General features: G+C 44.9%; 2 protein-coding genes, 1 long non-coding RNA gene, 46 other non-coding genes and 1 pseudogene across 49 annotated transcripts; 28 read left to right on the forward strand and 22 right to left on the reverse strand.

The window, feature by feature from the left end:
• Positions 1 to 8,837: 8,837 nt before the first annotated feature.
• Positions 8,838 to 11,707, reverse strand: LOC137302018 (zona pellucida sperm-binding protein 3-like). The gene is made up of 9 exons (XM_067971726.1): positions 11,309 to 11,707; positions 10,296 to 10,411; positions 10,105 to 10,208; positions 9,836 to 10,013; positions 9,624 to 9,750; positions 9,464 to 9,543; positions 9,262 to 9,383; positions 9,056 to 9,190; positions 8,838 to 8,977 (listed from the first exon to the last, which is right to left on the reverse strand). The coding sequence occupies exons 1-9, from the start codon at positions 11,492 to 11,494 to the stop codon at positions 8,859 to 8,861; spliced, it is 1,167 nt and encodes a 388-aa protein (XP_067827827.1). The 5' UTR covers positions 11,495 to 11,707; the 3' UTR covers positions 8,838 to 8,858.
• Positions 11,708 to 19,721: 8,014 nt separating this feature from the next.
• On the forward strand, positions 19,722 to 19,793 carry trnah-gug (transfer RNA histidin (anticodon GUG)). The gene has a single exon. It is a non-coding gene; the product is annotated as a tRNA-His (tRNA).
• A 2,449-nt stretch (positions 19,794 to 22,242) lies between these two features.
• Positions 22,243 to 22,315, forward strand: trnaf-gaa (transfer RNA phenylalanine (anticodon GAA)). Its single transcript has one exon. It is a non-coding gene; the product is annotated as a tRNA-Phe (tRNA).
• A 9,317-nt stretch (positions 22,316 to 31,632) lies between these two features.
• Positions 31,633 to 31,705, forward strand: trnaf-gaa (transfer RNA phenylalanine (anticodon GAA)). Its single transcript has one exon. It is a non-coding gene; the product is annotated as a tRNA-Phe (tRNA).
• Positions 31,706 to 40,289: 8,584 nt separating this feature from the next.
• Positions 40,290 to 40,361, forward strand: trnad-guc (transfer RNA aspartic acid (anticodon GUC)). Its single transcript has one exon. It is a non-coding gene; the product is annotated as a tRNA-Asp (tRNA).
• Positions 40,362 to 41,350: 989 nt separating this feature from the next.
• On the reverse strand, positions 41,351 to 41,422 carry trnad-guc (transfer RNA aspartic acid (anticodon GUC)). The gene has a single exon. It is a non-coding gene; the product is annotated as a tRNA-Asp (tRNA).
• Positions 41,423 to 42,395: 973 nt separating this feature from the next.
• On the forward strand, positions 42,396 to 42,467 carry trnad-guc (transfer RNA aspartic acid (anticodon GUC)). The gene has a single exon. It is a non-coding gene; the product is annotated as a tRNA-Asp (tRNA).
• A 989-nt stretch (positions 42,468 to 43,456) lies between these two features.
• Positions 43,457 to 43,528, reverse strand: trnad-guc (transfer RNA aspartic acid (anticodon GUC)). Its single transcript has one exon. It is a non-coding gene; the product is annotated as a tRNA-Asp (tRNA).
• A 972-nt stretch (positions 43,529 to 44,500) lies between these two features.
• On the forward strand, positions 44,501 to 44,572 carry trnad-guc (transfer RNA aspartic acid (anticodon GUC)). Its single transcript has one exon. It is a non-coding gene; the product is annotated as a tRNA-Asp (tRNA).
• Positions 44,573 to 46,608: 2,036 nt separating this feature from the next.
• trnad-guc (transfer RNA aspartic acid (anticodon GUC)) lies at positions 46,609 to 46,680 on the forward strand. The gene has a single exon. It is a non-coding gene; the product is annotated as a tRNA-Asp (tRNA).
• Positions 46,681 to 47,669: 989 nt separating this feature from the next.
• Positions 47,670 to 47,741, reverse strand: trnad-guc (transfer RNA aspartic acid (anticodon GUC)). Its single transcript has one exon. It is a non-coding gene; the product is annotated as a tRNA-Asp (tRNA).
• A 973-nt stretch (positions 47,742 to 48,714) lies between these two features.
• Positions 48,715 to 48,786, forward strand: trnad-guc (transfer RNA aspartic acid (anticodon GUC)). The gene has a single exon. It is a non-coding gene; the product is annotated as a tRNA-Asp (tRNA).
• Positions 48,787 to 49,775: 989 nt separating this feature from the next.
• On the reverse strand, positions 49,776 to 49,847 carry trnad-guc (transfer RNA aspartic acid (anticodon GUC)). Its single transcript has one exon. It is a non-coding gene; the product is annotated as a tRNA-Asp (tRNA).
• Positions 49,848 to 50,819: 972 nt separating this feature from the next.
• On the forward strand, positions 50,820 to 50,891 carry trnad-guc (transfer RNA aspartic acid (anticodon GUC)). The gene has a single exon. It is a non-coding gene; the product is annotated as a tRNA-Asp (tRNA).
• A 1,001-nt stretch (positions 50,892 to 51,892) lies between these two features.
• On the reverse strand, positions 51,893 to 51,964 carry trnad-guc (transfer RNA aspartic acid (anticodon GUC)). The gene has a single exon. It is a non-coding gene; the product is annotated as a tRNA-Asp (tRNA).
• A 972-nt stretch (positions 51,965 to 52,936) lies between these two features.
• On the forward strand, positions 52,937 to 53,008 carry trnad-guc (transfer RNA aspartic acid (anticodon GUC)). Its single transcript has one exon. It is a non-coding gene; the product is annotated as a tRNA-Asp (tRNA).
• Positions 53,009 to 54,009: 1,001 nt separating this feature from the next.
• Positions 54,010 to 54,081, reverse strand: trnad-guc (transfer RNA aspartic acid (anticodon GUC)). Its single transcript has one exon. It is a non-coding gene; the product is annotated as a tRNA-Asp (tRNA).
• A 972-nt stretch (positions 54,082 to 55,053) lies between these two features.
• Positions 55,054 to 55,125, forward strand: trnad-guc (transfer RNA aspartic acid (anticodon GUC)). The gene has a single exon. It is a non-coding gene; the product is annotated as a tRNA-Asp (tRNA).
• Positions 55,126 to 56,126: 1,001 nt separating this feature from the next.
• Positions 56,127 to 56,198, reverse strand: trnad-guc (transfer RNA aspartic acid (anticodon GUC)). Its single transcript has one exon. It is a non-coding gene; the product is annotated as a tRNA-Asp (tRNA).
• A 972-nt stretch (positions 56,199 to 57,170) lies between these two features.
• On the forward strand, positions 57,171 to 57,242 carry trnad-guc (transfer RNA aspartic acid (anticodon GUC)). The gene has a single exon. It is a non-coding gene; the product is annotated as a tRNA-Asp (tRNA).
• Positions 57,243 to 58,243: 1,001 nt separating this feature from the next.
• On the reverse strand, positions 58,244 to 58,315 carry trnad-guc (transfer RNA aspartic acid (anticodon GUC)). The gene has a single exon. It is a non-coding gene; the product is annotated as a tRNA-Asp (tRNA).
• A 972-nt stretch (positions 58,316 to 59,287) lies between these two features.
• trnad-guc (transfer RNA aspartic acid (anticodon GUC)) lies at positions 59,288 to 59,359 on the forward strand. The gene has a single exon. It is a non-coding gene; the product is annotated as a tRNA-Asp (tRNA).
• A 1,001-nt stretch (positions 59,360 to 60,360) lies between these two features.
• Positions 60,361 to 60,432, reverse strand: trnad-guc (transfer RNA aspartic acid (anticodon GUC)). Its single transcript has one exon. It is a non-coding gene; the product is annotated as a tRNA-Asp (tRNA).
• Positions 60,433 to 61,404: 972 nt separating this feature from the next.
• trnad-guc (transfer RNA aspartic acid (anticodon GUC)) lies at positions 61,405 to 61,476 on the forward strand. The gene has a single exon. It is a non-coding gene; the product is annotated as a tRNA-Asp (tRNA).
• A 1,001-nt stretch (positions 61,477 to 62,477) lies between these two features.
• Positions 62,478 to 62,549, reverse strand: trnad-guc (transfer RNA aspartic acid (anticodon GUC)). The gene has a single exon. It is a non-coding gene; the product is annotated as a tRNA-Asp (tRNA).
• A 972-nt stretch (positions 62,550 to 63,521) lies between these two features.
• trnad-guc (transfer RNA aspartic acid (anticodon GUC)) lies at positions 63,522 to 63,593 on the forward strand. The gene has a single exon. It is a non-coding gene; the product is annotated as a tRNA-Asp (tRNA).
• Positions 63,594 to 64,594: 1,001 nt separating this feature from the next.
• trnad-guc (transfer RNA aspartic acid (anticodon GUC)) lies at positions 64,595 to 64,666 on the reverse strand. Its single transcript has one exon. It is a non-coding gene; the product is annotated as a tRNA-Asp (tRNA).
• Positions 64,667 to 65,638: 972 nt separating this feature from the next.
• Positions 65,639 to 65,710, forward strand: trnad-guc (transfer RNA aspartic acid (anticodon GUC)). Its single transcript has one exon. It is a non-coding gene; the product is annotated as a tRNA-Asp (tRNA).
• Positions 65,711 to 66,711: 1,001 nt separating this feature from the next.
• Positions 66,712 to 66,783, reverse strand: trnad-guc (transfer RNA aspartic acid (anticodon GUC)). The gene has a single exon. It is a non-coding gene; the product is annotated as a tRNA-Asp (tRNA).
• Positions 66,784 to 67,755: 972 nt separating this feature from the next.
• On the forward strand, positions 67,756 to 67,827 carry trnad-guc (transfer RNA aspartic acid (anticodon GUC)). Its single transcript has one exon. It is a non-coding gene; the product is annotated as a tRNA-Asp (tRNA).
• Positions 67,828 to 68,828: 1,001 nt separating this feature from the next.
• Positions 68,829 to 68,900, reverse strand: trnad-guc (transfer RNA aspartic acid (anticodon GUC)). Its single transcript has one exon. It is a non-coding gene; the product is annotated as a tRNA-Asp (tRNA).
• A 972-nt stretch (positions 68,901 to 69,872) lies between these two features.
• Positions 69,873 to 69,944, forward strand: trnad-guc (transfer RNA aspartic acid (anticodon GUC)). Its single transcript has one exon. It is a non-coding gene; the product is annotated as a tRNA-Asp (tRNA).
• Positions 69,945 to 70,945: 1,001 nt separating this feature from the next.
• trnad-guc (transfer RNA aspartic acid (anticodon GUC)) lies at positions 70,946 to 71,017 on the reverse strand. The gene has a single exon. It is a non-coding gene; the product is annotated as a tRNA-Asp (tRNA).
• A 972-nt stretch (positions 71,018 to 71,989) lies between these two features.
• On the forward strand, positions 71,990 to 72,061 carry trnad-guc (transfer RNA aspartic acid (anticodon GUC)). Its single transcript has one exon. It is a non-coding gene; the product is annotated as a tRNA-Asp (tRNA).
• Positions 72,062 to 73,062: 1,001 nt separating this feature from the next.
• Positions 73,063 to 73,134, reverse strand: trnad-guc (transfer RNA aspartic acid (anticodon GUC)). Its single transcript has one exon. It is a non-coding gene; the product is annotated as a tRNA-Asp (tRNA).
• A 972-nt stretch (positions 73,135 to 74,106) lies between these two features.
• On the forward strand, positions 74,107 to 74,178 carry trnad-guc (transfer RNA aspartic acid (anticodon GUC)). Its single transcript has one exon. It is a non-coding gene; the product is annotated as a tRNA-Asp (tRNA).
• A 1,001-nt stretch (positions 74,179 to 75,179) lies between these two features.
• trnad-guc (transfer RNA aspartic acid (anticodon GUC)) lies at positions 75,180 to 75,251 on the reverse strand. The gene has a single exon. It is a non-coding gene; the product is annotated as a tRNA-Asp (tRNA).
• Positions 75,252 to 76,215: 964 nt separating this feature from the next.
• Positions 76,216 to 76,287, forward strand: trnad-guc (transfer RNA aspartic acid (anticodon GUC)). The gene has a single exon. It is a non-coding gene; the product is annotated as a tRNA-Asp (tRNA).
• A 1,001-nt stretch (positions 76,288 to 77,288) lies between these two features.
• trnad-guc (transfer RNA aspartic acid (anticodon GUC)) lies at positions 77,289 to 77,360 on the reverse strand. Its single transcript has one exon. It is a non-coding gene; the product is annotated as a tRNA-Asp (tRNA).
• A 964-nt stretch (positions 77,361 to 78,324) lies between these two features.
• trnad-guc (transfer RNA aspartic acid (anticodon GUC)) lies at positions 78,325 to 78,396 on the forward strand. The gene has a single exon. It is a non-coding gene; the product is annotated as a tRNA-Asp (tRNA).
• Positions 78,397 to 79,397: 1,001 nt separating this feature from the next.
• Positions 79,398 to 79,469, reverse strand: trnad-guc (transfer RNA aspartic acid (anticodon GUC)). Its single transcript has one exon. It is a non-coding gene; the product is annotated as a tRNA-Asp (tRNA).
• A 972-nt stretch (positions 79,470 to 80,441) lies between these two features.
• On the forward strand, positions 80,442 to 80,513 carry trnad-guc (transfer RNA aspartic acid (anticodon GUC)). Its single transcript has one exon. It is a non-coding gene; the product is annotated as a tRNA-Asp (tRNA).
• A 1,001-nt stretch (positions 80,514 to 81,514) lies between these two features.
• On the reverse strand, positions 81,515 to 81,586 carry trnad-guc (transfer RNA aspartic acid (anticodon GUC)). The gene has a single exon. It is a non-coding gene; the product is annotated as a tRNA-Asp (tRNA).
• A 972-nt stretch (positions 81,587 to 82,558) lies between these two features.
• On the forward strand, positions 82,559 to 82,630 carry trnad-guc (transfer RNA aspartic acid (anticodon GUC)). The gene has a single exon. It is a non-coding gene; the product is annotated as a tRNA-Asp (tRNA).
• A 1,001-nt stretch (positions 82,631 to 83,631) lies between these two features.
• Positions 83,632 to 83,703, reverse strand: trnad-guc (transfer RNA aspartic acid (anticodon GUC)). Its single transcript has one exon. It is a non-coding gene; the product is annotated as a tRNA-Asp (tRNA).
• Positions 83,704 to 84,675: 972 nt separating this feature from the next.
• trnad-guc (transfer RNA aspartic acid (anticodon GUC)) lies at positions 84,676 to 84,747 on the forward strand. The gene has a single exon. It is a non-coding gene; the product is annotated as a tRNA-Asp (tRNA).
• Positions 84,748 to 96,686: 11,939 nt separating this feature from the next.
• On the forward strand, positions 96,687 to 96,758 carry trnae-uuc (transfer RNA glutamic acid (anticodon UUC)). Its single transcript has one exon. It is a non-coding gene; the product is annotated as a tRNA-Glu (tRNA).
• A 10,056-nt stretch (positions 96,759 to 106,814) lies between these two features.
• Positions 106,815 to 109,266, forward strand: LOC137302223 (zona pellucida sperm-binding protein 3-like; the record flags this gene model as incomplete). Its single annotated transcript, XM_067971879.1, has 7 exons — positions 106,815 to 107,211; positions 108,108 to 108,223; positions 108,311 to 108,414; positions 108,506 to 108,683; positions 108,772 to 108,898; positions 108,979 to 109,058; positions 109,143 to 109,266. Coding segments are annotated over exons 1-7 (915 nt in total), but the record flags the coding sequence as incomplete, so codon positions are not given.
• A 75-nt stretch (positions 109,267 to 109,341) lies between these two features.
• LOC137302020 (uncharacterized) lies at positions 109,342 to 109,722 on the forward strand. Its single transcript, XR_010958400.1, has 2 exons — positions 109,342 to 109,471; positions 109,561 to 109,722. It is a non-coding gene; the product is annotated as an uncharacterized lncRNA (long non-coding RNA).
• A 22,624-nt stretch (positions 109,723 to 132,346) lies between these two features.
• On the reverse strand, positions 132,347 to 132,518 carry LOC137302572 (U2 spliceosomal RNA; annotated as a pseudogene).
• Positions 132,519 to 138,960: the final 6,442 nt, after the last annotated feature.

Consider the following 138,960-nt stretch of genomic DNA (forward strand, 5'->3'; position numbering starts at 1 on the left):
CAGAGTTTAAATAAGATCAGAGAGAGGGGATCAAAATTATGAGGGGGTTTTGATAAAGTAAATGAGGGAAAGCTATTTCCACCAGAATTTTTTTTTTATTCGTTCATGGGATGTGGGCATCGCTGGCGAGGCCAGCATTTATTGCCCATCCCTAATTGCCCTCGAGAAGGTGGTGGTGAGCCGCCTTCTTCAACCGCTGCAGTCCGTGTGGTGAAGGTTCTCCCACAGTGCTGTTAGGAAGGGAGTTCCAGGATTTTGACCCAGCGACAATGAAGGAACGGCGATATATTTCCAAGTCGGGATGGTGTGTGACTTGGAGGGGAATGTGCAGGTGGTGTTGTTCCCATGTGCCTGCTGCTCTTGTCCTTCTCGGTGGTAGTGTTGCGGGTTTGGGAGGTGCTGTCAAAGAAGCCTTGGCGAGTTGCTGCAGTGCATTCTGTGGATGGTGCACACTGCAGCCACAGTGCGCCGGTGGTGAAGGGAGTGAATATTTAGGGTGGTGGATGGGGTGCCAATCAAGCGGGCTGCTTTATCTTGGATGGTGTCGAGCTTCTTGAGTGTTGTTGGAGCTGCACTCATCCAAGCAAGTGGAGAGTATTCCATCACACTCCTGACTTGTGCCTTGTAGATGGTGGAAAGGCTTTGGGGAGTCAGGAGGTGAGTCACTCGCCGCAGAATACCAAGCCTCTGACCTGCTCTTGTAGCCACAGTATTTATATGGCTGGTCCAGTTAAGTTTCTGGTCAATGGTGAACCCCAGGATGTTGATGGTGGGGGATTCGGCGATGGTAATGCCGTTGAATGTCAAGGGGAGATGGTTAGACTCTCTCTTGTTGGAGATGATGTGGAGATGCCGGTGATGGACTGGGGTTGACAATTGTAAACAATTTTACAACACCAAGTTATAGTCCAGCAATTTTATTTTAAATTCACAAGCTTTCGGAGGCTTCCTCCTTCCTCAGGTAAATGTTTCGGAGGCTTCCTCCTTCCTCAGGTAAATACCTGAGGAAGGAGGAAGCCTCCGAAACATTTACCTGAGGAAGGAGGAAGCCTCCGAAAGCTTGTGAATTTAAAATAAAATTGCTGGACTATAACTTGGTGTTGTAAAATTGTTTACAATTGTTGGAGATGGTCATTGCCTGGCACTTATCTGGCGTGAATGTTACTTGACACTTATGAGCCCAAGCCTGGATGTTGTCCAGGTCTTGTTGCACGCGGGCTCGGACTGCTTCATTATTTGAGGGGTTGCGAATGGAACTGAACACTGTGCAGTCATCAGCAAACATCCCCATTTCTGACCTTATGATGGAGGGAAGGTCATTGATGAAGCAGCTGAAGATGGTTGGGCCTAGGACACTGCCTTGAGGAACTCCTGCAGCAATGTCCTGGGGCTGAGATGATTGGCCTCCAACAACCACTACCATCTTCCTTTGTGCTCGGTATGACTCCAGCCACTGGAGAGTTTTCCCCCTGATTCCCATTGACTTCAATTTTACTGGGGCTCCTTGGTGCCACACTCGGTCAAATGCTGCCTTGATGTCAAGGGCAGTCACTCTCACCTCACCTCTGGAATTCAGCTCTTTTGTCCATGTTTGGACCAAGGCTGTAATGAGGTCTGGAGCAGAGTGGTCCTGGCGGAACCCAAACTGAGCATCGGTGAGCAGGTTATTGGTGAGTAAGTGTCGCTTGATAGCATTGTCGACGACACCTTCCATCACTTTGCTGATGATTGAGAGCAGACTGATGGGGCGGTAATTGGCCGGATTGGATTTGTCCTGCTTTTTGTGGACAGGACATACCTGGGCAATTTTCCACATTGTTGGGTAGATGCCAGTGTTGAAGCTGTACTGGAACAGCTTGGCTCGAGGCGCAGCTAGTTCTGGAGCACAAGTCTTCAGCACTACAGCTGGGATGTTGTCGGGGCCTATAGCCTTTGCTGTATCCAGTGCACTCAGCCGTTTGTTGATATCACGTGGAGTGAATCGAAATGGCCGAAGACTGGCTTCCGTGATGGTGGGGATATCAGGAGGAGGCAGAGATGGATCATCCACTCGGCACTTCTGGCTGAAGATGGTTGCAAACGCTTCAGCCTTGTCTTTTGCACTCACATGCTGGACTCCGCCATCATTGAGGATGGGGATGTTTGCAGAGCCTCCTCCTCCCGTTAGTTGTTTAATTGTCCACCACCATTCACGATTGGATGTGGCAGGACTGCAGAGCTTTGATCTGATCCGTTGGTTGTGGAATCGCTTAGCTCTGTCTATAGCATGTTGCTTCCGCTGTTTAGCATGCATGTAGTCCTGAGTTGTTGCTTCACCAGGTTGGCACCTCATTTTTAGGTACGCCTGGTACTGCTCCTGGCATGCTCTTCTACACTCCTCATTGAACCAGGGTTGATCTCCTGGCTTGTTGGTAATGGTAGAGTGAGGAATATGCCAGGCCATGAGGTTACAGATTGTGCTGAAATACAATTCTGCTGCTGCTGATGGCCCACAGCGCCTCATGGATGCCCAGTTTTGAGCTGCTAGATCTGTTCTGAATCTATCCCATTTAGCACGGTGGTAGTGCCACACAACACGTTGGATGGTGTCCTCAGTGCGAAGACGGGACTTCATCTCCACGAGGACTGTGCGGTGGTCACTCCTACCAATGCTGTCGTGGACAGATGCATTTGCGACAGGTAGATTGGTGAGGACGAGGTCAAGTAAGTTTTTCCACTCGTGTTGGTTCGCTCACCACCTGCCGCAGGCCCAGTCTAGCAGCTATGTCCTTCAGGACTCGGCCAGCTCGGTCAGTAGTGGTGCTACCAAGCCACTCTTGGTGATGGACATTGAAGTCCCCCACCCAGAGTACATTTTGTGCCCTTGCTACCCTCAGTGCTTCCTCCAAGCGGTGCTCAACATGGAGGAGGACTGATTCATCAGCTGAGGGAGTATGGGTACGGTAGCACAGTGGTTATGTTACTGGACTAGTAATCCTAGAGGCTTGGACTAATATTCCGGAATCATGAGATCAAATCCATGGCAGCTGGAGAATTTAAATTCAATTAATTAAATATAATTTGGAATCGAAAAAAAACTAGTATCAGTAATGGTGGCCATGAAACTACCGGATTGTCGTAAAAACCCATCTGGTTCACTGATGTCCTTTCGGGAAGGAAACCTGCCGTCCTTACCCGGTCTGGCCTATATGTGACTCCAAACCCACAGCAATGTGGTTGATTCTTAATCGCCCTCTGAAATGGCCTAGCAAGTCACTCAATTGTTCAAGATAGGTGGCACACCACCACCCTCTCAAGGGCAACTGGGAAGGGTAATAAATGCTGGCCTTGCCAGCGACGCCCACATCCCAGTTCGTGAGTCGGTAACTGGAGGGCATCAAATTAAGAGGGTTGTTAGGACAATGGAATGTCCGACCAGAAACAATGAGGGAAGCAGAATTTAAAAGGGAAGTGAATCAATATCTGAAGAAGAAAATCTTGAAAGATCTTGAAAGGCCTTCGATAAGGTACCGCATTGTAGGTTCATGACCAAGGTCAGAGCGTGTGGGGACAGGGGACAGGTAGCAGAATGGGTAGCAAGCTGATAACAAAACAGAAAACAGAGAGCAGGGGTTAAAGATAGTCACTCAGACTGGGAAAAGGTTGGAAGTGGTGTTCCACAGGGATCGGTGCTGGGAACACTGTCGTTCACCATTTGCATCAACGGTTTGGACTTGGGAATCGGAAGAACAATTTCAAAATTTGCAGACAACACCAAATTGAGGGATATAGTTAATAGTGAAGAGGACTGCGATAAAATACAGGAAGACATTAATAAACTTGCAGAATGGGCGTGTAATTGGCAAATGAATTTCAATATAGATAAGTGTGAGGTGGTACAAATTTAGTGGGAAGAATAAGGAGGCCACATACTTCCTGGATAATAAGAGTCGAAATGGGATAGAGGAGCAAAGTGGGGTCTAGGGGTAGATACACAAATCATTAAATGTAGTGACTCAGGGTCATAAGGACATAAAAAAGCAAACAAAGCACTGGGATTCATTTCCAGAGGAATAGAACTGAAAAGCAGGGAAGTTATGTTAAACTTGTCTAGCACCTTGGTTAGACCACACCGAGTACTGTGCACAGTTCTGGTCTCCATGTTACAAAAAGGATGTAGAGCCACTGGAGAAGGTGCAAAAAAGATTGACAAGGATGATACCAGAACTGAGAGATTATAACTATCAGGATAGACTGAACAGGCTGGGGCTCTTTTCTCTAGAAAAGAGAAGGCTGAGGGGTGACCTGATAGAGGTCTTTAAAATTATGAGGGAATTTGATAGGGGAGACATGGATGTGTTTCCACTTGTGGGGGCAGTCCAAAACTATGGGCCATGAATAGAAGATAGTCACTAATAAATCCAGTAAGGAATTCAGGAGGAACTTATTTACCCAGAGAGTGGTTAGAATGTGGAACTTGCTAACACATGGAGTAATTGAGGCAAATAGCAGAGATGCTTTTAAGGGGAAGCTAGATAAGTACATGAGGGAGAAAGGAATAGAAGGATATACAGATAGGGACAGATGAAGAGAGGTGTGAGGAGGCTCGTGTGGAGCATAAACACCAGCTCAGACCAGTTGAGCCGAATGGCCTGTTTCTGTGCTGTAAATTCTATGTAATTCTATGTGGTCCATAAATACGGAGAATAAAAGTGGGCCCAGCACTGACCCCTGGGGTAACCACTTCCAACCCTTCTCCAATCTCAGCAACTCCCATTAACCCGGACCCTCTGTTTCCGGTCCCCAGACAACTTTCTCCCCGCACTGTTCCATTTCCTTTTGAACAGCCCACCTGAACAGACTGGGCATTACCCCGGGGATCCCCCAGTTACCTTCACACCGTTGCTCGCCATGTCCCTGATTTCACTTGACATCCTTCACAGTCTCATCGAATTGTCTTGGTGCCTCCCGGCCGTGTGAACATCCAAAGAGATTTCCAGTCAGCCTCAAGTATTTTCCAGCAGATTGTTTCAAATCCGGCGCGGTTTTCCTCAAAACTCCTGGAAGTTCAGGCACGAATTCTCCTGTGGAAGAAAGTCACATCGTGTTAAGGGAAGGAAGAATCAACGACCCTTCTGAAGTACTCGGTGTCGGCCTTGGCTCATTTGTAGCGCTCTCTCACCCCTAGAATCATAAAGATTGAGGAATAAAGCTCCCCTCCAGAGACCTGAGCACAAAATCTTGGCTCACACTCCAGTGCAGGACTGAGGGAGTGCTGCACTGTCGGAGGGGCCGTCTTTTGCACGAGCCGTTAAACCAGTCCGGCCCCTCAGGTGGATGTAAAAGATCCCACGACACTATTCGAAGAAGAGCAGGGGAGTTCTCCCCGGTGTCCTGGCCAATATTTAATCCTCAACCAACACCTATAAACAGATTATCTGGTCATTTATCACATTGCTGTTTGTGGGATCTTGCTGTGCACAAAATGGCTGCCCACATGACAACAGTGACCTCATTTCCAAAGCCCCCCCATTGGCTGCGAGGTTTTGGGGCGTCCTGAGGATGTGACAGGCGCTGGAGAAATGCAAGTTCCCCCTCCCCAGGGCCGCCCTCCGCTCTAATCCCATTGCCCGTCTCTCGGTCCTGTCCCCGGGCTCGGGGACTCTCGGCCGGTCCAGGGCCCTTTAAGAGGGACGCGCCACACTGCGCATGTGCGCCGTTTATTTAAATCAAACCGCGCGATTCAAAGGAAAAGTGACGTCAGTTTCCGTCACAATAAAAACCGCTCGTTCTCAACCGAAAAAACGGAAAGTTTGTCTCGCGACACAACAGGAAGCGGCCGCTGATCCGGCGGGTGATGTGCGCATGTGCGAACATTCTCCCAGAGTGCAGCGCGGCCTGTCTCACAGATGGGGCCTTTTCTCCGCCGCTCTGCATTGTGGGAGATTCGGCCGCCATGACGGGCCCGGGTCACCGAGTTCATCCAATCACAGGTGAAGCTTCCCGGATTGGTGGAACCGACAGAGTGCAGGTGGTCTGTGGAGCGAGAGAATCTCTGAGAAGAGGGGCAGCCAATTGGGGAAATCACAGGAGGTGGTGACCGGTCATAAACCCAATCGGTGAATGACGGATTGAACCAAGGAAAGGAATGAAGAAACTCGACTGGGACCTGTGGGAACAGGCGGACTAATAAATTTAACCCGTGTCCAGTTCAGGTCACCACATTACAGGAAAGATGGGATTGAACCAGAGAGGGTCCAGAGGAGATTTACAAGGATGGTCCAGGACTGGAGAATTTTAGCAATGAGGAAGGATTGGATCGGCTGGAGTTGTTTTCATTGGAACAGAGGAGGCTGAGGGGGGGATTTAATTGAGGTGTTTAAATTATTGAGGGACAGACGAACTGCATCACTTCCAAAACAGCAGCTCACCACCACCTTCTCAAGGGCAATTCGGACGGGCAATAAATTCTGGCCTTGCCAGCAAAGCCCACATCCCATGAACAAATAAAAAAAGGATATTAAGGTCCTATTTCCCTCAGCAGAGAGGCCAATAACCAGGGGGCATATATTTCAAGTAATTGGTAGAAGGATTGGAGGGGATCTCTGGATAATTTTTTTCACCCAGAGGGTGGTGTGGGTATGGACCTTACTGGCTGAAAGGGTGGTAGAGGCAGAAACCCACATCACTTTTTAAAAAGTACTTCGATGTGCACTTGAAGTGCCGTCACCGACAAGGCTGCGGACCAAGACCAAGAGTGCGATCAGGCTGGAGAGCTCTTTTTCAGCTGGCATAGACACAATGGGCCGAATCGCCTCCTTCTGTGCTGTAAATTTCTATGATTCTATAACTCCTAGTGTCAAATGTGACATGGCAAAAGATACTTGTTAATGATTCAAAAAAAATCTTTACAGAGAGGAAAGAAACAATGTCGAGTTCTGCCTGAAAGTGTTGTTCAGACAGACTCCATGAATTATTTTAAATGGGAGTGGTATCGGGACCTTGAAACAGAGGAACATTAAATTGGATGAGGGGAGAGGAAAGTCACCTGTTTCTGTACTGCAAGATCCTAAGCTTCATTGAGAATGAATTCTTGAAGCATTTCGACATGGTATTTTTTGCAACATTGTAAAAATATCCCAAAGTAGTTCTCCTGGTGACCTGGCCACTTTGTAAACTCTCCCTGAAATGTTTACATGTAAATCAGACAACAGACAGAAGAGGGTAGGATGGACCTACACTACACTTGAATGTATTGTCATCTATTGGGTTTAAAGTTTCCAAACACTATTTATCAATAGTGTGAGGAAGCTCAGAGTGAAAGTGAGAAGGGGCCGTCTGACTGCAGTTTCCACTGGAAGAAAAATCACCTTCAGTGTGTACAGTGAGCAGAAATGAATTGCTATTGTTAAAAGTTCCCACTAACTTATTGTTATTCTACTTCAACAGAACGAGCCTGGATCTCCTGCTATGTTTAAACACTAAACTTCAGTGATTATAGCTCAAGTAAAATATTACTATGATTTGATTTAAATGGAGAAGTGGTTTCCACCTGCCAAAGAATGTTGTCTGAAGCGAGGGTGTTTACTGCTAACAGCTCCCATCCTGTTTAATAGACCACCTGAATGTCTGATTTACCAGAAAGAAAAACTCAGCTCAGTAAAGTTAAACATTTTCTTATTAATCTGAATATTTTATGAACAAATTTCAGTATTTCACAAGGCAAGGGTGTCCCAGACATGGATTGGACCCAATTCACTGTAAAGTTATAAAAACTGCCAGTTTAGCGACCAGGGGACATCACCTAAAAATTAGAATCAGGACTTTCAGGAGTGAAGTGAAGAGACACTTCTACACGCAAAGAGTGGGAGAAGTTAGGAACACTCTGCCACAAATGGCAGTTGATGCTCGCTCAATTGTTAAATCTATTATCTCAGCTTAAAATTTTGTTAAGCAAAAAAAAGGTAAGGGGTATGACTAAGGCAGGTATATGGAGTTATGTCACAGATCAACCATGATCTCATTGAATGGTGGACCAGGCTCGAGGGGCGAAATGACCTTCTCCTGTTCCAATGACCACCCTTCAAATACAGTGAATGATAAACAATGTAATTTGAAAATAGGACGAACTACTTACAAGACAATCCTGAGGGCCTGTCGTGAGGGGAAGCTGAGGATAAAGAAACTTCAATCTGTGCTCACAAGATGACAGGTGAAATTCAAATCCAACTGAGTTAAATCACAACCGCTGGGCTCCCCGTCCCTCACATTCTCACTGTGCCTGTACCCAGTGGGCACATCATTGCCCCCTGTGTACATTAACCATTACACTGAACATTTGAAATCTACCTGGAGCCCCACCCCCACTAAACAAGAATCTTTACACCAGGGGCAGAGATCTTCAATCTTGGAGGAGAGTTCCAAGTCCACCAACTTTCAATACTATTGGTGTTTGGACAATGAGCTCCAAAAGGGAAAGTTTAACTGGAGTTTGGAGCCCGTGTGGGATTCGAGTGATCAATGGCCACGGGACACCAAGGGAATGATTGGGCCGTCAACCAGCCGGCACCAGTACCTCAGGCCAGTCCCACTGTCCCTTCAGAGCTCATTGACCTGCACAATGAGGGCCTGGCAAGCCTTCACCCATTGCTGCAGCCATCCCTGGACAGGGCCTGGATACACTATTACCAGCCATTCTGCCACTACTTACATGGACCCATTAAAACCTATTTCACGAACAGGAGGAACTGTGGAGGAGTGCGGAGTGTTACTAACAGAATTGAGCACTCGTTGCATGCTGATTGGAGCCAGATAATGAAAAATGAGCAACCAGCCATTAGAAGATACAAGCAGTCACTGCTTTATTGGTCATTTGATAACTAGTTGAACTGGGTTTGCTTGTGTTTCCTGTACAGGAACAAGGCGATCAAAGAAGCAGAGATCAGAGAGACAGCGGTCACAGTCAGGGCCAGGATCAGGACCACCTCAGACTCCACACCTAAAAAGCAACAAGAAACCAATGGTCAGTGAAGGAAATACTGAGGGGAAAATGGAAACTAGCAGTCGGCCAACTCACCACCTGGAGACCTCTCCTGCATCCTTTGCTCAAGCTCATTAAGGGACTCAGTTGCCAGCTCTGTCACATCAGGATCCAGAATGACCAGGGGTCCAAGTGAGGCCTCACCCTCCCACTTCAATTCAGCATCACTCTCTGCAATATCAAACATTCCAGTTAGAGAGGGTAAAGGGTGACCTCCAACACAGAGAGGATCAATGTCCTACCAGGTCCAGATACAAGATCCCTCCTTCCTCTGGAATCAGGTCGGAAATCCCTCGTGGCACTGCAGCTGCCCAGATGACAACAGGCACACACATCATTGGTCGATTCTTCCAATGGGGTCCAGCTAAACCAGAGAATCAGTTTATCAACCATGTTGTCCATCACCCTTTAATACAACACATCCCTGAGAGAGAGGGAACTTACATATTCTGGAAAGTACAAGCTTTGTTCATGGAATCTCTCCGATCCACTGCAGCAACTTTCAGGTGACAGGTGATGAAAATCTGAGGGACACATTCAATACAAGTTGTTATTTAGTGACCTCCTCCCAACATGGGGAACCCAATGTTTGGCTTCCTCTTACCAAGGAACGGTCATCTCCAAAGAAGCGGAACGCATCCAGGTCAAACTGGAGTTTGTCCAGCTCACGTTCACCTCTTGGCAACACAAAGGTTGAAAAGGAGTCCTCAGCTTTGCTGTCCAGGAGGCAACTGAAGAAAGATTTTTTAAAAAGGACAAAGTGAATTAAGTGAACCTATTGAGACAACGAGCTGGAGAAAGCAGAGAGCTCCTTACCCATGGTAGTCAATGATGTTGTATCTTGGGGTGGAATCCTTGTCTGGGCTCAATGTCGCTGCACAGCTGTCAATGTAGAGCTTCAAGGGCATGTGGTTGGTCATTGAAACAGAGGCCTCAATGTGAATGAGGTCACCCAGGTAGTAGACAGTCGAGGTGCGCTCTGTAAGCCAGTCATCTGAAGTACAAGAGGACAAGGGTTGGAAACAGTGGGTGTAACTCCCAGTGGGAGACGACAGAAAAGCACTCCCCATCCACCCATCACATACCGTTCATAAGACGCAGTGAGAATGACAGAAGCCCTTCTCCAGACTTGGTCGAGCTGAATGGGATCCAGGTGGGCTTGATAGGGTCACTGCTCACATTGCCCTTCCTGGAAGGACAGGAGTGTAATTTCAGGACAACTTCAGAGAACTGCACCTGCTGTAGACCTTATTTGCCACAGAGTAAAGATTCTTACCGAAAATAGTGGCACTCAATGGGAATGATTGCTCCATTAGTTCTCACAATGACAGATCCACGAGCATTTGGGGTGTGGTTCAGGTGGGTGGTGTAGACCAGGAAATCGCCAGCCATCTGAAAGACATCAGGTTAAGGAATGAAGAGCTGGTCTCATTGGACAAAAGCTATTTCTGGTCATTTTCCTGCCCAGTTCAGCAGCAGTTTGAGGAGTTTCAGTTGTTCCTCAATGACACATGTTTGAAGCAGCTCCACCATTGGTTGAAGTTGCCTGGAGCAGCCTCTGTTACTCTGCTCAGTCCACCTATTACAGGGGACTTCAGGCCTGCAGTCAGAAACCCTGAAATGATTGGCACTGCCAGATTTGATGAGCATTCTGTCCCATGTAGAATAGAGCTTTTCACCTTAAGGGGCTTCAAGTTACCCCTGATATGGAGCACAAAACACAACATCACTTTTAAACCTCATCTGTGTCTGCAGAATCAAGGGGATTGGCAGGTGTAACAACCAAAAGTGGAGTTCCCCTTTAATACACTGTATCCCAATTATTATTCCACTTGTTTCATCTTTCAAGAAAAGTCTCAACAGGAACTTCCACACTGAACATTCATTGACCACAAGTTGAGGCAACAGGCCAGATTATCCACAGGAAGGCACGGAAAAGATAAATCAATTGAGGCACAAAAGAATAGAGTGCTTTGGAGAAATGTCGGTGAAGGTTCAAGGTCAATAGAATTGAATCTCAGAGTTAGAGAGTAGTAATGATCCATTTAAGAAAGATGCAGTCCCTCAGTGACAACTTGAAGTTCTTTTTAAATATAAAGCTAAGATTAACATGTCAAAATAAAGAAAGTAGTTTCACACAGGGTGATATTTAACAGTGGGCAAGAATTTATACACAGATTTCATTCAGGGATCTCCTCAGTGGCTGGAGTTTCACCCAATGTTAATGAGTTCAGAGTGGGCAGTAATCTACACAGTGAAATTGGAGCAAGAGTTGAGGAATCATATTACCTGCAATCTGCTGCCACATTCATGGAGCCCATAGTCAAAGAGGACAGTGTGGTTCTGCGAGTCAATCCCAGTTGGCCGACAACCTGCTGTCCCCAGGGTCAGGTCAGCAGCTTTAATCAGGTGCCTGGTTCTAAATAAATCCATGTCTACCCTCACCAGTAGGTTCTGCTCTCCACACTGCACCATCACAGTCTGCAGTGGAGATAGACTTCTCCCCTCAGACACACTGAAATGGGAACCAAAGGGAGGCACAGGGAGAGGGACTCTCTGGGGTACAGGGGTGGGTTTTACTCTTCTCCATGGAAATCTCTGGCCTCTGAACTGTTGCCAAATATCAGAGCAACAAACGGCTCCAACTAACACCAGCACCGGGAACAAACCTCTCACTACAAAATCCCCCATGATAACAAACAACTCAACTATCACTTTACCCACCAACCAGCACCTTTTATACAAAACCTGCAGTCACCTGACTCCAATTCAATGAGTCGCTGTTGTGATACGATTGGATGTCTTTCAGAAAAAAACTCAATGTCTTTAGAATCCTCCTTTCATTAAATCACTTCCACTGTCCTATTTCATAAGTTTCATTCGAAAAAAATGAAAAAAAGGAAAGAAAAAAGGATGGAGATAGTGAGCGGTGTAACTGAGTTCAGAGATACAGAGAGACACCAGCAGAGGGAGGTAGAGAGCGGTGTAACTGAGTACAGAGATACAGAGAGACACCAGCAGAGGGAGGTAGAGAGCGGTGTAACTGAGTACAGAGATACAGAGAGACACCAGCAGAGGGATGTAGAGAGCGGTGTAACTGAGTACAGAGATACAGTGAGACACCAGCAGAGGGAGGTAGAGAGCGGTGCAACTGAGAGCAGAGATACAGAGAGACACCAGCAGAGGGAGGTAGAGAGCGGTGTAACGAGGTGCAGAGATGCAGAGAGACACCAGCAGAGTGTCCAGGAAACCAACCTTTTATCTGAAATCTGAGGCGGGATCTAAACTGCACAGTAGAGGAAGCATTACTGTATATCTAACCCGTGTTGTGCCTTCCCTGGGAGTGTTTGATTTGACAGTGTCGAGGGAGCTTTGCTCTCTATCTAACCCGTGTTGTAACTGCCCTTCTACAACTGGAAAGTTTCTCCTTCTTTACTCTATGAAAACCCTTCACAATTTTGAACACCTCTATCAAATCTCCCCTTTACGTTCTGTGCTCTCAGGAGAACAGCCCCAGTTTCTCCAGTCTCTCCACATAACTGAAGTCCCTCATTCCTGGCACCATTCTAGTAAATCTCTTCTGCACCCTCTCTAAGGCCTTGACATCCTTCCTAAAGTTTGGTGTCCAGAATTGAACACAATACTCGAGCTGAGGTCCAACCAGTGTTTTATCAAGGTTCAGTATCAACACCTTGCTTTTGTATTCAATGCCTCAATTAATGAAGCCAAGGGCCCCATTTGCATTCTTAACAGCCTTCTCAACTTGTCCTGCCACCTTCAAAGATTTGTGTAATTACACCCCCAGGTCTCGCTATTCCTCCACTCCATTTAAAATTGTTCCATTTAGTTTATATTACCTCTCCTCATTCTTGCTACCAAAATGTATCACTTCACAATTCACTGTATTAAATTTCATCTGCCATGTTTCTGCCCATTTCACCAGTCTGTCTCTGTCCTCCTGAAGTCTGTTACTATCCTCAACATTGTTTATTACATTTCTGAGTTTCGTGTCATCTGCAAACTTTGAAATTATACCCTGTACACCCAAGTCCCGGTCATTAGTATATATCAAAACGAGCAGTGGTCCTAATACTGAGCCCTGGGGGACACCACTGTATACTTGCCTCCAGTCTGAAAAACAACCGTTCACCACTACTTTCTGTTTTCTGCCCCTTAGCCAGTTTTGTATCCACGCTGCCATTGTCCGTTTAATCCCATGGGCTTCAATTTTGCCAACAAGTCTATTATGTGATACTTTATCCTCCGTTAATCTCTCCCTGCATAGAAACTCCCCGACCCATATTCATGGCCAGCCCCTCGACCTTGCAATCACGTGGCCTCTCCACTCCCGATCGTGTCAATCATGGATAAGGCCATCTCTGATCACTTCCTTGTATCCCTCTCCACCCACATGGAATCATAGAATCATAGAAAGGTTACAGCACGGAAGGAGGCCATTCGGCTCATTGAGTCCATACCAGCTCTATGCAAGAGCAATCCATGAAGTCCCACTCCCCCAATGCACATCACAGAATGAACACAGGAATCCCACTTTCTATGAGCGATAACAGGCTGCGGTTATGGTGCAGACCGGGACCCAGGGCTGAGGCTGTGGTCATCAGTTACTCTGAGAGTGGCACAGTCTGGTTCATGACTAGCCGGGGGTGAGAGTAACACCAGGGAGTCAGGCTGGTGTTTAGAAGGGTGTGGGTTCCAGCTCCCGTTCCAGGACTGGGACACATGATCCAGGCTGACTGTGTCGTTCTGAGAGGGAGCTGCATCGTGAGAGGTGCTGTCCTTTGAATGAGGTGTTTAATGGGGGTCCCTTCTTTCTGCTCCGAGGTGTAAAAGATCCCGTGACAATTTGTGAAGAGCCGAGTCTCGTTCCTTGTCTCACTGAGACTCTCAGTTAATTGGTTTGTTCTCTCCACAGATTCGGCCTGACTCGCTGAGTTTTTCCAGAATATTCTGTGAGTGTTTCACTGAGCCTCGGGTTTTACAGTGAATGATAAAAGGATTGTAGTCAAACACTTGGCCATGAGCTGCTGAGTGATCTGTCTGGACATTGTTGCTTTTCGTGCACTGTCCCTTCAAGAGCTGTGGTCTGCCTCATTTCTCAGTGTGATTGTGGGTCTGACACAGAAGCGAGGGAGGAAGCAGCAGCCACAGCCCGAACTGCAGGCAAATTGCGAGGCTGGGACTAAAAAGCTGTTATGCCCACACCGGGAGTCGAACCCGGGCCACCTCGGTGAAAACCAGGAATCCTAACCGCTAGACCACATGAGAACTGAAGGGATGGTCAGCAGGAAGGGTACTGAGACTACACCCAGAAGGTTTAATGGAGGTTGACGATTATGACAGGTTTTGATACAGTAAATAAGGAGAAACTGTTTCCAGTGATGGAAGGGTTAATAACCAGAGGACACAGATTTAAGATCAATGGGCAAAAAAGCCACGGGCGGGGGAATGAGGAGAGATTTTTTTACGCAGCGAGTTTTTATGATCGGGAATGCACTGCCTGAAAGGGCGGTGGAAGTGGGTTCAATCGTAACTTTCAAAACGGAATTGAGTGAATAGTTGACATGAAAAAATTTGGAGAGATATGGGGAAAGAGCAGGGGAGTGGGACTAACCCACTTCCTTCTGTGTTCATCCCTGGAAAAAACTCTCCCCCAGGTCACTTACAACAGCACTTTCAAATTCCCAACTGTCTGGACTTTGGCCCTCCATTCACCACGACATTTCTGCAGCTATCCATCTGCTCGATCAGACCCTCACCTCCATCTTTGATGCCCTTCTCCCCATTAAAACCATTACTGTTCTCTCACCCTGGTCGATCCCCCTGGTACTGCCCTCATTTCCACTCCTGTGAGCCCAAAGGACGCAGACTTGAACATTTATGGTGGACAACTGGTTAACCATTCATCACCAGATCTGGCTGGACCACATAAAGCACTATCGGGTCCTGCTCTCCTCTGACAAAACTGCTCACTATTCCAGGATCATCCTGGAATGTAAAGACAACCCCTGGCTTCTCTTCTCCACGACAGACCATCTTCTGACACTCCCCTTATCTTCACACACATCTCAATTAGATCACCCCTCAACCTCCAAAACTCAAGGGAATAAAAGTCTCGTCAGCAAGACCTGTCCTCACAATTTAACCCTTTTAGCCCCGATATCATTCTGGTGAATCTGTTCCACACCCAGTCAAGGCCAATATGTCCCTCCTGGGGTACGGTGCCCAGAACTGAACACAGTTCTCCAGATGTGGTCTAACCAGAGCTTTATGCATCTGTATCATAACTTCCACCCTTTGTATTCCAGCCCCTTGAGATGAAGGCTCACATTCCATTAATTATTTTTTGTACCTGTCCACTAGTTTTTCGTGATTTCTGGAGATGGACCGCTGAACCTCTCTGCTCCTCCATAGTTCCTAGTTTCTCGTCATTTAGAAAATGCTCTGATTTATCTTTTTAATGTTCCAAGTGGATTATATCTCACTTCCCCACATTGAACTCCATCTGCCACAGTTTTACCCTCTCATTTAATCATCAATGTTCCTTCACTACTTACTGCTCCCATCTACACTATTTACTGCGCCACCTAACTTGTTGGTTTAAGGGTGAAAACTGCCCTCCGCTTCACTGTAAGTGCAAGAGACAACTTTGTAGATGCCGTGGAGTGTTGCAGACCGGCTCGTTGGACCTGCTCGTTTCATCTCATCTCATTTTCAGCAAACCGGAATATTCCTGAAATAGAGGATGGTGAATCACAGCTCGAGAAACCGATCCCCTCGACCAATGAGGACTGCGCCTTCCAACAAATAGGCATTGATGGGGCAAAGTGAGTCTGCTGCTCAGAAATAATGCAGCACAGATCATCACTCGTGCAAGCTTCACACCCTTTAGTTTGGAAAAGTAAACTGATGGGAGACAGCTGCTGTCGTGAATGGGTTTCCAAAACTCAAATCAAATGGATTTGTCCTGTGTTGTGAATTACTATTTGTCTGATTCAGGTCATCAGAGCAGTGGGGACTGCATTTTGGACATTCCGAATACCAATGCCCTGTCACGTGAGCCTGTCGTTCTATTCCCGTTCCAAGTCCTCTTTTAAATTTCGATGACTTCCCCGAAATTTGCTTGGAGGACTGTTCGAATCGCAGTCCGGCCCTTCCCACTGTCGCATCCTCCAAATCTCCACCCAGGATTTTCACTGGTGCAACTTTCATCAACTTGGGCTACTTTTTAATTTCACAAGCAAAGTGCTGCGGATTCTGGAAATCTGAACTATAAACAGAAAATGCTGGACACACTCAGCCGGTCAGGCAGCATCTGTGGAGCGAGTTCTGATGAAAGGTCGTCGACCTGAAACATTCCCTCTGTTTCTCTCTCCACAGAGGCTGTCTGACCTGCTGAGAGTTCGCAACATTTTCTGTTTCTACTTTTTAATTTGTTCATTGCATTAACTGTGCCGATCCGTGACTCGACCCACTGCGCGGCATCTGGTGGTTTGGATTCAGGGCTCTCACCGCCGCGGTGTGGGTTCGATTCCCGGTCAATGAAATAATTGTCACAAAACAATTGTGAACTTTATTAAATGAACACATGAAACTGTGAAAGATGAAAAATTGTTGTAATCGCCATTAATGAAGCGATAACTTTCTGCAGACTGACTGACGGAAATACTAACATGGTTACCCAGTGATACGTGGGGAAGTTATTGTGTTTTGCATGTGATGAACTTTTATCCGTTCTCATTTTAAAGGCTGTTTTTTAAGAGTCTGGTTAAAATGTTCAGTGTTTATGAAAACAGGAATGTGGTGCAGCCGTTGTTAAATTCAACAGGAAAAGCCAATTATCTCCCACTTTTCACAAGAGCAAATTCTCAAATAACATTCCCGCCTGGGGTCGAACCAGAGATCTTTCGTGTGCGAAACGAATGTGATAACCGCCGCACTCTGGAAACCGCTGCTCATGTTAATTTCATCGCGTGACTTCTCCATGAAACAACATCACTTCTGTCCCACACTAAAAGCTTCAATCCTTCCCTTTCACAAACATTTCACTGATCAAAACTTCACAAGTCACACAGGAAAAAGTCTTCATTTCCAAATCCTTAAACTCCCGAAGGAGCTGCGGGGACAGACTGAGCAAACCTGCGTTCAGTCGTCAAAGGCGGTGTGTGAAGGGTGTGGGTGTGTTGTCATCCTGAGAGACAGCGACAGGCCCGTGACACAGAGCGAAGGCAGGGACTGAGAAATGTGGCCATTCAGGTCCATAAATAGGCAGACACTCAGTCCCAGTCATTCATTCCGACACACGGTCCGGTAGTTAGTCAGTCAGTCGGGTCGGGAGGCCTGCAGACAGCAAACAAAGAGCCAGAGAATAAAGCAGAGACTCAATCAGACGGATAAACCGGGAGACAGACAGACAGACAGTGAAGCGGGCAGGGACTCAGCCCTGTAGATAAGCAGACTGAATCCTTTGCCTTTGACCCTGATTTGTCAGTAATAATTTAAAACCGCTTCTGGTTCGGTCCCTTCCTTTAATCCTGTACAGCAGCAGTGACAAAAACTTTGTGGATTTGAGGGTTGAGCCGAATCCGAGTCAGTTCCCGGTCCCCGGGAGAAATTCCCGAATTCCTGGGCACTTTGTATCAATCAGCAGTTAGCAGCAAAAAGTGTTATTCATGGGAGTAGTGGGACTGAGAAATACTTAAACAGCCGACACCCTGTAAAACAGAACACCAAGTATCGGTTTAAATAAAGTTCTGAACTGACAGAGCGGAGGGCAGATGAGGATTGAATTAAATCCCAATTCACTGAATCTAAACAAGGTTTAAAGAAGTGAATCTGTCCGGAGTGGGATTCCTGGGCCTGTGTGTGAGCTGCACCTGGATCGGTCCCGTTCAGTAAAGAGAGACCGGCAGGCGGCTCCCAGACACGGCTCAGGCCGGGACCAGCAGCTCTCGGCCGGCAGCGGCTGGATTAGAGAGCGGGGATCCTGAGCTGTTGTTGAGGCGGTCTGGCTGCTGCTGCTTCCGTCTCTCGCCCTCCGAGAGTCCCGGCGGCGGTCGGTACCGATCTCCCTCCTCTGGATCCGGATCCACCTCCTGTCGCAACTGACAGCTTCTGATTCCCGATCAGAAAACTGCGAGTTCGAATCAGGTCGGGATCACAGCATTTTCACAGTGGCTCAGGGTCCTGGAACTGGTTTTATATCAGTGTTTGAGGGATGGGCTGTTCAGGTTTTATGCTATAATAATGATCAGAATTAAGTTTGATGCTTAAAATACTTTTTTTTCTGTTACTTACTATTTACACACTCACCAGTTTCAGACAGAAACGGGTAACAATGTTTCAGGGATGTGATGTGCAGCCTCATCTCCCATCCTTTAAGTCCAAGGTCGCAGACTTGAAAATTTATGGCGGACGACTGGTTCAGCCATTCATCGCCAGATCTGGCGGGAACACTTAAAACACCATCAGGTCCTGCTCTCTGCCAAACTGCTCAATATTCCAGGATCATCCTGGAATGTAAAGATAACCCACTGCAAACCGGTTTCTTAAACCCCTCTCCCCTGCCCCTCCAACAACAAGTGCGAGGAGCTCATGGACTTCTTCGTCACTAATACTGAGACCATCCGTTCAGCTGCCTCTGCCGTTTCCCTCCCTTCCCCCACCCACAAGCTAAACTTCCCCTAAGGTTCCCCCTGCCCCAGCCCTGAACTCACATCTTTCTCCAGTTTCTCTCCTATCTCCCCTCTTGCCCTCTCTGAGCTCATCTTGACCATGAGACCCACCCCCTACTCCTTCGACCCTATTCACACCAAACTACTGACCACCCAACTTCCCTTCCTGGCTCCCATGTTAGCCCAATATTGTTAACGGTTCCCTCTCCTCAGGTACTGTCCCCCTCCCCTTCAAATCTGGCGTCATCACACCCTCCTCAAAAAACTCACCCTTGACCTCTCGGTCCTTGCAAACTACTGCCCCCATCTCCAACCGAGTTGAAAAGTGGGATCATTATATCAAATCGAGACACTTTTCACCTCCCCCTCCAAATATTCAAACCACCGTTCAGGAGGAGAACCCCTCTGCTCGCTGACCGACATTGGTTCCCAGTCCACCAACATCTCAAATTTTAAATTCTCATCCTCGTGTTCAAATCCCTCCATGACCTCGCCCCTCACTTTCTCTGAAACCTCCTCCACCCCTGCAACCCTCCGAGATCTCTGAGCTCCTCCAATTCAGGCCTCTTGCGCATCCACGATTTTCATCGCTCCACCATTGGCGGCCGTGCCTTCAACCGACTGGGCCCAAAGCTCTGGATTTCCCTCCCGAAACCTCCCCGCCTCTCGACCTCTCTCTCCTCCCTTAAGATGCTCCTTAAACGCTCTCTACTTGCTTAAAAACTGTTTAATCTTCAACCTTTTCCAGTTCTGACGAAGGGTCATCGACCTGAAACGTTAACTCTGTTTCTCTCTCCACAGACGCTGCCTGACTTGCTGATTATTTACAGCATTTTCTATTTTTATTTCAGCTTTCCAGCATCTGCAGTATTTTGCTTCTAATATCTCCTTCTGTGGCTCGGTGTCAAATATTGTTTAAAAACGCTCCTATGAAGCGCCTTGGGACGTTTTGCTACCTTAAAGGCGCTATTTAAATAGTTCGGGCAGATCTTTTGCCACAAACGTGTGGCGCCGTGATCGTATAGTGGTTAGTACTCTGCGTTGTGGCCGCAGTAACCTCGGTTCGAATCCGAGTCACGGCATAGTGTGCGCTGCTTCTTTTATTCTCCCGCGCTTGCGAATATAATACCACAATATATCAATATTTAATAAATGAAAAAAACATTTTTTGGTGGTGTCGAAAACCTATTTATTCCATCAAATCCCAGCACTCTCACATGCCTGTACTTGATGTTCCACAGTTCAAACCCGCCTCTTCTCCCAGATTTTTCTTCCTTCCACAGTCAATGGGCCGCCATTACTTTCCTCCTTCTATTTCATGGACACTTTCCTGCGGCATTGCCGACTCTAACATTCACTTTCACGATCTCACGCCTTTAAGTTTGTTTGCTCCGACCGCTGTTTCTATTGGGCACATGTCCCATTCGCACCAATGTTCATTTGTGCCTTGAAACCAGTGGATAAATTTCGATCTGCGTGACCGCTCGACAGACAAACACGACGAAAGCAGGGCTGGTCTCTGGAAAGACAGCCGCCCGATTGTTCACGAAATTTACTTGGGGAATCTTGTGATCCAGGGGATGGTAACTGAAGAACTGGTTTTTGTCTTGATGCTTGTTGGCTCTTTTCTCTCAGCAGTTGAGTTGCGTGAGCGACGGGCAGCGCAACAGAGCTGCGAATGGCGGTTGAAAGGTGCACATTTGGCAAGTTGGGGCGGTGCAGTAAGATCGGAAGTGTTCCGCCTTGATCTTAATAGTTCTGTTGAAACGTGCGATTGAATCGAGTAGAGGATAAATGTAAAGAGCGCCTGTGGGGAAAAAGGAGCGATTACAGGCCATGAGCGAAAGGTCTTTCAAATTCTCGTGGCGCAGGACGCTGTGTGCGGAAACGGCAGATTTTAAAGTGAGTGTGTCGGAAAGTAAAGTGTGATCTTGTGTGTGAGAAGAGCACAAGAAAGTTGTGCTTGAAGCTGCGCCCTTGAGGCAAGTTGCAGGTTGTCACGAAAACTGCGATAGTGAAAGCTCAAAAATAAACCCAGAAACTGCTGGCAACACTCAGCAGGTCAGGTGGTATCTGTGGGGAGATGCTCAAGTATTTATCCAATTCTCCTTTTAATGTTACGATTGAATCGAGCTCCACCATCCTTTAAGGCAGTGCGTTCCAGATCATAACAATTCGCTGTGTCAAAAAAAATCTCCTTATTTCCCTTCTGGTTCTTTTGCCAATTATCTTAAATCTGCGTCCGTTGGTTGCCGACCCTCCCGCCAGTGGGTGAAGTTTCTCCTTATTTACTCGATCAAAACCCCTCTTAATTTTGAACACGTGGATTACTTCTACCCTTAACCTTCATTGCTCGAAGCAGAACAATCCCAGGTTCTCGAGTCTCTCCACACAACTAAACCCCATCCCTGGTATAATTCTGGGAAATCTCCTCTCCATCCTCTCCAAGACCTTGACCTCCTTAATAAATTATAGTGCCCAGAATTGGACACAATACTTCAGATGAGGCCTGAACAATGATTTATAAACGTTTAACATAACTTCCTTGCTTTTGTGCTCTATTTCTCTATTATTAAGCCAAGGAACCGGATGCTGTTTTAACGGTTTCAACAACTTGTGCTGCCACATTCAAAGATGTTGATGAAAATGATCAGCAACACATTGAGTGAGATCAGATAACAGAGCACAGGCCGGGATGGCGGAGAGAGACAGAGACACGAGTTGTGATCTGTAACTTTTTATAAACACTTCAGTTTATTTCACTCCGTGTCCAACACCGTGCGATCTCCCCTGGTGTGTCAGCTTTCTGTGTTCATACAGTGTAATGTATCGAATTGTCTCTTGGATCACACGGGGTGGTAGACGGGGGTCTGTGTGCGGAGGGTTCGGGGGGTGAGCTCTGATTCCCGCCCTCTTCTGGATTTAAAGGAGAAAAGAATGAATGAGAGAGAGAAGCAATGTGGGAGAAGGGATGATGGAAGAATTTGTCCATGAACCTGATTAAAATGGCCCAAAAACAAGATAATATTAAGATATCATCAGCAGAACATTAATACAAGCTGTAAAACAAAAGCAAAATACTGCAGATGCTGGAAATCTGAAGTAAAAACAGAAAATGCTGGAAATACTCAGCAGGTCAGGCAGCATCTGTGGAGAGAGTTCTGATGAAAGGTCATCGACCTGAAAGGATGTTTCTCTCTCCACAGATGCTGCCTGACCTGCTGAGTGTTTCCCGCATTTTCTGTTTTTATTTTTAATATAACCTGAGCTCTGTCGAGCGTTTGTTGGTCGATTCACTGATAAAGCTGGGAATTGAGGGGAAGCTGGTTCATGGCGAACCCCAGCTCTGAATCCCCCCGGCAGAGAGTTCAAGGAATGTTTAATTTAAATGAGATTCAACGACAGGATCAGAAAATCTCTCCTTGATGGTCGGTCTCATTCTCCCGAAGTGAGGAATGAGCGGGAGGGGCAATTCCACCCGGGGTTAGATTTTATTCCAAGAGGATGACTCAAAAACTAGCTTGATGTGGGGCCGAAATAGCTCAGTTGGGAGAGCGTTAGACTGAAGATCTGAAGGTCCCTGGTTCAATCCCGGGTTTCGGCAGTTTTGGGTTATTTTGTTTCTTCTTCTTTGGGCCGATTCTCGAACATTTATTTGCACTGACATTTTTACCCGACACTGAACGGTTGGGGATGGAATAGAGAGACATCAAGGATGTCTGTATTTAGCTTTTATTTCTCTATTTCCTTCTGCCTTTCTCTCTGGTTTTTGTCTCTCTCGGTGCCCGATGAACATTTGATTTCATGCATTTGTCCTAAACTGATGCCTTTTCCACATCTCAGGGCGGTCAGACACGCTCTGTCTGTCTGTTACTGCTTGTGACCATTAACGGGAACAGGCCGCGAGTTAAACATTTATCAGCAAACCGCCAGAGAGATAACACAGCGGGAATAAAACACATTGCCTCACATTGTTAGACACCGAGTGACACAGATTGTAATGTGTGTCAGTAAACAGACCCGGAAAACAGAGTCCGAGAAAGGAAAGAAATAGAGAGATAGAAAAGAGTCATAAAAAGAAAGAAAACCCTTTCTCCACCCCAACAACAACAACTTGCATTTATATCGCGCCTTTAACGGAGTAAAACGTCCCAAGGCGCTTCACAGGAGCGATTATCAAACAAAATGTGACACGGAGCCACATAAAGAGATATTGGGACAGGTGAGGTATGTTTTAAATGTCTTAAGGGAGGAGAGAGAGGTAGAGAGGCGGGGAGGTTTAGGGAGGGAAATCCAGAGCTTTGGGCCCAGTCGGGTGAAGGCACGGCCGCCAATGGTGGAGCGATGAAAATCGTGGATGCGCAAGAGGCCTGAATTGGAGGAGCTCAGAGATCTAGGAGGGTTGTAGGGGTGGAGGAGGTTACAGAGATAGGGAGGGGCGAGGTCATGGAGGGATTTGAACACGAAGATGATAATTTAAAATTTGAGATGTTGGTGGACTGGGAGCCAATGTAGGTCAGCGAGCAGAAGGGGTTCTCCTCCTGAACGATGGTTTGAATGTTTGGGGGGCGGGGCTGTGATAAATATCTAGATTTAATATAATGATCCCACTTTTCAACTACCCCGAATTATTACAATGCTGACCTGGAACAATCTTGAACATACCGCAAAACAAGACATTATGATCAATGGTCACTTTAGCAAGGAGTTTAAAAGATTCTTCTAAGAAGGAGAAGGCTGAAGAAATGGACTGTGAACATTTCATGACGGCCTATTTATTTGTGTCCAGGGACAGGGATGAGACACATGAAATGTTTCACACATTTCAAATCTCCGCGGTCAGACTGCCGATTGTTTATTGATCAGGAAGATGGCTGGTAATAATCTGAGACCCAGTGAAGAGGTGAGAACAGAGCAGCAGGGAATGATCCCAGAACAATAGGAGCCAGCAGCTCACCGTCTGGTCCCTGTGTCAGGGACAATACACAACACCTCAGCTCCAGACCAGGAACAGAGAGCTGCTGCTAACGTGGCCCAGCCCTCGCAAACTGCTGGAACTGTGGGATGGAAATCAGACTTTGGGTCTTGGAGGCTGCTTTAGGGGCTCCGTGGCTGATCGAAAGAATAATTTCTATTAAAGAGCAGGGCTCTGCTCCATCACAGACTGATACTGTATAGTACATGGCAGAGTAAAGCTCCCTCTACACTGTGTCATCAAACATTCCGGGGGCAGGTGCATCAAGTGTTAGATCAAGATTAAATCTCCCTCTACACTGTCACAGAGGATGTCATTTGTGACTTTGACAAGGACCGTTTCAGGACAGTGGCAGGAGTGGAAACCTGATTGGAGGGATTCAAACATGGTGTTGTGGGAAAGATGGACATGGATTTGGGAGGTGACAAGACTTTGGAGAGGAAAGGGAGGTGGGAGATGGGGTGGTAGTTTACAAGGACACAGGGGTCAAGGGTGGGTCTTTTGAGAAGGAGGGTGATGACGGCAGATTTGATGGGGAGGGGGACAGTACCTGAGGAGAGGAGACCATTAACAATGTCAGCTAACATGGGGCCAGGAAGGGAGGTTGTTTGGTCAGCAGATTGTTGGGAATAGGGTCGAGGGAGCAGGAGGTGGGTCTCATTGTCAAGATGAGCTCAGAGAGGGCATGAGGGGAGATAGGAGAGAAACTTGGTGAGCTCGGGGAAGGGAGGGGAGCGGCAGAGGCAGCTGAATGGATGGTCTCAATCTTAGTGACAAAGAAGTCCATGAGCTCATTGCACTTTTTGTTGGAGGTGAGGATGAAGGAATGATGGGAGAGGGGTTTAAGAAGACGGTTTATAGTGGAGAAGAGAAGTCGGGGGTTATCTTTACATTCCAGGATGATCCTGGAATAGTGAGCAGTTTTGTCAGAGGAGACAGGACCCGATAGTGCTTTATGTGGTCCAGCCAGATCTGGCGATGAATGGCCAAAGCAGTTGTCCACCATAAACTTTCAAAGCTGTGTCCCTTGGACTTAAGGAAGCAGAAATGAGGGCAGACCCAGGGGGATTGACCAGGGTGAGGGAGAGTGATGGTTTTAATGGGTACAAGAGCGTCAAAGGTGGAGGTGAGGGTGTGATTGAGCAAATCAGTAGCTGCAGAAATGTCGTGGTGAATGGAGGGCCAAAGTCCAGAGAGTTGGGAATTTGAAAGTGCCGTTGTAAGTGACCTGGGGGAGGGTTTTTTCCAGGGATGAACACAGAAGGAAGTGGGTTAGTCCCACTCCCCGGCTCTTTCCCCACAGCCCTGCAATTTATTACACGTCAACTATTTATCCAATTCCCTTTTGAAAGTTACTATTGAACCTGCTTCCACCTCCCTTTCAGGCAGTGCATTCCAGATCATAACAACTCGCTGTGTAAAAAAATCTCTCCAAATCCCCCAATGATTTCTTTCAATTTATCTGAAATCTGTGTCCTCTGGTTATTAACCATTCCATCACTGGAAACAATTTCTCTTTACACACTCTGTCAAAACCTTTCATAATTGTGAATACCTCCTTTGAATCGTCCGTTAACTTTCCGGTTGTAGTCTCAGTGCCCTTCCTGCTGGTGTTTTGTTTCAGTTCCCATGTGGTCTAGCGGTTATGATTCTTGGTTTTCACCCAGGCGGCACGGCTTCGATTCCCGGTGTGGGAATAGTGAACTTTTAGTTTCAGCCTCCCAATTTGCCTGCAGTCCAGGCTGTGGCTGCTGCTTTCTCTCTCACTTCTGTGTCAGTCCCACAATCACACTGAGAAATGAGGCAAACCACGGGTCTTCAGGCGACAGTGCACCAAAAACTGAAGGGAAGCAAGCAACAATGTCACGACAGGTTGGGCAGCAGCTCATGGCCAAGTGTTTGACTACAGTCCTTTTATTATTTACTGTAAAACCCGAGTCTGAGTGAAACACACACAGAACAATCTGGAAACACTCAGTGAGTCGGGCCCCATCTGCGCAGAGAACGGACCAATTAACTGAGAGTCTCAATGAGACGAGGAACGAGACACGGCCCCCTGTGAGAAACAAGGAACTTGCATTTGTATCGCACCTTTCACATCCTCAGGACATCCCAACGCACTTCTCTCGAAGATCAGTCACTATCGTTTTTAAGAGAAGGTAGCAGACAAGTTGTGTACAGCAAGATCCCACAAACAGTGATGAGATATTGAGCCGATCTCCTGTTTGTTGGGTGCTGATGGTCGAGGGAAGAATGTTGGCCAGGACACCGGGAGAACTCCCTGCTCTTCACAAATTGCCACGGGATCTTTTACACCTCGGAGCAGAAAGAAGGGACCCCCATTAAACACCTCATTCAAAGGACAGCACCTCTCACGATGCAGCTCCCTCTCAGCACGACACAGTCAGTCTGGATCATGTGTCCCAGTCCTGGAACGGGAGCTGGAACCCACACCCTTCTGAACACCAGCCTGACTCTCTGGTGTTACTCTCACCCCCGGCTAGTCATGAACCCGACTGTGCCACTCCCAGAGTAACTGATGACCACAGCCTCAGCCCTGGGTCCCGGTCTGCACCATAACCGCAGCCTGTTACCGCTCATAGAAAGTGGCGTGGGATTCCTGAGTTCATTCTATGATGTGCATTGGGGGAGGGGGACCAGCTGGATTGATCTTGCATGGAGCCGGTAAGGACTCGATGTGCCAAATGGCCTCCTTCCATGCTGTGACCTTTCTATGATTCTCTGATTCCATGTGGGTGGAGAGGGATACAAGGAAGTGATCAGAGATGGCCTTATCCATGATTGACACGATCAGGAGAAGAGAGACCACGTGAGATGGCAAGGTCGAGGGGGTGGCCATGAATATGGGTCGGGGAGTTTCTATGCAGGGAGAGATTAAGGGAGGATAAAGTATCACACAATAGACTTGTTAGAAAAATTGAAGCCCATGGGATTAAACGGACAATGGCAGCATTGGTACAAAATTGGCTAAGGAGCAGAAAACAGAGAGTAGTGGTGAACGGTTGTTTTTCAGACTGGAGGCAAGTATACAGTGGTGTCCCCCAGGGCTCGGTATTAGGACCACTGCTCTTTTTGATATATATTAATGACCGGGACTTGGGAGTACAGGGTATAATTTCAAAGTTTGCAGATGACACGAAACTCAGAAATGTAATAAACAATGTTGAGGATGGTAACAGACTTCAGGAGGACAGAGACAGACTGGTGAAATGGGCAGATGAAATTTAATGCAGAGAATTGTGAATTGATACATTTTGGTAGGAAGAATGAGGAGAGGCAATTTAAACGAAATGGCACAATTTTAAAGGGAGTGCAGGAATAGAGAGACCTGGGGGTGTAGTTACACAAATCTTTGAAGGTGGCAGGACAAGTTGAGAAGGCAGTTAAAAAAGCAAATGGGGCCCTTTGCTTTATTAATTGAGGCATTGAATACAAAAGCAAGGAATTGATACAAAACCTTTATAAAACACTGGTGAGGCCTCAGCTGGAGTATTGTGTTTAATTCTGGGCACGAAACATGAAGAAGGATGTCAAGGCCTTAGAGAGGGTGCACAGGAGATTTATTAGAATGGTACCAGGGATGAGGGACTTCAGTTATGTGGAGAGACTGATTAAAGTTCCATCTGAACTGCCCCATCAAACACTCCCAGAACAGGTACAGCACGGGTTATATGCAGAATGAAGCTTCCTCCACACTGTCAAATCAAACACTCCCAGGGCAGGTACAACACGGGTTAGATACACAGTAATGCTTCCTCTACTCTGTGCAGTTTATATCTCGCCTCAGATTTCAGATAAAAGGTTGGTTTCCTGGACACTCTGCTGGTGTCTCGCTGTCTCTCTTTACTCAGTTACACCGCTCTCTACCTCCCTCTGCTGGTGTCTCTCTGTATCTCTGTACCCAGTTACACCGCTCTCTACCTCCCTCTGCTGGTGTCTCTCTGTATCTCTGTACTCAGTTACACCGCTCTCTACCTCCCTCTGCTGGTGTCTGTCTGTATCTCTGTACTCAGTTACACCGCACTCTACCTCCCTCTGCTGGTGTCTCTCTGTATCTCTGTACTCAGTTACACCGCACTCTACCTCCCTCTGCTGGTGTCTCTCTGTATCTCTGTACTCAGTTACACCGCTCTCTACCTCCCTCTGCTGGTGTCTCTCTGTATCTCTGTTCCCAGTTACACCGCTCTCTACCTCCCTCTGCTGGTGTCTCTTTGTATCTCTGGACTCAGTTACACCGCTCAGTCTGTCCCCGCAGCTCCTTCGGGAGTTTAATGATTTTGGAATGAAGTCTTTTTCCTGTGTGAGGAGCTCATGGACTTCTTTGTCACTAATACTGAGACCATCCGTTCAGCTGCCTCTGCCGTTTCCCTCCCTTCCCCCACCCACAATGCTAAACTTCCCCTAAGGTTCCCCCTGCCCCAGCCCTGAACTCACATCTTTCTCCAGTTTCTCTCCTATCTCCCCTCTTGCCATCTCTGAGCTCATCTTGACCATGAGACCCACCCCCTACTCCTTCGACCCTATTCACACCAAACTACTGACCACCCAACTTCCCTTCCTGGCCACCATGTTAGCCCAATATTGTTAACGGTTCCCTCTCCTCAGGTACTGTCCCCCTCCCCTTCAAATCTGGCGTCATCACACCCTCCTCAAAAAACTCACCCTTGACCTCTCGGTCCTTGCAAACTACTGCCCCCATCTCCAACCGAGTTGAAAAGTGGGATCATTATATCAAATCGAGAGACTTTTCACCTCCCCCTCCAAATATTCAAACCACCGTTCAGGAGGAGAACCCCTCTGCTCGCTGACCGACATTGGTTCCCAGTCCACCAACATCTCAAATTTTAAATTCTCATCCTCGTGTTCAAATCCCTCCATGACCTCGCCCCTCACTTTCTCTGAAACCTCCTCCACCCCTGCAACCCTCCGAGATCTCTGAGCTCCTCCAATTCAGGCCTCTTGCGCATCCACGATTTTCATCGCTCCACCATTGGCGGCCGTGCCTTCAACCGACTGGGCCCAAAGCTCTGGATTTCCCTCCCGAAACCTCCCCGCCTCTCGACCTCTCTCTCCTCCCTTAAGATGCTCCTTAAACGCTCTCTACTTGCTTAAAAACTGTTTAATCTTCAACCTTTTCCAGTTCTGACGAAGGGTCATCGACCTGAAACGTTAACTCTGTTTCTCTCTCCACAGACGCTGCCTGACTTGCTGATTATTTACAGCATTTTCTGTTTTTATTTCAGCTTTCCAGCATCTGCAGTATTTTGCTTCTAATATCTCCTTCTGTGGCTCGAGGTCAAATATTGTTTAAAAACGCTCCTGTGAAGCGCCTTGGGACGTTTTGCTACCTTAAAGGCGCTATTTAAATAGTTCGGGCAGATCTTTTGCCACTGACGTGTGGCGCCGTGATCGGAAAGTGGTTAGTACTCTGCGTTGTGGCCGCAGTAACCTCGGTTCGAATCCGAGTCACGGCATAGTGTACGCTGCTTCTTTTATTCTCTCCCGCGCTTGCGAATATAATACAACAATATATCAATATTTAATAAATGAAAAAAACATTTTTTGGTGGTGTCGAAAACCTATTTATTCCATCAAATCCCAGCACTCTCACATGCCTGTACTTGATGTTCCACAGTTCAAACCCGCCTCTTCTCCCAGCTTTTTCTTCCTTCCACAGTCAATGGGCCGCCATTACTTTCCTCCTTCTATTTCATGGACACTTTCCTGCGGCATTGCCGACTCTAACATTCACTTTCACGATCTCACGCCTTTAAGTTTGTTTGCTCCGACCGCTGTTTCTATTGGGCACATGTCCCATTCGCACCAATGTTCATTTGTGCCTTGAAACCAGTGGATAAATTTCGATCTGCGTGACCGCTCGACAGAAAAACACGACGAAAGCAGGGCTGGTCTCTGGAAAGACAGCCGCCCGATTGTTCACGAAATTTACTTGGGGAATCTTGTGATCCAGGGGATGGTAACTGAAGAACTGGTTTTTGTTTTGATGCTTGTTGGCTCTTTTCTCTCAGCAGTTGAGTTGCGTGAGCGACGGGCAGCGCAACAGAGCTGCGAATGGCGGTTGAAAGGTGCACATTTGGCAAGTTGGGGCGGTGCAGTAAGATCGGAAGTGTTCCGCCTTGATCTTAATAGTTCTGTTGAAACGTGCGATTGAATCGAGTAGAGGATAAATGTAAAGAGCGCCTGTGGGGAAAAAGGAGCGATTACAGGCCATCAGCGAAAGGTCTTTCAAATTCTCGTGGCGCAGGACGCTGTGTGCGGAAACGGCAGATTTTAAAGTGAGTGTGTCGGAAAGTAAAGTGTGATCTTGTGTGTGAGAAGAGCACAAGAAAGTTGTGCTTGAAGCTGCGCCCTTGAGGCAAGTTGCAGGTTGTCACGAAAACTGCGATAGTGAAAGCTCAAAAATAAACCCAGAAACTGCTGGCAACACTCAGCAGGTCAGGTAGTATCTGTGGAGAGATACTCAAGTATTTATCCAATTCTCCTTTTAAAGTTACGATTGAATCGAGCTCCACCATCCTTTAAGGCAGTGCGTTCCAGATCATAACAATTCGCTGTGTCAAAAAAAATCTCCTTATTTCCCTTCTGGTTCTTTTGCCAATTATCTTAAATCTGCGTCCGTTGGTTGCCGACCCTCCCGCCAGTGGGTGAAGTTTCTCCTTATTTACTCGATCAAAACCCCTCTTAATTTTGAACACGTGGATTACTTCTACCCTTAACCTTCATTGCTCGAAGCAGAACAATCCCAGGTTCTCGAGTCTCTCCACACAACTAAACCCCATCCCTGGTATAATTCTGGGAAATCTCCTCTCCATCCTCTCCAAGACCTTGACCTCCTTAATAAATTATAGTGCCCAGAATTGGACACAATACTTCAGATGAGGCCTGAACAATGATTTATAAACGTTTAACATAACTTCCTTGCTTTTGTGCTCTATTTCTCTATTATTAAGCCAAGGAACCGGATGCTGTTTTAACGGTTTCAACAACTTGTGCTGCCACATTCAAAGATGTTGATGAAAATGATCAGCAACACATTGAGTGAGATCAGATAACAGAGCACAGGCCGGGATGGCGGAGAGAGACAGAGACACGAGTTGTGATCTGTAACTTTTTATAAACACTTCAGTTTATTTCACTCCGTGTCCAACACCGTGCGATCTCCCCTGGTGTGTCAGCTTTCTGTGTTCATACAGTGTAATGTATCGAATTGTCTCTTGGATCACACGGGGTGGTAGACGGGGGTCTGTGTGCGGAGGGTTCGGGGGGTGAGCTCTGATTCCCGCCCTCTTCTGGATTGAAAGGAGAAAAGAATGAATGAGAGAGAGAAGCAATGTGGGAGAAGGGATGATGGAAGAATTTGTCCATGAACCTGATTAAAATGGCCCAAAAACAAGATAATATTAAGATATCATCAGCAGAACATTAATACAAGCTGTAAAACAAAAGCAAAATACTGCAGATGCTGGAAATCTGAAGTAAAAACAGAAAATGCTGGAAATACTCAGCAGGTCAGGCAGCATCTGTGGAGAGAGTTCTGATGAAAGGTCATCGACCTGAAAGGATGTTTCTCTCTCCACAGATGCTGCCTGACCTGCTGAGTGTTTCCCGCATTTTCTGTTTTTATTTTTAATATAACCTGAGCTCTGTCGAGCGTTTGTTGGTCGATTCACTGATAAAGCTGGGAATTGAGGGGAAGCTGGTTCATGGCGAACCCCAGCTCTGAATCCCCCCGGCAGAGAGTTCAAGGAATGTTTAATTTAAATGAGATTCAACGACAGGATCAGAAAATCTCTCCTTGATGGTCGGTCTCATTCTCCCGAAGTGAGGAATGAGCGGGAGGGGCAATTCCACCCGGGGTTAGATTTTATTCCAAGAGGATGACTCAAAAACTAGCTTGATGTGGGGCCGAAATAGCTCAGTTGGGAGAGCGTTAGACTGAAGATCTGAAGGTCCCTGGTTCAATCCCGGGTTTCGGCAGTTTTGGGTTATTTTGTTTCTTCTTCTTTGGGCCGATTCTCGAACATTTATTTGCACTGACATTTTTACCCGACACTGAACGGTTGGGGATGGAATAGAGAGACATCAAGGATGTCTGTATTTAGCTTTTATTTCTCTATTTCCTTCTGCCTTTCTCTCTGGTTTTTGTCTCTCTCGGTGCCCGATGAACATTTGATTTCATGCATTTGTCCTAAACTGATGCCTTTTCCACATCTCAGGGCGGTCAGACACGCTCTGTCTGTCTGTTACTGCTTGTGACCATTAACGGGAACAGGCCGCGAGTTAAACATTTATCAGCAAACCGCCAGAGAGATAACACAGCGGGAATAAAACACATTGCCTCACATTGTTAGACACCGAGTGACACAGATTGTAATGTGTGTCAGTAAACAGACCCGGAAAACAGAGTCCGAGAAAGGAAAGAAATAGAGAGATAGAAAAGAGTCATAAAAAGAAAGAAAACCCTTTCTCCACCCCAACAACAACAACTTGCATTTATATCGCGCCTTTAACGGAGTAAAACGTCCCAAGGCGCTTCACAGGAGCGATTATCAAACAAAATGTGACACGGAGCCACATAAGGAGATATTGGGACAGGTGAGGTATGTTTTAAATGTCTTAAGGGAGGAGAGAGAGGTAGAGAGGCGGGGAGGTTTAGGGAGGGAAATCCAGAGCTTTGGGCCCAGTCGGGTGAAGGCACGGCCGCCAATGGTGGAGCGATGAAAATCGTGGATGCGCAAGAGGCCTGAATTGGAGGAGCTCAGAGATCTAGGAGGGTTGTAGGGGTGGAGGAGGTTACAGAGATAGGGAGGGGCGAGGTCATGGAGGGATTTGAACACGAAGATGATAATTTAAAATTTGAGATGTTGGTGGACTGGGAGCCAATGTAGGTCAGCGAGCAGAAGGGGTTCTCCTCCTGAACGGTGGTTTGAATGTTTGGGGGGCGGGGCTGTGATAAATATCTAGATTTAATATAATGATCCCACTTTTCAACTACCCCGAATTATTACAATGCTGACCTGGAACAATCTTGAACATACCGCAAAACAAGACATTATGATCAATGGTCACTTTAGCAAGGAGTTTAAAAGATTCTTCTAAGAAGGAGAAGGCTGAAGAAACGGACTGTGAACATTTCATGACGGCCTATTTATTTGTGTCCAGGGACAGGGATGAGACACATGAAATGTTTCACACATTTCAAATCTCCGCGGTCAGACTGCCGATTGATCAGGAAGATGGCTGGTAATAATCTGAGACCCAGTGAAGAGGTGAGAACAGAGCAGCAGGGAATGATCCCAGAACAATAGGAGCCAGCAGCTCACCGTCTGGTCCCTGTGTCAGGGACAATACACAACACCTCAGCTCCAGACCAGGAACAGAGAGCTGCTGCTAACGTGGCCCAGCCCTCGCAAACTGCTGGAACTGTGGGATGGAAATCAGACTTTGGGTCTTGGAGGCTGCTTTAGGGGCTCCGTGGCTGATCGAAAGAATAATTTCTATTAAAGAGCAGGGCTCTGCTCCATCACAGACTGATACTGTATAGTACATGGCAGAGTAAAGCTCCCTCTACACTGTGTCATCAAACATTCCGGGGGCAGGTGCATCAAGTGTTAGATCAAGATTAAATCTCCCTCTACACTGTCACAGAGGATGTCATTTGTGACTTTGACAAGGACCGTTTCAGGACAGTGGCAGGAGTGGAAACCTGATTGGAGGGATTCAAACATGGTGTTGTGGGAAAGATGGACATGGATTTGGGAGGTGACAAGACTTTGGAGAGGAAAGGGAGGTGGGAGATGGGGTGGTAGTTTACAAGGACACAGGGGTCAAGGGTGGGTCTTTTGAGAAGGAGGGTGATGACGGCAGATTTGATGGGGAGGGGGACAGTACCTGAGGAGAGGAGACCATTAACAATGTCAGCTAACATGGGGCCAGGAAGGGAGGTTGTTTGGTCAGCAGATTGTTGGGAATAGGGTCGAGGGAGCAGGAGGTGGGTCTCATTGTCAAGATGAGCTCAGAGAGGGCATGAGGGGAGATAGGAGAGAAACTTGGTGAGCTCGGGGAAGGGAGGGGAGTGGCAGAGGCAGCTGAATGGATGGTCTCAATCTTAGTGACAAAGAAGTCCATGAGCTCATTGCACTTTTTGTTGGAGGTGAGGATGAAGGAATGATGGGAGAGGGGTTTAAGAAGACGGTTTGTAGTGGAGAAGAGAAGTCGGGGGTTATCTTTACATTCCAGGATGATCCTGGAATAGTGAGCAGTTTTGTCAGAGGAGACAGGACCCGATAGTGCTTTATGTGGTCCAGCCAGATCTGGCGATGAATGGCCAAAGCAGTTGTCCACCATAAACTTTCAAAGCTGTGTCCCTTGGACTTAAGGAAGCAGAAATGAGGGCAGACCCAGGGGGATTGACCAGGGTGAGGGAGAGTGATGGTTTTAATGGGTACAAGAGCGTCAAAGGTGGAGGTGAGGGTGTGATTGAGCAAATCAGTAGCTGCAGAAATGTCGTGGTGAATGGAGGGCCAAAGTCCAGAGAGTTGGGAATTTGAAAGTGCCGTTGTAAGTGACCTGGGGGAGGGTTTTTTCCAGGGATGAACACAGAAGGAAGTGGGTTAGTCCCACTCCCCGGCTCTTTCCCCACAGCCCTGCAATTTATTACACGTCAACTATTTATCCAATTCCCTTTTGAAAGTTACTATTGAACCTGCTTCCACCTCCCTTTCAGGCAGTGCATTCCAGATCATAACAACTCGCTGTGTAAAAAAATCTCTCCAAATCCCCCAATGATTTCTTTCAATTTATCTGAAATCTGTGTCCTCTGGTTATTAACCATTCCATCACTGGAAACAATTTCTCTTTACACACTCTGTCAAAACCTTTCATAATTGTGAATACCTCCTTTGAATCGTCCGTTAACTTTCCGGTTGTAGTCTCAGTGCCCTTCCTGCTGGTGTTTTGTTTCAGTTCCCATGTGGTCTAGCGGTTATGATTCTTGGTTTTCACCCAGGCGGCACGGCTTCGATTCCCGGTGTGGGAATAGTGAACTTTTAGTTTCAGCCTCCCAATTTGCCTGCAGTCCAGGCTGTGGCTGCTGCTTTCTCTCTCACTTCTGTGTCAGTCCCACAATCACACTGAGAAATGAGGCAAACCACGGGTCTTCAGGCGACAGTGCACCAAAAACTGAAGGGAAGCAAGCAACAATGTCACGACAGGTTGGGCAGCAGCTCATGGCCAAGTGTTTGACTACAGTCCTTTTATTATTTACTGTAAAACCCGAGTCTGAGTGAAACACACACAGAACAATCTGGAAACACTCAGTGAGTCGGGCCCCATCTGCGCAGAGAACGGACCAATTAACTGAGAGTCTCAATGAGACGAGGAACGAGACACGGCCCCCTGTGAGAAACAAGGAACTTGCATTTGTATAGCACCTTTCACATCCTCAGGACATCCCAACGCACTTCTCTCGAAGATCAGTCACTATCGTTTTTAAGAGAAGGTAGCAGACAAGTTGTGTACAGCAAGATCCCACAAACAGTGATGAGATATTGAGCCGATCTCCTGTTTGTTGGGTGCTGATGGTCGAGGGAAGAATGTTGGCCAGGACACCGGGAGAACTCCCTGCTCTTCACAAATTGCCACGGGATCTTTTACACCTCGGAGCAGAAAGAAGGGACCCCCATTAAACACCTCATTCAAAGGACAGCACCTCTCACGATGCAGCTCCCTCTCAGCACGACACAGTCAGTCTGGATCATGTGTCCCAGTCCTGGAACGGGAGCTGGAACCCACACCCTTCTGAACACCAGCCTGACTCTCTGGTGTTACTCTCACCCCCGGCTAGTCATGAACCCGACTGTGCCACTCCCAGAGTAACTGATGACCACAGCCTCAGCCCTGGGTCCCGGTCTGCACCATAACCGCAGCCTGTTACCGCTCATAGAAAGTGGCGTGGGATTCCTGAGTTCATTCTATGATGTGCATTGGGGGAGGGGGACCAGCTGGATTGATCTTGCATGGAGCCGGTAAGGACTCGATGTGCCAAATGGCCTCCTTCCATGCTGTGACCTTTCTATGATTCTCTGATTCCATGTGGGTGGAGAGGGTTACAAGGAAGTGATCAGAGATGGCCTTATCCATGATTGACACGATCAGGAGAAGAGAGACCACGTGAGATGGCAAGGTCGAGGGGGTGGCCATGAATATGGGTCGGGGAGTTTCTATGCAGGGAGAGATTAAGGGAGGATAAAGTATCACACAATAGACTTGTTAGAAAAATTGAAGCCCATGGGATTAAACGGACAATGGCAGCATGGATACAAAATTGGCTAAGGAGCAGAAAACAGAGAGTAGTGGTGAACGGTTGTTTTTCAGACTGGAGGCAAGTATACAGTGGTGTCCCCCAGGGCTCGGTATTAGGACCACTGATCTTTTTGATATATATTAATGACCGGGACTTGGGAGTACAGGGTATAATTTCAAAGTTTGCAGATGACACGAAACTCAGAAATGTAATAAACAATGTTGAGGATGGTAACAGACTTCAGGAGGACAGAGACAGACTGGTGAAATGGGCAGATGAAATTTAATGCAGAGAATTGTGAATTGATACATTTTGGTAGGAAGAATGAGGAGAGGCAATTTAAACGAAATGGCACAATTTTAAAGGGAGTGCAGGAATAGAGAGACCTGGGGGTGTAGTTACACAAATCTTTGAAGGTGGCAGGACAAGTTGAGAAGGCAGTTAAAAAAGCAAATGGGGCCCTTTGCTTTATTAATTGAGGCATTGAATACAAAAGCAAGGAATTGATACAAAACCTTTATAAAACACTGGTGAGGCCTCAGCTGGAGTATTGTGTTTAATTCTGGGCACGAAACATGAAGAAGGATGTCAAGGCCTTAGAGAGGGTGCACAGGAGATTTATTAGAATGGTACCAGGGATGAGGGACTTCAGTTATGTGGAGAGACTGATTAAAGTTCCATCTGAACTGCCCCATCAAACACTCCCAGGACAGGTACAGCACGGGTTATATGCAGAATGAAGCTTCCTCCACACTGTCAAATCAAACACTCCCAGGGCAGGTACAACACGGGTTAGATACACAGTAATGCTTCCTCTACTCTGTGCAGTTTATATCTCGCCTCAGATTTCAGATAAAAGGTTGGTTTCCTGGACACTCTGCTGGTGTCTCGCTGTCTCTCTTTACTCAGTTACACCGCTCTCTACCTCCCTCTGCTGGTGTCTCTCTGTATCTCTGTACTCAGTTACACCGCACTCTACCTCCCTCTGCTGGTGTCTCTCTGTATCTCTGTACTCAGTTACACCGCACTCTACCTCCCTCTGCTGGTGTCTCTCTGTATCTCTGTACTCAGTTACACCGCTCTCTACCTCCCTCTGCTGGTGTCTCTCTGTATCTCTATTCCCAGTTACACCGCTCTCTACCTCCGTCTGCTGGTGTCTCTCTGTATCTCTGTACTCAGTTACACCGCTCTCTACCTCCCTCTGCTGGTGTCTCTCTGTATCTCTGTACTCAGTAACACCGCTCTCTCCCTCCCTCTGCTGGTGTCTCTCTGTATCTCTGTACTCAGTTACACCGCTCAGTCTGTCCCCGCAGCTCCTTCGGGAGTTTAATGATGTTGAAATTAAGTCTTTTTCCTCTGTGACTTGTGAAGTTTTGATCAGTGAAATGTTTGAGAAAGAGATGGAATGAGAGCTTTAAGTGTGGGACAGAAGTTGTTTAACGGAGAAGGCACACGCTGCCTTAAATTGAGCAGTGGTTTCCCTCGTGCAGCGGTTATCATGTTTACATCACTCATGAAAGGTCTCTGATTCAATCCCGGGCGGGACCATTATTTGGGAGATTGCTCCGCGTGAATCTCCAGGATGAGTTTCTTCTCGTGTGAAAAGCGGGCGATAATTGATTTTTCCTGTTAAATTTGACAACCGCTGCACCACATTCCTTTCAGGGAGAAGGGATGATGGAAGAAAGTGCCCATGAACCTGATTAAATGAGGCCAAACACAAGATAATATTAAGATATCATCAGCTGAACATGAACATAACCTGAGCTCCGAGATCTGACCGGGTCCCATTCCCCCAGAGTGAGGAATAAGCGGGAGGGGAAATTCCACCCGGTTTATATTTTTGTCCAAGGTGATGTCACAAAGTCCAATTTACAGTGGAGCCGAAATAGTTGAGTTTGGAGAGCGTGAGATTGAAGATCTAAAGGTCTCTGGGTTTGATTCTGTGTTCGGTGATTTTTGTTGCTCTGTTCTCGTTCTTTGAGTCGATTCTCGCATTTATTTACACTGAAATTTTAACCGGCACAGAAAGGTTGGGGAAGAAATAGACAGGCATCAAGAATGGGAAATATTGATAGTGTCTTTATTGAGTTTTTATTTCTCTTTTCTCTTCTGCCTTTTTCTCTGGAATTTGTCTCTCTCGGTGCCGGGAGACCATTTGATTTGAGGCATTTGTCCTGAACTGATGTCTTTTCCACATCTCGGGGCGGTCAGACCCGCTCTGTCTGTTACTACTTGTGATCAATGACGGGAACAGGCCGCGAGTTAAACGTTTATCAGCAAACCGACAGAGAGAAAACACAACGGGAATCAAACTCATTGGGCATGATTTTATCGGGGAGGGGGGTCACGGGGGTCAAGAGGTCATGGGTGGGTCAGTCATCGGGGGCATCGGCGAGTCAGTCATCGGGGGTCGGGGGTCATCGCGGGGGTCGGAGATCATGGGGTTCGTAGCTCGTGCAGGGGTGTCGGAGATTTGGAGGGGGTCGGCCGATCGCCTGTGTGGAATCACGGCAGGTTGGCTTGTTGGGCCAGGGGGAAGCACTCCTGTTCCTCCGGGCCCACAAGCTGTGCTATAAAGGCAATTACCTGCTGTTTCGGGCCTTCTCGCCTCCTCTCATGTGGTGTGAAGGAGAAGGCCCAGGAATCCCGGCCCCCAAGAGTTTAAAATAAAAAAGCTGTAAAAATGGAGGCCCACATGCTAGCTACATAAACACTCACACACAGACATATACACACAAACATACACACACCAATAACATGAAAGTAACACAGGACTACTTGACAAACAGCATGCTGCAGACAGAGCGAAGCGATCCCACAAACAACGGATCAGATCAAAGCTCTGCAGTCCTGCCACACCCATTTGTGAATGATGGTGGATAATTAAACAACTAATGGGAAGAGGCTCTATGAACATCCCCATCCTCAATGATGGTAAAGCCCAGCGTGTGAGTGCAAAGTTTCAGAAACCGTCTTCAGCCAGAAGTGCCGAGTGGATGATCCATCTCGGCCTCCTCCCGAAATCCCCACCATCACAGAAACCAGTCGAACATCGAGGTGAAGAGTGAAGCTGAGAGCAGATTTTAAAACCGCTGGAATGTCAGTGAAATTAAATTGGGGAAAGTGGGAAACTCCGAGTCAGTTTTGCACTGTATATTCCGCATCCAATATTGGAGATAAATGTGAGAAAAAGCTTTTCAAGGCGGCGAAAGTTTAATCTCCCCGTCGGGGAATTGAACCCCGGTCTCTCGCGTAACAGGCAGGAACACTCACCACTATACTAACGAGAAACTGCTGCATTGACTGTGCACTCATCCCAGATGGTGTCAGACATGCTTCACGTATCAGTGCATTTCTTTTAACTATTTATTTGATGACAGTTTGTTTCATTTTCCACGGGCCACTCTTGAAAGAACCATTTACATTTCCATCTCTTTGTTGGACAACGACAACTGACTCTGTCTTTCTTTCGTTCTTTCTTTCTCTCTTCTCGTGAGTTGCCCCACCTTCATCCGGGGTTTAATACCCCGACTGGGAGGTAGCAGTTTTCAGACGCTAACTTTTAATTTTATGTCTTCGCAGAGCTTCTTCCGAAACAAAAACTACAGAGCAAAAAAACAGGTGATTGTCACTTTCAGAATATTATTGTACGGAGACTATTTGAGGACTGGATGCAGAGCAATTGTGATTTTTACCAACTGGTGGGTTAGGTGACAAATTCGAAATTCATTCATTTCCCCCGCGGAGGTTCAAATCTGACAGACTTCAGATCCCGTCATTCATCAACCTGTTTCATCTCTGCGTTTCAAACTTCAACAAGTTTCTTGTAGAATTAATAATTCTTAAGTGAATTAAAATTCCACAGCATTGAGTACCTCGAGTTTTATGCTCATTTTAATTGATCTGCAAGATTTCACGAAATCTACGACAGAAATAGAACAAAAATCAGCCAAATTATCCATATTCTGACTCAGTATTTCTGAGTCAATCCATGTGTATGTGTGTCTGTCTGTCTGTCTGTGTATGTGCCTCATATTTTCTATATTTTCCTGAGAAGATCTGTCTCTTTCTGTCTCACTCTCTCCCGCGTTACCCACATCATGATCCAACATGTGATGCAAAAGTGGTCGGTAATTTTTCTTTCAACAGTGGTTCGTGGAAAGTGAAACAAACTGTCATCAAATGAACAGTTCAAACAGATTCACTGAAAAGTGAAGCATCTTTGGTGAATATACGGTAAATGTCTGTACCAATTCCTCGTTAGTATAGTGGTGAGTATCCCCGCCTGTCACGCGGGAGACCGGGGTTCAATTCCCCGACGAGGAGGTTATTGCTGCTTTCGAAGCTTCACTTTCATTTATCTGAAATATTGGATGTTGAAAATACAATGAAAAACTGACTCGGCCTTTCCCACTTCTGCAATTTGATTTCACAGCGATTTTAAATATCTGCTCTCTGCCTCACGCTTCAGCTCGATGTGAGAACCACAATGATGGGCAAGAAATAAAACGCAGAATCGCGCTGTCACCAGCCCGAAACAGAGAGAGACAGGTCTCGGAACAGGCGCAGACATGAAAGATCTTACATACAGCAATGAAAAGGATGCACGTTTCAGTGAATCTATTTTGATGACAATTTGTTTAACTTTCCACATGCCACTGTTGAAAGAAGACTTACTTTCTATCTCTTTATTAGTCAAGGTCCAGAGAAAAATTATTTGGGGAGCAGGGAAAAAGTGACAGATAGAAAGAAAGAGAGAGACACTCAGAAACGCATATAACAAGTGAGACAGACATAGTCATATTCACACATACACAAACACACACATTCCTAGCTACATAAACACACCAATAACCTGAAAGTAACACGGGACTACTTGACAAACAGTGGAAGCAGCATGCTGTTGAGAGAGCTTAGCGATCCCACAAACAACGGATCAGATCAAAGCTCTGCAGTCCTGCCACACCCATTTGTGAATGATGGTGGATAATTAAACAACTAACGGGAAGAGGCTCTATGAACATCCCCATCCTCAATGATGGTAAAGCCCAGCACGTGAGTGCAAAGTTTTAGAAACCGTCTTCAGCCAGAAGTGCCGAGTGGATGATCCATCTCGGCCTCCTCCCGAAATCCCCACCATCACAGAAGCCAGTCGAACATCGAGGTGAAGAGTGACGCTGAGAGCAGATTTTAAAACCGCTGGAAAATCAGTGAAATTAAATTGGGGAAAGTGGGAAACTCCGAGTCAGTTTTTCACTGTATATTCCGCATCCAATATTGGAGATAAAAGCTTTTGAAGGCGGCGAAAATTTAATCTCCTCGTCGGGGAATTGAACCCCGGTCTCCCGCGTGACAGGCGGGGATACTCACCACTATACTAACGAGGAGCTGCTACATTGACCGTGCACTCATCCCAGATGGCGTTAGACATGCTTCATGTATCAGTGCATTTCTTTTAACTATTTATTTGATGATAGTTTGTTTCATTTTCCACGGGCCACTCTTGAAAGAACCTTTTACATTTCCTTCTCTTTGTTAGACAACGACAACTGACTCTGTCTTTCTTTCGTTCTTTCTTTCTCTCTTATCGTGGTGAGTTGCCCCGCCTTAGTCCGGGGTTTCATTCCCCGACGGGGAGGAAGCATTTATCAGACGCCAACTTTTAATTTTATGTCTTCGCCGAGCTTCTTCCTGAACAAAAACTGCAGAGCAACAAAACAGGTGATTGTCACTTTCAGAATATTATTGTACGGAGACTATTTGAGGACTGGATGCAGAGCAATTGTGATTTTTACTAACTGGTGATTAAGGTGACAGATTAGAAATTCATTCATTGGTACAAATCTGACAGACTTCAGATCCCGTCATTCATCAACCTGTTTCATCTCTGCGTTTCAAAATTCAACAAGTTTCTTGTAGAATTAATAATTCTTAAGTGAATTAAAATTCCACAGCATTGAGTAACCCCGAGTTTTATGCTCATTTTAATTGATCTGCAAGATTTCACGAAATCTACGACAGAAATAGAACAAAAATCAGCCAAATTATCCATATTCTGACTCTCAGTATTTCTGAGTCAATCCATGTGCATGTGTGTCTGTTTCTGCGTGTCTGTCTGTCTGTCTGTGTATGTGCCTCATATTTTCTATATTTTCCTGAGAAGATCTGTCTCTTTCTGTCTCACTCTCTCCCGCGTTACCCACATCATGATCCAACATGTGATGCAAAAGTGGTCGGTAATTTTTCTTTCAACAGTGGTTCGTGGAAAGTGAAACAAACTGTCATCAAATGAACAGTTCAAACAGATTCACTGAAAAGTGAAGCATCTTTGGTGAATATACGGTAAATGTCTGTACCAATTCCTCGTTAGTATAGTGGTGAGTATCCCCGCCTGTCACGCGGGAGACCGGGGTTCAATTCCCCGACGAGGAGGTTATTGCTGCTTTCGAAGCTTCACTTTCATTTATCTGAAATATTGGATGTTGAAAATACAATGAAAAACTGACTCGGCCTTTCCCACTTCTGCAATTTGATTTCACAGCGATTTTAAATATCTGCTCTCTGCCTCACGCTTCAGCTCGATGTGAGAACCACAATGATGGGCAAGAAATAAAACGCAGAATCGCGCTGTCACCAGCCCGAAACAGAGAGAGACAGGTCTCGGAACAGGCGCAGACATGAAAGATCTTACATACAGCAATGAAAAGGATGCACGTTTCAGTGAATCTATTTTGATGACAATTTGTTTAACTTTCCACATGCCACTGTTGAAAGAAGACTTACTTTCTATCTCTTTATTAGTCAAGGTCCAGAGAAAAATTATTTGGGGAGCAGGGAAAAAGTGACAGATAGAAAGAAAGAGAGAGACACTCAGAAACGCATATAACAAGTGAGACAGACATAGTCATATTCACACATACACAAACACACACATTCCTAGCTACATAAACACACCAATAACCTGAAAGTAACACAGGACTACTTGACAAACAGTGGAAGCAGCATGCTGTTGAGAGAGCTTAGCGATCCCACAAACAACGGATCAGATCAAAGCTCTGCAGTCCTGCCACACCCATTTGTGAATGATGGTGGATAATTAAACAACTAACGGGAAGAGGCTCTATGAACATCCCCATCCTCAATGATGGTAAAGCCCAGCACGTGAGTGCAAAGTTTTAGAAACCGTCTTCAGCCAGAAGTGCCGAGTGGATGATCCATCTCGGCCTCCTCCCGAAATCCCCACCATCACAGAAGCCAGTCGAACATCGAGGTGAAGAGTGACGCTGAGAGCAGATTTTAAAACCGCTGGAAAATCAGTGAAATTAAATTGGGGAAAGTGGGAAACTCCGAGTCAGTTTTTCACTGTATATTCCGCATCCAATATTGGAGATAAAAGCTTTTGAAGGCGGCGAAAATTTAATCTCCTCGTCGGGGAATTGAACCCCGGTCTCCCGCGTGACAGGCGGGGATACTCACCACTATACTAACGAGGAGCTGCTACATTGACCGTGCACTCATCCCAGATGGCGTTAGACATGCTTCATGTATCAGTGCATTTCTTTTAACTATTTATTTGATGATAGTTTGTTTCATTTTCCACGGGCCACTCTTGAAAGAACCTTTTACATTTCCTTCTCTTTGTTAGACAACGACAACTGACTCTGTCTTTCTTTCGTTCTTTCTTTCTCTCTTATCGTGGTGAGTTGCCCCGCCTGAGTCAGGGGTTTAATTCCCCGACGGGGAGGAAGCATTTATCAGACGCCAACTTTTAATTTTATGTCTTCGCCGAGCTTCTTCCTGAACAAAAACTGCAGAGCAACAAAACAGGTGATTGTCACTTTCAGAATATTATTGTACGGAGACTATTTGAGGACTGGATGCAGAGCAATTGTGATTTTTACTAACTGGTGATTAAGGTGACAGATTAGAAATTCATTCATTGGTTCAAATCTGACAGACTTCAGATCCCGTCATTCATCAACCTGTTTCATCTCTGCGTTTCAAAATTCAACAAGTTTCTTGTAGAATTAATAATTCTTAAGTGAATTAAAATTCCACAGCATTGAGTACCTCGAGTTTTATGCTCATTTTAATTGATCTGCAAGATTTCACGAAATCTACGACAGAAATAGAACAAAAATCAGCCAAATTATCCATATTCTGACTCTCAGTATTTCTGAGTCAATCCATGTGCATGTGTGTCTGTTTCTGTGTGTCTGTCTGTCTGTCTGTGTATGTGCCTCATATTTTCTATATTTTCCTGAGAAGATCTGTCTCTTTCTGTCTCACTCTCTCCCGCGTTACCCACATCATGATCCAACATGTGATGCAAAAGTGGTCGGTAATTTTTCTTTCAACAGTGGTTCGTGGAAAGTGAAACAAACTGTCATCAAATGAACAGTTCAAACAGATTCACTGAAAAGTGAAGCATCTTTGGTGAATATACGGTAAATGTCTGTACCAATTCCTCGTTAGTATAGTGGTGAGTATCCCCGCCTGTCACGCGGGAGACCGGGGTTCAATTCCCCGACGAGGAGGTTATTGCTGCTTTCGAAGCTTCACTTTCATTTATCTGAAATATTGGATGTTGAAAATACAATGAAAAACTGACTCGGCCTTTCCCACTTCTGCAATTTGATTTCACAGCGATTTTAAATATCTGCTCTCTGCCTCACGCTTCAGCTCGATGTGAGAACCACAATGATGGGCAAGAAATAAAACGCAGAATCGCGCTGTCACCAGCCCGAAACAGAGAGAGACAGGTCTCGGAACAGGCGCAGACATGAAAGATCTTACATACAGCAATGAAAAGGATGCACGTTTCAGTGAATCTATTTTAACGACTTCTTTGATGACAATTTGTTTAACTTTCCACATGCCACTGTTGAAAGAAGACTTACTTTCTATCTCTTTATTAGTCAAGGTCCAGAGAAAAATTATTTGGGGAGCAGGGAAAAAGTGACAGATAGAAAGAAAGAGAGAGACACTCAGAAACGCATATAACAAGTGAGACAGACATAGTCATATTCACACATACACAAACACACACATTCCTAGCTACATAAACACACCAATAACCTGAAAGTAACACAGGACTACTTGACAAACAGTGGAAGCAGCATGCTGTGGATAGAGCTTAGCGATCCCACAAACAACGGATCAGATCAAAGTTCTGCAGTCCTGCCACACCCATTTGTGAATGATGGTGGATAATTAAACAACTAACGGGAAGAGGCTCTATGAACATCCCCATCCTCAATGATGGTAAAGCCCAGCACGTGAGTGCAAAGTTTTAGAAACCGTCTTCAGCCAGAAGTGCCGAATGGATGATCCATCTCGGCCTCCTCCCGAAATCCCCACCATCACAGAAGCCAGTCGAACATCGAGGTGAAGAGTGACGCTGAGAGCAGATTTTAAAACCGCTGGAAAATCAGTGAAATTAAATTGGGGAAAGTGGGAAACTCCGAGTCAGTTTTTCACTGTATATTCCGCATCCAATATTGGAGATAAAAGCTTTTGAAGGCGGCGAAAATTTAATCTCCTCGTCGGGGAATTGAACCCCGGTGACAGGCGGGGATACTCACCACTATACTAACGAGGAGCTGCTACATTGACCGTGCACTCATCCCAGATGGCGTTAGACATGCTTCATGTATCAGTGCATTTCTTTTAACTATTTATTTGATGATAGTTTGTTTCATTTTCCACGGGCCACTCTTGAAAGAACCTTTTACATTTCCTTCTCTTTGTTAGACAACGACAACTGACTCTGTCTTTCTTTCGTTCTTTCTTTCTCTCTTATCGTGGTGAGTTGCCCCGCCTTCGTCCGGGGTTTCATTCCCCGACGGGGAGGAAGCATTTATCAGACGCCAACTTTTAATTTTATGTCTTCGCCGAGCTTCTTCCTGAACAAAAACTGCAGAGCAACAAAACAGGTGATTGTCACTTTCAGAATATTATTGTACGGAGACTATTTGAGGACTGGATGCAGAGCAATTGTGATTTTTACTAACTGGTGATTAAGGTGACAGATTAGAAATTCATTCATTGGTTCAAATCTGACAGACTTCAGATCCCGTCATTCATCAACCTGTTTCATCTCTGCGTTTCAAAATTCAACAAGTTTCTTGTAGAATTAATAATTCTTAAGTGAATTAAAATTCCACAGCATTGAGTACCTCGAGTTTTATGCTCATTTTAATTGATCTGCAAGATTTCACGAAATCTACGACAGAAATAGAACAAAAATCAGCCAAATTATCCATATTCTGACTCTCAGTATTTCTGAGTCAATCCATGTGCATGTGTGTCTGTTTCTGTGTGTGTGTCTGTCTGTCTGTGTATGTGCCTCATATTTTCTATATTTTCCTGAGAAGATCTGTCTCTTTCTGTCTCACTCTCTCCCGCGTTACCCACATCATGATCCAACATGTGATGCAAAAGTGGTCGGTAATTTTTCTTTCAACAGTGGTTCGTGGAAAGTGAAACAAACTGTCATCAAATGAACAGTTCAAACAGATTCACTGAAAAGTGAAGCATCTTTGGTGAATATACGGTAAATGTCTGTACCAATTCCTCGTTAGTATAGTGGTGAGTATCCCCGCCTGTCACGCGGGAGACCGGGGTTCAATTCCCCGACGAGGAGGTTATTGCTGCTTTCGAAGCTTCACTTTCATTTATCTGAAATATTGGATGTTGAAAATACAATGAAAAACTGACTCGGCCTTTCCCACTTCTGCAATTTGATTTCACAGCGATTTTAAATATCTGCTCTCTGCCTCACGCTTCAGCTCGATGTGAGAACCACAATGATGGGCAAGAAATAAAACGCAGAATCGCGCTGTCACCAGCCCGAAACAGAGAGAGACAGGTCTCGGAACAGGCGCAGACATGAAAGATCTTACATACAGCAATGAAAAGGATGCACGTTTCAGTGAATCTATTTTGATGACAATTTGTTTAACTTTCCACATGCCACTGTTGAAAGAAGACTTACTTTCTATCTCTTTATTAGTCAAGGTCCAGAGAAAAATTATTTGGGGAGCAGGGAAAAAGTGACAGATAGAAAGAAAGAGAGAGACACTCAGAAACGCATATAACAAGTGAGACAGACATAGTCATATTCACACATACACAAACACACACATTCCTAGCTACATAAACACACCAATAACCTGAAAGTAACACGGGACTACTTGACAAACAGTGGAAGCAGCATGCTGTTGAGAGAGCTTAGCGATCCCACAAACAACGGATCAGATCAAAGCTCTGCAGTCCTGCCACACCCATTTGTGAATGATGGTGGATAATTAAACAACTAACGGGAAGAGGCTCTATGAACATCCCCATCCTCAATGATGGTAAAGCCCAGCACGTGAGTGCAAAGTTTTAGAAACCGTCTTCAGCCAGAAGTGCCGAGTGGATGATCCATCTCGGCCTCCTCCCGAAATCCCCACCATCACAGAAGCCAGTCGAACATCGAGGTGAAGAGTGACGCTGAGAGCAGATTTTAAAACCGCTGGAAAATCAGTGAAATTAAATTGGGGAAAGTGGGAAACTCCGAGTCAGTTTTTCACTGTATATTCCGCATCCAATATTGGAGATAAAAGCTTTTGAAGGCGGCGAAAATTTAATCTCCTCGTCGGGGAATTGAACCCCGGTCTCCCGCGTGACAGGCGGGGATACTCACCACTATACTAACGAGGAGCTGCTACATTGACCGTGCACTCATCCCAGATGGCGTTAGACATGCTTCATGTATCAGTGCATTTCTTTTAACTATTTATTTGATGATAGTTTGTTTCATTTTCCACGGGCCACTCTTGAAAGAACCTTTTACATTTCCTTCTCTTTGTTAGACAACGACAACTGACTCTGTCTTTCTTTCGTTCTTTCTTTCTCTCTTATCGTGGTGAGTTGCCCCGCCTTAGTCCGGGGTTTCATTCCCCGACGGGGAGGAAGCATTTATCAGACGCCAACTTTTAATTTTATGTCTTCGCCGAGCTTCTTCCTGAACAAAAACTGCAGAGCAACAAAACAGGTGATTGTCACTTTCAGAATATTATTGTACGGAGACTATTTGAGGACTGGATGCAGAGCAATTGTGATTTTTACTAACTGGTGATTAAGGTGACAGATTAGAAATTCATTCATTGGTTCAAATCTGACAGACTTCAGATCCCGTCATTCATCAACCTGTTTCATCTCTGCGTTTCAAAATTCAACAAGTTTCTTGTAGAATTAATAATTCTTAAGTGAATTAAAATTCCACAGCATTGAGTAACCCCGAGTTTTATGCTCATTTTAATTGATCTGCAAGATTTCACGAAATCTACGACAGAAATAGAACAAAAATCAGCCAAATTATCCATATTCTGACTCTCAGTATTTCTGAGTCAATCCATGTGCATGTGTGTCTGTTTCTGCGTGTCTGTCTGTCTGTCTGTGTATGTGCCTCATATTTTCTATATTTTCCTGAGAAGATCTGTCTCTTTCTGTCTCACTCTCTCCCGCGTTACCCACATCATGATCCAACATGTGATGCAAAAGTGGTCGGTAATTTTTCTTTCAACAGTGGTTCGTGGAAAGTGAAACAAACTGTCATCAAATGAACAGTTCAAACAGATTCACTGAAAAGTGAAGCATCTTTGGTGAATATACGGTAAATGTCTGTACCAATTCCTCGTTAGTATAGTGGTGAGTATCCCCGCCTGTCACGCGGGAGACCGGGGTTCAATTCCCCGACGAGGAGGTTATTGCTGCTTTCGAAGCTTCACTTTCATTTATCTGAAATATTGGATGTTGAAAATACAATGAAAAACTGACTCGGCCTTTCCCACTTCTGCAATTTGATTTCACAGCGATTTTAAATATCTGCTCTCTGCCTCACGCTTCAGCTCGATGTGAGAACCACAATGATGGGCAAGAAATAAAACGCAGAATCGCGCTGTCACCAGCCCGAAACAGAGAGAGACAGGTCTCGGAACAGGCGCAGACATGAAAGATCTTACATACAGCAATGAAAAGGATGCACGTTTCAGTGAATCTATTTTGATGACAATTTGTTTAACTTTCCACATGCCACTGTTGAAAGAAGACTTACTTTCTATCTCTTTATTAGTCAAGGTCCAGAGAAAAATTATTTGGGGAGCAGGGAAAAAGTGACAGATAGAAAGAAAGAGAGAGACACTCAGAAACGCATATAACAAGTGAGACAGACATAGTCATATTCACACATACACAAACACACACATTCCTAGCTACATAAACACACCAATAACCTGAAAGTAACACAGGACTACTTGACAAACAGTGGAAGCAGCATGCTGTTGAGAGAGCTTAGCGATCCCACAAACAACGGATCAGATCAAAGCTCTGCAGTCCTGCCACACCCATTTGTGAATGATGGTGGATAATTAAACAACTAACGGGAAGAGGCTCTATGAACATCCCCATCCTCAATGATGGTAAAGCCCAGCACGTGAGTGCAAAGTTTTAGAAACCGTCTTCAGCCAGAAGTGCCGAGTGGATGATCCATCTCGGCCTCCTCCCGAAATCCCCACCATCACAGAAGCCAGTCGAACATCGAGGTGAAGAGTGACGCTGAGAGCAGATTTTAAAACCGCTGGAAAATCAGTGAAATTAAATTGGGGAAAGTGGGAAACTCCGAGTCAGTTTTTCACTGTATATTCCGCATCCAATATTGGAGATAAAAGCTTTTGAAGGCGGCGAAAATTTAATCTCCTCGTCGGGGAATTGAACCCCGGTCTCCCGCGTGACAGGCGGGGATACTCACCACTATACTAACGAGGAGCTGCTACATTGACCGTGCACTCATCCCAGATGGCGTTAGACATGCTTCATGTATCAGTGCATTTCTTTTAACTATTTATTTGATGATAGTTTGTTTCATTTTCCACGGGCCACTCTTGAAAGAACCTTTTACATTTCCTTCTCTTTGTTAGACAACGACAACTGACTCTGTCTTTCTTTCGTTCTTTCTTTCTCTCTTATCGTGGTGAGTTGCCCCGCCTGAGTCAGGGGTTTAATTCCCCGACGGGGAGGAAGCATTTATCAGACGCCAACTTTTAATTTTATGTCTTCGCCGAGCTTCTTCCTGAACAAAAACTGCAGAGCAACAAAACAGGTGATTGTCACTTTCAGAATATTATTGTACGGAGACTATTTGAGGACTGGATGCAGAGCAATTGTGATTTTTACTAACTGGTGATTAAGGTGACAGATTAGAAATTCATTCATTGGTTCAAATCTGACAGACTTCAGATCCCGTCATTCATCAACCTGTTTCATCTCTGCGTTTCAAAATTCAACAAGTTTCTTGTAGAATTAATAATTCTTAAGTGAATTAAAATTCCACAGCATTGAGTACCTCGAGTTTTATGCTCATTTTAATTGATCTGCAAGATTTCACGAAATCTACGACAGAAATAGAACAAAAATCAGCCAAATTATCCATATTCTGACTCTCAGTATTTCTGAGTCAATCCATGTGCATGTGTGTCTGTTTCTGTGTGTGTGTCTGTCTGTCTGTGTATGTGCCTCATATTTTCTATATTTTCCTGAGAAGATCTGTCTCTTTCTGTCTCACTCTCTCCCGCGTTACCCACATCATGATCCAACATGTGATGCAAAAGTGGTCGGTAATTTTTCTTTCAACAGTGGTTCGTGGAAAGTGAAACAAACTGTCATCAAATGAACAGTTCAAACAGATTCACTGAAAAGTGAAGCATCTTTGGTGAATATACGGTAAATGTCTGTACCAATTCCTCGTTAGTATAGTGGTGAGTATCCCCGCCTGTCACGCGGGAGACCGGGGTTCAATTCCCCGACGAGGAGGTTATTGCTGCTTTCGAAGCTTCACTTTCATTTATCTGAAATATTGGATGTTGAAAATACAATGAAAAACTGACTCGGCCTTTCCCACTTCTGCAATTTGATTTCACAGCGATTTTAAATATCTGCTCTCTGCCTCACGCTTCAGCTCGATGTGAGAACCACAATGATGGGCAAGAAATAAAACGCAGAATCGCGCTGTCACCAGCCCGAAACAGAGAGAGACAGGTCTCGGAACAGGCGCAGACATGAAAGATCTTACATACAGCAATGAAAAGGATGCACGTTTCAGTGAATCTATTTTAACGACTTCTTTGATGACAATTTGTTTAACTTTCCACATGCCACTGTTGAAAGAAGACTTACTTTCTATCTCTTTATTAGTCAAGGTCCAGAGAAAAATTATTTGGGGAGCAGGGAAAAAGTGACAGATAGAAAGAAAGAGAGAGACACTCAGAAACGCATATAACAAGTGAGACAGACATAGTCATATTCACACATACACAAACACACACATTCCTAGCTACATAAACACACCAATAACCTGAAAGTAACACAGGACTACTTGACAAACAGTGGAAGCAGCATGCTGTGGATAGAGCTTAGCGATCCCACAAACAACGGATCAGATCAAAGTTCTGCAGTCCTGCCACACCCATTTGTGAATGATGGTGGATAATTAAACAACTAACGGGAAGAGGCTCTATGAACATCCCCATCCTCAATGATGGTAAAGCCCAGCACGTGAGTGCAAAGTTTTAGAAACCGTCTTCAGCCAGAAGTGCCGAATGGATGATCCATCTCGGCCTCCTCCCGAAATCCCCACCATCACAGAAGCCAGTCGAACATCGAGGTGAAGAGTGACGCTGAGAGCAGATTTTAAAACCGCTGGAAAATCAGTGAAATTAAATTGGGGAAAGTGGGAAACTCCGAGTCAGTTTTTCACTGTATATTCCGCATCCAATATTGGAGATAAAAGCTTTTGAAGGCGGCGAAAATTTAATCTCCTCGTCGGGGAATTGAACCCCGGTCTCCCGCGTGACAGGCGGGGATACTCACCACTATACTAACGAGGAGCTGCTACATTGACCGTGCACTCATCCCAGATGGCGTTAGACATGCTTCATGTATCAGTGCATTTCTTTTAACTATTTATTTGATGATAGTTTGTTTCATTTTCCACGGGCCACTCTTGAAAGAACCTTTTACATTTCCTTCTCTTTGTTAGACAACGACAACTGACTCTGTCTTTCTTTCGTTCTTTCTTTCTCTCTTATCGTGGTGAGTTGCCCCGCCTTCGTCCGGGGTTTCATTCCCCGACGGGGAGGAAGCATTTATCAGACGCCAACTTTTAATTTTATGTCTTCGCCGAGCTTCTTCCTGAACAAAAACTGCAGAGCAACAAAACAGGTGATTGTCACTTTCAGAATATTATTGTACGGAGACTATTTGAGGACTGGATGCAGAGCAATTGTGATTTTTACTAACTGGTGATTAAGGTGACAGATTAGAAATTCATTCATTGGTTCAAATCTGACAGACTTCAGATCCCGTCATTCATCAACCTGTTTCATCTCTGCGTTTCAAAATTCAACAAGTTTCTTGTAGAATTAATAATTCTTAAGTGAATTAAAATTCCACAGCATTGAGTACCTCGAGTTTTATGCTCATTTTAATTGATCTGCAAGATTTCACGAAATCTACGACAGAAATAGAACAAAAATCAGCCAAATTATCCATATTCTGACTCTCAGTATTTCTGAGTCAATCCATGTGCATGTGTGTCTGTTTCTGTGTGTGTGTCTGTCTGTCTGTGTATGTGCCTCATATTTTCTATATTTTCCTGAGAAGATCTGTCTCTTTCTGTCTCACTCTCTCCCGCGTTACCCACATCATGATCCAACATGTGATGCAAAAGTGGTCGGTAATTTTTCTTTCAACAGTGGTTCGTGGAAAGTGAAACAAACTGTCATCAAATGAACAGTTCAAACAGATTCACTGAAAAGTGAAGCATCTTTGGTGAATATACGGTAAATGTCTGTACCAATTCCTCGTTAGTATAGTGGTGAGTATCCCCGCCTGTCACGCGGGAGACCGGGGTTCAATTCCCCGACGAGGAGGTTATTGCTGCTTTCGAAGCTTCACTTTCATTTATCTGAAATATTGGATGTTGAAAATACAATGAAAAACTGACTCGGCCTTTCCCACTTCTGCAATTTGATTTCACAGCGATTTTAAATATCTGCTCTCTGCCTCACGCTTCAGCTCGATGTGAGAACCACAATGATGGGCAAGAAATAAAACGCAGAATCGCGCTGTCACCAGCCCGAAACAGAGAGAGACAGGTCTCGGAACAGGCGCAGACATGAAAGATCTTACATACAGCAATGAAAAGGATGCACGTTTCAGTGAATCTATTTTAACGACTTCTTTGATGACAATTTGTTTAACTTTCCACATGCCACTGTTGAAAGAAGACTTACTTTCTATCTCTTTATTAGTCAAGGTCCAGAGAAAAATTATTTGGGGAGCAGGGAAAAAGTGACAGATAGAAAGAAAGAGAGAGACACTCAGAAACGCATATAACAAGTGAGACAGACATAGTCATATTCACACATACACAAACACACACATTCCTAGCTACATAAACACACCAATAACCTGAAAGTAACACAGGACTACTTGACAAACAGTGGAAGCAGCATGCTGTGGATAGAGCTTAGCGATCCCACAAACAACGGATCAGATCAAAGTTCTGCAGTCCTGCCACACCCATTTGTGAATGATGGTGGATAATTAAACAACTAACGGGAAGAGGCTCTATGAACATCCCCATCCTCAATGATGGTAAAGCCCAGCACGTGAGTGCAAAGTTTTAGAAACCGTCTTCAGCCAGAAGTGCCGAGTGGATGATCCATCTCGGCCTCCTCCCGAAATCCCCACCATCACAGAAGCCAGTCGAACATCGAGGTGAAGAGTGACGCTGAGAGCAGATTTTAAAACCGCTGGAAAATCAGTGAAATTAAATTGGGGAAAGTGGGAAACTCCGAGTCAGTTTTTCACTGTATATTCCGCATCCAATATTGGAGATAAAAGCTTTTGAAGGCGGCGAAAATTTAATCTCCTCGTCGGGGAATTGAACCCCGGTCTCCCGCGTGACAGGCGGGGATACTCACCACTATACTAACGAGGAGCTGCTACATTGACCGTGCACTCATCCCAGATGGCGTTAGACATGCTTCATGTATCAGTGCATTTCTTTTAACTATTTATTTGATGATAGTTTGTTTCATTTTCCACGGGCCACTCTTGAAAGAACCTTTTACATTTCCTTCTCTTTGTTAGACAACGACAACTGACTCTGTCTTTCTTTCGTTCTTTCTTTCTCTCTTATCGTGGTGAGTTGCCCCGCCTGAGTCAGGGGTTTAATTCCCCGACGGGGAGGAAGCATTTATCAGACGCCAACTTTTAATTTTATGTCTTCGCCGAGCTTCTTCCTGAACAAAAACTGCAGAGCAACAAAACAGGTGATTGTCACTTTCAGAATATTATTGTACGGAGACTATTTGAGGACTGGATGCAGAGCAATTGTGATTTTTACTAACTGGTGATTAAGGTGACAGATTAGAAATTCATTCATTGGTTCAAATCTGACAGACTTCAGATCCCGTCATTCATCAACCTGTTTCATCTCTGCGTTTCAAAATTCAACAAGTTTCTTGTAGAATTAATAATTCTTAAGTGAATTAAAATTCCACAGCATTGAGTACCTCGAGTTTTATGCTCATTTTAATTGATCTGCAAGATTTCACGAAATCTACGACAGAAATAGAACAAAAATCAGCCAAATTATCCATATTCTGACTCTCAGTATTTCTGAGTCAATCCATGTGCATGTGTGTCTGTTTCTGTGTGTGTGTCTGTCTGTCTGTGTATGTGCCTCATATTTTCTATATTTTCCTGAGAAGATCTGTCTCTTTCTGTCTCACTCTCTCCCGCGTTACCCACATCATGATCCAACATGTGATGCAAAAGTGGTCGGTAATTTTTCTTTCAACAGTGGTTCGTGGAAAGTGAAACAAACTGTCATCAAATGAACAGTTCAAACAGATTCACTGAAAAGTGAAGCATCTTTGGTGAATATACGGTAAATGTCTGTACCAATTCCTCGTTAGTATAGTGGTGAGTATCCCCGCCTGTCACGCGGGAGACCGGGGTTCAATTCCCCGACGAGGAGGTTATTGCTGCTTTCGAAGCTTCACTTTCATTTATCTGAAATATTGGATGTTGAAAATACAATGAAAAACTGACTCGGCCTTTCCCACTTCTGCAATTTGATTTCACAGCGATTTTAAATATCTGCTCTCTGCCTCACGCTTCAGCTCGATGTGAGAACCACAATGATGGGCAAGAAATAAAACGCAGAATCGCGCTGTCACCAGCCCGAAACAGAGAGAGACAGGTCTCGGAACAGGCGCAGACATGAAAGATCTTACATACAGCAATGAAAAGGATGCACGTTTCAGTGAATCTATTTTAACGACTTCTTTGATGACAATTTGTTTAACTTTCCACATGCCACTGTTGAAAGAAGACTTACTTTCTATCTCTTTATTAGTCAAGGTCCAGAGAAAAATTATTTGGGGAGCAGGGAAAAAGTGACAGATAGAAAGAAAGAGAGAGACACTCAGAAACGCATATAACAAGTGAGACAGACATAGTCATATTCACACATACACAAACACACACATTCCTAGCTACATAAACACACCAATAACCTGAAAGTAACACAGGACTACTTGACAAACAGTGGAAGCAGCATGCTGTGGATAGAGCTTAGCGATCCCACAAACAACGGATCAGATCAAAGTTCTGCAGTCCTGCCACACCCATTTGTGAATGATGGTGGATAATTAAACAACTAACGGGAAGAGGCTCTATGAACATCCCCATCCTCAATGATGGTAAAGCCCAGCACGTGAGTGCAAAGTTTTAGAAACCGTCTTCAGCCAGAAGTGCCGAGTGGATGATCCATCTCGGCCTCCTCCCGAAATCCCCACCATCACAGAAGCCAGTCGAACATCGAGGTGAAGAGTGACGCTGAGAGCAGATTTTAAAACCGCTGGAAAATCAGTGAAATTAAATTGGGGAAAGTGGGAAACTCCGAGTCAGTTTTTCACTGTATATTCCGCATCCAATATTGGAGATAAAAGCTTTTGAAGGCGGCGAAAATTTAATCTCCTCGTCGGGGAATTGAACCCCGGTCTCCCGCGTGACAGGCGGGGATACTCACCACTATACTAACGAGGAGCTGCTACATTGACCGTGCACTCATCCCAGATGGCGTTAGACATGCTTCATGTATCAGTGCATTTCTTTTAACTATTTATTTGATGATAGTTTGTTTCATTTTCCACGGGCCACTCTTGAAAGAACCTTTTACATTTCCTTCTCTTTGTTAGACAACGACAACTGACTCTGTCTTTCTTTCGTTCTTTCTTTCTCTCTTATCGTGGTGAGTTGCCCCGCCTGAGTCAGGGGTTTAATTCCCCGACGGGGAGGAAGCATTTATCAGACGCCAACTTTTAATTTTATGTCTTCGCCGAGCTTCTTCCTGAACAAAAACTGCAGAGCAACAAAACAGGTGATTGTCACTTTCAGAATATTATTGTACGGAGACTATTTGAGGACTGGATGCAGAGCAATTGTGATTTTTACTAACTGGTGATTAAGGTGACAGATTAGAAATTCATTCATTGGTTCAAATCTGACAGACTTCAGATCCCGTCATTCATCAACCTGTTTCATCTCTGCGTTTCAAAATTCAACAAGTTTCTTGTAGAATTAATAATTCTTAAGTGAATTAAAATTCCACAGCATTGAGTACCTCGAGTTTTATGCTCATTTTAATTGATCTGCAAGATTTCACGAAATCTACGACAGAAATAGAACAAAAATCAGCCAAATTATCCATATTCTGACTCTCAGTATTTCTGAGTCAATCCATGTGCATGTGTGTCTGTTTCTGTGTGTGTGTCTGTCTGTCTGTGTATGTGCCTCATATTTTCTATATTTTCCTGAGAAGATCTGTCTCTTTCTGTCTCACTCTCTCCCGCGTTACCCACATCATGATCCAACATGTGATGCAAAAGTGGTCGGTAATTTTTCTTTCAACAGTGGTTCGTGGAAAGTGAAACAAACTGTCATCAAATGAACAGTTCAAACAGATTCACTGAAAAGTGAAGCATCTTTGGTGAATATACGGTAAATGTCTGTACCAATTCCTCGTTAGTATAGTGGTGAGTATCCCCGCCTGTCACGCGGGAGACCGGGGTTCAATTCCCCGACGAGGAGGTTATTGCTGCTTTCGAAGCTTCACTTTCATTTATCTGAAATATTGGATGTTGAAAATACAATGAAAAACTGACTCGGCCTTTCCCACTTCTGCAATTTGATTTCACAGCGATTTTAAATATCTGCTCTCTGCCTCACGCTTCAGCTCGATGTGAGAACCACAATGATGGGCAAGAAATAAAACGCAGAATCGCGCTGTCACCAGCCCGAAACAGAGAGAGACAGGTCTCGGAACAGGCGCAGACATGAAAGATCTTACATACAGCAATGAAAAGGATGCACGTTTCAGTGAATCTATTTTAACGACTTCTTTGATGACAATTTGTTTAACTTTCCACATGCCACTGTTGAAAGAAGACTTACTTTCTATCTCTTTATTAGTCAAGGTCCAGAGAAAAATTATTTGGGGAGCAGGGAAAAAGTGACAGATAGAAAGAAAGAGAGAGACACTCAGAAACGCATATAACAAGTGAGACAGACATAGTCATATTCACACATACACAAACACACACATTCCTAGCTACATAAACACACCAATAACCTGAAAGTAACACAGGACTACTTGACAAACAGTGGAAGCAGCATGCTGTGGATAGAGCTTAGCGATCCCACAAACAACGGATCAGATCAAAGCTCTGCAGTCCTGCCACACCCATTTGTGAATGATGGTGGATAATTAAACAACTAACGGGAAGAGGCTCTATGAACATCCCCATCCTCAATGATGGTAAAGCCCAGCACGTGAGTGCAAAGTTTTAGAAACCGTCTTCAGCCAGAAGTGCCGAGTGGATGATCCATCTCGGCCTCCTCCCGAAATCCCCACCATCACAGAAGCCAGTCGAACATCGAGGTGAAGAGTGACGCTGAGAGCAGATTTTAAAACCGCTGGAAAATCAGTGAAATTAAATTGGGGAAAGTGGGAAACTCCGAGTCAGTTTTTCACTGTATATTCCGCATCCAATATTGGAGATAAAAGCTTTTGAAGGCGGCGAAAATTTAATCTCCTCGTCGGGGAATTGAACCCCGGTCTCCCGCGTGACAGGCGGGGATACTCACCACTATACTAACGAGGAGCTGCTACATTGACCGTGCACTCATCCCAGATGGCGTTAGACATGCTTCATGTATCAGTGCATTTCTTTTAACTATTTATTTGATGATAGTTTGTTTCATTTTCCACGGGCCACTCTTGAAAGAACCTTTTACATTTCCTTCTCTTTGTTAGACAACGACAACTGACTCTGTCTTTCTTTCGTTCTTTCTTTCTCTCTTATCGTGGTGAGTTGCCCCGCCTGAGTCAGGGGTTTAATTCCCCGACGGGGAGGAAGCATTTATCAGACGCCAACTTTTAATTTTATGTCTTCGCCGAGCTTCTTCCTGAACAAAAACTGCAGAGCAACAAAACAGGTGATTGTCACTTTCAGAATATTATTGTACGGAGACTATTTGAGGACTGGATGCAGAGCAATTGTGATTTTTACTAACTGGTGATTAAGGTGACAGATTAGAAATTCATTCATTGGTTCAAATCTGACAGACTTCAGATCCCGTCATTCATCAACCTGTTTCATCTCTGCGTTTCAAAATTCAACAAGTTTCTTGTAGAATTAATAATTCTTAAGTGAATTAAAATTCCACAGCATTGAGTACCTCGAGTTTTATGCTCATTTTAATTGATCTGCAAGATTTCACGAAATCTACGACAGAAATAGAACAAAAATCAGCCAAATTATCCATATTCTGACTCTCAGTATTTCTGAGTCAATCCATGTGCATGTGTGTCTGTTTCTGCGTGTGTGTCTGTCTGTCTGTGTATGTGCCTCATATTTTCTATATTTTCCTGAGAAGATCTGTCTCTTTCTGTCTCACTCTCTCCCGCGTTACCCACATCATGATCCAACATGTGATGCAAAAGTGGTCGGTAATTTTTCTTTCAACAGTGGTTCGTGGAAAGTGAAACAAACTGTCATCAAATGAACAGTTCAAACAGATTCACTGAAAAGTGAAGCATCTTTGGTGAATATACGGTAAATGTCTATACCAATTCCTCGTTAGTATAGTGGTGAGTATCCCCGCCTGTCACGCGGGAGACCGGGGTTCAATTCCCCGACGAGGAGGTTATTGCTGCTTTCGAAGCTTCACTTTCATTTATCTGAAATATTGGATGTTGAAAATACAATGAAAAACTGACTCGGCCTTTCCCACTTCTGCAATTTGATTTCACAGCGATTTTAAATATCTGCTCTCTGCCTCACGCTTCAGCTCGATGTGAGAACCACAATGATGGGCAAGAAATAAAACGCAGAATCGCGCTGTCACCAGCCCGAAACAGAGAGAGACAGGTCTCGGAACAGGCGCAGACATGAAAGATCTTACATACAGCAATGAAAAGGATGCACGTTTCAGTGAATCTATTTTAACGACTTCTTTGATGACAATTTGTTTAACTTTCCACATGCCACTGTTGAAAGAAGACTTACTTTCTATCTCTTTATTAGTCAAGGTCCAGAGAAAAATTATTTGGGGAGCAGGGAAAAAGTGACAGATAGAAAGAAAGAGAGAGACACTCAGAAACGCATATAACAAGTGAGACAGACATAGTCATATTCACACATACACAAACACACACATTCCTAGCTACATAAACACACCAATAACCTGAAAGTAACACAGGACTACTTGACAAACAGTGGAAGCAGCATGCTGTGGATAGAGCTTAGCGATCCCACAAACAACGGATCAGATCAAAGTTCTGCAGTCCTGCCACACCCATTTGTGAATGATGGTGGATAATTAAACAACTAACGGGAAGAGGCTCTATGAACATCCCCATCCTCAATGATGGTAAAGCCCAGCACGTGAGTGCAAAGTTTTAGAAACCGTCTTCAGCCAGAAGTGCCGAATGGATGATCCATCTCGGCCTCCTCCCGAAATCCCCACCATCACAGAAGCCAGTCGAACATCGAGGTGAAGAGTGACGCTGAGAGCAGATTTTAAAACCGCTGGAAAATCAGTGAAATTAAATTGGGGAAAGTGGGAAACTCCGAGTCAGTTTTTCACTGTATATTCCGCATCCAATATTGGAGATAAAAGCTTTTGAAGGCGGCGAAAATTTAATCTCCTCGTCGGGGAATTGAACCCCGGTCTCCCGCGTGACAGGCGGGGATACTCACCACTATACTAACGAGGAGCTGCTACATTGACCGTGCACTCATCCCAGATGGCGTTAGACATGCTTCATGTATCAGTGCATTTCTTTTAACTATTTATTTGATGATAGTTTGTTTCATTTTCCACGGGCCACTCTTGAAAGAACCTTTTACATTTCCTTCTCTTTGTTAGACAACGACAACTGACTCTGTCTTTCTTTCGTTCTTTCTTTCTCTCTTATCGTGGTGAGTTGCCCCGCCTTCGTCCGGGGTTTCATTCCCCGACGGGGAGGAAGCATTTATCAGACGCCAACTTTTAATTTTATGTCTTCGCCGAGCTTCTTCCTGAACAAAAACTGCAGAGCAACAAAACAGGTGATTGTCACTTTCAGAATATTATTGTACGGAGACTATTTGAGGACTGGATGCAGAGCAATTGTGATTTTTACTAACTGGTGATTAAGGTGACAGATTAGAAATTCATTCATTGGTTCAAATCTGACAGACTTCAGATCCCGTCATTCATCAACCTGTTTCATCTCTGCGTTTCAAAATTCAACAAGTTTCTTGTAGAATTAATAATTCTTAAGTGAATTAAAATTCCACAGCATTGAGTACCTCGAGTTTTATGCTCATTTTAATTGATCTGCAAGATTTCACGAAATCTACGACAGAAATAGAACAAAAATCAGCCAAATTATCCATATTCTGACTCTCAGTATTTCTGAGTCAATCCATGTGCATGTGTGTCTGTTTCTGTGTGTGTGTCTGTCTGTCTGTGTATGTGCCTCATATTTTCTATATTTTCCTGAGAAGATCTGTCTCTTTCTGTCTCACTCTCTCCCGCGTTACCCACATCATGATCCAACATGTGATGCAAAAGTGGTCGGTAATTTTTCTTTCAACAGTGGTTCGTGGAAAGTGAAACAAACTGTCATCAAATGAACAGTTCAAACAGATTCACTGAAAAGTGAAGCATCTTTGGTGAATATACGGTAAATGTCTATACCAATTCCTCGTTAGTATAGTGGTGAGTATCCCCGCCTGTCACGCGGGAGACCGGGGTTCAATTCCCCGACGAGGAGGTTATTGCTGCTTTCGAAGCTTCACTTTCATTTATCTGAAATATTGGATGTTGAAAATACAATGAAAAACTGACTCGGCCTTTCCCACTTCTGCAATTTGATTTCACAGCGATTTTAAATATCTGCTCTCTGCCTCACGCTTCAGCTCGATGTGAGAACCACAATGATGGGCAAGAAATAAAACGCAGAATCGCGCTGTCACCAGCCCGAAACAGAGAGAGACAGGTCTCGGAACAGGCGCAGACATGAAAGATCTTACATACAGCAATGAAAAGGATGCACGTTTCAGTGAATCTATTTTAACGACTTCTTTGATGACAATTTGTTTAACTTTCCACATGCCACTGTTGAAAGAAGACTTACTTTCTATCTCTTTATTAGTCAAGGTCCAGAGAAAAATTATTTGGGGAGCAGGGAAAAAGTGACAGATAGAAAGAAAGAGAGAGACACTCAGAAACGCATATAACAAGTGAGACAGACATAGTCATATTCACACATACACAAACACACACATTCCTAGCTACATAAACACACCAATAACCTGAAAGTAACACAGGACTACTTGACAAACAGTGGAAGCAGCATGCTGTGGATAGAGCTTAGCGATCCCACAAACAACGGATCAGATCAAAGTTCTGCAGTCCTGCCACACCCATTTGTGAATGATGGTGGATAATTAAACAACTAACGGGAAGAGGCTCTATGAACATCCCCATCCTCAATGATGGTAAAGCCCAGCACGTGAGTGCAAAGTTTTAGAAACCGTCTTCAGCCAGAAGTGCCGAGTGGATGATCCATCTCGGCCTCCTCCCGAAATCCCCACCATCACAGAAGCCAGTCGAACATCGAGGTGAAGAGTGACGCTGAGAGCAGATTTTAAAACCGCTGGAAAATCAGTGAAATTAAATTGGGGAAAGTGGGAAACTCCGAGTCAGTTTTTCACTGTATATTCCGCATCCAATATTGGAGATAAAAGCTTTTGAAGGCGGCGAAAATTTAATCTCCTCGTCGGGGAATTGAACCCCGGTCTCCCGCGTGACAGGCGGGGATACTCACCACTATACTAACGAGGAGCTGCTACATTGACCGTGCACTCATCCCAGATGGCGTTAGACATGCTTCATGTATCAGTGCATTTCTTTTAACTATTTATTTGATGATAGTTTGTTTCATTTTCCACGGGCCACTCTTGAAAGAACCTTTTACATTTCCTTCTCTTTGTTAGACAACGACAACTGACTCTGTCTTTCTTTCGTTCTTTCTTTCTCTCTTATCGTGGTGAGTTGCCCCGCCTGAGTCAGGGGTTTAATTCCCCGACGGGGAGGAAGCATTTATCAGACGCCAACTTTTAATTTTATGTCTTCGCCGAGCTTCTTCCTGAACAAAAACTGCAGAGCAACAAAACAGGTGATTGTCACTTTCAGAATATTATTGTACGGAGACTATTTGAGGACTGGATGCAGAGCAATTGTGATTTTTACTAACTGGTGATTAAGGTGACAGATTAGAAATTCATTCATTGGTTCAAATCTGACAGACTTCAGATCCCGTCATTCATCAACCTGTTTCATCTCTGCGTTTCAAAATTCAACAAGTTTCTTGTAGAATTAATAATTCTTAAGTGAATTAAAATTCCACAGCATTGAGTACCTCGAGTTTTATGCTCATTTTAATTGATCTGCAAGATTTCACGAAATCTACGACAGAAATAGAACAAAAATCAGCCAAATTATCCATATTCTGACTCTCAGTATTTCTGAGTCAATCCATGTGCATGTGTGTCTGTTTCTGTGTGTGTGTCTGTCTGTCTGTGTATGTGCCTCATATTTTCTATATTTTCCTGAGAAGATCTGTCTCTTTCTGTCTCACTCTCTCCCGCGTTACCCACATCATGATCCAACATGTGATGCAAAAGTGGTCGGTAATTTTTCTTTCAACAGTGGTTCGTGGAAAGTGAAACAAACTGTCATCAAATGAACAGTTCAAACAGATTCACTGAAAAGTGAAGCATCTTTGGTGAATATACGGTAAATGTCTGTACCAATTCCTCGTTAGTATAGTGGTGAGTATCCCCGCCTGTCACGCGGGAGACCGGGGTTCAATTCCCCGACGAGGAGGTTATTGCTGCTTTCGAAGCTTCACTTTCATTTATCTGAAATATTGGATGTTGAAAATACAATGAAAAACTGACTCGGCCTTTCCCACTTCTGCAATTTGATTTCACAGCGATTTTAAATATCTGCTCTCTGCCTCACGCTTCAGCTCGATGTGAGAACCACAATGATGGGCAAGAAATAAAACGCAGAATCGCGCTGTCACCAGCCCGAAACAGAGAGAGACAGGTCTCGGAACAGGCGCAGACATGAAAGATCTTACATACAGCAATGAAAAGGATGCACGTTTCAGTGAATCTATTTTAACGACTTCTTTGATGACAATTTGTTTAACTTTCCACATGCCACTGTTGAAAGAAGACTTACTTTCTATCTCTTTATTAGTCAAGGTCCAGAGAAAAATTATTTGGGGAGCAGGGAAAAAGTGACAGATAGAAAGAAAGAGAGAGACACTCAGAAACGCATATAACAAGTGAGACAGACATAGTCATATTCACACATACACAAACACACACATTCCTAGCTACATAAACACACCAATAACCTGAAAGTAACACAGGACTACTTGACAAACAGTGGAAGCAGCATGCTGTGGATAGAGCTTAGCGATCCCACAAACAACGGATCAGATCAAAGTTCTGCAGTCCTGCCACACCCATTTGTGAATGATGGTGGATAATTAAACAACTAACGGGAAGAGGCTCTATGAACATCCCCATCCTCAATGATGGTAAAGCCCAGCACGTGAGTGCAAAGTTTTAGAAACCGTCTTCAGCCAGAAGCGCCGAGTGGATGATCCATCTCGGCCTCCTCCCGAAATCCCCACCATCACAGAAGCCAGTCGAACATCGAGGTGAAGAGTGACGCTGAGAGCAGATTTTAAAACCGCTGGAAAATCAGTGAAATTAAATTGGGGAAAGTGGGAAACTCCGAGTCAGTTTTTCACTGTATATTCCGCATCCAATATTGGAGATAAAAGCTTTTGAAGGCGGCGAAAATTTAATCTCCTCGTCGGGGAATTGAACCCCGGTCTCCCGCGTGACAGGCGGGGATACTCACCACTATACTAACGAGGAGCTGCTACATTGACCGTGCACTCATCCCAGATGGCGTTAGACATGCTTCATGTATCAGTGCATTTCTTTGAACTATTTATTTGATGATAGTTTGTTTCATTTTCCACGGGCCACTCTTGAAAGAACCTTTTACATTTCCTTCTCTTTGTTAGACAACGACAACTGACTCTGTCTTTCTTTCGTTCTTTCTTTCTCTCTTATCGTGGTGAGTTGCCCCGCCTTAGTCCGGGGTTTCATTCCCCGACGGGGAGGAAGCATTTATCAGACGCCAACTTTTAATTTTATGTCTTCGCCGAGCTTCTTCCTGAACAAAAACTGCAGAGCAACAAAACAGGTGATTGTCACTTTCAGAATATTATTGTACGGAGACTATTTGAGGACTGGATGCAGAGCAATTGTGATTTTTACTAACTGGTGATTAAGGTGACAGATTAGAAATTCATTCATTGGTTCAAATCTGACAGACTTCAGATCCCGTCATTCATCAACCTGTTTCATCTCTGCGTTTCAAAATTCAACAAGTTTCTTGTAGAATTAATAATTCTTAAGTGAATTAAAATTCCACAGCATTGAGTACCTCGAGTTTTATGCTCATTTTAATTGATCTGCAAGATTTCACGAAATCTACGACAGAAATAGAACAAAAATCAGCCAAATTATCCATATTCTGACTCTCAGTATTTCTGAGTCAATCCATGTGCATGTGTGTCTGTTTCTGTGTGTGTGTCTGTCTGTCTGTGTATGTGCCTCATATTTTCTATATTTTCCTGAGAAGATCTGTCTCTTTCTGTCTCACTCTCTCCCGCGTTACCCACATCATGATCCAACATGTGATGCAAAAGTGGTCGGTAATTTTTCTTTCAACAGTGGTTCGTGGAAAGTGAAACAAACTGTCATCAAATGAACAGTTCAAACAGATTCACTGAAAAGTGAAGCATCTTTGGTGAATATACGGTAAATGTCTGTACCAATTCCTCGTTAGTATAGTGGTGAGTATCCCCGCCTGTCACGCGGGAGACCGGGGTTCAATTCCCCGACGAGGAGGTTATTGCTGCTTTCGAAGCTTCACTTTCATTTATCTGAAATATTGGATGTTGAAAATACAATGAAAAACTGACTCGGCCTTTCCCACTTCTGCAATTTGATTTCACAGCGATTTTAAATATCTGCTCTCTGCCTCACGCTTCAGCTCGATGTGAGAACCACAATGATGGGCAAGAAATAAAACGCAGAATCGCGCTGTCACCAGCCCGAAACAGAGAGAGACAGGTCTCGGAACAGGCGCAGACATGAAAGATCTTACATACAGCAATGAAAAGGATGCACGTTTCAGTGAATCTATTTTAACGACTTCTTTGATGACAATTTGTTTAACTTTCCACATGCCACTGTTGAAAGAAGACTTACTTTCTATCTCTTTATTAGTCAAGGTCCAGAGAAAAATTATTTGGGGAGCAGGGAAAAAGTGACAGATAGAAAGAAAGAGAGAGACACTCAGAAACGCATATAACAAGTGAGACAGACATAGTCATATTCACACATACACAAACACACACATTCCTAGCTACATAAACACACCAATAACCTGAAAGTAACACAGGACTACTTGACAAACAGTGGAAGCAGCATGCTGTGGATAGAGCTTAGCGATCCCACAAACAACGGATCAGATCAAAGTTCTGCAGTCCTGCCACACCCATTTGTGAATGATGGTGGATAATTAAACAACTAACGGGAAGAGGCTCTATGAACATCCCCATCCTCAATGATGGTAAAGCCCAGCACGTGAGTGCAAAGTTTTAGAAACCGTCTTCAGCCAGAAGTGCCGAGTGGATGATCCATCTCGGCCTCCTCCCGAAATCCCCACCATCACAGAAGCCAGTCGAACATCGAGGTGAAGAGTGACGCTGAGAGCAGATTTTAAAACCGCTGGAAAATCAGTGAAATTAAATTGGGGAAAGTGGGAAACTCCGAGTCAGTTTTTCACTGTATATTCCGCATCCAATATTGGAGATAAAAGCTTTTGAAGGCGGCGAAAATTTAATCTCCTCGTCGGGGAATTGAACCCCGGTCTCCCGCGTGACAGGCGGGGATACTCACCACTATACTAACGAGGAGCTGCTACATTGACCGTGCACTCATCCCAGATGGCGTTAGACATGCTTCATGTATCAGTGCATTTCTTTTAACTATTTATTTGATGATAGTTTGTTTCATTTTCCACGGGCCACTCTTGAAAGAACCTTTTACATTTCCTTCTCTTTGTTAGACAACGACAACTGACTCTGTCTTTCTTTCGTTCTTTCTTTCTCTCTTATCGTGGTGAGTTGCCCCGCCTGAGTCAGGGGTTTAATTCCCCGACGGGGAGGAAGCATTTATCAGACGCCAACTTTTAATTTTATGTCTTCGCCGAGCTTCTTCCTGAACAAAAACTGCAGAGCAACAAAACAGGTGATTGTCACTTTCAGAATATTATTGTACGGAGACTATTTGAGGACTGGATGCAGAGCAATTGTGATTTTTACTAACTGGTGATTAAGGTGACAGATTAGAAATTCATTCATTGGTTCAAATCTGACAGACTTCAGATCCCGTCATTCATCAACCTGTTTCATCTCTGCGTTTCAAAATTCAACAAGTTTCTTGTAGAATTAATAATTCTTAAGTGAATTAAAATTCCACAGCATTGAGTACCTCGAGTTTTATGCTCATTTTAATTGATCTGCAAGATTTCACGAAATCTACGACAGAAATAGAACAAAAATCAGCCAAATTATCCATATTCTGACTCTCAGTATTTCTGAGTCAATCCATGTGCATGTGTGTCTGTTTCTGCGTGTGTGTCTGTCTGTCTGTGTATGTGCCTCATATTTTCTATATTTTCCTGAGAAGATCTGTCTCTTTCTGTCTCACTCTCTCCCGCGTTACCCACATCATGATCCAACATGTGATGCAAAAGTGGTCGGTAATTTTTCTTTCAACAGTGGTTCGTGGAAAGTGAAACAAACTGTCATCAAATGAACAGTTCAAACAGATTCACTGAAAAGTGAAGCATCTTTGGTGAATATACGGTAAATGTCTATACCAATTCCTCGTTAGTATAGTGGTGAGTATACCCGCCTGTCACGCGGGAGACCGGGGTTCAATTCCCCGACGAGGAGGTTATTGCTGCTTTCGAAGCTTCACTTTCATTTATCTGAAATATTGGATGTTGAAAATACAATGAAAAACTGACTCGGCCTTTCCCACTTCTGCAATTTGATTTCACAGCGATTTTAAATATCTGCTCTCTGCCTCACGCTTCAGCTCGATGTGAGAACCACAATGATGGGCAAGAAATAAAACGCAGAATCGCGCTGTCACCAGCCCGAAACAGAGAGAGACAGGTCTCGGAACAGGCGCAGACGTGAAAGACCTAACATACAGCAATGAAAAGGATGCACGTTTCAGTGAATCTATTTTAACGACTTCTTTGATGACAATTTGTTTAACTTTCCACATGCCACTGTTGAAAGAAGACTTACTTTCTATCTCTTTATTAGTCAAGGTCCAGAGAAAAATTATTTGGGGAGCAGGAAAAAAGTGACAGATAGAAAGAAAGAGAGAGACACTCAGAAACGCATATAACAAGTGAGACAGACATAGTCATATTCACACATACACAAACACACACATTCCTAGCTACATAAACACACCAATAACCTGAAAGTAACACAGGACTACTTGACAAACAGTGGAAGCAGCATGCTGTTGAGAGAGCTTAGCGATCCCACAAACAACGGATCAGATCAAAGCTCTGCAGTCCTGCCACACCCATTTGTGAATGATGGTGGATAATTAAACAACTAACGGGAAGAGGCTCTATGAACATCCCCATCCTCAATGATGGTAAAGCCCAGCACGTGAGTGCAAAGTTTTAGAAACCGTCTTCAGCCAGAAGTGCCGAGTGGATGATCCATCTCGGCCTCCTCCCGAAATCCCCACCATCACAGAAGCCAGTCGAACATCGAGGTGAAGAGTGACGCTGAGAGCAGATTTTAAAACCGCTGGAAAATCAGTGAAATTAAATTGGGGAAAGTGGGAAACTCCGAGTCAGTTTTTCACTGTATATTCCGCATCCAATATTGGAGATAAAAGCTTTTGAAGGCGGCGAAAATTTAATCTCCTCGTCGGGGAATTGAACCCCGGTCTCCCGCGTGACAGGCGGGGATACTCACCACTATACTAACGAGGAGCTGCTACATTGACCGTGCACTCATCCCAGATGGCGTTAGACATGCTTCATGTATCAGTGCATTTCTTTGAACTATTTATTTGATGATAGTTTGTTTCATTTTCCACGGGCCACTCTTGAAAGAACCTTTTACATTTCCTTCTCTTTGTTAGACAACGACAACTGACTCTGTCTTTCTTTCGTTCTTTCTTTCTCTCTTATCGTGGTGAGTTGCCCCGCCTTCGTCCGGGGTTTCATTCCCCGACGGGGAGGAAGCATTTATCAGACGCCAACTTTTAATTTTATGTCTTCGCCGAGCTTCTTCCTGAACAAAAACTGCAGAGCAACAAAACAGGTGATTGTCACTTTCAGAATATTATTGTACGGAGACTATTTGAGGACTGGATGCAGAGCAATTGTGATTTTTACTAACTGGTGATTAAGGTGACAGATTAGAAATTCATTCATTGGTTCAAATCTGACAGACTTCAGATCCCGTCATTCATCAACCTGTTTCATCTCTGCGTTTCAAAATTCAACAAGTTTCTTGTAGAATTAATAATTCTTAAGTGAATTAAAATTCCACAGCATTGAGTACCTCGAGTTTTATGCTCATTTTAATTGATCTGCAAGATTTCACGAAATCTACGACAGAAATAGAACAAAAATCAGCCAAATTATCCATATTCTGACTCTCAGTATTTCTGAGTCAATCCATGTGCATGTGTGTCTGTTTCTGTGTGTGTGTCTGTCTGTCTGTGTATGTGCCTCATATTTTCTATATTTTCCTGAGAAGATCTGTCTCTTTCTGTCTCACTCTCTCCCGCGTTACCCACATCATGATCCAACATGTGATGCAAAAGTGGTCGGTAATTTTTCTTTCAACAGTGGTTCGTGGAAAGTGAAACAAACTGTCATCAAATGAACAGTTCAAACAGATTCACTGAAAAGTGAAGCATCTTTGGTGAATATACGGTAAATGTCTGTACCAATTCCTCGTTAGTATAGTGGTGAGTATCCCCGCCTGTCACGCGGGAGACCGGGGTTCAATTCCCCGACGAGGAGGTTATTGCTGCTTTCGAAGCTTCACTTTCATTTATCTGAAATATTGGATGTTGAAAATACAATGAAAAACTGACTCGGCCTTTCCCACTTCTGCAATTTGATTTCACAGCGATTTTAAATATCTGCTCTCTGCCTCACGCTTCAGCTCGATGTGAGAACCACAATGATGGGCAAGAAATAAAACGCAGAATCGCGCTGTCACCAGCCCGAAACAGAGAGAGACAGGTCTCGGAACAGGCGCAGACATGAAAGATCTTACATACAGCAATGAAAAGGATGCACGTTTCAGTGAATCTATTTTAACGACTTCTTTGATGACAATTTGTTTAACTTTCCACATGCCACTGTTGAAAGAAGACTTACTTTCTATCTCTTTATTAGTCAAGGTCCAGAGAAAAATTATTTGGGGAGCAGGGAAAAAGTGACAGATAGAAAGAAAGAGAGAGACACTCAGAAACGCATATAACAAGTGAGACAGACATAGTCATATTCACACATACACAAACACACACATTCCTAGCTACATAAACACACCAATAACCTGAAAGTAACACAGGACTACTTGACAAACAGTGGAAGCAGCATGCTGTGGATAGAGCTTAGCGATCCCACAAACAACGGATCAGATCAAAGCTCTGCAGTCCTGCCACACCCATTTGTGAATGATGGTGGATAATTAAACAACTAACGGGAAGAGGCTCTATGAACATCCCCATCCTCAATGATGGTAAAGCCCAGCACGTGAGTGCAAAGTTTTAGAAACCGTCTTCAGCCAGAAGTGCCGAGTGGATGATCCATCTCGGCCTCCTCCCGAAATCCCCACCATCACAGAAGCCAGTCGAACATCGAGGTGAAGAGTGACGCTGAGAGCAGATTTTAAAACCGCTGGAAAATCAGTGAAATTAAATTGGGGAAAGTGGGAAACTCCGAGTCAGTTTTTCACTGTATATTCCGCATCCAATATTGGAGATAAAAGCTTTTGAAGGCGGCGAAAATTTAATCTCCTCGTCGGGGAATTGAACCCCGGTCTCCCGCGTGACAGGCGGGGATACTCACCACTATACTAACGAGGAGCTGCTACATTGACCGTGCACTCATCCCAGATGGCGTTAGACATGCTTCATGTATCAGTGCATTTCTTTTAACTATTTATTTGATGATAGTTTGTTTCATTTTCCACGGGCCACTCTTGAAAGAACCTTTTACATTTCCTTCTCTTTGTTAGACAACGACAACTGACTCTGTCTTTCTTTCGTTCTTTCTTTCTCTCTTATCGTGGTGAGTTGCCCCGCCTTCGTCCGGGGTTTCATTCCCCGACGGGGAGGAAGCATTTATCAGACGCCAACTTTTAATTTTATGTCTTCGCCGAGCTTCTTCCTGAACAAAAACTGCAGAGCAACAAAACAGGTGATTGTCACTTTCAGAATATTATTGTACGGAGACTATTTGAGGACTGGATGCAGAGCAATTGTGATTTTTACTAACTGGTGATTAAGGTGACAGATTAGAAATTCATTCATTGGTTCAAATCTGACAGACTTCAGATCCCGTCATTCATCAACCTGTTTCATCTCTGCGTTTCAAAATTCAACAAGTTTCTTGTAGAATTAATAATTCTTAAGTGAATTAAAATTCCACAGCATTGAGTACCTCGAGTTTTATGCTCATTTTAATTGATCTGCAAGATTTCACGAAATCTACGACAGAAATAGAACAAAAATCAGCCAAATTATCCATATTCTGACTCTCAGTATTTCTGAGTCAATCCATGTGCATGTGTGTCTGTTTCTGTGTGTCTGTCTGTCTGTCTGTGTATGTGCCTCATATTTTCTATATTTTCCTGAGAAGATCTGTCTCTTTCTGTCTCACTCTCTCCCGCGTTACCCACATCATGATCCAACATGTGATGCAAAAGTGGTCGGTAATTTTTCTTTCAACAGTGGTTCGTGGAAAGTGAAACAAACTGTCATCAAATGAACAGTTCAAACAGATTCACTGAAAAGTGAAGCATCTTTGGTGAATATACGGTAAATGTCTGTACCAATTCCTCGTTAGTATAGTGGTGAGTATCCTCGCCTGTCACGCGGGAGACCGGGGTTCAATTCCCCGACGAGGAGGTTATTGCTGCTTTCGAAGCTTCACTTTCATTTATCTGAAATATTGGATGTTGAAAATACAATGAAAAACTGACTCGGCCTTTCCCACTTCTGCAATTTGATTTCACAGCGATTTTAAATATCTGCTCTCTGCCTCACGCTTCAGCTCGATGTGAGAACCACAATGATGGGCAAGAAATAAAACGCAGAATCGCGCTGTCACCAGCCCGAAACAGAGAGAGACAGGTCTCGGAACAGGCGCAGACATGAAAGATCTTACATACAGCAATGAAAAGGATGCACGTTTCAGTGAATCTATTTTAACGACTTCTTTGATGACAATTTGTTTAACTTTCCACATGCCACTGTTGAAAGAAGACTTACTTTCTATCTCTTTATTAGTCAAGGTCCAGAGAAAAATTATTTGGGGAGCAGGGAAAAAGTGACAGATAGAAAGAAAGAGAGAGACACTCAGAAACGCATATAACAAGTGAGACAGACATAGTCATATTCACACATACACAAACACACACATTCCTAGCTACATAAACACACCAATAACCTGAAAGTAACACAGGACTACTTGACAAACAGTGGAAGCAGCATGCTGTGGATAGAGCTTAGCGATCCCACAAACAACGGATCAGATCAAAGCTCTGCAGTCCTGCCACACCCATTTGTGAATGATGGTGGATAATTAAACAACTAACGGGAAGAGGCTCTATGAACATCCCCATCCTCAATGATGGTAAAGCCCAGCACGTGAATGCAAAGTTTTAGAAACCGTCTTCAGCCAGAAGTGCCGAGTGGATGATCCATCTCGGCCTCCTCCCGAAATCCCCACCATCACAGAAGCCAGTCGAACATCGAGGTGAAGAGTGACGCTGAGAGCAGATTTTAAAACCGCTGGAAAATCAGTGAAATTAAATTGGGGAAAGTGGGAAACTCCGAGTCAGTTTTTCACTGTATATTCCGCATCCAATATTGGAGATAAAAGCTTTTGAAGGCGGCGAAAATTTAATCTCCTCGTCGGGGAATTGAACCCCGGTCTCCCGCGTGACAGGCGGGGATACTCACCACTATACTAACGAGGAGCTGCTACATTGACCGTGCACTCATCCCAGATGGCGTTAGACATGCTTCATGTATCAGTGCATTTCTTTTAACTATTTATTTGATGATAGTTTGTTTCATTTTCCACGGGCCACTCTTGAAAGAACCTTTTACATTTCCTTCTCTTTGTTAGACAACGACAACTGACTCTGTCTTTCTTTCGTTCTTTCTTTCTCTCTTATCGTGGTGAGTTGCCCCGCCTTCGTCCGGGGTTTCATTCCCCGACGGGGAGGAAGCATTTATCAGACGCCAACTTTTAATTTTATGTCTTCGCCGAGCTTCTTCCTGAACAAAAACTGCAGAGCAACAAAACAGGTGATTGTCACTTTCAGAATATTATTGTACGGAGACTATTTGAGGACTGGATGCAGAGCAATTGTGATTTTTACTAACTGGTGATTAAGGTGACAGATTAGAAATTCATTCATTGGTTCAAATCTGACAGACTTCAGATCCCGTCATTCATCAACCTGTTTCATCTCTGCGTTTCAAAATTCAACAAGTTTCTTGTAGAATTAATAATTCTTAAGTGAATTAAAATTCCACAGCATTGAGTACCTCGAGTTTTATGCTCATTTTAATTGATCTGCAAGATTTCACGAAATCTACGACAGAAATAGAACAAAAATCAGCCAAATTATCCATATTCTGACTCTCAGTATTTCTGAGTCAATCCATGTGCATGTGTGTCTGTTTCTGTGTGTCTGTCTGTCTGTCTGTGTATGTGCCTCATATTTTCTATATTTTCCTGAGAAGATCTGTCTCTTTCTGTCTCACTCTCTCCCGCGTTACCCACATCATGATCCAACATGTGATGCAAAAGTGGTCGGTAATTTTTCTTTCAACAGTGGTTCGTGGAAAGTGAAACAAACTGTCATCAAATGAACAGTTCAAACAGATTCACTGAAAAGTGAAGCATCTTTGGTGAATATACGGTAAATGTCTGTACCAATTCCTCGTTAGTATAGTGGTGAGTATCCCCGCCTGTCACGCGGGAGACCGGGGTTCAATTCCCCGACGAGGAGGTTATTGCTGCTTTCGAAGCTTCACTTTCATTTATCTGAAATATTGGATGTTGAAAATACAATGAAAAACTGACTCGGCCTTTCCCACTTCTGCAATTTGATTTCACAGCGATTTTAAATATCTGCTCTCTGCCTCACGCTTCAGCTCGATGTGAGAACCACAATGATGGGCAAGAAATAAAACGCAGAATCGCGCTGTCACCCGCCCGAAACAGAGAGAGACAGGTCTCGGAACAGGCGCAGACATGAAAGATCTTACATACAGCAATGAAAAGGATGCACGTTTCAGTGAATCTATTTTAACGACTTCTTTGATGACAATTTGTTTAACTTTCCACATGCCACTGTTGAAAGAAGACTTACTTTCTATCTCTTTATTAGTCAAGGTCCAGAGAAAAATTATTTGGGGAGCAGGGAAAAAGTGACAGATAGAAAGAAAGAGAGAGACACTCAGAAACGCATATAACAAGTGAGACAGACATAGTCATATTCACACATACACAAACACACACATTCCTAGCTACATAAACACACCAATAACCTGAAAGTAACACAGGACTACTTGACAAACAGTGGAAGCAGCATGCTGTGGATAGAGCTTAGCGATCCCACAAACAACGGATCAGATCAAAGCTCTGCAGTCCTGCCACACCCATTTGTGAATGATGGTGGATAATTAAACAACTAACGGGAAGAGGCTCTATGAACATCCCCATCCTCAATGATGGTAAAGCCCAGCACGTGAGTGCAAAGTTTTAGAAACCGTCTTCAGCCAGAAGTGCCGAGTGGATGATCCATCTCGGCCTCCTCCCGAAATCCCCACCATCACAGAAGCCAGTCGAACATCGAGGTGAAGAGTGACGCTGAGAGCAGATTTTAAAACCGCTGGAAAATCAGTGAAATTAAATTGGGGAAAGTGGGAAACTCCGAGTCAGTTTTTCACTGTATATTCCGCATCCAATATTGGAGATAAAAGCTTTTGAAGGCGGCGAAAATTTAATCTCCTCGTCGGGGAATTGAACCCCGGTCTCCCGCGTGACAGGCGGGGATACTCACCACTATACTAACGAGGAGCTGCTACATTGACCGTGCACTCATCCCAGATGGCGTTAGACATGCTTCATGTATCAGTGCATTTCTTTTAACTATTTATTTGATGATAGTTTGTTTCATTTTCCACGGGCCACTCTTGAAAGAACCTTTTACATTTCCTTCTCTTTGTTAGACAACGACAACTGACTCTGTCTTTCTTTCGTTCTTTCTTTCTCTCTTATCGTGGTGAGTTGCCCCGCCTTCGTCCGGGGTTTCATTCCCCGACGGGGAGGAAGCATTTATCAGACGCCAACTTTTAATTTTATGTCTTCGCCGAGCTTCTTCCTGAACAAAAACTGCAGAGCAACAAAACAGGTGATTGTCACTTTCAGAATATTATTGTACGGAGACTATTTGAGGACTGGATGCAGAGCAATTGTGATTTTTACTAACTGGTGATTAAGGTGACAGATTAGAAATTCATTCATTGGTTCAAATCTGACAGACTTCAGATCCCGTCATTCATCAACCTGTTTCATCTCTGCGTTTCAAAATTCAACAAGTTTCTTGTAGAATTAATAATTCTTAAGTGAATTAAAATTCCACAGCATTGAGTACCTCGAGTTTTATGCTCATTTTAATTGATCTGCAAGATTTCACGAAATCTACGACAGAAATAGAACAAAAATCAGCCAAATTATCCATATTCTGACTCTCAGTATTTCTGAGTCAATCCATGTGCATGTGTGTCTGTTTCTGTCTGTCTGTCTGTGTATGTGCCTCATATTTTCTATATTTTCCTGAGAAGATCTGTCTCTTTCTGTCTCACTCTCTCCCGCGTTACCCACATCATGATCCAACATGTGATGCAAAAGTGGTCGGTAATTTTTCTTTCAACAGTGGTTCGTGGAAAGTGAAACAAACTGTCATCAAATGAACAGTTCAAACAGACTCACTGAAAAGTGAAGCATCTTTGGTGAATATACGGTAAATGTCTGTACCAATTCCTCGTTAGTATAGTGGTGAGTATCCCCGCCTGTCACGCGGGAGACCGGGGTTCAATTCCCCGACGAGGAGGTTATTGCTGCTTTCGAAGCTTCACTTTCATTTATCTGAAATATTGGATGTTGAAAATACAATGAAAAACTGACTCGGCCTTTCCCACTTCTGCAATTTGATTTCACAGCGATTTTAAATATCTGCTCTCTGCCTCACGCTTCAGCTCGATGTGAGAACCACAATGATGGGCAAGAAATAAAACGCAGAATCGCGCTGTCACCAGCCCGAAACAGAGAGAGACAGGTCTCGGAACAGGCGCAGACATGAAAGATCTTACATACAGCAATGAAAAGGATGCACGTTTCAGTGAATCTATTTTAACGACTTCTTTGATGACAATTTGTTTAACTTTCCACATGCCACTGTTGAAAGAAGACTTACTTTCTATCTCTTTATTAGTCAAGGTCCAGAGAAAAATTATTTGGGGAGCAGGGAAAAAGTGACAGATAGAAAGAAAGAGAGAGACACTCAGAAACGCATATAACAAGTGAGACAGACATAGTCATATTCACACATACACAAACACACACATTCCTAGCTACATAAACACACCAATAACCTGAAAGTAACACAGGACTACTTGACAAACAGTGGAAGCAGCATGCTGTGGATAGAGCTCAGCGATCCCACAAACAACGGATCAGATCAAAGCTCTGCAGTCCTGCCACACCCATTTGTGAATGATGGTGGATAATTAAACAACTAACGGGAAGAGGCTCTATGAACATCCCCATCCTCAATGATGGTAAAGCCCAGCACGTGAGTGCAAAGTTTTAGAAACCGTCTTCAGCCAGAAGTGCCGAGTGGATGATCCATCTCGGCCTCCTCCCGAAATCCCCACCATCACAGAAGCCAGTCGAACATCGAGGTGAAGAGTGACGCTGAGAGCAGATTTTAAAACCGCTGGAAAATCAGTGAAATTAAATTGGGGAAAGTGGGAAACTCCGAGTCAGTTTTTCACTGTATATTCCGCATCCAATATTGGAGATAAAAGCTTTTGAAGGCGGCGAAAATTTAATCTCCTCGTCGGGGAATTGAACCCCGGTCTCCCGCGTGACAGGCGGGGATACTCACCACTATACTAACGAGGAGCTGCTACATTGACCGTGCACTCATCCCAGATGGCGTTAGACATGCTTCATGTATCAGTGCATTTCTTTTAACTATTTATTTGATGATAGTTTGTTTCATTTTCCACGGGCCACTCTTGAAAGAACCTTTTACATTTCCTTCTCTTTGTTAGACAACGACAACTGACTCTGTCTTTCTTTCGTTCTTTCTTTCTCTCTTATCGTGGTGAGTTGCCCCGCCTGAGTCAGGGGTTTAATTCCCCGACGGGGAGGAAGCATTTATCAGACGCCAACTTTTAATTTTATGTCTTCGCCGAGCTTCTTCCTGAACAAAAACTGCAGAGCAACAAAACAGGTGATTGTCACTTTCAGAATATTATTGTACGGAGACTATTTGAGGACTGGATGCAGAGCAATTGTGATTTTTACTAACTGGTGATTAAGGTGACAGATTAGAAATTCATTCATTGGTTCAAATCTGACAGACTTCAGATCCCGTCATTCATCAACCTGTTTCATCTCTGCGTTTCAAAATTCAACAAGTTTCTTGTAGAATTAATAATTCTTAAGTGAATTAAAATTCCACAGCATTGAGTACCTCGAGTTTTATGCTCATTTTAATTGATCTGCAAGATTTCACGAAATCTACGACAGAAATAGAACAAAAATCAGCCAAATTATCCATATTCTGACTCTCAGTATTTCTGAGTCAATCCATGTGCATGTGTGTCTGTTTCTGTCTGTCTGTCTGTGTATGTGCCTCATATTTTCTATATTTTCCTGAGAAGATCTGTCTCTTTCTGTCTCACTCTCTCCCGCGTTACCCACATCATGATCCAACATGTGATGCAAAAGTGGTCGGTAATTTTTCTTTCAACAGTGGTTCGTGGAAAGTGAAACAAACTGTCATCAAATGAACAGTTCAAACAGATTCACTGAAAAGTGAAGCATCTTTGGTGAATATACGGTAAATGTCTGTACCAATTCCTCGTTAGTATAGTGGTGAGTATCCCCGCCTGTCACGCGGGAGACCGGGGTTCAATTCCCCGACGAGGAGGTTATTGCTGCTTTCGAAGCTTCACTTTCATTTATCTGAAATATTGGATGTTGAAAATACAATGAAAAACTGACTCGGCCTTTCCCACTTCTGCAATTTGATTTCACAGCGATTTTAAATATCTGCTCTCTGCCTCACGCTTCAGCTCGATGTGAGAACCACAATGATGGGCAAGAAATAAAACGCAGAATCGCGCTGTCACCAGCCCGAAACAGAGAGAGACAGGTCTCGGAACAGGCGCAGACATGAAAGATCTTACATACAGCAATGAAAAGGATGCACGTTTCAGTGAATCTATTTTAACGACTTCTTTGATGACAATTTGTTTAACTTTCCACATGCCACTGTTGAAAGAAGACTTACTTTCTATCTCTTTATTAGTCAAGGTCCAGAGAAAAATTATTTGGGGAGCAGGGAAAAAGTGACAGATAGAAAGAAAGAGAGAGACACTCAGAAACGCATATAACAAGTGAGACAGACATAGTCATATTCACACATACACAAACACACACATTCCTAGCTACATAAACACACCAATAACCTGAAAGTAACACAGGACTACTTGACAAACAGTGGAAGCAGCATGCTGTTGAGAGAGCTTAGCGATCCCACAAACAACGGATCAGATCAAAGCTCTGCAGTCCTGCCACACCCATTTGTGAATGATGGTGGATAATTAAACAACTAACGGGAAGAGGCTCTATGAACATCCCCATCCTCAATGATGGTAAAGCCCAGCACGTGAGTGCAAAGTTTTAGAAACCGTCTTCAGCCAGAAGTGCCGAGTGGATGATCCATCTCGGCCTCCTCCCGAAATCCCCACCATCACAGAAGCCAGTCGAACATCGAGGTGAAGAGTGACGCTGAGAGCAGATTTTAAAACCGCTGGAAAATCAGTGAAATTAAATTGGGGAAAGTGGGAAACTCCGAGTCAGTTTTTCACTGTATATTCCGCATCCAATATTGGAGATAAAAGCTTTTGAAGGCGGCGAAAATTTAATCTCCTCGTCGGGGAATTGAACCCCGGTCTCCCGCGTGACAGGCGGGGATACTCACCACTATACTAACGAGGAGCTGCTACATTGACCGTGCACTCATCCCAGATGGCGTTAGACATGCTTCATGTATCAGTGCATTTCTTTTAACTATTTATTTGATGATAGTTTGTTTCATTTTCCACGGGCCACTCTTGAAAGAACCTTTTACATTTCCTTCTCTTTGTTAGACAACGACAACTGACTCTGTCTTTCTTTCGTTCTTTCTTTCTCTCTTATCGTGGTGAGTTGCCCCGCCTTAGTCCGGGGTTTCATTCCCCGACGGGGAGGAAGCATTTATCAGACGCCAACTTTTAATTTTATGTCTTCGCCGAGCTTCTTCCTGAACAAAAACTGCAGAGCAACAAAACAGGTGATTGTCACTTTCAGAATATTATTGTACGGAGACTATTTGAGGACTGGATGCAGAGCAATTGTGATTTTTACTAACTGGTGATTAAGGTGACAGATTAGAAATTCATTCATTGGTTCAAATCTGACAGACTTCAGATCCCGTCATTCATCAACCTGTTTCATCTCTGCGTTTCAAAATTCAACAAGTTTCTTGTAGAATTAATAATTCTTAAGTGAATTAAAATTCCACAGCATTGAGTACCTCGAGTTTTATGCTCATTTTAATTGATCTGCAAGATTTCACGAAATCTACGACAGAAATAGAACAAAAATCAGCCAAATTATCCATATTCTGACTCTCAGTATTTCTGAGTCAATCCATGTGCATGTGTGTCTGTTTCTGTGTGTCTGTCTGTCTGTCTGTGTATGTGCCTCATATTTTCTATATTTTCCTGAGAAGATCTGTCTCTTTCTGTCTCACTCTCTCCCGCGTTACCCACATCATGATCCAACATGTGATGCAAAAGTGGTCGGTAATTTTTCTTTCAACAGTGGTTCGTGGAAAGTGAAACAAACTGTCATCAAATGAACAGTTCAAACAGATTCACTGAAAAGTGAAGCATCTTTGGTGAATATACGGTAAATGTCTGTACCAATTCCTCGTTAGTATAGTGGTGAGTATCCTCGCCTGTCACGCGGGAGACCGGGGTTCAATTCCCCGACGAGGAGGTTATTGCTGCTTTCGAAGCTTCACTTTCATTTATCTGAAATATTGGATGTTGAAAATACAATGAAAAACTGACTCGGCCTTTCCCACTTCTGCAATTTGATTTCACAGCGATTTTAAATATCTGCTCTCTGCCTCACGCTTCAGCTCGATGTGAGAACCACAATGATGGGCAAGAAATAAAACGCAGAATCGCGCTGTCACCAGCCCGAAACAGAGAGAGACAGGTCTCGGAACAGGCGCAGACATGAAAGATCTTACATACAGCAATGAAAAGGATGCACGTTTCAGTGAATCTATTTTAACGACTTCTTTGATGACAATTTGTTTAACTTTCCACATGCCACTGTTGAAAGAAGACTTACTTTCTATCTCTTTATTAGTCAAGGTCCAGAGAAAAATTATTTGGGGAGCAGGGAAAAAGTGACAGATAGAAAGAAAGAGAGAGACACTCAGAAACGCATATAACAAGTGAGACAGACATAGTCATATTCACACATACACAAACACACACATTCCTAGCTACATAAACACACCAATAACCTGAAAGTAACACAGGACTACTTGACAAACAGTGGAAGCAGCATGCTGTTGAGAGAGCTTAGCGATCCCACAAACAACGGATCAGATCAAAGCTCTGCAGTCCTGCCACACCCATTTTTGAATGATGGTGGATAATTAAACAACTAACGGGAAGAGGCTCTATGAACATCCCCATCCTCAATGATGGTAAAGCCCAGCACGTGAGTGCAAAGTTTTAGAAACCGTCTTCAGCCAGAAGTGCCGAGTGGATGATCCATCTCGGCCTCCTCCCGAAATCCCCACCATCACAGAAGCCAGTCGAACATCGAGGTGAAGAGTGACGCTGAGAGCAGATTTTAAAACCGCTGGAAAATCAGTGAAATTAAATTGGGGAAAGTGGGAAACTCCGAGTCAGTTTTTCACTGTATATTCCGCATCCAATATTGGAGATAAAAGCTTTTGAAGGCGGCGAAAATTTAATCTCCTCGTCGGGGAATTGAACCCCGGTCTCCCGCGTGACAGGCGGGGATACTCACCACTATACTAACGAGGAGCTGCTACATTGACCGTGCACTCATCCCAGATGGCGTTAGACATGCTTCATGTATCAGTGCATTTCTTTGAACTATTTATTTGATGATAGTTTGTTTCATTTTCCACGGGCCACTCTTGAAAGAACCTTTTACATTTCCTTCTCTTTGTTAGACAACGACAACTGACTCTGTCTTTCTTTCGTTCTTTCTTTCTCTCTTATCGTGGTGAGTTGCCCCGCCTTAGTCCGGGGTTTCATTCCCCGACGGGGAGGAAGCATTTATCAGACGCCAACTTTTAATTTTATGTCTTCGCCGAGCTTCTTCCTGAACAAAAACTGCAGAGCAACAAAACAGGTGATTGTCACTTTCAGAATATTATTGTACGGAGACTATTTGAGGACTGGATGCAGAGCAATTGTGATTTTTACAAACTGGTGATTAAGGTGACAGATTAGAAATTCATTCATTGGTTCAAATCTGACAGACTTCAGATCCCGTCATTCATCAACCTGTTTCATCTCTGCGTTTCAAAATTCAACAAGTTTCTTGTAGAATTAATAATTCTTAAGTGAATTAAAATTCCACAGCATTGAGTACCTCGAGTTTTATGCTCATTTTAATTGATCTGCAAGATTTCACGAAATCTACGACAGAAATAGAACAAAAATCAGCCAAATTATCCATATTCTGACTCTCAGTATTTCTGAGTCAATCCATGTGCATGTGTGTCTGTTTCTGTGTGTCTGTCTGTCTGTCTGTGTATGTGCCTCATATTTTCTATATTTTCCTGAGAAGATCTGTCTCTTTCTGTCTCACTCTCTCCCGCGTTACCCACATCATGATCCAACATGTGATGCAAAAGTGGTCGGTAATTTTTCTTTCAACAGTGGTTCGTGGAAAGTGAAACAAACTGTCATCAAATGAACAGTTCAAACAGATTCACTGAAAAGTGAAGCATCTTTGGTGAATATACGGTAAATGTCTGTACCAATTCCTCGTTAGTATAGTGGTGAGTATCCCCGCCTGTCACGCGGGAGACCGGGGTTCAATTCCCCGACGAGGAGGTTATTGCTGCTTTCGAAGCTTCACTTTCATTTATCTGAAATATTGGATGTTGAAAATACAATGAAAAACTGACTCGGCCTTTCCCACTTCTGCAATTTGATTTCACAGCGATTTTAAATATCTGCTCTCTGCCTCACGCTTCAGCTCGATGTGAGAACCACAATGATGGGCAAGAAATAAAACGCAGAATCGCGCTGTCACCAGCCCGAAACAGAGAGAGACAGGTCTCGGAACAGGCGCAGACATGAAAGATCTTACATACAGCAATGAAAAGGATGCACGTTTCAGTGAATCTATTTTAACGACTTCTTTGATGACAATTTGTTTAACTTTCCACATGCCACTGTTGAAAGAAGACTTACTTTCTATCTCTTTATTAGTCAAGGTCCAGAGAAAAATTATTTGGGGAGCAGGGAAAAAGTGACAGATAGAAAGAAAGAGAGAGACACTCAGAAACGCATATAACAAGTGAGACAGACATAGTCATATTCACACATACACAAACACACACATTCCTAGCTACATAAACACACCAATAACCTGAAAGTAACACAGGACTACTTGACAAACAGTGGAAGCAGCATGCTGTTGAGAGAGCTTAGCGATCCCACAAACAACGGATCAGATCAAAGCTCTGCAGTCCTGCCACACCCATTTTTGAATGATGGTGGATAATTAAACAACTAACGGGAAGAGGCTCTATGAACATCCCCATCCTCAATGATGGTAAAGCCCAGCACGTGAGTGCAAAGTTTTAGAAACCGTCTTCAGCCAGAAGTGCCGAGTGGATGATCCATCTCGGCCTCCTCCCGAAATCCCCACCATCACAGAAGCCAGTCGAACATCGAGGTGAAGAGTGACGCTGAGAGCAGATTTTAAAACCGCTGGAAAATCAGTGAAATTAAATTGGGGAAAGTGGGAAACTCCGAGTCAGTTTTTCACTGTATATTCCGCATCCAATATTGGAGATAAAAGCTTTTGAAGGCGGCGAAAATTTAATCTCCTCGTCGGGGAATTGAACCCCGGTCTCCCGCGTGACAGGCGGGGATACTCACCACTATACTAACGAGGAGCTGCTACATTGACCGTGCACTCATCCCAGATGGCGTTAGACATGCTTCATGTATCAGTGCATTTCTTTGAACTATTTATTTGATGATAGTTTGTTTCATTTTCCACGGGCCACTCTTGAAAGAACCTTTTACATTTCCTTCTCTTTGTTAGACAACGACAACTGACTCTGTCTTTCTTTCGTTCTTTCTTTCTCTCTTATCGTGGTGAGTTGCCCCGCCTTAGTCCGGGGTTTCATTCCCCGACGGGGAGGAAGCATTTATCAGACGCCAACTTTTAATTTTATGTCTTCGCCGAGCTTCTTCCTGAACAAAAACTGCAGAGCAACAAAACAGGTGATTGTCACTTTCAGAATATTATTGTACGGAGACTATTTGAGGACTGGATGCAGAGCAATTGTGATTTTTACAAACTGGTGATTAAGGTGACAGATTAGAAATTCATTCATTGGTTCAAATCTGACAGACTTCAGATCCCGTCATTCATCAACCTGTTTCATCTCTGCGTTTCAAAATTCAACAAGTTTCTTGTAGAATTAATAATTCTTAAGTGAATTAAAATTCCACAGCATTGAGTACCTCGAGTTTTATGCTCATTTTAATTGATCTGCAAGATTTCACGAAATCTACGACAGAAATAGAACAAAAATCAGCCAAATTATCCATATTCTGACTCTCAGTATTTCTGAGTCAATCCATGTGCATGTGTGTCTGTTTCTGTGTGTCTGTCTGTCTGTCTGTGTATGTGCCTCATATTTTCTATATTTTCCTGAGAAGATCTGTCTCTTTCTGTCTCACTCTCTCCCGCGTTACCCACATCATGATCCAACATGTGATGCAAAAGTGGTCGGTAATTTTTCTTTCAACAGTGGTTCGTGGAAAGTGAAACAAACTGTCATCAAATGAACAGTTCAAACAGATTCACTGAAAAGTGAAGCATCTTTGGTGAATATACGGTAAATGTCTGTACCAATTCCTCGTTAGTATAGTGGTGAGTATCCTCGCCTGTCACGCGGGAGACCGGGGTTCAATTCCCCGACGAGGAGGTTATTGCTGCTTTCGAAGCTTCACTTTCATTTATCTGAAATATTGGATGTTGAAAATACAATGAAAAACTGACTCGGCCTTTCCCACTTCTGCAATTTGATTTCACAGCGATTTTAAATATCTGCTCTCTGCCTCACGCTTCAGCTCGATGTGAGAACCACAATGATGGGCAAGAAATAAAACGCAGAATCGCGCTGTCACCAGCCCGAAACAGAGAGAGACAGGTCTCGGAACAGGCGCAGACATGAAAGATCTTACATACAGCAATGAAAAGGATGCACGTTTCAGTGAATCTATTTTAACGACTTCTTTGATGACAATTTGTTTAACTTTCCACATGCCACTGTTGAAAGAAGACTTACTTTCTATCTCTTTATTAGTCAAGGTCCAGAGAAAAATTATTTGGGGAGCAGGGAAAAAGTGACAGATAGAAAGAAAGAGAGAGACACTCAGAAACGCATATAACAAGTGAGACAGACATAGTCATATTCACACATACACAAACACACACATTCCTAGCTACATAAACACACCAATAACCTGAAAGTAACACAGGACTACTTGACAAACAGTGGAAGCAGCATGCTGTTGAGAGAGCTTAGCGATCCCACAAACAACGGATCAGATCAAAGCTCTGCAGTCCTGCCACACCCATTTTTGAATGATGGTGGATAATTAAACAACTAACGGGAAGAGGCTCTATGAACATCCCCATCCTCAATGATGGTAAAGCCCAGCACGTGAGTGCAAAGTTTTAGAAACCGTCTTCAGCCAGAAGTGCCGAGTGGATGATCCATCTCGGCCTCCTCCCGAAATCCCCACCATCACAGAAGCCAGTCGAACATCGAGGTGAAGAGTGACGCTGAGAGCAGATTTTAAAACCGCTGGAAAATCAGTGAAATTAAATTGGGGAAAGTGGGAAACTCCGAGTCAGTTTTTCACTGTATATTCCGCATCCAATATTGGAGATAAAAGCTTTTGAAGGCGGCGAAAATTTAATCTCCTCGTCGGGGAATTGAACCCCGGTCTCCCACATGACAGGCCGGGATACTCACCACGATACGAACGAGGAGCTGCTACATTGACCGTGCACTCATCCCAGATGGCGTTAGACATGCTTCATGTATCAGTGCATTTCTTTTAACTATTTATTTGATGATAGTTTGTTTCATTTTCCACGGGCCACTCTTGAAAGAACCTTTTACATTTCCTTCTCTTTGTTAGACAACGACAACTGACTCTGTCTTTCTTTCGTTCTTTCTTTCTCTCTTATCGTGGTGAGTTGCCCCGCCTTCGTCAGGGGTTTAATTCCCCGACGGGGAGGAAGCATTTATCAGACGCCAACTTTTAATTTTATGTCTTCGCCGAGCTTCTTCCTGAACAAAAACTGCAGAGCAAAGAAACAGGTGATTGTCACTTTCAGAATATTATTGTACGGAGACTATTTGAGGACTGGATGCAGAGCAATTGTGATTTTTACTCACTGGTGATTAAGGTGACAGATTAGAAATTCATTCATTGGTTCAAATCTGACAGACTTCAGATCCCGTCATTCATCAACCTGTTTCATCTCTGCGTTTCAAAATTCAACAAGTTTCTTGTAGAATTAATAATTCTTAAGTGAATTAAAATTCCACAGCATTGAGTACCTCGAGTTTTATGCTCATTTTAATTGATCTGCAAGATTTCACGAAATCTACGACAGAAATAGAACAAAAATCAGCCAAATTATCCATATTCTGACTCTCAGTATTTCTGAGTCAATCCATGTGCATGTGTGTCTGTTTCTGTGTGTCTGTCTGTCTGTCTGTGTATGTGCCTCATATTTTCTATATTTTCCTGAGAAGATCTGTCTCTTTCTGTCTCACTCTCTCCCGCGTTACCCACATCATGATCCAACATGTGATGCAAAAGTGGTCGGTAATTTTTCTTTCAACAGTGGTTCGTGGAAAGTGAAACAAACTGTCATCAAATGAACAGTTCAAACAGATTCACTGAAAAGTGAAGCATCTGTGGTGAATATACGGCAAATATCTGCTTGAATTCCTCGTCAGTATAGTGGTGAGTATCCCCGCCTGTCACGCGGGACACCGGGGTTCAATTCCCCGACGAGGAGGTTATTGCTGCTTTCGAAGCTTCACTTTCATTTATCTGCAATATTGGATGTTGAAAATACAATGAAAAACTGACTCGGCCTTTCCCACTTCCACAAATTGATTTCACAGCGATTTTAAATATCTGCTCTCTGCCTCACGCTTCAGCTCGATGTGAGAACCACAATAATGGGCAAGAAATAAAACGCAGAATCGCGCTGTCACCAGCCCGAAACAGAGAGAGACAGGTCTCGGAACAGGCGCAGACATGAAAGATCTCACATACAGCAATGAAAAGGATGCATGTTTCAGTGAATCTATTTTAACTACTTCTTTGATGACAATTTGATTAACTTTCCACATGCCACTGTTGTCAGAAGACTTACTTTCTATCTCTTTGTTCGTCAAGGTCCAAAGAAAAATTATTTGGGGAGCAGGTTAAAAGTGACAGATAGAAAGAAAGAGAGAGACACTCAGAAACGCATATAACAAGTGAGACAGACATAGTCATATTCACACATACACAAACACACACATTCCTAGCTACATAAACACACCAATAACCTGAAAGTAACACAGGACTACTTGACAAACAGTGGAAGCAGCATGCTGTTGAGAGAGCTTAGCGATCCCACAAACAACGGATCAGATCAAAGCTCTACAGTCCTGCCACACCCATTTGTGAATGATGGTGGATAATTAAACAACTAACGGGAAGAGGCTCTCTGAACATCCCCATCCTCAATGATGGTAAAGCCCAGCACGTGAGTGCAAAGTTTTAGAAACAGTCTTCAGCCAGAAGTGCCGAGTGGATGATCCATCTCGGCCTCCTCCCGAAATCCCCACCATCACAGAAACCAGTCGAACATCGAGGTGAAGAGTGAAGCTGAGAGCAGATTTTAAAACCGCTGGAATATCAGTGAAATTAAATTGGGGAAAGTGGGACACTCCGAATCAGTTTGACACTGTCCATTCCGCATCCAATATTGGAAATGAATGAGAGAAAAGCTTCGAAAGGCGGCGGAAGTTTATTCCCCCCGTCGGGAAATTGAACCCAGGTCTCCCGCGTGACAGGCGGAGATACTCACCACTATACCAACGAGGAACTGCTGCACCCACCGTGCACTCATCCCAGATGGTGTTAGACATGCTTCATGTGTCAGTGCATTTCTTTTAACTATTTATTTGATGACAGTTTGTTTCATTTTCCACGGGCCACTCTTGAAAGAACCTTTTACATTTCCATCTCTTTGTTGGACAACGAAAACTGACTCTGTCTTTCTTTCGTTCTTTCTTTCTCTCTTCTCGTGGTGAGTTGCCCCGCCTCAGTCCGGGGTTTAATTCCCCGACGGGGAGGAAGCATTTATCAGACGCCAACTTTTAATTTTATGTCTTCGCCGAGCTTCTTCCTAAAAAAAAACTACAGAGAAAAAAAACAGGTGATTGTCACTTTCAGAATATTAATGTACGGAGACTATTTGAGGACTGGATGCAGAGCAATTGTGATTTTGACTTACTCGTGGTTCAGGTGACAGATTAAAATCTCCGAGTCAGTTTTACACTGCATTTTCCACATCCAATATTGCAGATAAAAACTTTGACAGGCGGCGAAAATTTAACCTCTTCGTCGGGGAATTGAACCCCGGCGTGACAGGAGAGGATACTCACCACGATACCAACGAGGAATTACTGCATTGATTCTACACTCACCCCAGATGGTGTTAAAAATGTGTCAGTGAATTTCTTCAACGATTTATTTGATGACAGTTTGTTTAATTTTCCACGGGCCACTGTTGAGAGAACCTTTTACATTTCCTTCTCTTTGTTAGACAACGAACAACTGACTCTGTCTTTCTTTCGTTCTTTCTCTCTCTTATCGTGGTGAGCATTTATAAGACGCCAACTTTTAATTTTATGTCTTCGCCGAGCTTCTTCCTAAAAAAAACTACAGAGAAAAATAAACAGCTGATTGTCGCTTTCAGAATATTATTGAACAGAGACTGTTTGGGGACTGGATGCAGAGCGATTGTGATTTTAACTGACTCGTGGTTAAGGTGACAGATTAAAATTTCATTCATTTCCCTCGCACAGGTTCGAATCTGAGAGACTTCAGATCCCGTCATTTATCAACGTGTTCATCTCTGCGTTTCAAAATTCAACAAGTTTCTTGTGGAATTAATAATTCTGAAGTGAATTAAAATTCCACAGCATTGAACACCTCGAGTTTTATGCTCATTGATCTGTGAGATTTCACGAAATCTACCACAGAAATAGAACAAAAATCAGCCAAATTATCCATGTTCTGTCTCTCCATATTTCTGAGTCACTCCATGTGTATGCGTGTCTGTGTCTATCTGTCTGTGTATGTGCCTCATATTTTCTTTGTTTTCTTGAGTCGGTCTTTCTCTGTCTCACTCTCTCCCGCACTCCCCACATCATGATCCAACATGAGATGGAAAAGTGGTCGGTAATTCTTCTTTCAACAGTGGTCCGTGGAAAGTTCAACAAACTGTCACCAAAAGAATAGCTCAAACAGATTTACTGAAACGTGAAGCATCTGTGCTGAACGTACATCCCCTTCCGGCACCAGTTCCTCGTTAGTATCGTGGTGAGTATCAGTGTCCATCACCCTGGAGACTGGGGTCAATTCCCCGACGGGAAGGTCTGCCTTTAGAAGCTTCACTTTCATTTATCAGCAACATCGAATGAAGAAAATACAGTGAAAAACTGACTCGGACTTTTTCACTTTCTACGATTTAATTTCACTGATCTCCGAGCAGATTTTAAAATCCTCACCTCGATATCAGAACCACAATAATGAGGAAGAAATAAAACGCAGAATCGCCCTGTGAACAGACCCGGGCTAATTCACCAGCCCGAAACAGAGAGAGACAGAAAACTGCTCATTATTCCAGGATTATCCAGGAATCCAAAGATACCCCCAGTATCTCTTCTCGACCACAAACCGACTTCTTGCACCCCCTGGCTCCTCCACCCTCACCACAAAATTTGCGAGGAGCTCCTGGACTATTTTGTCACAAAGATTGAGACCATCCGTTCAGCTGCCGCTTCAGTGGAAAACTCTCCAGTGGCTGGAGTCAGAAGGAGCACAAAAGAAGATGGTAGTGGTTGTTGGAGGCCAATCATCTCAGCCCCAGGACATTGCTGCAGGAGTTCCTCAGGGCAGTGTCTTTGGCCCAACCATCTTCAGCTGCTTCATCAATGACCTTTCCCCCATCATAAGGTCAGAAATGGGGATGTTTGCTGATGATTGCGCAGTGTTCAGTTCCATTCGCAACCCCACAGATAAGAAGCAGTCCGTGCCCACATGCAGCAAGACCTGGACAATATCCAGGCTTGGGCTCATAAGTGGCAAGTAACATTCATGCCAGATAATTGCCAGGCAATGACAATCTCCAACAAGAGAGAGTCTGACCACCTCCCCTTGACATTCAACGGCACTACCATCGCCGAATCCCCCATCATCAACATCCTGGGTGTCACCATTGACCAGAAACTTAAAAGGACCAGCCATATAAATACTGTGGCTACACGAGTAGGCCAGAAGCTGGGTATTCTGTGGTGAGTGACCCACCTCCGGACTCCCCAAAGCCTTTCCACCATCTACAAGGCACAAGTCAGGAGTGTGATAGAATACTCTCCACTTGCCTGGATGAGTGCAGCTCCAACAACACTCAAGAAGCTCGACACCATCCAGGACAAAGTAGCCCACTTGTTCGGCACCCCATCCACCACCCTAAACATTCACTCCCTTCACCACCGGCGCACTGTGGCTGCAGTGTGTACCATCCACAGAATGCACTGCAGCAACTCGCCAAGGCTTCTTCGACAGCACCTCCCAAACCCACGACCTCTACCACCTAGAAGGACAAGGGCAGCAGGCACATGGGAACAACACCACCTGCACGTTCCCCTCCAAGTCACACACCATCCCGACTTGGAAATATATCACCGTTCCTTCATCGTCGCTGGGTCAAAATCCTGGAACTCCCTACCTAACAGCACTGTGGGAGAACCTTCACCACATGGACTGCAACAGTTCAAGAAGGCGGCTCACCACCACCTTCTCAAGGGCAATTAGGGATGGGCAATAAATGGTGGCCTCGCCAGCGACGCCCACATCCCATGAACGATTAAAAAAGGCAGTAATGGCGCGGCTGGGATACAAAACCATGCTGGCAAAGCTCAATGGATTAGCAGTCCATCACCTCAACCACTCAGCCACCTGGTCGCAAGAACAGTGCAAAGAAAGCCCTTTTATTTGATTCTTTCAAGGCAAAAATCTTGGACTCAAAGGTCAGAGTCGGAAAGCCGCTTTTCAATCACCAGTTCCGAGATTCTGGACAACACTCTTGTGAAGCGCTAGCGTGGCCGAGCGGTCCAAGGCGCTGGATTTAGGCTCCAGTCTCTGCGCTGCCATAATCTGAGCTGTTGAACATTTTAGCCTCATCACCAAAATCTTTCTTTTCTCAGCAGTGTCATGCGTGCCATTAATGTTGTTGGGGCACAACTGCCACACCTCATGTGCTGCGTCGTGATCGTTTTGTGGTTAACACTCTGCGTTGTGGTCGCAGTAACATCGGAGCGAATCCGAGTCTCCACAGAGTTTCATTTACCGATTTTTTCCTTTGCCACATATGCTGAGAGGATGCAGCAAGAAATCAATCTTTAGAACATGAAAGGAAAATGTTTTGGTGAAACCTTTCAATTCCGTCAAATCCCACCTCTCGCACATGCCTGTACTTGATGTTCCACAGTTCAAACCCGCCTCTTCTCCCAGCTTTTTCTTCCTTCCACAGTCAAGAGGCCGCCTTTCCTTTCCTCCTTCCATTTCATGGACACTTTCCTGCGGCATTGCCGACTCTAACATTCACATTCACGATCTCACTCCTTTAATTTTGCTCTGCTACGACCGCTGTTTCTATTGGGCACATGTCCCATTCGCACCAATGTTCATTTGTGCCTTGAAATCAGTCGATACATTTCGATCTGCGTGACCGCTCGACAGACAAACACGACGAAAGCAGGGCTGGTCTCTGGAAAGACAGCCGCCCGATTGTTCACGAAATTTACTTGGGGAATCTTGTGATCCAGGGGATGGTAACTGAAGAACTGGTTTTTGTTTTGATGCTTGTTGGCTCTTTTCTCTCAGCAGTTGATGTGCGTGAGAGCTGCGAATGGCGGTTGAAAGGTGCACATTTGGCAAGTTGGGGCGGTGCAGTAAGATCGGAAGTGTTCCGCCTTGATCTTAATAGTTCTGTTGAAACGTGCGATTGAATCGAGTAGAGGATAAATGTAAAGAGCGCCTGTGGGGAAAAAGGAGCGACTACAGGCCATGAGCGAAAGGTCTTTCAAATTCTCGTGCCGCAGGACGCTGTGTGTGGAAACGGCAGATTTTAAAGCGCGTGTGTCAAAAGTAGTGTGACCTTGTGTGTGAGAAGAGCACAAGAAAGTTGTGCATGAAGCTGCGCCCTTGAGGCAAGTTGCAGGTTGTCAGGAAAACTGCGATAGTGAAAGCTCAAAAATAAACCCAGAAACTGCTGGCAACACTCAGCAGGTCAGGTAGTATCTGTGGGGAGATACTCAAGTATTTATCCAATTCTCCTTTTCAAGTTACGATTGAATCGAGCTCCACCATCCTTTAAGGCAGTGCGTTCCAGATCAGAACAATTCGCTGTGTAAAAAAAAATCTCCGTATTTCCCTTCTCGTTCTTTTGCCAATTATCTTAAATCTGCGTCCGTTGGTTGCCGACCCTCCCGCCAGTGGGTGAAGTTTCTCCTTATTGACTCGATCAAAACCCCTCTTAATTTTGAACACGTGGATTACTTCTACCCTTAACCTTCATTGCTCGAAGCAGAACAATCCCAGGTTCTCGAGTCTCTCCACACAACTAAACCCCACCCCTGGTATAATTCTGGGAAATCTCCTCTCCATCCTCTCCAAGACCTTGACCTCCTTAATAAATTATAGTGCCCAGAATTGGACACAATACTTCAGATGAGGCCTGAACAATGATTTATAAACGTTTAACATAACTTCCTTGCTTTTGTGTTCTATTTCTCTATTATTCAGCCAAGGAACCGGATGCTGTTTTAACGGCTTCACCAACTTGTGCTGCCACATTCAAAGATGTTGATGAAAACTGTCGAAACTTAACACTATGCAAATGCATTAACACCCAAACAAGTAGTACAAGGAGAAACTTTATTGAACCCCAATTTGTATACAAGTGGAAGTGCACCTCAAACAATGGTTGAGGGTGCAACTTCGCCGAGTCAATGAAACAGCTCATGTTTATACAATTCATTAGGCAACGCCCACCTGTTACAGAATATGGGCGTACACGTACATTCTTTATTGGCTCAGGTAGTTGGTCAATCAAGTAGTGAGCCAGCCCCCGAACATCCAGAGCCATCACGTCGGCCTGAGCAGATGTCAGCTATTTTCTTTCTCTCTACATTCCTGTTCCTTGTTATCAGTAAGGCTGGAGCCAGTCTCAAGGCTTCATGGCCATTCATCAGCTCTATTATTATTATATTCTGTCCTTATCTCAAGGAAGGCCAGGCTGTGCTAGGCCTAATTATCAACATACCAAGGCTCAAACGCAATTACACAATTGTGCTTACTTTGTGTTTGTGGCTAATCCTATCATGTGAGTTAATAAAGAGTTAATATGGTCAAGTATCCCTTCATGCACTTCCATAAAATTAACAGCAACACATTGGGTGAGAACGGATAACGCAGGACAGGCCAGGATGGCGGAGAGAGACAGAGACGCCTGTTGTGATCTGTAACTTTTTATAAACACTTCAGTTTATTTCACTCCGTGTCCAACACCGTGCGATCTCCCCTGGTGTGTCAGCTTTCTGTGTTTATACAGAGTGTAATGTATTGAATTTTCTCTTGGATCACACAGAGTGGTAGACGGGGGTCTGTGTGCGGAGGGTTCGGGGGGTGAGATCTGATTCCCGCCCTCTTCTGGATTGAAAGGAGAAAAGAATGAATGAGAGAGAGAAGCGATGTGGGAGAAGGGATGATGGAAGAATTTGTCCATGAACCTGATTAAAAATGCCAAAAACAAGATAATATTAAGATATCATCAGCAGAACATTAATACAAGCTGTAAAACAAAAGCAAAATACTGCAGATGCTGGAAATCTGAAATAAAAACAGAAAATGCTGGAAATACTCAGCAGGTCAGGCAGCATCTGTGGAGAGAGTTCTGATGAAAGGTCATCGACCTGAAAGGATGTTTCTCTCTCCACAGATGCTGCCTGACCTGCTGAGTGTTTCCCGCATTTTCTGTTTTTATTATTAATATAACCTGAGCTCTGTCGAGCGTTTGTTGGTCGATTCACTGATAAAGCTGGGAATTGAGGGGAAGCTGGTTCATGGCGAACCCCAGCTCTGAATCCCCCCGGCAGAGAGTTCAAGGAATGTTTAATATAAATGAGATTCAACGACAGGATCAGAAAATCTCTCCTTGATGGTCGGTCTCATTCTCCCGAAGTGAGGAATGAGCGGGAGGGGCAATTCCACCCGGGGTTAGATTTCATTCCAAGAGGATGACCCAAAGGTGTGTTTGATGTGGGGCCGAAATAGCTCAGTTGGGAGAGCGTCAGACTGAAGATCTAAAGTTCGATCCCGGGTTTCGGCAGTTTTGGGTTATTTTGTTTCTTCTTTGGGCCGATTCTCGAACATTTATTTGCACTGACATTTTTACCCGACACTGAACGGTTGGGGATGGAATAGAGTGACATCAAGGATGTCTGTATTTAGCTTTTATTTCTCTATTTCCTTCTGCCTTTCTCTCTGGTTTTTGTTTCTCTCGGTGCTCGATGAACATTTGATTTGATGCATTTGTCCTAAACTGATGCCTTTTCCACATCTCAGGGCGGTCAGACACGCTCTGTCTGTCTGTTACTGCTTGTGACCATTAAAGGGAACAGGACGCGAGTTAAACATTTATCAGCAAACCGCCAGAGAGATAACACAGCGGGAATAAAACACATTGCCTCACATTGTTAGACAACGTCCCAAGGCGCTTCACAGGAGCGATTATCAAACAAAATGTGACACGGAGCCACATAAGGAGATATTGGGACAGGTGAGGTAGGTTTTAAGTGTCTTAAGGGAGGAGAGAGAGGTCGAGAGGCGGGAGGTTTAGGGAGGGAAATCCAGAGCTTTGGGCCCAGTCGGTTGAAGGCACGGCCGCCAATGGTGGAGCGATGAAAATCGTGGATGCGCAAGAGGCCTGAATTGGAGGAGCTCAGAGATCTCGGAGGGTTGTCGGGGTGGAGGAGGTTACAGAGATAGGGAGGGGCGAGGTCATGGAGGGATTTGAACACGAGGATGAGAATTTTAAATTTGAGATGTTGGTGGACTGGGAGCCAATGTCGGTCAGCGAGCAGAGGGGTTCTCCTCCTGAACGGTGGTTTGAATGTTTGGGGGGGCGGGGCTGTGATAAATATCGAGATTTAATATAATGATCCCACTTTTCAACTACCCCGAATTATTACAATGCTGACCTGGAACAATCTAGAACATACCGCAAAACAGGACATTAAGATCAATGGTCACTTTAGCAAGGAGTTTAAAAGATTCTTCTAAGAAGGAGAAGGCTCAAGAAACGGACTGTGACCATTTCATGATGGCCGATTTATTTGTGTCCAGGGAGAGGGATGAGACACATGAAATGTTTCACACATTTCAAATCTCCGCGGTCAGACTGGCGATTGTTTATTGATCAGGAAGATGGCTGGTAATAATCTGAGACCCAGTGAAGAGGTGAGAACAGAGCAGCAGGGAATGATCCCAGAACAATAGGAGCCAGCAGCTCACCGTCTGGTCCCTGTGTCAGGGACAATACACAACACCTCAGCTCCAGACCAGGAACAGAGAGCTGCTGTTAACGTTGCCCAGCCCTCGCTAACTGCTGGAACTGTGGGATGGAAATCAGACTTTGGGTCTTGGAGGCTGCTTTAGGGGCTCAGTGGCTCATCGAAAGAATGATTTCTATTAAAGAGCAGGGCTCTGATCCATCACAGACTGATACTGTACAGTACATGGCAGAGTAAAGCTCCCTCTACACTGTGTCATCAAACACTCCGGGGGCAGGTGCATCAAGGGTTAGATCAAGATTAAATCTCCCTCTACACAGTCACAGAAGATGTCATTTGTGACTTTGACAAGGGCCGTTTCAGTACTGTGGCAGGAATGGAAACCTGATTGGAGGGATTCAAACATGGTGTTGTGGGAAAGATGGACACGGATTTGGGAGGCGACAACACTTTGGAGAGGAAAGGGAGGTGGGAGATGGGGTGGTAGTTTGCAAGGACACAGGGGTCAAGGGTGGGTCTTTTATGAAGGAGGGTGATGATGGAAGATTTGATGGGGAGGGGGACCGTACCTGAGCAGAGGAGACCATTAACAATGTCAGCTAACATGGGGCCAGGGAGGGAGGTTGTGTGGTCAGCAGTTTGGTGGGAATAGGGTTGAGGGAGCAGGAGGTGGGTCTCATGGTCAAGAGAGCTCAGAGAGGGCATGAGGGGAGATAGGAGAGAAATTTGGTGGGCTAGGGGAATGGAGGGGAGCGGCAGAGGCAGCTGAATGAATGGTCTCAATCTTAGTCACATCCACCCATGACTGTCTTTCAAATTATCTTAAATCTTTCTCTTCTGGTTCTTAACCCTTCCATCACTGGAAACAATTTCTCCTTACATACTCTGTCAATACCTTTCATAATTGTGAATACCTCATTTGAATCGTCTGTTAACTTTCCGGTTGTAGTCTCAGTGCCCTTCCTGCTAGTCTGTCTTTCAGTTCCCATATGGTCCAGCGGTGAGGATTTCTGGTTTTCATCCAGATGGCTCGGGTTCGACTCCCGGTGTGGGAATAGTAAACTTTTAGTCCCAGCCTCCCAATTTGCCTGCAGTCCGGACTGTGGCTGCTCCTTCTGAATTCGCACCACAATCACACTGAGAAATGAGGCAAACCACAGCACTTGAAGGGACAGTGCACCAAAAACCCAGTCCCACAAGCTGAAGGGAAACAAGCAACAATATCCCGACAGGTCACTCAGCAGCTCATGGCCAAGTGTCTGACTGCAGTCCTTTTATCATTTACTGTAAAACCCGAGTCTGAGTGAAACACGCACAGAACAATCTGGAAACACTCAGCGTGTCGGGCCCCATCTGCGGAGAGAACGGACCAATTAACTGAGAGTCTCAATGAGACGAGGAAAGAGACACGGCCCACTGTGAGAAACAAGGAACTTGCATTTGTATGGCAACTTGCACATCCTCAGGACATCCCAACGCACTTCACTAGAAGTTCAGTCACTATCGTTTTATAAGAGAACGTAGCAGCCAAGTTGTGTACAGCAAGATCCCACAAACAGTGATGAGATATTGAGCAGATCGCCTGTTTGTTGGGTGCTGATGGTTGTGGAAAGAATATTGGCCAGGACACCGGGAGAACTCCCTGTTCTTCACAAATTACCACGGGACATTTAAAACCTCGGAGCAGAAAGAAGGGACCCCCATTAAACACCTCATTCAAAGGACAGCACCTCTCACGATGCAGCTCCCTCTCAGAACGACACAGTCAGTCTGGATCCTGTGTCCCAGTCCTGGAACGGGAGCTGGAACCCACACCCTTCTAAACACCAGCCTGACTCCCTGGAGTTACTCTCACCCTTGGCTGGTCATGAAACAGACTGTGCCACTCCCAGAGTAACTGATGACCACAGCCTCAGCCCTGGGTCCCGGTCTGCACCATAACCGCAGCCTGTTACCGCTCATAGAAAGTGGCGTGGGATTCCTGAGTTCATTCTGTGATGTGCATTGGGGGAGTGGGACCAGCTGGATTGATCTTGCATAGAGCCGGTATGGACTCGATGGGCCAAATGGCCTCCTTCCGTGCTGTAACCTTTCTATGATTCTTTGATTCGATGTGGATGGAGAGGGATACAAGGAAGTGATCAGAGATGGCCTTATCCATGATTGACACAATCGGTAGTCGAGAGGCCACGTGAGATGGCAAGGTCGAGGGGGTGGCCATGAATATGGGTCGGGGAGTTTCTATGCAGGGAGAGATTAAGGGAGGATAAAGTATCACACAATAGACTTTTTGGCAAAATTGAAGCCCATGGGATTAAACGGACAATGGCAGCGTGGATACAAATTTGGCAAAGGAGCAGAAAACAGAGAGTAGTGGTGAACGGTTGTTTTTCAGACTGGAGGCAAGTGTACAGTGGTGTCCCCCAGGGCTCGGTATTAGGACCACTGCTCTTTTTGATATATATTAATAACTGGGACTTGGGAGTACAGGGTTAATTTCAAAGTTTGCAGATGACACGAAACTCGAAAATGTAATAAACAATGTGGAGGATCGTAACAGACTTCAGGAGGACAGAGACAGACTGGTGAAATGGGCAGAAACATGGCAGATGAAATTTAATACAGAGAATTGTGAAGTGATACATTATGGTAGGAAGAATGAGGAGAGACAATATAAACTAAATGGTGCAATTTAAAAGGGAGTGCAGGAATAGAGAGGCCTGGGGGTATAGTTACACAAATCTTTGAAGCTGGCAGGATAAGTTGAGAAGGCTGTTAAAAAAAGCAAATGGGTCCCTTGGCTTTATTAATTGAGGCACAGAATACAAAAGCAAGGAATTGATACTAAACCTTTATAAAACACTGGTTGGGCCTCAGCTGGAGTATTGTGTTCAATTCTGGACACCAAACATTGGGAAGGATGTCAAGGCCTTAGAGAGGGTGCAGAGGAGATTTACTAGAATGGTGCCAGGGATGAGGGACTTCAGTTATGTGGAGAGACTGATGAAAGTTCACTCTGAACTGCCCCATCAAACACTCGCAGGACAGGTACAGCACGGGTTATATGCAGAATGAAGCTCCCTCTGCACTGTCAAATCAAACATTCCCAGGGCAGGTACAACACGGGTTAGATACACAGTAATGCTTCCTCTCCTCTGTGCAGTTTAGATCTTGCCTCAGATTTCAGATAAAAGGTTGCTTTGCTGCACAGTCTGCTGGTGTCTCTCTCTTTCTCTGTACTCAGTTACACCGCTCTCTACCTCCCTCTGCTGGTGTCTCACCTGACGAAGGAGAAAGTCTCCGAAAGCTTGTGATTTTCAAATAAAATTGTTGGACTGTAACCTGGTGTTGGAAGATTCTCTGCATTTCTCTGTACTCAGTTACACCGCTCTCTACCTCCCTCTGCTGGTGTCTCTCTGTATCTCTGCACTCAGTTACACCGCTCTCTACCTCCCTCTGCTGGTGTCTCTCTGTATCTCTGGACTCAGTTACACCGCTCAGTCTGTCCCCGCAGCTCCTTCGGGAGTTTAATGATTTTGGAATTAAGTCTTTTTCCTGTGTGACTTGTGAAGTTTTGATCAGTGAAATGTTTGTGAAAGAGAAGGATTGAGAGTTTTTCGTGTGGGACAGAAGTGATGTTGTTTAATGGAGAAGCCACACGATGCGTTATATTGAGCAGCGGTTTCCACATTTACCACACACGCAAAAGGTCCCCGGTTCGATGCCGGGCGGGAACATTATTTGGGAATTTACTCCAGGTGAATCTCCAGTGTGAGTTTCTTCTCCTGTGAAAAGGGGGCGATAATTCCTTTTCCTGTTAAATTTGGCAACGGCTGCACCACATTCCTTCCAGGGAGAAGGGATGATTGAAGAAAGTGCCCACGAACCTGATTAAATGAGGCCAAACACAAGATAATATGAAGATGTCATCAGCTGAACATTAACATAACCTGAGCTCCGAGATCTGACCGGGTCCAATTCCCCCAGAGTGAGGAATGAGCGGGAGGGGAAATTCCACTCGGTTTATATTTTCGTCCAAGGTGATGTCACAAAGTTCAATTTCCAGTGGAGCCGAAATAGTTGAGTTTGGAGAGCGTGAGATTGAAGATCTAAAGGTCTCTGGGTTTGATTCTGTGTTCGGTAATTTTTGTTGCTTTGTTCTCGTTCTTTGAGTCGATTCTCGCATTTATTTACACTGAAATTTTAACCGGCACAGAAAGGTTGGGGAAGAAATAGACAATTGTAAACAATTTTACAACACCAAGTTATTTTCATTTCCACACCACTTGAAGAAGGAGGCAGCCTCCGAAAGCTTGTGCAATTAAAAATAAAATTGTTGGACTGTAACTTGGTGTTGCAAAATTGTTTACAATTGTCAACCCCAGTCCATCACCGGCATCTCCACATCAAGAAATAGACAGGCATCAAGAATGGGAAATATTGATAGTGTCTTTATTGAGCTTTTATTTCTCTTTTCTCTTCTGCCTTTTTCTCTGGAATTTGTCTCTCTCGGTGCCGGGAGACCATTTGATTTGAGGCATTTGTCCTAAACTGATGTCTTTTCCACATCTCGGGGCGGTCAGACCCGCTCTGTCTGTTACTACTTGTGACCATTGATGGGAACAGGCCGCGAGTTAAACGTTTATCAGCAAACCGACAGAGAGAGAACACAACGGGAATCAAACTCATTGGGCATGATTTTATCGGGGGGGGGGGGGGGGTGTCATGGGAGGTGGTCAGGGGTCATGGGTGGGTCAGTCATCGGGGGCATTGACGGGTCAATCATCGGAGGGAGGGCTCAGTCATCGGGGGTCGGGGGTCATCGCGGGGGTCGGAGATCATGGGGTTCGTAGTTCGTGCAGGGGTGTCGGTGATTTGGAGGGGGTCGGCCGATCGCCTGTGTGGGATCACGGCAGGTTGGCTTGTTGGGCCTGGGGGAAGCACTCCTGCTCCTCCGGGCCCACAAGCTGTGCTATAAAGGCATTTACCTGCTGTTTCGGGCCTTCTCGTCTCCTCTCATGTGGTGTGAAGGAAAAGGCCCAGGAATCCCGGCCCCCAGGAGTTAAAAATAAAAAAGCTGTGAAAATGGAGGCCCACAGCCTCCTTCAAAGCTTTCACTGACCGACCCGCCTCCGTTAAAACCAGGAGTGGGCGGGTTGGGGTCGGGGTTTAGTTATTTTTACTATTTTTACCTTCCCAACCCACCCATTCGTGGGGTTAAAATTTCAGCCCTTTACTCTGTTTCTTTCTCCACAGATGCTGCCTGATTTGCTGAAGGATGTACTTGCCATTGAGGGAGTGTAACGAAGGTTCACCAGACTGATTCCTGGGATGGCGGGATTGTCCTATGAGGAGAGATTGAGTAGACTGGACCTGTATTCTCCAGAGTTTAGAAGAATGAGAGGTGATCTCATTGAAACATACAAAATTCTTACAGGGCTCGACAGGGTAGATGCAGGGAGGATGTTTCCCCTGGCTGGCGAGTCTAGAACCAGGGGTCACAGTCTCAGAATAAGGGGTCGGCCATTGAGACTGAGATGAGGAGAAATTTCTTCACTCAGAGGGTGGTGAATCTTTGGAATTCTCTCCCCCAGAGGGCTGTGGAGGCTCAGTCATTGAGTACATTCAAAACAGAGATCGATAGATTTCTCGATATTAACGACATCAAGGGATATGGGGATAGTGCAGGAAAATGGTGTTGAGGTAGAAGATCAGCCATGATCTTGTTGAATGGCGGAGCAGGTTCCAGGGGCCGGATGGCCCACTCCTGCTCCTATTTCTCATGGTTCTTGCTGAGTATTTCCAGAATTTTCTGGCTTTCTGGGGCGAAGGTATATCAAACATTGTAATGGTTGTTATTGAAAAAAATATTCCCCTTGACTTTCTGTGTGGATTTGTTTGTTTGTAAAGTCTGGTGTTTATTAGCTCCATGCTCTAACCAACTGAGCTAACCGGCCATGTAGCAGATTTATGCTCATGGGTTGGAGCCCTGCGTTAGGCGGTCTGTGTTTTATTTCTCACACTGAGTGACAGAGTTATTGAACAAACCACATCCCGGAAACATTGTTACTTGTTTCTGTATAAAACTGGTGAGGATGTAAATCGAAAGTAACAGATAAAGAGCAAGTTAAGATATCAAATGTAATTATTTGATGAACCCACAACACGCCATAAATTAGGTAGCGGTTTCCGTAGTGTAACGGTTATCACTGTTCGCTTTATGCGCGAAAGATTCCCGGGCGGGAACTTTATTTGGAAATCTCCAGGGTGAGTTTCTTCTCCTGTGAAAAGAATTGGCTTTTCCTGTTAAATTTGACAACGGCTGCACCACATTCCTGGTGTCAAGAACATTTTAACCAGTCTCTGGAAATACAAATGAGAACGGATGAAAGTTCATCACATGCAAAACACAATAACTTCCCCACGTGTCACTGGGTAACCAGGTTAGTATTTCCGTCAGTCAGTCTGCAGAAAGTTATCGCTTCATTAATGACGATTACAACAATTATTCGTCTTTTACAGAGTTTCATGTATTTATTAAATAAAGTTCATAATTGTTTTGGACAAATTATTTCCCTCACCGGGAATCGAACCCACACCGCGGCGGTGAGAGCCCCGAATCCAAACCACCAGATGCCGCGCAGTGGGTCGATTGAAAGATCGGCAGAGTTGGAAAATTAAAAAAATTAAAAAGTAGAAACAGAAAATGTTGCGAACTCTCAGCAGGTCAGACAGCATCTGTGGAGAGAGAAACAGAGGGAATGTTTCAGGTCGACGACCTTTCATCAGAACTCGCTCCACAGATGCTGCCTGACCGGCTGAGTGTATCCAGCATTTTCTGTTTATAGTTCAGATTTCCAGAATCCGCAGCACTTTGCTTGTGAAATTAAAAAGTAGCCCAAGTTGATGAAAGTTGCACCAGTGAAAATCCTGGGTGGAGATTTGGAGGATGCGACAGTGGGAAGGGCTGGACTGCGATTCGAACAGTCCTCCAAGCAAATTCCGGGGAAGTCATCGAAATTTAAAAGAGGACTTGGAACGGGAATAGAACGACAGGCTCACGTGACAGGGCATTGGTATTCGGAATGTCCAAAATGCAGTCTCCACTGCTCTGATGACCTGAATCAGACAAATAGTAATTCACAACACAGGACAAATCCATTTGATTTGAGTTTTGGAAACCCATTCACGACAGCAGCTGTCTCCCATCAGTTTACTTTTCCAAACTAAAGGGTGTGAAGCTTGCACGAGTGATGATCTGTGCTGTATTATTTCTGAGCAGCAGACTCACCTTGCCCCATCAATGCCTATTTGTTGGAAGGCGCAGTCCCCATTGGTCGAGGGGATCGGTTTCTCGAGCTGTGATTCACCATCCTCTATTTCAGGAATATTCCGGTTTGCTGAAAATGAGATGAGATGAAACGAGCAGGTCCAACGAGCCGGTCTGCAACACTCCACGGCATCTACAAAGTTGTCTCTTGCACTTACAGTGAAGCGGAGGGCAGTTTTCACCCTTAAACCAACAAGTTAGGTGGCGCAGTAAATAATGTAGATGGGAGCAGGAAGTAGTGAAGGAACATTGATGATTAAATGAGAGGGTAAAACTGTGGCAGATGGAGTTCAATGTGGGGAAGTGAGATATAATCCACTTAGAACATTAAAAAGATAAATCAGAGTATTTTCTAAATGACGAGAAACTAGGAACTATGGAGGAGCAGAGAGGTTCAGGGGTCCATCTCCAGAAATCACTAAAAACTAGTGGACAGGTACAAAAAATAATTAATGGAATGTGAGCCTTCATCTCAAGGGGCTGGAATACAAAGGGTGGAAGTTATGATACAGATGCATGAAGCTCTGGTTAGACCACTTCTGGAGAACTGCGTTCAGTTCTGGACACCGTACCCCAGGAGGGACATATTGGCCTTGACTGGGTGTAGAACAGATTCACCAGAATGATATCGGGGCTAAAAGGGTTAAACTATGAGGACAGGTCTTGCAGACGAGACTTTTATTCCCTTGAGTATAGGAGGTTGAGGGGTGATCTAATTGAGATGTTTAAGAAGATAGGGGGGAGGGGAGTGTAAGGAGATGGTTTGTAGTGGAGAAGAGAAGCCGGGGGTTATCTTTACATTCCAGGATGATCCTGGAATAGTGAGCAGTTTTGTCAGAGGAGAGCAGGACCCGATAGTGCTTCATGTGGTCCAGCCAGATCTGGTGATGAATGGTTAACCAGTTGTCCACCATAAATGTTCAAGTCTGCGCGCCCTTGGGCTCACAGGAGTGAAAATGAGGGCAGTACAAGGAGGATCGACCAGGGTGAGAGAAGAGTAATGGTTTTAATGGGGAGAAGGGCATCAAAGATGGAGGTGAGGGTCTGATCGAGCAGATGGGTGGCTGCAGAAATGTCGTGGTGAATGGAGGGCCAAAGTCCAGACAGTTAGGAATTTGAAAGTGCTGTTGTAAGTGACCTGGGGGAGAGTTTTTTCCAGGGATGAACACAGAAGGAAGTGGGTTAGTCCCACTCCCCTGCTCTTTCCCGATATCTCTCCAAATTTTTTCATGTCAACGAGTCACTCAATTCCCTTTTGAAAGTTACGATTGAACCCACTTCCACCGCCCTTTCAGGCAGTGCGTTCCCGATCATAAAAACTCGCTGCGTAAAAAAATCTCTCCTCATTCCCCCGCCCGTGGCTTTTTTGCCCATTGATCTTAAATCTGTGTCCTCTGGTTATTAACCCTTCCATCACTGGAAACAGTTTCTCCTTATTTACTGTATCAAAACCTGTCATAATCGTCAACCTCCATTAAACCTTCTGGGTGTAGTCTCAGTGCCCTTCCTGCTGACCATCCCTTCAGTTCTCATGTGGTCTAGCGGTTAAAATTCCTGGTTTTTACCCAGGTGGTCCGGGTTCGACTCCCGGTGTGGGCATAACAGCATTTTAGTCCCAGCCTCGCAATTTGCCTGCAGTTCGGGCTGTGGCTGCTGCTTCCTCCCTCGCTTCTGTGTCAGACCCACAATCACACTGAGAAATGAGGCAGACCACAGCTCTTGAAGGGACAGTGCACGAAAAGCAACAATGTCCAGACAGATCACTCAGCAGCTCATGGCCAAGTGTTTGACTACAATCCTTTTATCATTCACTGTAAAACCCGAGGCTCAGTGAAACACTCACAGAATATTCTGGAAAAACTCAGCGAGTCAGGCCGAATCTGTGGAGAGAACAGACCAATTAACTGAGAGTCTCAGTGAGACAAGGAACGAGACACGGCTCTTCACAAATTGTCACGGGATCTTTTACACCTCGGAGCAGAAAGAAGGGACCCCCATTAAACACCTCATTCAAAGGACAGCACCTCTCACGATGCAGCTCCCTCTCAGAACGACACAGTCAGTCTGGATCATGTGTCCCAGTCCTGGAACGGGAGCTGGAACCCACACCCTTCTAAACACCTGCCTGACTCCCTGGTGTTACTCTCACCCCGGCTAGTCATGAACCAGACTGTGCCACTCCCAGAGTAACTGATGACCACAGCCTCAGCCCTGGGTCCCGGTCTGCATCATAACCGCAGCCTGTTACCGCTCATAGAAAGTGGCCTTCGAGACACACGACAACGCAAAATCGTTGAGCAGAAATTGATAGCCAAGTTCCGCACCCATGAGGACGGCCTCAACCGGGATCTTGGGTTCATGTCACGCTACACGTTACCCCACCAGCGAACAAATGTTATCTGTTTTTAATATAATGGGTCATTTGCTGGCTCTCTCTGCCTTCCCGATGTTTCTGCCTCTCTCTGTTTTTTTTCTCTGTTTTTTTTCCCTGTTTGTTTTTTTGTTGAATGTGTATTCGGGGGTTCTGCAGGTGACACCTCTCTGTCTGAACACGGTGATTGCCTTGGGAACGGGCAGTTGCAGGGGCAGTCTGTAAACACCATGTATTGTTCTATATGTATAAATGCGTAGGCTTCAAGGAGCTCCTGAAACATTTACCTGAGGAAGGAGGAAGTCTCCGAAAGCTTGTGAATTTAAAATAAAATTGCTGGACTATAACTTGGTGTTGTAAAATTGTTTACAATTGTCAACCCCAGTCCATCACCGGCATCTCCACATCTCTGTACTCAGTTACACCGCTCTCTACCTCCCTCTGCCGGTGTCTCTCTGTATCTCTGTACTCAGTTACACCGCTCTCTACCTCCCTCTGCTGGTGTCTCTCTGTATCTCTGTACTCAGTTACACCGCTCTCTACCTCCCTCTGCTGGTGTCTCTCTCTATCACTCAATCCGCTCTGTTTATTTTTTCTTTTTTTTCTTCTTTTTTTTCTTTTTTTTTCTTTTTTTTCCTTTTTTTTACCGCAATTTAAGGCAACAGCTGAATATCCACGAGAAGGCACGGAAAAGATAAGAGAAAAAGGTTTTTTTTTTTCTTTTTTTTTCTTTTTTGTTGAGAGTCCAGACCGCGGGGTCAATCCTTTTTTTTTTGTTTTCTTCCAAATTAGGCCCCCCTTTTATAAGAAGGGGGGTGTGGGGTGTGCTTACAAACTAAAAACGCAAAGAAACCAAAACCAATTTTTCAAATTAAAACTTTATTCGCCTCGTCCAGGATGCACTCCAGCCCCTGCGGTGCCCACCGGTCGCGGAAAGCCTCGAGCGTACCGGCAGACACCGCGTGCTCCATCTCTTTTTTTTTTTTTTTTAATTTTGTTAGGCCCCCCTTTTATAAGAAGGGGGGGTGTGGGGTGTGCTTAAATACTAAAAAACCAAATAAACCAAAACCAAGTGTTCAAATTAAAATTTTATTATCCTCGTCCAGGATGCACTCCAGCCCCTGCGGTGCCCACCGGTCGCGGAAAGCCTCGAGCGTACCGGCAGACACCGCGTGCTCCATCTCCAGGGCCACCCGGGCGCGGAGCATTCCGCGGAAGAGAGGCAGACAGGCCGAGCGACCGCCCCCGTGGACCGCAAGCATCCTGGACCTGTGGATATCCAGGATGCACTCCAGTTTCGTCTAGTTTTCTCGTTTATCCTGGGACAATTGGAGTCAGGTGACTGCAGGTTTTGTATAAAAGGTGCTGGTTGGTGGGTAAAGTGATAGTTGAGTTGTTTGGTATCATGGGGGATTTTGTAGTGAGAGGTTTGTTCTCGGTGCTGGTGTTAGTTGGAGTGGTTTGTTGCTCTGATATTTGGCAACAGTTTAGAGGCCAGAGATTTCCATGGAGAAGAGGAAAACCCACCCCTGTGCCCCAGAGATTCCCTCCCCCTGTGCCTCCCTTTGGTTCCCATTTCAGTGTGTCTGAGGGGAGAAGTCTGTCTCCACTGCAGACTGTGATGGTGCAGTGTGGAGAGCAGAACCTGCTGGTGAGGGTAGACATGGATTTATTTAGAACCAGGCACCTGATTAAAGCTGCTGACCTGACCCTGGGGACAGCAGGTTGTCGGCCAACTGGGATCTACTCTCAGAACCACACTGTCCTCTTTGACTATGGGCTCCATGAATGTGGCAGCAGATTGCAGGTAATGTGATTCCTCAACTCTTGCTCCAATTTCACTGTGTAGATTACTGCCCACTCTGAACTCATTAACATCGGGGGAAACTCCAGCCACTGAGGAGATCCCTGAATGAAATCTGTGTATAAATTCTTGCCCACTGTTAAATATCACCCTGTGTGAAACTACTTCTTTATGTTGCCATGTCTATCTTAGCTTTACTTTTAAAGAACTTCAACTTGTCACTGAGGGACTGCATCTTTCTTAAATGGGTCATTACTTCTCTCTAACTCTGAGATTCAATTCTATTGACCTTGAACCTTCACTGACATTTCTCCAAACCACTCTGTTCTTTTGTGCCTCAATTGATTTATCTTTTCCGTTCCTTCCTGTGGATATTCAGGCCTGTTGCCTCAACTTGTGGTCAATGAATGTTCAGTGTGGAAGTTCCTGTTGAGACTTCTCTTGAAAGATGAAACAAGTGGAATAATAATTGGGATACAATGTATTAAAGGGGAACTCCACTTTTGGTTATTATACCTGCCAATCTCCTTGATTCCATGGACACAGATGAGGTTTAAAAGTGATGTTGTGTTTTGTGCTCCATATCAGGGGTAACTTGAAGCCCCTTAAGGTGAAAGCTCTATTCTATATGGGAAAGAATGCTCATCAAATCTGGCAGTGCCAATCATTTCAGGGTTTCTGACTGCAGGCCTGAAGTCCCCTGTAATAGAAGGTGGACTGAGCAGAGTAACAGAGGCTGCTCCAGGCAACTTCAACCAATGGTGGAGCTGCTTCAATCATGTGTCATTGAGGAGCAGCTGAAACCCCTCAAACTGCTGCTTAACAGGGCAGGAAAATGACCAGAAAAAGATTTTGTCCAATGAAACCAGCTCTTCATTCCTTAACCTGATGTCTTTCAGATGGCTGGAGATTTCCTGGTCTACACCACCCACCTGAACCACACCCCAAATGCTCGTGGATCTGCCATTGTGAGAACTAATGGAGCAGTCATTCCCATTGAGTGCCACTATTTTAGGTAAGAATCTTTACTCTGTGGCAAATAAGGTCTACAGCAGGTGCAGTTCTTTGACGTTGTCCTGAAATTACACTCCTGTCCTACCAGGAAGGGCAATGTGAGCAGTGACCCTATCAAGCCCACCTGGATCCCATTCAGCTCGACCAAGTCTGGAGAAGGGCTTCTGTCATTCTCACTGCGTCTTATGAACGGTATGTGATGTGTGGATGGGGAGTGCTTTTTTGTTGTCTCCCACTGGGAGTGACATCCACTGTCTCCAACCCTTGTCCTCTTGTACTTCAGATGACTGGTTTACAGAGCGCACCTCGACTGTCTACTACCTGGGTGACCTCATTCACATTGAGGCCTCTGTTTCAATGACCAACCACATGCCCTTGAAGCTCTACATTGACAGCTGTGCAGCTACATTGAGCCCAGACAAGGATTCCACCCCAAGATACAACATCATTGACTACCATGGGTAAGGAGCTCTCTGCTTTCTCCAGCTGGTTATGTCTCAATAGGTTCACTTAATTCACTTTTTTTCCCTTTTTTTAATCTTTCTTCAGTTGCCTCCTGGACAGCAAAGCTGAGGACTCCTTTTCAACCTTTGTGTTGCCAAGAGGTGAACGTGAGCTGGACAAACTCCAGTTTGACCTGGATGCGTTCCGCTTCTTTGGAGATGACCGTTCCTTGGTAAGAGGAAGCCAAACATTGGGTTCCCCATGTTGGGAGGAGGTCACTAAATAACAACTTGTATTGAATGTGTCCCTCAGATTTTCATCACCTGTCACCTGAAAGTTGCTGCAGTGGATCGGAGAGATTCCATGAACAAAGCTTGTACTTTCCAGAATATGTAAGTTCCCCCTCTCTCTCTCTGGGATGTGTTGTCTTAAAGGGTGATGGACAACCTGGTTGATAAATGGATTCTCTGGTTCAGCTGGACCCCATTGGAAGAATCGACCAATGACGTGTGTGCCTGTTGTCATCTGGGCAAGTGCAGTGCCACGAGGGAATTCCGACTTGATTCCAGAGGAAGGAGGGATCTTGTATCTGGACCTGGTAGGACATTGATCCTCTTGATTGTTGGAGGTCACCCTTTACCCTCTCTAACTGGAATGTTTGATATTGCAGGGAGTGATGCTGAATTGAAGTGGGAGGGTGAGGCCTCACTTGGACCCCTGGTCATTCTGGATCCTGATGTGACAGACCTGGCAACTGAGCCCCTTAATGAGGTTGAGCAAAGGATGCAGGAGAGGTCTCCGGGTGGTGAGTTGGCCGACTGCTAGTTTCCATTTTCCCTCCGTATTTCCTTCACTCACTGACCATTGGTTTTTTTTTTGTTCCTTTTTTTTAAGGTGTGGCGTCTGAGGTGGTCCTGATTTTGGCCCTGACTGTGACCGCTGTCTCTCTGATCTCTGCTTCTTTGATTGCCTTGTTCCTGCACAGGAAACACAAGCAAACCCAGTTCAACTAGTTATCAAATGACTAATAAAGCAGTGACTACTTGTATCTTCTAATGGCTGGTTGCTCATTTTTCATTCTCTGGCTCCAATCAGCATGCAATGGGTGCTTAATACTGTTAGTAACACTCCGCACTCCTCCACAGTTCCTCCTGTTAGTGAAATGGGTTTTAATGGGTCCATGTCAGTAGTGGCAGAATGGCTGTTAATAGTGTATCCATGCCCAGTCCAGGGATGGCTGCAGCAATGGGTGAAGGCTTGCCAGGCCCTCATTGTACAGGTCAATGAACTTTGAAGGGACAGTGGGACTGGCCTGAGGTTCTGGTGCTGGCTGGTTGATGGCCCAATCATTCCCTTGGTGCTCTGTGGCTATTGATCAGTTGAATCCCCACACGGGCTCCAAACTCCAGTTAAACTTTCCTGTTTGGAGCTAATTGTCCAAACACCAATAGGATTGAAAGTCAGTGGACTTGGAACTCTCTTCCAAGATTGAAGATCTCTGCCCCTGGTGCAAAGATTCTTGTTTAGTGGGGCTGGGACTCCAGGTAGATTTCAAATGCCCAGTGTAAAGGTTAATGTGCACGGGCCAATGATGTGCCCAGTGGGTACAGGCACAGAGTGCGAGGGACAGCGAGCCCAGCGGTTGTGATTTAACTCTGTTGGATTTGAATTTCACCTGTCTTTTGAGAAGACTGAAGTTTCTTTATGTTCAGCTTCTCCTCACGACAGGCCCTCGGGATTGTACTGTAAGTCGTTAGTCCTATTTTCAGATTGCATTGTTTCATTCACTGTATTTGAGGGGTGGTCATAGGAACAGGAGTAGGTCATTTAGCCCCTCGAGCCTGGTCCACCATTCAATGAGATCATGGCTGATCTGTGACATAACTCCATATACCTGCTTTAGTCATATCCCTTACCTTCTTTGCATAACAAAATTTTAAGCTGAGATAATAGATTTAACAATTGAGCTAGCATCAACTGCCCTTTGTGGAAGAGTGGTCTTAACTTCTCCCACTCTTTGCGTGCAGAAGTGTCTCTTAACTTCACTCCTGAAAGTCCTGATTCTAATTTTTAGTTTATGTTCCCTGGTCGCTAAACTGGCTGTGTTTTTATAACTTTACAGTGAATTGGGTCCAATCCATGTCTGGGCCACCCTTGCCTTGTGAAACACTGAAATTTGTTCATAAAATATTTAGATTAATAAGAGAATGTTTAACTTTACTGAGCTGGGTTTTTCTTTTTGGTAAATCAGACATTCAGGGGGTCTATTAAACAGGATGGGAGCTGTTAGCAGTAAACACCCTCGCTTCAGACAACATTCTTTGGCAGGTGGAAACCATTCCTCCATTTAAATCAAATCATGGTAATATTTTACTTGAGCTATAATCACTGAAGTTTAGTGTTTAAACATAGCAGGAGATCCAGGCTCGTTCTGTTAAAGTAGAATAACAATAAGTTAGTGGGAACTTTTAACAATAGCAATTCATTTCTGCTCACTGTACACACTGAAGGTGATTTTTCTTCCAGTGGAAACTGCAGTCAGACGGCCCCTCCTCACTTTCACTCTGAGCTTCCTCACACTATTGATAAATAGTGTTCGGAAACTTTAAACCCAATAGATGACAATACATTCAAGTGTAGTGTAGGTCCATCCTACCCTCTTCTGACTGTTGTCTGATTTACATATAAACATTTCAGGGAGACTTTACAAAGTGCAGACACTGGCCAGGTCACCAGGAGAACTACTTTGGGATATTTTTATAATGTTGCAAAAAAAATACCATGTAGAAATGCTTCAAGAATTCATTTTCAATGAAGCTTTGGATCTTACAGGACAGAAACAGGTGACTTTCCTCTCTCCCCTCATCCAATTTAATGTTCCTCTGTTCCAAGGTCCCTATACCACTCCCATTTAAAATAATTCATGGAGTCTGTCTGAACAACACTTTCAGGCAGAACTCTACATTGTTTCTTCCCTCTCTGGAAAGATTTTTTTGGAACCATAAACATGTATCTTTTGCCATGTCACATTTGACCCTAGAAGTTATAGAATCATAGAAATTTACAGCACAGAAGGAGGCTATTCGGCCCATTGTGTCTGTGCCAGCTGAAAAAGAGCTATCCAGCCTGATCGCACTCTTGGTCTTGGTCCGCAGCCTTGTCGGTGACGGCACTTCAAGTGCACATCGAAGTACTTTTAAAAAGCGATGTGGGTTTCTGCCTCTACCACCCTTTCAGCCAGTAAGGTGCATACCCACACCACCCTCTGGGTGAAAAAATTTATCCCCAGTTCCCCTCTAATCCTTCCACCAATTACTTGAAATATATGCCCCCTGGTTATTGGCCTGTCTGCTGAGGGAAATAGGACCTTAATACCTTTAAAAAAAAATTGTTTATGGGATGTGGGCGTTGCTGGCCAGGGCAGAATTTATTGCCCATCCGAAATTGTCCTTGAGAAGGTGGTGGTGAGCTGCTGACTTCTTGAAGTGATGCAGTCCGTGTGATCCCCAAAAATTTTATACACCTCAATTAAATCCCCCCCTCAGCCTCCTCTGTTCCAATGAAAACAACTCCAGCCGATCCAATCCTTCCTCATTGCTAAAATTCTCCAGTCCTGGACCATCCTTGTAAATCTCCTCTGGACCCTTTCTGGTGCAATCCCATCTTTCCTGTAATGTGGTGACCTGAACTGGACACGGGTTAAATTTATTAGTCCGCCTGTTCCCACAGGTCCCAGTCGAGTTTCTTCATTCCTTTCCTTGGTTCAATCCGTCATTCACCGATTGGGTTTATGACCGGTCACCACCTCCTGTGATTTCCCCAATTGGCTGCCCCTCTTCTCAGAGATTCTCTCGCTCCACAGACCACCTGCACTCTGTCGGTTCCACCAATCCGGGAAGCTTCACCGGTGATTGGATGAACTCGGTGACCCGGGCCCGTCATGGCGGCCGAATCTCCCACAATGCAGAGCGGCGGAGAAAAGGCCCCATCTGTGAGACGGGCCGCGCTGCACTCTGGGAGAATGTTCGCACATGCGCACATCACCCGCCGGATCAGTGACCGCTTCCTGTTGTGTCTCGAGACAAACTTTCCGTTTTTTCGGTTGAGAACGAGCGGTTTTTATTGTGACGGAAACTGACGTCACTTTTCCTTTGAATCGCGCGGTTTGATTTAAATAAACGGCGCACATGCGCAGTGTGGCGCGTCCCTCTTAAAGGGCCCTGGACCGGCCGAGAGTCCCCGAGCCCGGGGACAGGACCGAGAGACGGGCAATGGGATTAGAGCGGAGGGCGGCCCCGGGGAGGGGGAAACTTGCATTTCTCCAGCGCCTGTCACATCCTCAGGACGACCCAAAGCCTCGCAGCCAATGGGGGGCTTTGGAAATGAGGTCACTGTTGTAATGTGGGCAGCCATTTTGTGCACAGCAAGATCCCACAAACAGCAATGTGATAAATGACCAGATAATCTGTTTATAGGTGTTGGTGGAGGATTAAATATTAGCCAGGACACCAGAGAGAACTCCCCTGCTCTTCTTTGAATCGTGTCGTGGGATCTTTTACATCCACCTGAGGGGCCGGACTGGTTTAACGGCTCGTGGAAAAGACGGCACCTCTGACAGTGCAGCACTCCCTCAGTACTGCACTGGAGTGTGAGCCGAGATTTTGTGCTCAGGTCTCTGGAGGGGAGCTTTAACCCGCAACCTTTATGATTCTCGAGGTGAGAGAGTGCTACAAATGAGCCAAGGCCGACACCGAGTACTTCAGAAGGGTCATTAATTCTTCTGTCCCGTAACACGATGTGACTTTCTTCCACAGGAGAACTCATGCCTGAACTTCCAGGAGTTTTGAGGAAAACTGCAACGGATTTGAACAATTTGCTGGAAAATACTTGAGGCTGACTGGAAACCTCTTTGGATGTTCACACGGCCGGGAGGCACCAAGACAATTCGATGAGACTGTGAAGGATGTCAAGTGAAATCAGGGACATGGCGAGCAACGGTGTGAAGGTAACTGGGGGATCCCCGGGGTAATGCCCAGTCTGTTCAGGTGGGCCATTTAAAAGGAAATGGAACAGTGCGGGGAGAAAGTTGTCTGGGGACCGGAAACAGAGGGTCCGGGTTAATGGGAGTTGCTGAGATTGGAGAAGGGTTGGAAGTGGTTACCCCAGGGGTCAGTGCTGGGCCCACTTTTATTCTCCGTATTTATGGACTATTTGGAATTACATAGAATTTACAGCACAGAAACAGGCCATTCGGCTCAACTGGTCTGTGCCGGTGTTTATGCTCCACACGAGCCCCTCTCACACCTCTCTTCATCTGTCCCTATCTGTATATCCTTCTGTTCCTTTCTCTCTCATGTACTTATCGAGCTTCCCCTTAAAGGCATCAATGCTATTCACCTCAACTACTCCATGTGTTAGCAAGTTCCACATTCTAACCACTCCTTGTGTAAATAAGTTCCTCCTGAATTCCTTACTAGATTTATCAGTGACTATCTTCCATTCATGGCCCATAGTTCTGGTCTCCCCCACAAGTGGAAACATCTCTATGTCGACCCTATCAAACTCCCTCATAATTTTAAAGACCTCTATCAGGTCACCCCTCAGCCTTCTCTTTTCTAGAGAAAAGAGCCCCAGCCTGTTCAGTCTATCCTGATAGTTATAACCTCTCAGTTCTGGTATCATCCTTGTCAATTTTTTTTGCACCTTCTCCTGTGGCTCTACATCCTTTTTGTAACATGGAGACCAGAACTGTGCACAGTGCTCAGTGTGGTCTAACCAAGGTGCTAGACAAGTTTAACATAACTTCCCTGCTTTTCAATTCTATTCCTCTGGAAATGAATCCCAGTGCTTTGTTTGCTTTTTTATGGCCTTATGACCCTGAGTCACTGCATTTAATGATTTGTGTATCTGTACCCTGAGACCCCACTTTGCTCCTCCATCCCATTTAGACTCTTATTATCCAGGAAGTATGTGGCCTCCTTATTCTTCCTACTAAATTTGTACCACCTCACACTTATCTATATTGAAATTCATTTGCCAATTACATGCCCATTCTGCAAGTTTATTAATGTCTTCCTGTATTTTATCGCAGTCCTCTTCACTATTAACTATATCCCTCAATTTGGTGTTGTCTGCAAATTTTGAAATTGTTCTTCCGATTCCCAAGTCCAAACCGTTGATGCAAATGGTGAACAACAGTGTTCCCAGCACTGATCCCTGTGGAACACCACTTCCCACCTTTTGTCAGTCTGAGTGACTCTCATTAACCCCTGCTCTCTCTTTTCTGTTTTGTTATCAGCTTGCTATCCATTCTGCTACCTGTCCCCTGACTCCACAAGCTCTGACCTTGGTCATGAGTCTACTATGCGGTACCTTATCGAAGGCCTTTCAAGATCTTTCATCTTTTCTTCTTCAGATATTGATTCACTTCCCTTTTAAATTCTGCTTCCCTCATTGTTTCCGGTCGGACATTCCATTGTCCTAACAACCCTCTACATCAAAAAGAAAACCAAACTCTCTTAATTTGATGCCCTCCAGTTACCGACTCACGAACTGGGATGTGGGCGTCGCTGGCAAGGACAGCATTTATTGCCGTTCCCAGTTGCCCTTGAGAAGGTGGTGGTGTGCCACCTGTCTTGAACAATTGAGTGACTTGCTGGGCCATTTCAGAGGGCAATTAAGAATCAGCCACATTGCTGTGGGTCTGGAGTCACATATAGGCCAGACCGGGTAAGGACGGCAGGTTTCCTTCCCTAAAGGACATCAGTGAACCAGATGGGTTTTTACGACAATCCGGTAGTTTCATGGCCACCATCACTGATACTAGGTTTTTTTTAAATTCCAGATTTTATTTAATTAATTGAATTTAAATTTCCCAGCTGCCGTGGATTTGATCTCATGACTCCGGAATATTAGTCCGAGCCTCTAGGATTACTAGTCCAGTAACATAACCACTGTGCTCCCGTACCCGTACTAGTGGAAATAGTTTTCCCTCATTTACTTTATCAAAACCCCCTCATAATTTTGATCCCCACTCTCTGATCTTATTTGAACTTCTCTGCTGTCATGAAAAGTTATGTCAAGACTCTCATCCTTGGGATCATCTTAGTGAATCTCTTCTGCCCCTCTCCATGGCCGCGACATTCTTACTAAAGTAATGCACCAAAAACTGGACACAATATTCTGACTGTGGCCTGACCCATGATTTGTCCAGGTGTAGCATTAACTCTTTCCTTTTATACTCTATGCCCCTATTTATAAATCCTAGGATCCCATGGGGGTTTTTGCAAAACAGCTTTATCAACTTGTCCTCCCACTTTTTTAAAGATTTGTGTATCTGAATCCCTAAATCTCTCTGCTCCTCTACTCCTTTTACAGTTTTACAGTATAGTGTCTATTTCCTCTCCTTATTCTTCTCACCTCACATCTCTCCCCATTAAATTCCATCTCACATCTACCTGCCCAAACTGCTCACCTGTCTGCCTCCTCCTGAAGTTGTTGACAATCCTCTTCATGGTTAATCTCACTCCTTATCTTTGTGGCAGCTGCAAATTTTGATATTGTGCCCCTTACACCCAGGTCCAGATCATTTCTATCCACAGATATTGAGAAAAGCAATGGTGCCAACACTGACCCCGGGGATCGCCACTGTTTAAATCCTTCCAGTGCAAGAAACATCTGTTAACCACAACTCTCAGTTTTCTGTCCTTTTATCCATGCAATCTCTCATTTCTCTCCAACTTCTCACATTTCTATCCCTTCGTTCTCATGCACAAACAGGCTCTCTTCCCCTTTCCTCTCTCTCTTGCACACAGACTGTTTCTCTTTCCTGTCTCCAATATTCTCTCTTGCCCGTTCTCACAAACCCTTTCTCCCTCTCCATCTCCCTCCCACTCTACCTCTCAGACTCTCCTTCATCCAGATGCAGACTCTCCGAGACACACTCTCAGACTCTCCGAGACTCATTCCCTCTCTCACACAGACTCTCTGTGACTCACTCCCTCTCTCACACAGATTCTCCGAGACTCATTCCCTCTCTCACACTATTTTACCCACTTTTCAGAGAAACTTACAGAACAGAAGGAGGCCATTCATCGTGCCTTTGAAAGAGCTGTCCAATTTAGTCCCACACTCCAACTCTTTCCCCATAACCCTGCATATTAGTCCTCTTCAAGTATATGTCTAATTGCCCTTTCAAAATTCCCATGGAATCTGATTCCACCACCCTTTCAGGGAGTGCGTTTCAGATCTTAACAACTCTCTGTATGAAGAAAAACTTCTCCTCATTTCCTCTCTAGTTCTTTTGCCAATTATTTTAAATCTACCACCTCTGGTTACCGACCCGCTTGCCAGAGGAAACCGAGCAAGTAGGGAGAAACTATCAAAACCCCTCTTGATTTTGAACACCTCTATTAAATCTCCCCTTATCCCCGGCTCTAAGGAGAACAATCCCAGCTTCTCCAACCTCTCCACATAACTGATGTCCCTCATCCCTGGTACCATCCTGGTAAACCTCCTCTGTACCCTCTCCATGACCTTGACATCCTTCCGAAAGTGCGGTGCCCAGAGTTGTCCACAATACTCCAGCTGAGGCCTAACCAGTGATTTGTAAAGGTTCAGCATGACTTCCTCGTTTTTGTATTCAATGCCCCTATTTACAAAGCCAAGTTTCCCATACCCTTTCTTAACCATCTTATCAATTTGCCCTGCCACCTTCAAAGATTTGTGACTATGTACCCCAGGTCCCTCTGTTCTTGCACTCCCCTCAAAATAGTCCCATTTAGATTATACTGCCTGTCTGCTTTGTTCCTCCCAAAGTGCATCACTTCACACTTGTCCGTCTTAAATTGCATCTGCCCTGTGTCTGCCCATTTTACCAGTCTGTCTATGTCCTCCTGAAATCTGCTACTATCCTCCTCACTATTTACTACGTTGCTAAGTCCTGTATCAGTCGCAAACTTTGAAACTGTGCTCCCGAAACCCAAATCCAGGTCATTTTGATATAACAAGAAAAGTAATGGTCCCAATACTGACCCCTGGGGGACCCCACTGCATACTTCTGTCCAGTCAGAAAAGCATCCGTTCACCACGTCTCTCTGCTTCCTTTCCCCTAGCCAATTACGTACCCAAGTTTCCACCAATTTTTTCCTTTAATCCCATGGGCTTCTGTTTTCCAAATAAGTCTGTTATGTGATTCTTTATCAAATGCTTTTTGCAAGTCCATATATACAACAGCGACTGCACTACCTCCATCGACCCTCTCTGTTACTTCATCGAAGAATTCAATCAGGTTAGTCAGACATGGTTTGCCTTTAAGAAATCCGTGCTGGCTGTTCCTTCTTAACCCATGCCTCTCCAAGTGAGAATTAATTTTGTCCTTGACAATGGTCTCTAGTAGTTTTCCCACCACTGATATTAGACTGACTGGCCCGTAGTTACCAGTTTTATCCCTCTCTCCTTTTTTGAACAGGGGTGTAACATTTGCAATCCTCCAGTCCTCTGGCACCACTCCCATATCCAAGGAGGATTGAAAGATTGTGGTCAGAGCTTCTGCTATCACCACCCTTGCTTCCCTCAGCAGCCTGGGATGCATCCCACCTGGACCGGGGGACTTGTTAACTTTGAGTGATGCCAACCTATTTAGCACCTCCTTTCTATCTATTTTGATCCTATCCAATATCTCTACTCCCTCCTCCTCTACTGCGACATTAACTTCATCCTCTTCTTTTGTGAAGACAGATGCAAAGTCCTCATTCAGTACCTCAGTCATGCCCTCTGCCTCCACAAGCAGATTTCCTATTTTATCCCTAACCGGCCCCACCATTCCTTTTATCCTTTTACTTTTTATATTTTTATAAAAGTTTTTGGGTTCCCATTTATGTTACTTGCTAATCTTTTCTCATATTCTCTCTTTGCCCTTCTTATATCCTTTTCAATTTCCCCCTGCACACTCTCCTGGTTGTGTACTGTATTCTGTACCTGACAGTGGTCATAAACCTTTTTCTGTTTTATTTTAAGCTCTATTTCCTTTGTCATCCAGGGAGCTCGAGCTTTGGATGCCATATCTTTGCTCCTTATGGGAAAATCCTTGGTTTATACCCGAACTATCTCCACCTTGAAGACCTGCCATTGCTCATTTACTGTTTTTTGGCCAATCTTTGTTTCCAGTCCACCTGTGCTCGATCCCTTCTCAAATCACTGAAATTGGCTCTCTTTCAGTTGGATATTTTCACCTTTGATTTTTCTTTGTCCCTTTCTGTAATTACTTTAAACCTAATTATATTATGATCACTATTACCCAGATGTTCTCTCACTGAAATACACTCCACTTGCCTTACATCATTCACTAAAACTCGATCCAGCACTGCTTCCTTCCTCGTTGGGCTAGAAATATACTAATTAAGAAAGTTCTCCTGTACAAATTTTTCAAATTCTTCACCCTCTCTCCCTTTCAATTACTATAATCCCCTGCGTCTGTCTTTAAGGGACCACATTACTCTGAGTCACCTTCTTTCTCTTAATATACTTGTAAAAACCTTTAGTGTTGTCCTTGATATCCCTCACAAACTGGAGTTGGCAGCTGATATTGTGACTGAATTTAATCCATGTAAAGAGCGGAAAGAAAAGAACAATTTAATGTTAAAGTAAATCAATCAAATGCCATTAATGACAAATATATTCAAATTAAATATAATCATCTTCTCAAAAATAGTCCTGTTGTATTCCAGTGACAGATTCTGGAATCTAATCAGCCGCGCGGAGTTGTCGGACAGCTGCCCAGTGAGACTCGGCCTGTGATGGTTCCTCCCTTCCTCAGGGTAAGCACCTTGGCCAATATCGCCTTTAATGTAGTAAAACACCCTCAGGTGATTCACAGGCGTGATTATCAATCAGAATTTAACACCGAGCCACATAAGGAGGTATTAGGACAGGTGACCAAAAGCTTGACCAAAGAGATAGGCTTAAGGGACGTCTTAGAGGAGGAGAGAAAGAGAAGGAATTCCAGAGCTTAGGATCAATGCAGCTGAAGACACGGCCGCCAATGGTGGAACGATTAAAATCGTCGATGCGCGTGAGGCCAGAATTAGAGGAGCGAGGAGATCTTGGAGGGTTGTAGGGCTGGAGGAGGTCACAGAGATAGGCAGGGGCGAGGCCATGGAGAGATTTGAAAAGAAGGATGAGAATTTTAAAATCAAGGTGTTGCCGGACTGGGAACTAATGTAGGTCAGCGAGCACAGGGGTGATGGGGTGAACGGGACTTGGTGCGAGATAAAATACGGGAGTTTTGGACGAGCTGAAGTTTATGGAGGATGGAAGATGGGAGGCCAGCCAGGAGAGTATTGGAACAGTCAAGTCGAGAGATAACAAAGGCATGGATAAGGGTTTCAGCAGCAGATGAGCTGAGGCAGGTGTGGAGACGGGCGATGTTATGGAGGAGGAAGTGGGCGGACTTCGTGATGGAGCGGATATATGGTCGGAAACTCATCTCAGGGTCAAATAGGACACCAAGGTTGTGAATGGTCTGGTTCAGCCTCAGACAGTGACCGGGGAGAGGGATGGAGTCGGTGACGAGGGAACGGTGTTTTTGGTGGGGACCAATTGAGCCAAGTGTTACTGTGGACGCTGCACGTGATCTGCTACAGAAAATGGATCAACTGATTTAGCAAATGAGATCACCTACAATTCAACATAATAAATGCCCTGAATCTCAATAAAATGAATAATCTGTGAATCAAAATAGCTGAGATAATCTTAAAGAATGGCTGACCTGCAGCATGAACACAGCTGTCTGTGGGCCTGTCTGTCTATCTACCTGTCTGTCTCCCTTTCTGTCTCCAACCTGCCTGTTTGCTTCACTTGCTCACTCACGGTCGGTCTGTCCCTTGACCTCTCTCACTATTCCTGTTTCCCCTGCTTTTGTGCCGCCCAGTCTCTGCATGCTGGTTTCTCTCACTTCCTCCTTGTCCCATTTCACTTGCTCCGCATCCCTCTCCCTTGCTCCCCATCTCCTATTCTCTCCCAACCGAGTTCTCATCTCTGCGTCCACCTTACTCTGTTTCCTTACCCCTCCCTCTCTCCATTCCTTCTCATCCCTCTCTGTCATCCCCATCAATCGCTCTTTACCCTCTCTCTTCCCTCCCACTCCGTCCCCATCCACTTTCTCTCTGTGCCTGACCCTGCTCTCCTTTTAATTTCTCGGACACATTTTCGACACAATCCCCGTGTTTTGCCCCGTCCCTAGATCTCTCTGTCTGCAGTCCATCCCTTTCTGGAGGAGGGCCAATTTCAGTGGGATGAGAACAGATCTGGCCCGGGTTAATTGGAATCATAGATTGGCAGGGAAAACTGTAATTGAACAGTGGGCGGCCTTTAAAGAGGAGATAATTCGGGTACAGACAAAGTACATTCCAATGAGGGAGAAAGGTAGGGCAACTAAAGCCAGAGCTCCCTGGATGACAACGGAGATAGAGAATAAGACGAAGCGGAAAAAAGTGGTGTATGGCAGGTATCAGGTTGATAAAACAAGTGAGAACCAGGCAGAATATAGAAAGTTCAGAGGGGAAGTGAAAAGGAAATAAGAGGAGCAAAGAGAGAGTATGAGAATAGACTAGCGACCAACATAAAAGGGAATCCAAAAGTCTTCTACAGATATGTTAACAGTAAACAGGTAAAACGAGGAGGGGTGGGGCTGATTATGGACCATAACGGAGATCTACTCATGGAGGCAGTGGGCATGGCTGAGGTATTAAATGAATACTTTGCATCTGTCTTTACCAAGGAAGAAGATGCTGCCAGAGTCTCGGTAAAGGAAGATATTGTTAAAATACTGGATGGGCTAAAAATTGATAAAGAAGAGGTACTAGAAAGGCTGGCTGTACTTAAAATAGATAAGTCAACTGGTCTGGATGGGATGCACCCGAGGATGCTGAGGGAAGTAAGGGGGGTAATTGCAGAGGTACTGGCCATAATCTTCCAAACAACCTTGGATACGGGAGTGGTGCCAGAGGATTGGAAAATTGCAAATGTTACACCCTTGTTCAAAAAAGAGTGAAAGGATAAACCCAGCAATAACAGGCCAGTCAGTTTAATCTCGGTGGTGGGGAAACATCTGGAAACAATAATACTAGACAGAATTAACAGTCACTTCGACGAGTGTGGATTGATCAGAGAAAGCCAACATGGATTTGTTCAAGGCAAATCGTGTTTAACTAACCTAACAGAGAGGGTAGATGAGGGAAATGCGGTTTATTTTGTGTATATGGACTTTCAAAAGGCGTTTGATAAAGTGCCACATGGTAGGCTTGTCATCGAGGTTGTGGCCCATGGAATAAAGGGGGCAATAACAACATGGACACAGAATTGGCTAAGTGACAGGAAACAGAGAGTAGTGGTGACCGGTTGTTTTTCGGGCTGGAGGGAGGTGCATAGTGGTGTTCCCCAGGAGTTGGTTCTGGGACTACTGCTTTTCTTGATATATATTAAGGACTTGGACTCGGATGTACAGGGCACATTTTCAAATTTGCAGATGACACGAGACTTGGAAGGGTAGTGTACAGTGCAGAGGATAGTGATAGACTTCAAGAGGATATAGACAGGCTAGTGGCATGGGCGGAAACGTGGCAGATGAAATTTAACCCAGATAAATGTGAGGTGATACATTTCGGTAGCAACGAGGAGAGGCAATATAAACTAGAGGGCAAAATTCTAAAAGGGGTACAGGAAAAGAGAGATCTGGGGGTATTTGTGCACAAATCGTTGAAGCTGGCAGGGCAGGTTGAGAAAGCGGTTAAAAAAGCAGATGAGCCCTGGGCTTTATAAATAGAGGCTTAGAGTACAAAAGTAAGGAAGTCATGATGAACCTTTATAAAATACTGGTTCGACCACAACTGGAATATTGTGTCCAGTTCTGGGCACTGCACTTTAGTAAAGATGTGAAGGCCTCAGAGAGGGTGCAGAAGAGATTTACTAGAATGATTCCAGGGATGAAAGACTTTAATTATGTGGATAGACTGGAGAAGCTGGGGTTGTTCTCTTTGGAACAGAGAAGGTTGAGAGGAGAGTTGATAGAGGTATTCAAAATCATGAAGGGTCCAGAGAGAAACTGTTCCCATTGGCTGAAGGGTCAAGAACCAGAGGGCATAGATTTAAGGTGATTGGCAAAAGAACTGAAGGTGATATGATGTAAAACGTTTTTACACAGCGAGTGGTTATGATCTGGAATGCGCTGCCTGAGGGGGTGGTGGAGGCAGATTCAATCATGGCCTTTAAAAGGGAACTGGATAAGTAGTTGAAAGTAAAAAATTTTCAGGGCTACGGGGATAGGGCGGGGGAATGGGACTAGCTGGATTGCTCTTGCACAGAGCTGACATGGACTGGATGGGCTGAATGGCCTCCTTCCATGCTGTAATCTTTTTATGACTCGAAGAGTAAACCGTATGACTCTGCCTAATCATATTTTGATTTTCTAGGTGCCCTGTTACTACGTCCTTAATAATAGATTCCAGCATTTTCCCTAACTATTGATGTCAAGCTAACTAGCCTATAGTTCCCTCTTTTCTCTCTCACTCCTTTCTTAAATGGCGCGGTTACATTTGCTGCCTTGCAATCCACGGGGACCATTCTAGAATCTGGGGAATTCTGGAAGATCACAACCAATGCATCCACTATCTCTGCAGTCACCTCTTTTAAAACCCGAGGATGTCGGCCATCAGGTCCAGGGGGTTTCTCGGCTTTTAGTCCCATTAATTTCTCCAGTACTTTTTCTTTACTAATATTAATTACTTTAAGTTCCTCACTCTCATTAGGCCCTTGGTTCCCCACTGTTTCCGGTATGTTTTTTGTGTCATCTGCTGTGACGACAGATACAAAATATTTGTTTCACATCTCTGCCATTTCCTTACTCCCCATTATAATTTCTTCTGTCTCTGCCTCTAAGGGACCCACGATTACTTTCACTCATCTCTTCCTTTTCACATACTTGTGGAAGCTCTTACAATCTGTTTTTATATTTCTTGTTGGTTTACTGTCAGATTCAATTTTCTCCCTCTTTATGAATTTTTGGTCATCCTTTGCTGATTTCTAAAACTCTCCCAATCCTCAGGCTAACTACGCTTTTTGACTACATTGTAAGCCTCTGCTTTTCATCTAATATTATCCTTAAATTCTCTAATTAGCCACAATTGTACCACTTTTCCCGTGGAGTTTTATTCCTCAAGGGAATGTATATTAGTTGAGAATTATGAATCATTTCTTTAAATATTTGCCATTGTTTGTCTGCCGTTATATCTTTTAATCTAATTTCCCAATCTACCTCAGCCAACTCGCCCCTCAAACCTACATAATTGGCTTTGTTTGTTTCAGACCCTAGTTTCGGACTTAACCACATCACTCTCAAACTGAATATGAAATTCTATCGTATTATGTTCACTCTCCCCCAGAGGATCCATTACTATAAGTTTATTAATTAACCCTGTCTCATTACACAATACGAGATCTAAAATAGCCTGTTCCCTGGATGGTTCCTCTACCAATTAAGTACTTTTAAAGTCTCGTTGCTGCTTTACTGTAGGAAACACGGCAGTACATTGAACACAGTAAGGTCCCACAAACAGCAATGTGATAATGACCAGATCATCTGTTTTAGTGATGTTGGTTGAGAGATAAAAATTATAATTGAATTTAAAAGACCGGTCCAGCAGTAAGATACGGGTTTTCACCCACCTGCCATGTTTCTAAACCCGACCTTACCACTGGGGAAGATACCAAGCAAAGGCTGGGCCAGGGAGGCAGGGACTCTCCACAGGTGGTGGGGGGAGATCAAGGGAGAATTGCCCAGGTTGCTCTGACACCCTCTTCTCGTGGCTGGATTCAGACCAGAAATGGTGGAGGTCTAAGACCCAGAGAAGGGGAGAAATGGCCTCAGATATAGAAATGACCGAGGCTCAGTGTTCATCACTGTGGAGTAGTTTACAATTCAGCAAATATATTGTCCATACGGAGAAAATTGTCCACCACAGCCAACTTATCAGGCGGGTAGAAGTGAACTCTTCGAGGAGTCGCGTTTCCCTTAAAAACTCTCCAGCCAAATGGTAATGTCCCTTTAAATTTACAATCCTGCCACACCAGTCATCGCCAGCTTGAATGTGTTGTGTCAGATCCTCTATCCAAGCAGTTTTCTGCTCCTGTCACTGTGACTCATTTCTATTATACACCAGAGAGAGAGAGAGAATGTACTGCAAGTCTATTTATAAATCTCAGCCCATCTCCCCATCACTCACTGAAACATTGATGGTGCAGAGGGGTGATTAAGCAACACATATTTCTCTCTGTACCTTTCTGCCAGCTGAAATGTGTCCATTATAATGAGAACAGGTGATGTGCCACATATGTACAGTGCCTGGCATGTGATCCTTGGCACATTTATACACAGAGGCACCCTCAGAAAAGGTGGCAAATACCATGGCACTATTTTGGATGGAGAGGGCCTGAGGCTTAATTGCGACAGGCCTTTCCCCACAATATATGTGTGAGTGACAGGAGACACAGACGGAGACACGGGAGAGACAGACGGGGAGAGAGAGAGAGAGAGAGAGAGAGACAGACAGACATGGGAGAGACAGACGCAGATATTAAAACGTACCCTTGTTTTAGATGGAGTATGACTTAAAAGCAAAGTAATGCATTGTTTCATTGACGAGTAATGTGGTGAATAGTTACTAATAGACCCGAACTCATTCATAACACCTGCAAGAATAACTTGCAGTTATAGCTTTCCCTCCAGTGGCACATGTGGACTATCATGCAATGTGAAACAGGGTGATTTTAACTCTCCCTGATCGCAGGAGCAGTTAAAATGGAGCAGCTCCATTTCCTGCTCCATTCCCGTCAATCGGCCGTTTTAACGCCACTCATCTTGGCTTTTAACGAGTCTCCCGCTGGACTCCTCGGTCACATCATAACCCCTGAAATTTAACCCACTTCTGAGCAGGGAGGCCACCCCGCAGGGGGAACCTGTCGAGAAGCCTGCAAGGCACACTGAGGTAAGTTTAAAAAATAAATTGACCTTTGAGTAAATAAGGAGAAATTGTTTCCACTAACAGGAGGGTTGATAACCAGAAAAAAACAGATTGAAGATAATTGACATCTAATCCGAATACATTGGGCCCGGGGTTACCAGGGCTGCGGGTTCTCGGCGGGGGGGCTATCGGGCACGTGGTAACGCACCCGGCGAAATCAGTCAGCTCCCCGCGCGATCGTAGCATAAGTGGATCCATTTACCTGGTCTTCCGGGTTCCCCACTGCTGATCTGCGCGTCGGGCGGACTGCGCGTGCACAGTCAGATCCGTCAGCTGGAGGAGCTCTATTTAAAGGGACAGTCCTCCACTGACAGATGCTGCAACAAATAGAAAACATGACAGCATGGAGCAGCCCAGGGGGAAGGCTGCTCCCAGTTTAATGATGCCTCACTCCAGGTATCAATGCATGGGGTGAGGTGGAGGGGGAGGACCGAGATCTTCCCCACCCCCCCCCCCCCCCCCCCCCCCCGGCGGGTGGGAGGAAGCGGCCTGCCTCTGCCACCAGGAAGGCCTGGCTCGAGGTGGCAGAGGAGGTCACCAGCACCACCAACATATCGCCCACCTGCATACAGTGCAGGAGGCGCTCCAATGACCTCAGTAGGTCAGCCAAAGTGAGTACACTGACTCATTCCCCTACACTCCATCTGCCACATCACTGCCCCCACCCCACATCTCCTTCTGCACTGCCAACACTACTCTGGCGCATCACCCCTCATACCCACTCAAACCCCATCCTCATCTTACCTGCACCTACTCACCTCGCCAGTACTCATCCCGCCACTACCACTCAACCCAATCCTCATACAATATCATGGCTCTATCTCATACTCACCCTCTCATGCATCTCTTTCACAGTCAGCCTCACTCAACCTGCCACTACCTGTGCTGCAGCCACAGGGCATGCATCACATATGTGCAGCAGGAAGCGTAAGGCAAACGTGTCGTGAGCATGAAGGGGATGCACAAGGGTGTTTGAGGGTTTGTCATGGTGTTTACCTGTATTTAATTTCTGAGCAACTCACATCACAGATTATATTGGCACCACTGCTGCCATGTCTTCGCGAATCTTGTCTGGTTTGTGCAATAATGCCCTTTCCTGAGGATCACTATGAAGACCCACAACTGATGCCATCCATTGTGTCACTGCAGAGTGGGTGTAGGTGTATTTGCAGGGCTTTTTTGTGCAGACGGCTGAGAGACGTCGGCCATGTCCCCGGTTGCACCCTGGAAGGATGCGGAGGAGAAGTTGTTGAGGGCAGTGGTGACTTTGACAGCGACAGGTAAGAAGATGGTGCTCGGGCCAGCCAGGAGCAGCTTGGCATGAAGGAGGCTGCAGATGTCCACGACTACATGTCGAGTGACTCTGAGCCTCCGTGTGCACTGCTGCTCAGAGAGGTCCAGGAAGCTGAGCCTCGGTCTGTGGACCCTGTGGCGAGGGTAGTGCCCTCTGCGACGCATCTCTCTCTGCGGTAGCCCTCCCTCCTGCTGTACAGGTGGACGTGTCACAGCGCACTGTTGTGGAGCTCCACGTGTCAGAGGTGGACGGTGAGGCTGGTGATGCTGTTCGCCCTCCGAGGAGGTCATGACTGCAGCTACGGCGGCCCCCATCCGGAAGATGTACATCTGAGGGGGTCCACAAGGTAGGTACATATCTCTGGACCCCGGGGTAAGTGTGCAAGTTGGTGACTTTGGTTGTCAGGAGGAGGGTGGTGGAGGCCAAACTTTGTCCCAAGTGACTGAGTGGCCTCCTGCAATGGGTGAGGGTCTCCCCCACCCCCAACCTGTCAAATGGACCTTTGTTGCTGCCACAGGCTGACAGCTGCAACAGGTCCATTTGAACTGGGAGTGTTTCCCCCAGTGTGGGAAACAGTCCCAGTTTCCTTTAAAATCCCACCCCTCCTCACATAATCCCTGAATCAGGTCAGTTAATGACCTGAACAAGCAAAATAAATACGTTCAAGTGGCATCCCGCTGGCTATAATTGCCTGTGGGATTCCCACCAGCGGGGGCTGCGCGTTAGTGGGGAACCCGGAAGTGCGTGGTCCCACTCCGGGATTTCCCGATTTTCGGGGCCCCCCCGCCAGGAACGCACCCGATAGCGGGTGCTAAAATGCTGCCCATTATATACAAGATGGGTAAAAAGAGTTAAGATACAGATTAGCCATGATCTAAATGAATGGCAGAACAGAATCGCGGGAATGAATGATCTACTCCTGAGGGTGAGCGTGCAGTTCAATGGGCCCTTCCTCTCACTTGATTCAGTTCTATGGGCGCCTACATTCACAGGGGTACAGTTCCATGGACCCTGACAGTCACTGGGGGACAGTTCCATGGACCCTGACAGTCACTGGGGTACAGTTCCATGGACCCTGACAGTCACTGGGGTACAGTTCCATGGGCGATGATTCCCACTGGGTACATTTCCATGGGCACCTACTCTCACTGAGGTACAGTTCTGTACACTCTGACTCTCACTGGGGTACAGTTCTGTGCACCCTGGCTCTCACTGGGGTACAGTTCTATGCACCCTGACTCTCACTGGGGAACAGTTCTATGCACCCTGACTTTCACTGGGGAACAGTTCTATGCACCCTGACTCTCACTGGGGAACAGTTCCATGAGGACCTACTCTCTCAGTTCCATGGACATTGTCTGTCACTCGAATACTATTCTGTGGATCCTGACACACTCTGCGAACAGTTCCATGAACACTGACACTGGGATACAGTTTCATGGACACTGACACTCACTGGGATACAGTTCCACGGACACTGACACTCACTGGGATACAGTTTCATGGACACTGACACTCACTGGGATACAGTTTCACGGACACTGACACTCACTGGGATACAGTTTCACGGACACTGACACTCACTGGGATACAGTTCCATGGACACTGACTCTCACTGGGATACAGTTCCATGGACACTGACTCTCACTGGGATACAGTTCCACGGACACTGACACTCACTGGGATACAGTTCCACGGACCCTGACACTCACTGGGATACTGTTCCACGGACACGGTCTCTCACTGGGATACTGTTCCACGGACGCTGACACTAATAATGAAATACCATGGATGAATAAAGAGATAAGATCAGAATTGAAACTAAAGAAAAAGGCATACACTCAGCACCTGGACAATAAAGAAGAGGATGACAAAAGGGAATATGAAGAGGTTAGGAAATAAGTTTAAAAAACCTATTCGGAAGGCAAAGAGGAATTACAAAATTAAATTATCAAAAAATACTTTTTAAAAAGTAAAGTATTCTACAGACACATAAATAACAAAAGGAAAATCATGATAGGGGTAGGGCCAGTAAGGGATGCACAAGGTAAACTCACAGGTAACGGCAGAAATGTGGAATCATTACTTTGCCTCAATATTGACACTAACAAGATGGATAAGACATTAGAAGCAGAAATCAAAAATGTTGTAAAGACATTTATGATAGAAAAGGGGAGATAATTGATAAACGAGTCAAACATAGAAAAGAATAGAAGGATATGCTGATAGGTTCAGATGAAGTACCTGAACTATCTCCTCCTTGAAGGCCTCCCTTTGCTCTTTAACTGTTTTACCTGTTAATCTTTGTTCCCATTCCATAAGGGCCAGATCCCTTTTCAACTCACTGAATTTAACCCTCTTCCGGTTAAGTATCTTCAACTTTCATTGTCCTTGTACTTTTCCATAATTACTCTAAACCTAATCATATTGTGATCACTGTTTCCAAAACACTCTCCCATTGAAACTTGCTCCACTTCATTCCCCAGAACTAGATCCAGCACTGCTTCCTTCCTCGTTAGGCTGGAAACATACTGATCAAGAACCTCAGACATTTACAAAAGCTGAAACTATCCCAGCAGCTCAATCTAATACAGCACCTCCAACTAACCCAGTAACTTAAGCTAAAACTGCACTTGCAGTAAATAGATTACCTCAAACTTAAGCTGCTGCCCTAAGTAATCCAGCACCTCAACATAATCTAATACCTCAAGCAAAAACAGCACCTCAGACCAGCCCAGAACCTCAAAATAACCTAATACTTCAAAATAATACAGCCTCCAAACTAATCCAACACCTCAAGCTAACCTAGCACCTCAAGTTAGTCCAGCACCTTAACCTAACCTAGCTCTTCAAGTAGTACAGTACCTCTAACTGGCCCAGCACCTCAAGCTAATACAGCACCTCAAGCTAATACCATGTATCTCTGAAACTGACCACAGCACCCTGAAACTGACTCTGGTACTGCAAACTGTGTTCAGGGACCATAACTGAGGCAGTGTTCAATGACTGACTATCCCATCTCCCCAAATGAGTCAGCATCCTAAAGCTGTCCACATTACGCCCCAAACCAATCACATCATCTGCAAAAAAACACAATACCCAGAAACTGACCCAATCCCCACACACTTACCTCACCATCCACACATTGATCAAACACCCAAAGCTAACGATCGCATCACACATTGGGCTTCTGCATCCTGTAAAATGATAACTGCACTGTCACAGCAAACCACAGCATCTGTCAACGGACCTGAAACAGTGCACATTACCCCAATACTGAGCAGAGAAACCCCAAACCACAACACCCACAAACTGACACAGAACAACAAACATAGACAACGATCTCTGATGACTCAACACGCCCAGACTGATGCCAACACTGAGGGATTGTAGAAATCTCTGACGCTCAGCTTTCGGTCTCAGCCTTGTCATGTGGGTTCATTCTGGGTTCGAGATATGTTTCGTGCGTTGAATATTTTTAGGCTGATGAATCAGTGTAAGACTTTGGTTCAATCTTGGATTCTGGGCTTGTTTTCAGTTTCAACACAAATTTGGGTTCTTGGCTTTTCTTTATGTTTATAATTCATTTTACATGAGTTGGTCACTTTAGAATTGGGATTGGTTCAGGGTCCCAGTTCAGTTTTATATTCTGGGTTAGTTTGGTCAATTTGAGATTCTGTGTTGTTTTCAGTTTCTGGCTCAGTATCTGGTTGTAACATACTGCACTCAAACTGACCACAAGAGCTCCAATTAACTCAGGACCCTCAAGACTAACATTCTCCACGCATCCAAAAACACCCAGCACTGCAAAATATTCCACAGGACCCCGGCAAAGACTGATACTCACAGACTGATCTCGATGATCCCTAACATTACATCATATCTCAAAAACAGCAGAAGAGCCTGAAACAAACTACAGAACTAACAAGTGAACCAGTGGAGTCAGCTGGGGTTCTGGGCCAGGTCGGGTTTCCAGGTCTGCTTGGTGTTTCGGGTCTGTTTCGGGTTTGCTGTATTTTAATATTCTGAGTCCGTTTAGGATAATGGATCAGTTTCGGGTTTAGATCAGCCTGTGATTCTGAGTTGGTTGCAGTTTTGCTTTGGTTCAGGGTTCCAGGTCAGTTTAGGATTCTGGAACAGTTTAACGTTCTTCCACTCTGAGAGGGAAATCCAGAGGACCGGAGCTCTTGGATTGACTCGAGTTCCTTTGGAACTGTAACAATTTAGGCTATGGAAAGTGTCAGTATGAGGGTCTGGGTCAGTTTATGTTTCTGTACAAGTTTAGGGTTTTATCTTCGATTTAGGGCTCTGGATCACTGGGTTTTGGGATGTTTAGGGTATCCAGTCATTTCAATTTACATATTAATTTGGGGCTTAATGTGAGTTTAGAATTGTGGGTTACTTTGTAGTTATGTTGAATGTAAGATTCTGGATCATTTTCAGGTTCTGACTCAGTATTTCGTTGATGGTCAGTTTAGGGTACCTGTCACTTTTGGGATTCTGGATCAGTTTCGGGTTCCAGGTCAGTTTAAGTTTCTGGGTCACTAGGGGTTCGTGAGCTGATTTAGGGTTTTGTGCAGCTTAGTGTTTTTGGTCTCTAAAGTACTTTGGATCAGAGGGTCTCAAGAAGGGCAGAGGGCTCTTGTTCACAGGGAGTTCTGTGTATGTTCAGGATTCCAGGGCACTTTTATGTTCCAGATCAAGTTGAGGTTGTTCAGAAGTTTGGGCGTTCATGTTCAGTTCAGTTTAGTTTGGGTTCAGGTAGGGTTTGTGTCTCTGGGTCATTTTACAGTTCCTGGTTTATTTGAGGTTTGTATGTGAGTTTAGGGTCTTCCAGTGTTGGGCACCGTGTTGTTTAGGTTTGAGGATCAGATTGAGAGTTGTTGCTTGTTTTGTTCAGAGTCATTGTTGGGTTCTGGTTAAGTTTAGGTTTGTGACTCGCTCTGGTTCTGCTTCAGTTTGGGGAAATGGTTCAGCGTCTGATTAAGGGTTAGTTTGGGGATTTAGGTCAAGTTATGTTTCAGTGTCAGTTTTGGATTGTAACATTGTGTGTTTGCCTTGTCGTGCAAGTGTCTGCAGGAGATTGGGGTTCTGGGTCACTTTGTAATTCTGGTCAGTTTAGGTTTCAGGTCCAGTTTGGAAATCTTCAACATCATTTCCACCTCAATATTTATCTAATTAATCTTCACAGCTTTAATTGAGGATTTATTCCACATTTTTTTTTAAGTACAAAATATCAACTTTATTCTCAGTAATAATACATACAGAGACACTGGAAAAACCTGTTTTTCATTTTGAATATCTCCCCACAGGGAGGTGCACCGTTCCCAGAGACACTGCAATACTGGGTCGATGCGTGGAGTGGACGGAGCAAGCCCCTATTCCATCTCCCTGTTCCAAAAATCAAATTAATATACGGTCCCCAGATAGGGGACGTATCAGATATTAAACTGATAAGAACAGATTTTTTTTTCAAAAAATATACTTTATTCATAAAATTTGTCACAATACATACAATACAGTTGTCATATCACATTTCAAACATACACAATACAGAATATACTTTTTGCAAGATACATAAAGTACAGTTCAATTATGATTCCAACAATACAGTTACACATTGTTCATAATTACAGTTCATGACACTCGAGGGTGCCTTATTGCATTACAATCAATAAGCTTATTGATTACAGATTAATTACAGGTACATTACATTTCATTACATAAATTTGTATTTTACATTCTGCCCGAGGTGGGTTTTCCCTGATTGCAGCCCCTCGGTTTACAATGGCGGGAGAGCTCTAAACGATAGCCTTTCCCCACAGAGCCTTTGCGGCGGCCGCACCCAGCTTCAGTGCATCCCTGAGCACGTAGTCCTGGACCTTGGAATGTGCCAGTCTGCAACACTCGGTCGAGGACAGCTCCTTTCGCTGGAAGACCAGCAAATTTCGGGCAGACCAAAAGGCGTATTTCACCGAGTTGATGGTCTTCCGGCAGCAGTTGATATCTGTCTCAGAGTGCTTCCCTGGTAACAGCCCATAAAGCACAGATTCATGTGTTACAGAACTGCTCCCTTGTGGGAGAAACTCGAACCAGTTTAAAAATAAGGGGTCTCCCATTTAAGATGGAGATGAGGAGAAATTTTTCTCTCAGAGGGTCGTGAGTCTGTGGAACTCCCTTCTCCAGAGAGCAGCGGAAGCAGGATCATTGAATATTTTTATGGCTAAGTTATATAGATTCCTGATTAACAAGGGAGTCAAAGGTTATCGTAGGTACATGGGAAAGTAGGGTTGTGGTCACAATCAGATCAGCCATGATCTTATCAAATGGCAGAGCAGGGCTCGAGGGGCCGAATGGCCTACTCCTGCTCTTAATTAGTATGTATGAACCTGGACAGATACCACTGCATCTCTCTCCAGATCTTCTTTGCAAAGGGACATTCCAGGAGGAGATGGGTGACGGTCTTGTCCCCATCGCAACTTCCTTGGGGACAGCGCGTAGTGGCACTGAGAGGTCAGGAGTGCATGAAGGATCTGGCGGGAAGGGCCCTTCTCACCACCAGCTAAGCTACGTCTTGGTGCTTGTTTGAAAGCTCTGGTGATGAGGTGTTCTGTCAAATGACTTTGGCAGAAAGCCTCATCGCCACACAATGGGGGAATCCTTCCAATCGAACACGAAGGATTGTTAATGTTGTATCCACATCACGTACTTCTGTGCCCCAATAGTTTGTTGTGACACGCAATCCATTTCTCTTGTTGTATTTTATACGATTACTGTGCGCGTTTCTGTTCTTATGGAGGTGTCTGTGGGTTCCTGTGGGCTTGATGTTGGTAATTTCAGCCTCTAATGCCTGTGTTTGAATACAGCCCACACTGACAGGAGGTAAATCTGTTCTACCTGCTGCTTGTAAGGATCCCACATTAAATCAGTCTGGGCAGCATCAATCCATTACTTACTGGGAATGGGCCCACTGCAAAAATTGTATTTAATTAATGATCTCACTCAGATAAGATCAGAGCAGGTGGAGTCGGGACAAAGAGCAGAATTATTAGCAAGCTGGGTACAAAACAGAAAATAGAGAGTAAGTGTTAAAGGTAGTTACTCAGACTGGCAAAAGGTCTGAGTGGTGAACCACAGGGATTGGTGCTGGGACCACTGTTCTTCACCATTTATATAAACGATTTGGACTTGGAAATTGGAAGTATAATTTCAAAATTTGCGGACAACACCAAACTGGGGGGTATAGTTAATACTGAGGAGGAGTGCGACACAATACAGGAAGATATAAATAAATTTGCACAATGGGCGTGTAACTGGCAAATGAATCTCAATATAGATAAGTGTGAGGTTTTAAATTATGATGGGAAGAATAAGTGGGCCACTGCTTCAATAATGGGGTAAAGGAGCAGAGGCGTCTCGGGGTACAGATACACAAATCACTAAAAGTAATGACACAGGTTAATAAGGCCATTAAAAAAGCAAACCAACACTGGGGTTCATTTCTAGAGGGATAGAATTGAAAAGCAGAGAAGTTATGTTAAACTTGTATAGAACCTTGGTTAGACCACACTTGGAGTACTGTGAACAGTTCTGGTCTCCATATTATAAAAAGAATATAGAGGCACTCTATAGAGTAGGTGAAAAAAAGATTTACGAGGATGATACCAAAACCGAGAGGTTATGCTGAACAGGACAGATTGAACAGGCTGGGGCTCTTTTCTCTAGAAAAGAGAAGACTGAGAGGTGACCTGATGGAGATCTTTAAGATTATGAGAGGGTTTGATAGAGGAGTCATAGAGAAGATATTTCCACTTGCGGGGGAGACCAGAACTAGGGGCCATAAATATAAGATAGTCACTAATAAATCCAATAGGGAATTCAGGAGAAACCTATTTACCCAGAGAGTGATTAGAATGTGGAACTCGCTGCCACAAGGAGTAGTTGAGGCGAATAGCAGAGATGCATTTAAGGAGAAGCCAGATCAGCAGATGAGGGAGAGAAGAATAGAAGAATATGCTGATAGGGTTCGATGAAGCAGGGAGGGAGGGAGGGGGCTTGTGTGGAGCATAAACACCGGCATGGACCTGTTGTGGGGAATGGCCTATTTCTGTGCCATACATTCTATGTGAGATAGGCTACAGCATGGCTGGTGTTAAAAGTGAATAAGTGTCAAACTGGTGAAAATGTCGGTGCTACTGGGGTGTTGGGGCCGCATCACCTTCCTTAGAATTAATAATAATAATAACAAAACTTCACTCATTTAATCTTCTAATATGCAGAGCATATCTTTGCTTCGTTCGTGAATAATGAACCTCGGCCCTGTGAGTACAATTGCAACTGACTGTCCACAAAGTTTAATGGAAACTGAGCAACTTGTGTTGATGTATCACCAGCCTGAAAATATAGGGCTCGATTTTAAAAGTAAAGAACAGGTGGGTTGGGGGTGGGGGTGCATTGAAAATTGTCACCATTTCAGACCCGCCTCCAACCCGCTCATTTCCGGTTTTCACGGGGGTGGGCGAGGGGCGGGCGACCAACCCGCTCCCAGGGGGCAGGGCGGGCCTTAAAACCTTTCAAGGAGGCTTCAGGCATCCAATTTTTACTAATTCCAGATTTGAACCCCGGGGGGCTCATTCAGGATTCCTGGGCCTTCTATTTTACTCCTTGTGAAAGGAGGTGAGAAGGCCCGAGAGTAACAGGTAGGTGCCTAGAAAGGCACAGTTTGTGGGTCCTGAGGAGCAGGAGTGCTTCCCCTAGGCCCAACAAGCCTAACTGCACCGACACCCCACCCCCCCGCCGATCACTGATCCCCGACCCTGATCCTCCCCCTCCGACCCCGATCCTTCCCCTCCAACCCCCGCCCCTTTCCCTCAACAATCGCTGACCCCTGCAATGACCCTTGATCCCGCACCCCCCCCACCATCACTGACCCCCGATCCCATCCCACATGACTTGCGACCCCCGTGCCCACCCATGCCCATCCGTGCCCTCCCATCCATGCAAACAAAGATGTACCTGGAGACGTCCTCTCCTTGGCTGGTTTCCTGTCCCACAAAGACCAGCCTGTCAATCAACCGATCAGTCAGACAGGAAACTGACAAAAAAAAATAAAAGACGTCCTTCCGTCAAAATCGTAAGGACATCCGGGAAACCCGTCCTCATGGGTTTCCTGACCTCAAATTGACCCCCGCCCCTTTCCCGGCTCCGTTTTAAAATCACCCTCATAATCTCTGAACATCAACCATGGAGTGGAGTGAACAAATAGGTGGCAGCTGCAGTTAAAGTCAGAGAAATGGAATATATAGAGAGAGACGGGTAGGGAGAGGGAGGGATGTGGAGAGAGAGAGAAAAGTAAATTCCGAAAGAGGGAGGGTGGATAAAGAAAAGGAGTGACTTAAACAGAGAGGGGTGGACGGCAGACAGAGAGATCCAGGAACGGGGCAAAATGTGGGGATTGTGTAGAAAATGGGTCTTCAAAATTGCAGAGAACAGAGCCAGGCACAGAGAGAAAGTGGATAAGGACAGAGTGGGAGGGAAGAGAGAGGGTAAAGAGTGATTGATGGGGATGAGAGAGAGGGACGAAAAGGAAGTGAGAGAGTGAGGGGTAGGAATACAGTGAGGTGGACTCAGAGGTGAGAACTCGGTTGGGAGAGAATGGGAGATGGGGAGCAAGGTCGGGAGGGGTGCGGATCAAGTGAAAGGGACAGGGAGGAAGAGAGATACACTAGTGTGCAAGGAGTTGGAGGCAAATAAGCAGGGCAACAGGAATAGTGAGATAGGCAATGGGAGATGGAGAGGGATGAAGACAGATACAGACCGTGTCAGAGAGAGAGAGAGAGAGAGAGAGACTCGAACGGGAAGGTGGGAGACAGAGAGACAGGCTCACGGACAGCTGTGTTCGTGCTGCAGGTCAGCCATTCTTTAAGATTATCTCAGCTATTTAGATTCACAGATTATTCATTTAATGGAGATTTCTTACAGTAAAGAGAGAGCAGGTCCCCAGTGACACCAGGACCTGAGTTTTATTAACACAGCACATGGAGATTTCTTACACTGTCCAACCACTTACTGGCAAAGTCACACATTGTACAAAAGGGATCCAACAAACTCCTGAAATTTGTCACAGTTACAAAGAAGGTGATTCATATATTAGTGATAACACCCTGTGTACAACTTGCTGTCTACAGGAACTGAGCTAACTGGAGCTATGTTTACTTTTTAAAAAAACTGTGTCCCCGACCCTGTCTCCCCGTGTGTCCCCGACCCTGTCTCCCCGTGTGTCCCCGACCCTGTCTCCCCGTGTGTCCCCGACCCTGTCTCCCCGTGTGTCCCCGACCCTGTCTCCCCGTGTGTCCCCGACCCTGTCTCCCCGTGTGTCCCCGACCCTGTCTCCCCGTGTGTCCCCGACCCTGTCTCCCCGTGTGTCCCCGACCCTGTCTCCCCGTGTGTCCCCGACCCTGTCTCCCCGTGTGTCCCCGACCCTGTCTCCCCAACCCTGTATTTGGCGTTTTCTCCCTTTCCCTGTCTCCTTCTCTTTCTCTGACTGAAACTTGTCTGATGAGTGGTAACACTGTCATACAAGGTACTTTCTGAATCCTCACTGCCTGTCTGTACAATTCACCTTCTCTCCCTAACCGCTGTGGTGTTGCCGTGGATTTCTTCCAAACACACATTGGCCTCACCCCTTCCTGCTTTGTCAACATCTCTTCCTTTGAGCATTATCTCTGGACTCCTCCTCTTCGATCACCTCCCTGCCGATCCCCATACCCCGCCCTCCCATTGCTCCACTGATCAGATCTCATTGACCTCCATTGGTTTCCTGTCCCTCAACACATTCCCTATAAGTCCCTCCAAGGTTTGCCTGTCCGACCTCTGCAAACGCCTCCATCTCCATGTCCCACACTCTTTGATCCTCCAACACTGGCCTTCTGTGTATTCACTCATTCCTCAGTTCTCCTTCTGCGGCAGTGTCTCCAGCTAACCCGGCTTTACTCTCTGTTAATCCCTTCTGACTGACGGAAACTTCATCTACTCCTGTTAAATTCCTCTATTGACTATTCTAACTGAGTCATAAGTCATTATTAAAAAAATATCAGGCTAATCGGCCGTTTTAAAACAGCATAGGACCTTCTGCGGCCTGGATGAGTCCGTGTTTCATGTCTACAAGGAGTGTGAGAGGTTGCAGCCCCTGTTCCACTATTTAAAGGGGCTACTCCTCAACTTCTGGCTGCGCTTCAGTCCCACGCTCCTCGTCTTTGGCCACCGGGTGAGGAGGAGGGCGGGTCAGTCGGAGGATCTGTTCCCGGGCCCGGCCAAGGTGGCCATCCACAGGTCCAGGTTAGGCCTGGCCCGAGGGGGTGGTAGCTCCGACTGCCGGCCTCTCTTCCGTAGCCTTGTCCGCCCCAGGGGGCCCTGGAGAAGGAGCACTCGGTGTCCGCCGGTTGCTGGAGGCGACCGGTGGGCACCGCAGGGTTTGGACCGTACAGTCAACATCAGCAACAACTTAATGATTTAATTAAATTAGTTTCTTTTGTCCTTCTTTGTACGATTTGGGTTTAATTAGTTGTGCCCCTTAAAAAAAACAGCGACTGAATGTGGAAACATTCCTTCACTGTGATCAACACCAGTCATTCCCAGACTATTGAGGACCAACGGCTGTTAAAATATCAGACACGGAGTTACAGGAATGTTTTAAGGGGGCCCAGAAATAGTTAAAAGAGAGAATTAACCCCACAGATGCTGTAGGCGGGCTCGATTATTAGTCCAGTCCAGTCCCCGACCCTGTCTCCCTGTGTGTCCCCGACCCTGTCCCCCCCGTGTGTCCCCGACCCTGTCCCCCCCGTGTGTCCCCGACCCTGTCCCCCCCCGTGTGTCCCCGACCCTGTCCCCCCCCGTGTGTCCCCGACCCTGTCCCCCCCCGTGTGT

The sequence above is a fragment of the Heptranchias perlo genome, chromosome 35 (assembly GCF_035084215.1).
Source record: "Heptranchias perlo isolate sHepPer1 chromosome 35, sHepPer1.hap1, whole genome shotgun sequence".
In the NCBI taxonomy this organism is placed as follows: Eukaryota; Metazoa; Chordata; class Chondrichthyes; order Hexanchiformes; family Hexanchidae; genus Heptranchias; species Heptranchias perlo.

Coding starts and splice junctions, on each gene's coding strand:
- LOC137302018 (XM_067971726.1), bottom strand. CDS start 11,494: ATGGTGCAGTGTGGAGAGCAGAACCTACTGGTGAGGGTAGACATGGAT. Junction 10,209..10,295: donor ATTGAGTGCCACTATTTTCG/GTAAGAATCTTT, acceptor CTGTCCTTCCAG/GAAGGGCAATGTGAGCAGTG. Junction 10,014..10,104: donor CTCACTGCGTCTTATGAACG/GTATGTGATGGG, acceptor CTTGTACTTCAG/ATGACTGGCTTACAGAGCGC.